Below are 123285 nucleotides of genomic sequence, written 5' to 3'. Positions count from 1 at the left end.
GTACTGTACTTCATGCAGGTTAAGGCTTTAATTGAATAGGTACCTGTTGGGTTCACTGGAACAGTGCAGTGTTAGGTTAGGCAAAGCCTGAAATGGATCAAATTTATTAAACTTGTGGGTCTTTGCAAGCCTAAAATAGAGCCACCATAAGCTCAATTTTAATCATGTATTATACGTGGTTGGTATTAAATGGAGTATAAAAGTATCTTATTATTTTCGGTCATTAGGAGAAGTATGTGTACCTACCATACTTCTTTGTCTTATTAATATATTATTATGCATCCATAAAAATAAAATATATTTACACTATGTAGTTGTGGTTAAATATCATCCACTCAATGTATGAGTTGTGATATGATTTTTCGTGATTTCTTTTTACTCTCTACGTTTGCATATATGCATGTCACTTTTGACTTTTTTTCATAAATGCTTGACATTACGCTATTTCCAGTGTAGAATTTTTGATATTGACATTGTGGTTGTCCAGTAAAGAATCTAGAGCAAATTGATTGCCAAAATTTGAATTGTTGCCTACTCCTATAAAAGAACTTAAAAATCTTGAGTGATTCATTGGTTGTCAAATACTCCCTCTGACTTATAAAAAACAAAATTTCTACATATAAATATAGTCATAGCCTATTCAGATTCGTAACCATGAGTTTGTTCCTCCAGGATAGAGAGAGTAGTACTATGGTATCATACCTTTAAGCTTGTTACATAAGTATTAATTTTGGTCATGCTTATATAGAAAATGGATTCAAAAAATGTGTAGATTGGTAGAAACTCAAAAGATGCCTAGGTATCTATTTTTCATTCCCTTGGTTTATTTTCTTGTTAATTCTATTTTAAAACCATTCATCTTCAAACCAATTTAGTCGGATGTAGTTGCCTTGATGGAATGGTCTAGAACAATCTAGTATTTAGAAAACCGTATAGAATAATTTCAACCATACCTAATGAAACACTTATACTATATATACGTGTATATTCTTTAAAGGGGGGCAATGTTGGTGTTAAGTAGTGAATCTATCATCACCTACCACCTAGTTACTACAATTTAATTAGTGTAAAGTCGAATATTTCGATATATCAACCATTATCACCATCTATCGCAACTGTATATAGTAATAAAAATATTGGTATATATGGAAATGATACTAATAATACTGAATTTTTTAAATAAATCATGTTACACCATACGATGAGCCAGTATATAAAACATATATAGCATATCTCTCTGAAAGTAATGCATTATACATATCCACTATTTCAATAGAAACAAGCACACGGTGAGCACTAATTAATTATATTGTACACGATTTACCATGCTATCATCCAAGCTCATATGATCTCACCGGAAGCCGATGTTCCTTTAAGTGCAATCTAAGAAATAACCGTAGAAAAAAAGAATCTCACAAAAGAATTCCTCAAGTTCCTAAGCCCATAACAAAAAATCATGTGCCAAGAAGGTCTCTCCCTGCAAATTACCTCCAGCTTTACACCACAGTGGTATAGGAGGAGTGGTGCAGGGGCCCACCTCCAGGTGGAAGATCCAACGGCTGGTATTGCTTGAGATAGTGGGTGGTCAATGACAGCGTGGGCCCACACTAAGCTGCGGCGGTTGGTCGGCGAGTCGTCTGAAAATGGTAGCCACGTTGGTCGGCAATTCTTCGGATCAGGAGTAATCCAAGCCGTCCATTCTGTAGGATCAGGTTATCCAAGCCTCTCTGTCTCAATATGCTCCGATAACTAATCTCACCTGTCCCTAGCTAATCTTTTTAGTTAGAGAGAAAAAAGGGTCAGTGACATGGCAGATTGGCAACAAAGTCAAGACAGTGTCGCCATATCATTAAACTTGACTAAGGCAGCTGAAACTGACATGAATTTGGTCATTGTGTGATCCTACTCCATGATTGAGAAATTTTATAGCCACATTATTGGCACTGGAATTAGGAAGAATCTAAGTACATACAGGCATTACTAAATGGTACTGAATGTCTGAATACTAGTAGCATAGTAGTAGTAGTATCAGTACACAGCAACCTGAATAGCGAAATGAACTTCAGTCTCGTCAGTCAGATGAGATGAACGAGATACTCCATCCTCCTCTCTTTTAGTAGTAGAAATAATGCAGTGTGTCCCAGTTGTTGGAGCATGCAACTACCACTGAGACTGTGTTAATGATGATCAATCGACTTCCATTAGGTCCACCAAGGAGATGATTAGGTGCTGACTACTGGCTTTCAACAAACACCCAGTGAAAGCTCAGAGCTCTAACTAATCCCATTAGCTGATGTGACCTTTACCAACCACTTCGTTATGAAAATAGAGTGAGATTCTTTACAATCCCTTTTAAGTCTTTAGCTACACTGGTTTTAGCCATTTTATTTCTATGGTCTCCCAGATCACCTGCCTGTGAGTTCTTTTCACTCGAATCTTCTGACTCTTAGATTTCATATATACTACATGTTTCCAATTCCCATCAAGCTGCATTTTGCATTGGTATAAAACATTAAAAATTCGATCTAACCATATAGATGGATGGTCCTCCATCTTGGTTGGTGACCTAACATAATCACAATTTTTTTTTCTGCACTGCACATGGAGAAGGCAGAACAGAAAAAAGCACTGATGAAACATGAGATGTGACTATATGTACTTCAGTTCAGTACCGCCAGCATCCTAGTATCCTAATTACCTAAGGGCAGGTCGAGAATGATTGTCAGTTTGGTCACCAGCCAGATGACAATGCATGCTGACAACTGGTAGACTGCTGAAATGTTGGGCTCGCAACTTGTTGTTCTTAACTTCTTGCTCGATCCAGTCCAGTTGGCCCATATATACGTTTAGGCCCATGACAACAACGCTTCATTCAATTCTTTCGATGATCATATTTTTTTTTCATGATAAGGTACCATGCTTTACAACATCACATTAAGTTATGATATCCTGTGTATCATTTATAGGTCCATTAGCAATATGTCTAATAGATCAAGTAAAACAAAATTTGCTTAGTTGTTTTGATTTTTTGGTTAACATGGTATGATGTGTGTGTGGTTTGGGGGGGGGGGGGGGGGGGCGCTGGCTTTTTGGGGTTGGAGTGGCAAGCGTGAGTGTTCGGTTTTTCTTAATATTAGAAGCGCAGGGATGGATGGATATCATTTTTAAGCAGTGGAGATATATTTCCGTCTCGTCGACTTGTCATCTACTCCATGGTCCCAAAATATAACAATATAAGTTTATTTTTGAAGGGCGAAGTTACTTTTAGTTTATCGACCAAATCCAAAATCTGAAGTTTGAAACATAATTTTAGGCTTTTTGACGATTATCTAATTTGTTATTAGCACTGCTACACACGTACTCCAAATTCTTTACGAAACCCATACTCCAAATTCTTTACGAAACCCATGTATACAATACTTTCAACACTTGGTTTAACTATAAGGGAGTTGAAGAAAATTATATATTTCCTAATGGCATAACCTTTATAAGAAAAATGTCTCGTGCGTATAGCACTTTTCTCTTTTTTTAGCATTGGCTTTTAACATAAAGTTTTACTTATAAAATAATTTTGTTACTGTATTTATTTTTCTGTGGAATAACCATAATCTACCGAGGACCTATTCAGTTTGGAGAAATTTAGAAATATAAAAAATAAAATAATAGAAAACCATGTCCACATCAATCCATAGAAATTTGTTCAAAAGCTATTAGTTGATGGATATTTTTCTATATTCTCTACAACTTGTAGGACAGAAAATTTTCTTTCAGTTTTTATATAAACAGATTAGTTTTATAAAATTATTCCATAGGGATTCAATCTATTAGTTTTTTCCTCCAACCGAATAGGCATCGATCGATTGGTCTGTGCGGCGTGTGGCCGCACCGCAACACGACCGAAGCAGGCCCCGCGTGTGTGTCGTGGCCTGAACGAACATGTCTGGGGCGTCCCATTCGCCATGCACGCAGATGCAGGATCCAGGATGCAGATGCCGGCGTTGGAAAAGGGAAACGGGGAGAGAGGAGGAGGAGGAGGCGTCCATGAGCACGGCCATGATGGCTGCCGCTGCACGGGCTCTCCTGCTTGTCGGCAGATGGGCAGGGGCAGGGGCAGGAGGAGGATTTGGGGAATGGAGCTCGTCCCGTCCCGATCCATCCATGGATGCGTTTCGTCGTTCCACCTGAAATGAAAACCTCCCCCACACTAACAAACCATGAGATTAGACCCTGCTTATTTCGTCTAACTGTTTTTTTTGACAATGTCACATCGAATATTTAGATACTAATTAGAGTATTAAATATAGTCTATTAATAAAACTCAGCCTATACTCTAGAATATTTCGCGAGATGAATATATCGAGTCTAATTAGTCCATGATGAGTGAATGTGATGTTACAATAAATATTTAGTAATAGTGAATTAATTAGGCTTAAAAAATTTCCTAATGAAATATTCTTTATTTATACAATTAATTTTATTATCAGTATATATTTAATACTCGTAATTAACATCCAAACAATGAACTTAAAAAATCTCTAAAAAAGTCAATGTATCCAAAAAGTGAAACGCAGTGAAAGAGTCATGGCACGGGGCTGAGGTGTGGGCCTAGCTAGCAGGGCCAAAACGTTTTTGTTTTGTTTAATTGTTATGCTAATACTGCCTCACATGTTCTGGAAATAATTTGTCTTTCTGGTTTAAAGATCAAGATCCAATGAAAGGGGTACCAGTTGTAGACTCGTGTGAAAATGTAAATATGATTGGGTTTAGGGACTACATTACCATTGGTTACGAGATTTATTTGTGACGTGAAGATACGGTGTAATGGCCAACCTCAATGGCTCATTGTCAAAGTTCATCTAATTTTCTTTAGTTTTGTTTGGTAACTGATCAATTCCACGGTTATCGGTGGGGAGAGACAGTTACACAACGGGTTTATATTCTTGACTGGTTATTGGATTTTAAGCCCTGCTCTTATGGTTTTCAATAATTTCCGTGTGTGTTTAATTAAATTCGGGCTAAAGTTTGATCAAATTAATTGTTTGACACTAAATTTGTTAAAAATCATTTGAAACTCTAACCAAAATAATTCTAAGTCATGTCGAGACGTCTGAAAAACCTCAAAAACAATTAGGCTTTTACTGGTTTTCATGAACCTAACCACATAAAATGCAAGCACTGTGTGCACACAGCCAGATAGAGAGATACTAGTAGACAGCTTTGTTGTTGGCAATGGATAATTGTCCTGGCAGTTTGCAGTGACCAGTGAATGAATAGGAGCGAGCACCATCACTCCAGCAGGTCAGGGACACAGCACAATTGAGGACTCCAAATGGGGAGGGTACTGGAGCAGCAGCGAAGAGGAATAAATGGGCATTGGTGGCAGGCATGATGGCAAGCACGGTGATGATGCCATTTTTTTAAATTTTTAAAACATTGTAGTAAATGATTTTATTACTAAAATTTGTTTTCACCGTATGAACATCTTGATCACGACGTCGTTCAAGATAACGCTAACAAAGTGAGTAATTGGCGTGAAAGCATTTTCTACCACGGCAGTGGTTGATGGCGCCATCTAGATTAACGTGACAACCCTTTATATCACTCTGTAAGGTATGACGTGACCAAAAGTATTATGATGAAAATATTTAACTAGAAATTTAGATATAATTATTTATTAAAATATTTAAAAATAAAAGAATTCGATGATGCACGCATGGAAGGGCCCGGAGCAGAGAGGGCCTCAGGCTACTAGTACTAGATAAATACTCCTCCTCTGCTGCTTTGCTTGCTGGATTTGCAGCCGCTGATAGCTGCCGCGGGCGCATGCATGCGATGCCTGCTCAGGCATTGTCGCGGCGGCAGCGCCATCAATTCCGATCTCAATGCGTCTGATCCACCACCACCAGCAGAGAGGCTACTGTTTCAGTAGAACTATTCGCAACGTGTACGTGGATCGCATTACATGGCCTTCTGCTGGTACGGTGCCATCATTTTCCTCCCTAAAAGAAACGCTTCGATGGATGGATGGAGCACCGTGTGGTAGCCTAGTAGCAGTAGAGCAGAGGCGAACAAGAAAAGACACAAGGAAACAGGCAGCAGCATAATTAGCGTTGGCCGTTCGGTCGGAGCACCAACCAACCCGAGCCACCCGCGGTGCCGCCCGTGCGCGCGCTGGATCGGCGCAAAATCGCCACGGAATCCGCGGGTGTTTCGTTCGCGGTTGGGGCCCCCTCCTTGCCCCGCCTAAAAACCGGCACGCCTAACCCGCGAAAGAAAAGAGAGAACAAATCAACCAGCAAAACGCTAGTGGTAGTGCACGCCGCTTGCGCCAACGCGGAAGCGAGCGCGGCGTGGTCGCGCGACGCGGCTCGCGGGGATCAAAATGCAACGCGGGGGGGGGGGGGGGGGGGGGGGGGGGTGGCGCGACGGCATGGATGGTACACGGCAACGGGAGCGGAGATGGCGATGTCTCTGCGGCGTTGTCGGTGTCGGTCGGCCGCCGTCGCTGCTTCTTCGGCTACGCTCCCGACGATACCGTCCCGAGCGCAAAGCTTATCTTTTCGCTTGTCTTTGTCCACGAACTCGTATTAGTTTCGTACTAAAGTTATGGCGCGGTATAAGTTTAAGAAACCGGCCGTGTATAATAATAAACTTCAAAATTTTTAATACGAAACTAATTTTAAAGTTTGTTATTGTAATTTTGTCAGCATTTGCTTTACATTAATCAGAACATAAATATATAAATTTTATTTATAAATTATTTTTTGGTTTATAATATATCGTGAAAAAGCCAAGCAATCACCCTCACATTGAAATTTGATGGCTTGACAATTGACGCTTTGTGAGTACAGCAAAAAACATCTGAGCTAATAACGGTGATTTAGGATAGTGAATAACCAGATATCGATTTATTAAGTGCTAAAAAAGAGCTTTTTTAAAACAAAGAATTTGGAAAACATGATAATATGAAAAACATCGATTTACACCAGAATGCATATGTAAATAGATAATTGAAAACACATAAAAAATATAGAAATTCTTGTTTGAATGGTTTGCAGGAATATACATGAATTTGAGAAGGGAGATAGACTCAAATGAAAGTCTCCGTGAGGTTGGGTACATGCTTGTCTTCAGCTATTCTATAGGAATTTCGATATCCCAATATTTTGTTTCAAAAGTGATATGGAATTTTTCCATAGAATTTAAATCCAACAAGATTTATATGTTTCTCTTACCGGTCAAAGAGGCCACAAAACCCTCCCATCCTTCGTACTACTAGCACGTAATTTTACATTAAACACGGCCAAATCAGCCATGTGTCTCCAACACTGTCCAGGACGGAAATTTTGTTTTTAACTTGGAGGGGGCCAGCGACCAGGGTCGTTTTGATTGATGGTTGCAGCTGTCAAGCCGATTGGAGGAGGAGAAGATCGAGTGCTGTGTCTGAAAAATTCTCGATTATAAAACTGAAAAGGGAATCCTCTTGGAGATCTTGTCGCTGCCCCCAAAGCAAACCACTTTACTGTACTCCATGTGTTAACCACCGGCCTGCGTGAGCCTTTTTTCTGGCCACAGACTCGCAGTCGAGGCTCTGGTTGGGGATGCTCTAAGCATCCCCTGTCTTCCAAAGCTCAGAACCAGGTCACTGTTACAAACTCTCCTTTGTTGACTTTGCAAATGACCTGGGTCGGTCTCAAACGGTCGTCCAACGGATTCACTGCTCGTAATAAGGATGCTCTCTCATTTTCCATAATATTTATTATTTTAAATAAAACTGAAATTAAAGTTTTTAAAATTTTGACCGTAAACAATTTTTACAATATTTATTTTATAAACACAAGGACTATGTTTAAACTGTGAAAGTTACTTTGATAAAATTATATATTTAGGATACAAACCAGGATTCAAGTTGTTTTCTAAAGAAGTCCCTCGGGTCGAATAAAGACTTTATTTTAAACATATTTCACATAAATAAGCACATAACTTTAAAAAAACTAGAATGCATTTTACTTCCGTACTTCGTTGCATTTGTCTTACACTTTTTTTAAAACTCTAATATTTGACCACTAGTTTAACAAAATTCAATGCATTAATTACATTAAAATATTTATCGGGAAATGGATCTTTGGATGACTAAGGGCCTTTTTTTACTGAGCTTCTAGATTTGCAGCTTATCACATAATTTTTAGAAAGCCAGGAACTTTTTAAACAGTCCTCAACTTTTTAGAATATGGAGTTTTAGATTTAAAAAATGAATAAGAAGCTATAAGTAAAAAAACCAGTTTTTATAATAAGCTATCTTGTCACCGATTGTTTCTCATGATCTTAACCTCTTTAAATAGACCATAAGACCTATTTTTATATAAAAGTTTATCTAAATTTTCTCTAAATCAAAAAATCAGTTAATTATAAACTTAAATAACTATAATAAAATCACATAATCATGATCTAAAATCTAACATCTCTTGAACATGGCTGAAGAGAGCGAGCGAGCTAAATGGGCGCAAACACTAGGCGCACCCGGGAAACCAAGCCGCCCGAAAAAACGGAGACAAAACAGAAAGGCAAACTCCTCCCGTGTCGGCCACTTCTCAGCTTCCACCCTTTAACAACACACAAGCCTCCCCCCCGCAACCACTCTCCCCTCGCCTCTCCTCCAAGTGAACAAAAAGACCTTCGCTTTCGCCTCCTCCACTCCTGTCTCCTCTCCGCGACTCTCTCGCGCGCGATTCCGTTTCCGATGCCGCCGCCGCCGCCGCTCGAAGCGCGGGACTACATCGGCCTCGGGGGGAGCCCGGCCACCCCGGCCTCCTCCTCCTCCTCCTCGCCGGGCGAGGTCGGGGCGCACCTCGCGCTCCGGCTGGGCCTCCCCGGCTCCGAGTCGCCCGACGCCGCGCTCACGCTCGGCCCTGCTCCTCCTCCTCCTCCCAGGGGCGGCGCCAAGCGCGGCTTCGTCGACTCCCTCCGGCGCTCCGAGAGCCGTAGCAGCGATGGGGCCGTGAGGGAGGAGAAGGGGATCGCGGAAGCTGCCGCCGGAGCTCCCCCAGCTGCCAAGTAAGCATGCGCCTGTGTGATTTGGAGTTTAGTTTTATTCAGTAGAACATAGTACTAGTTCTGTACGCTGTTTTAGCTCGTCAAATAGGAGCAGTGGGACATTTAATTTGCAAGCGTGTGCTGTTTCATTTAGTTTTGGATCAGGACAGGAACACTAGTGAACAAATGCAAATCTATTGCAGCGAAAGCTTGCATCCGGTAGCGGTTCCAACAACTAGCTATTGCTGTGCTGATTGTTAGCCCAAAGTATAAAGTCTGAATCTTCAAACACACGTGCGCTTTATATTTATCAACAGAGGGAGTACTTGCCAAACTAAACACAGATGAAAAAAACTCCTGGTAAAATCACCGCTTAACTGGCAAAGGCCCAAACTTTCCACCCGTACTTTTTTTTTTAAAAAAAAAAATACCTGTAAGGGTATTCTTGCCCAGATGATAAAACTAAGCTGATTAGGATAGAGATATGTAATAAACTACTTGTAACTGAGTCTTGAAGGTGTCAAGGGGGCCTGGGTACAATTTTTTCATGAAGTTGATGGCTTGTTATAGATGTCTGTTTTGTTCTGAACGTTTGATCTGATAGTAAGTGTTTATATCCTAGGGCGCAAGTTGTTGGATGGCCACCTGTGCGAAGCTACCGGAAGAATACACTGGCCGCCAGTGCCACCAAAACCAAAGGGGAAGACCAAGGTAAAAGCGAGGCAGGATGCTGCTATGTAAAGGTCAGTATGGATGGAGCCCCATACCTTAGGAAGGTTGACCTCAAAACCTATTTGAGCTATGAAGATCTTTCACTTGCTCTTGAGAAGATGTTCAGCTGCTTTATCAGTGGTGAGTGTTGCTGTTTTCTGTTTGTAGGTTTGTAGATGCTTTTTCACCTGTCGTTTAGACTCCAATTAGTTTGATGAAATGCAAAAATATTTTGTTTGCAGTAAATGTGTTAAGGCTAAGATATTTCGTATGCCTTTTTATCCTTAGTGAAGATCTTCAGAATATAAAATAATGATAAAAATGGATGTGGATGCGTGGCTACTAGTGAATTTGGCCTAGCTGGACTAAAGTTGCCAGATTATTTTGACTAATTAAGCAGCATTCATCATCCAAGTCAAGTAGTCAACAACTAACACAAAAACAATAAGAGCTGAACTTAGGCGCTAAACCCTGTTTTCATAAGCGACGGTGAAACAATGGGAAAGTGGTAATGAAGCCCATTAGTAAAATAAACAAACATCTTGTGGTAACTATGTTTATTTAAAAAAATATGTTGTTTATTGTACCGATATTTTGATACAGTTGTCATGTTTGCACATTATGTTCTCTTGTGTAAGTGAAATAACATTTCCATTTCTACTAGTCACATGTCTAGCCTGATTTTGAGTCGCTCATGTGTAGCTATAGAAGTGCCTCCTATTATCTGTATTTTACATGATATATCCAGGAAACATATTAATAATTGGACTTATTTTGCAATACAGGTAAGAACAGTTTACACAAAACATCAAAAAGAGACAGGCTTACTGATGGTTCTAGGGCTGACGCCCTTAAGGATCAAGAGTTTGTTCTTACCTATGAAGATAAGGATGCTGACTGGATGCTTGTTGGTGATCTTCCTTGGGAGTGAGTTCCTAACTTTGTGATCATGCATCTTATTTGAAAAATGATGGTTTTATGATTTTCCCTCCTGTCATGCTTGTCTTGCATAGAATATGTTCAAACAATCAGATAGTAGTATTCCTATGCTGAAGTTTGATTTACCATGGTGTTACTTCTTCTAGTGGTTTAAACTTTATAACACTTGTGATATTTGGAGTCAACTAAAATTCTGAAAGCCAATGACCTGTAACTTGCTGAGAAGTTAGATGGGCGTGTGTAAAATGATTATTTGATTCTCTCTTTCATTCTCTAGAGTCTCAGAACTGCAGTTTCACTCTTCAGTTTGAATTAGGAATATACTCCCTCCGTTCCAAGATATAACAACCAACCCCTGTCCAGATTCGTAGTACTAGGTGGTGTCCAATGTAGTACTAGGTTGCTATATTTTGGAACAGAGGGAGCATGTCCATTTCGAATTTTGATTTTCTTCTTTGAGAAAATCCCATTGAGTTCTATGGTCAATATTATTCCATACTTTTAGTTGGCACATACAGCAGTCTGTACAATCTACTGATAAAGAACTTGTATATGCATGGTCACTCCCACTCCCACCCGTCAGTACTACATTGCTTTGTTTATCAACAGACAGACCTTGTTTACAGTTACAATATGACCTATGAATTGTTTGACTGAGCTACCATGCATTTCTTTTCCCATGCTTCAGTAGTTATTTCTGATTGTTCTTGCTTACTACTCTAATATCTTACTTCATTTTCAGCTTATTTGCTACTAGTTGTCGGAAACTGCGGATCATGAGAGGCTCTGATGCTGCTGGAATGGGTATGTGCAATATCTGTAGCACCTGACTACTTTGTTTTCAAGGTTTCATGGGACAAATTAATCGTTCAAGCATTGGCGTGCTTTTCCCTTGAGATCTCCATTTTATTTTACCAGTACAAATAAATTATATAACATGTTTTATAAATTCTTCATTGATGTTCATCGGCATGCCATCAGATAACTGGAGTAATGGTAACTTGTTAAGACACAAAACAGGGGAGAAGTGTGGATAGTGCATGAAGTTTCTCACTGTTACAATCAAATAGACAAATCTGACTGTCTTTCAGCTGTGAAAATAAAAATCTTTGGCCTTTGGAGGTGTTTTCCTAAATACAAAAAGGAAAAACAAATGTAACTGTGCTCCATATGCATTTTCTACTGCAAATGAATCAGTAGTGATTTGTCTGAAGGTGGAACATCCACATTCCTAAAATAATGGTACAGCTATTTAGACTTAATCTGGATAACCTGGAATTCTGCAACTATGTGTCACAGATCTGCCTTTTTATTAAGAGATACATCGAAACATCTGTTTCCATTGGTACCTGATATTTGGGGTCCCTGGTGGATGCTCTCTTGTTTGCCAGTAAACATTTTTCATGTGGGGGTTTGACAGTTACTTTTAACATATGCATTGGTTTCTCTATGATTATATATTGATATGGTTTCTTCCGAACCATGTTCATTCTCCTGCAGCTCCAAGATCACTGGAACAGACAGGTCAGAACAAATAGGCGCCTCAGCCTCCACCTGGACGGCAAATCTGTGGGACCAAGTTTGCTGTAGTGAGATGACGCTGAAGGGTGCACTGTTTTATCTGAAGTGTCTCTGCTATTAGTTTATTTACGTGTGTAGTGAAATCTGTGGGGTATTGTAAAACAGCCATTTTGCCTACGAGGTTGACTTGTGTCAATCTGTAGATGGTCGATTTTGCCTTTGAAAGATCAAGGCAGGGTGCTTAATGCTTCCTGTGTGATACTTTCATCAATTCTCTCATATATATATATATATTTTCTGGAGTTGCACTTGATATTGTATCCACTACAAATTTCCAATCTCGTCAACACGTATGGTTTTGATCTTGAGCCCTCTATAGTGGTAGCCAATCTTCTTATTCAGCCTGGAACTCTTAAGTCATAAGCTCTGCAGTGTAGTTTGGTACTTGGGTGGCTCTTCCCTGTGAATGTCTGCCCTGTAGTTTGGTAACAAGTATTCTGATATTTGAATCTTATATTAAAAATAAGTATTTCTGATACTATTTATCTCATTAATCATTTTTAATTTAAAATTCTTCTCATTTTATCCTCTACATACTCTTCGACCTCCACTTGTTTCTCATTTATTAAGGGCGTCGGTCCTTTTTTTCTCAAGCCTTTATTCTTACTAAATAATTAAAAAATACTTATATTTTTGGACGGCAACTCATAACAAACCCTACCTTGGAAAGATAGCATTTCTGCAGTGTAGTTGGGTGGATCTTCCCTGTGCATCTCTGCCTGAAGCACATAACTCTGACGACTAACCCTATCCTTTTGGCTGGCATCGCTGCCATGTGTTTGTGCCGTAATATATGTAAACAATGTCCTGTCTCAAAAACGTTTCTTTTTTTTGGCTGAATTTTGAACCTGTTGTGCTTGGCAGCTCTCAGCTGAATACTGGTAGTTCTCATGGCATGATAATGGCAATCCTCTGGCGGCCAGAGGTGCCTATGGTACGCTTCCATGCCTCGGTGTTCTTCAGATTGTGAAGTGACTCTGCAACTCTGCATACGCTTACCTGTATGGCCGTGTCCCCAAGATAGTGTGATCTCTGCAGACCTGAACAAGTGCTCCCAAGTTGAAGCATGGGTAGCAAGCTTGTTCATCCTCCACACTTTGATTTCCAAACCAGATCAAGAACAAGGTTCATGACATGACTGCATGGACCATGCTACCGAAGCATAGGGCAGATGACCATGCCAAGGGGTCGATGGGTTTCCGTTACCCTACAGGAAGAAAACCGTATAAAATTTATCAAAAAAATTAAATAGCATTTCAAATTTGTTTGAACCTAATAAGGTTACCGCGGTTTTACGGGTTAACCACACGGTTTGGATTGAAACCCTCGTTGGGCAGTAAATCCGACAGGCCGGCCGAGGCGCAGTCCGTTGCCCGTACGTGCTGATCGACGAATTCACTGCGTGTGGGTGTGCTGCACGGCCTGCACCCGGTGATCCGACAAAGTTCGTCTCTTTTATCAGATTATTTCCTGATTTATAAGTGCTTGCTTTTCGAACCTGACTAAACGATACTAACATTTTTTAAAAAATATTTTTACATAGAAATTTATCATCTCGTCTTCCTAAAGTTGATTTTAATTTTATATATTGATCAATCTCTTTGTTATATTTATTAAATAGCTGTAAAAACTTAAGTAATCTTTTATCGCTCGAAAGAACACCACGGCGGCGAGGTCGGGATGTATCGTCGTCGTCATCGTCCTCCTGTCGACGTACGGTGCGGAGCTGGGCCCGATCGCTCGACTGCGACGACTGGACAGGCCCAGAGGCGGAGTTGATCTCGAGGCCGCCGGCGACCGGCCGGCCGGGACCATCCCATCTCGGAGCGGCCGCCCGCCCGCCCGCGGCCATACCCATGCATTGCATTGCACGGAGCGGTTGCGCTTGGACCAGTACTCACTCCCTCCGAGCTTGAAAACACACGCCGATGGACCTCAGCTGCAGATATACCCACCACCAGATCAAACGATCCAAACACAAACAAAGAGTGGCACTACCAGATAAACGATTTTTGTCAAAAAACATAAAACACAATTATGCCGGCTAGATTCTAGAAACATCTTTTGTCCCAATTAATGTTATTAACCGATACTAAAGATACATTTTTAGTATCAACCGGGACTAATGTCGTTGGAGACATCTTTAATTGTGATTAATGTTATCAACAAGTACTAATGATGTATCTAGGTTAACTTAGTTCAATTAAAAACATATCTACCCGAGTTAGATATGTGTAGCAGGTGAGATGGTAATGCGCAAGGGCTGAATTAACCGGTACAGTTTGCTAGTCTCGGTTCTGAAAATTGGTAGTATTAAAGATAGTTTGAGACCGATATCATTTCTTCGACAGTGTGCATAGCGGTGTTCTTAGAAGGGTTAATTAGATTTATGCCGTTAAAACCGTGATAATCATTAGAAGGGTTAATTAGATTTATGCCGTTAAAACCGTGATAATCGGACTTCATTGGAGAACTGCTTCGGAGCTTTTCGCGGTAAGATAAACCCGGGTACACGTACGTACATATGTGCATACGTGCTCTCCGGTGCATCAGCCGTGTCAGGGACGGGGACGGACCATGCCATCGATCGACGGGCACGTCGTGCAGTCAGTCGCAGGCACCGGCCGGCCGGCCGGCCGGCGGCCCATACAAAACGGGCAGGCACAGACAGCCCCAGTGGGCGGGCACCCTCCGCTCACATGGCCCCTGGCCCTACCTACCTACGCCCTCCCGTCCCTATAATAATTTAACCCAATTCGTTTGTTCGTTGGAGTAGTTTTGCAGTCATGCAGACAACTAATACTTAATACTAAGGGTCGTTTAGTTGACAATATTTTATTTTCTAAAGAAGTCACATCGAACGTTTGATCGGATGTCAAAAGCGGTTTTCGGATATGAATGGAAAAATAAATTTTAGATTCCGCCGGGAAACCGTGAGACGAATCTTTTGAGTCTAATTAATCCGTCATTAGCACATGTTGGTTACTATAGCACTTATGGCTAATCATGTCCTAATTAGGCTCAAAAGATTCGTCTTACGATTTTCCCCGTAACTGTGTAAATAGTTTTAATGTTCATGTATATTTAATACTTTATTTAGATATTTAAAAATTCGATGTGATTTTTTTGGAAAAAAATTTGGGAACTAACCAGGCCTAACTGGAGTTTTATGGATGTCACGCACGCGTACATGCTACGTACACTACTGTCGCCTTAAATGAGCACTCGCCAGGGGCGTGTACTGTGGCAAACTGAACTATACTGACGGGGTGTATATGATATATATACAGATCATTCCAGTATCCACAGGTTCTTTTGATCAAGGAAAGATGATAAATAAATAAAATTTAATTTTTATAACTATTTAACAATATAAACGATAAAATTGACTACTATAAAATTAAACTTTAGAATCTTTTTAAGATGTATACCGTAGTCTGACAAACGTGGACAAATGACAAGAAATAATCCAGGGCAAAAGGACGCAATCATTGTACTGCATGCTCTACTATCTACGTACATGCAGTAATTCATGATCTGTCCATCCCGATGATGCGTATCCTTGAACATTTTCAGTCAGGGAGACTGGATTATGTTACTCTATTCCATCCGTCTCAAAACATAGCTACTACTACAATCTAAATTCATACCGTTAGGTCGTGGCGTGTGAGATCAAGAAAGCAATATTTTGAGACGGGAAGTAACCGATCGACAGCGGGTCCAATAATGGAGATGGGGTGCAAATGCAGTCGCTCTCGCCGGCAGCATAGCAGCATAGACAGCGCGCGGGCAGCAGCAGTGCATGATTGCACATCCCAGATCCGACGCCGTTAGAGCAAGTTTAATCGTATAACCAGGCTTCAAATATAGTTAATTTAATAGTTAATTTATATCATATTTATCTACGAAACATATACTATTGTCCCATCTGTTATATACTAATTGTGTTTGGAAGTCCGTGCTGTAGATGACTATAAATTTATAACTGGTTGCTCTTATCTCTTATCTTTTTAAAATATATTTATAGCTATGTTATAGATGACTGCGGTGTGCAGTTTGCTCCGTACCGCAAGCCCCGTCGCTACGCGCACGGCATCACTATCAACTCGCAGCGGTTGGAAATGGAATGGAACCCGACCCAGCGCCCTAGAATTAGGCCAATTGCATTGTTAATGTAATAAAATATTTGTTATTACACTATTTTTGTTTTTATCAATCCTTACGCAGCAGAGTTTTCTTTATTAAATGCTAAGAGTCGGCTCTAAGCCATTGTCTTTCTCTCTCCTTCTCTCTTTATTCCATATCACCAAATTTACTTACGTGATGATTAATAGAGTCATCTAATAATTAAACATCTTTGTATATGTCCTAAGGGTGCATTTGTTGGGGCTATCTTTTCCTTTTGGCTTTTCCACGTAAGCTTCACAGGGCACTGAAGAATATATTTTTTTAAAAAATTTCTAGATAAGAAATTCATCACCTCACTATTATAAAGTATATTTTTAACATATATTAATTCAATTATTTACACGATTAAGTAACTAAAAAAAGGAAAATCTTAGAGCATGTTCAATAGTATAGTCAACTACTGGTTACAAATCATCTATAGCCAACATAATAGCTAATTTATACAATAGTTATATACTATATAATTAATATCTGATCTCACATGTCATACACACGTGTCATGGAGCTGCTTTTCTATCTCCTCTCTTTATCACCTTAAAATATGGCTTATAGTCACTATTGAGCAGATACAATAGTAGACTATAAGGCAACTATAAGCATATTATAAAGAGATAAGAGGGGAGAAAGAAGAGAGGTGTGCTACTAATTAGTAGTCAGCTGCACACGGACTTCAAGACACAGTATATATATGATATGTGGAAGCATGTACTAATGTTTTTTAGGTAACTATTGTATGAATTGGCTATTAAATTGACTATAGATGAATTGATGCTAGTAGTTAGCTATAATATTGAACATGCTCTTAGAGCAGGTACAACAGCAGACTATAAGTCAGCTATAAGTATATTTTAAAGAGATAAGAGAGGAGAAAGAAGAGAGGTGTGCTACTAATTTGTAGTCAGCTGCACACGGGCTCTAAGACAATATGTGTTTATGACATGTGGGGCTATGTATTGATGTTTTGTAGCTAACTATTATATGCATTGGCTATTAGAGCAAGTATAATAGCAGGCTATAAGCGGGTTATATGCTTATGTGGAGGAGAGAGGGGATGAGCGAGAGTGTAAGCAGACTGTTAGCTTGTAGCTAGCTTGGGCACAGGAACCAAGAAACTCTGTGAGAGTGACATGTGGGTACTGCATTAATGATAAAGAGTTAACTAGTATATGGGTGGGCTAAGAGAAAGCTATAAGAAGTTTTATAGCCAACTTGTTGGCTATATTATTATACTTGCTCTTAGATTGGCTATACATGAATTGAAGCTATTAGTTGACTATACTATTGAACTTGCTCTTAGAGCAAGTATAATAGCAGGTTATAAGCTGACTATATGCTTATGTGGAGGAGAGAGAAAATGAAAGAGTGTAAGCAGACTGTAAGCTTATAATCAGTTCGGGCACAGGAACCAAAAAATTCTGTGAGAGTGACATATGGGTTTTATATTAATAATAAAGAGCTAACTAGTAAATGAATGTGCTAAAAAAGTCTATAAAAAATCTTATAGCTACGTTGGTTATATTATTAGCTTGAGCTTATATCTTCAGCTTCATCCTCAGAAAAGTTACTGCACGGACATCCTTCCTTTTTCTCTTTTCACTTTTCACCGCGCCGTTAAACGCCACCCGCCGTAGTACGCAGGCGCGCACCGGCGCATCGCATCGCGGCGCAGCGCTGGGGATCTCCTCGACACATGCATGCACAGCCCGCGCGCGCATTCAATTCGCCCCCTTGCCCCCACCACCACATGCCTCTCCCTATCTCTCTCTCGAGCTCTTCCTCTTCCACTCCCATATCACCATCCCGCCCATCGCCGCTCACTCCTCCTCCTGCTGCTCCTGCTCTGCCTGCCTGCCTCCCTGCTCGCTTGCTTGCTTCCATTCCACCTACTCCTGCTCCTCCTCCTCCCAAGCTATGAGCCGGGCGCAGCCGGGCGCCGCGAGGCTCAAGGCGTCGCCGCGGGCGCTCTTCTCGTGCGGGATCTTCAGCACCTGCACGCACCCGGCGCTCAGCCCGACGGCGACGCCGAATAATAATGTTGCGGTCGGGGGTGGCGGTGGTGGTGGTGGTGGTGGGGTGAAGGGTGGGTCGGGCACGCCGTGCGGTGATGCGGCGGCGTCGCCGGTGTTGGAGGCTGTGGCGCCGGCGGCGGTGGAGAGCCATCATCAGGAGCAGAGAAGGCAGCACCACCAGCAGCAGGGCGCGGCCGTGCAGAGGAGTGTTGGCCCGTCGTCGTCGTCGTCCTCGTCCTCGTCTTCGGCGTCGCAGAGCTTCACGCAGTGGAGGTTGCCGGTGCATCACCCGCCGCAGGCGTCGGCGTCAGCGTCGGCGGGGGGTGGGGGTGGGGGTGCGGTGATGATGAGCGCGGAGGAGAAGTTCGCGGCGGGGGAGGTGGTGGCGGCGCTGCGGATGGTGGAGAGGGAGATGGAGGCGGCGGCGAAGGCGGTGCCGCCAGGGGTCGTGGCCGGGGTGGTCGCGGCGGTGCGGGAGCCGGCGACGGCGAGGCTGGCGGCGAAGGTGCTGCTGGTCGTGCTGCTGGAGGAGGGGAACCGGGAGGCGGCCGTCGAGGCCGGCGCGGCGGCGGCGGCCGTCGAGGCGGTGGCGGCGTCCGGGCCAGCGGGGGCCACGGCGGAGCGCGCCCTGGCGGCCCTCGAGCTCCTCTGCACGGCCGCCGGTGGCGCCGCGGCCGTGCGGAGGGAGCCCCTGTCGGCTCCCGTGCTGGCGCGCGCGGTAGAGGGGCTCGCCGGCCGCGGCCGCGAGTGCGCCATCGGCGTCCTGGCAGCCATCTACGGCTCGAGCGGCGGCGCCGCCGAGGAAGCCGCTTCCTCGTCGTCGTCCTCCTCGCCGCCGCCGCCGGAGGTGGTGAAGGCGGTGGTGGCGGCAATGCAGGGGGAGTGCAGCGCGCGCGGGCGGCGCAAGGGCGCCCAGCTGCTCCGCGCGCTGCAGGAGGGCGGCCGCCTGGGCCTCGCGTGGGACGGCGTCGGCGAGCCCTGACAGGGCGGCGGGCCCATCCGCCAGCCTCTTACAGGTGGGCCCCTGCCCTCAGTGGCTGGGCCAGTGTGTTGGATTAGGTGGTGGGAGGTGGGGCCGGGCCGGGTGAGGTGAGCGATTAAACGGTGCTGTCCTTGGGTGACTGATTTTTGGTCACCACTGTAGGTTTGTGATGATGTGTACTGTCTGTTCCCTTAAAATTTGTCCCCACGCATCCATGACTCATCTTTAGCCCCTCAAATTTTCATTCAATTTTCAACCATCAAAATTTCAAATTTCATCCGCTAAGAAGAATTCAAACTCCTTCGTTAACTTAAACCTGGAAGATCAACAGTACTATATGCAACAATGCGTATAGTACTCGCTCCAGAAATATAGGTATTGGTAGTATTAAAATTTTGTAGCATATATAATATATGCATTTTTACCATGATTTACATGATCCAAATCATTCTAATGGTTTCAGAGAATATAATCAATTTAAAATAAAAAATATGATCATTGAAGTGACTAAAAAAATTAATTAATCCCATTTTAGTATATGTCGAACAGTTTAGAACTGATTATATTTTGAAAACAACAATAGTGTAATTTCGAAAAATTACCAAACTAGAATGCTGCAAAGTGCAAACCTAGACAACGATTGATTTTGACAATATGCTCCTTGTAGAAAACCTGTTCTGAAACTAAACAATGTCAACAACTTATTTTTAAAATGGATCGATAACTCGTTAGAGCTGAGATCTAACACGATTACGCTATCCTCGATGGTGCTGACCCCTGTCATGCTGGCGGGATGGAGTTGACGAGCCTATGCAGTATAATTTAAATTCCTACATCTAACTTAAACTTGATGACGAATACTACCTCTGTTTTATATTAGTTTTATAATATAAGATGTTTGATTTTTTTACAACGTTTAATCATTTATCTTATTTAAAAATTTATTACAAATATAAAAAATAACAAGTCGTGCTTAAAATTATTTTGATAATAAAGTAAGTCATAGGAAAAAAAATGATATTTCCATAATTTTTTAAATAAGATAAATGATCGAACATTACAATAAAAAAAATAGTAAAACAACTTACATTACGAAATGAATGGAGTAGTAATCCTCCATCGATCTCAAATTATAAAAATTCTATTACGTACTAGATACAATCATACAACATAGCACTATGAATTTATGTCTAATCTAGTTCGTACGTAAAAAATGCACAGTAGTTTCCAAAACTGAGCAAATTGGGATGCTGCAAAGTGCAAAACCAAGGTAGCAAAGTGAACAGTAGACAGCGAGCCAATTCCCATTTCCAACGCTCACATTTCCGTGCAGACAAACGCAGCATCTGCATCCTTGGCCGAGAGAGTTTGATATAGCAGCAGCAAGCAGTGCAGCCAGCCAGCCAGCACTGCAGTAGCAACTGTTCATCATCTTCATCGATCGGCCAGCCAATTCCAATTCCCTGTCCTGCTTTTGCCATCCTATTCTTGCTTTGGCATCTGCTTTGCTTTTCCATGCAAAAGGCTTCATGCCATCTTCAGAGTATCAGGCAGGGCTAGCTCCTCGTCACTCGAATAGTTGACTTTAGCATCTGTCAGAGCCTGACACTCTCTGACTGGCTGGCTGGCTGGCTGACTGACTGAATGACTTCACTGTAGTGTGACGACTCCTTTTGCAGAAGCCACATTGCGTCGTCTGCAAGTTCAGGCACACACCGTTCTCTTTTCTGCCTCTTTGCAACACCAAACTGACCAAACAAATTGCTCGGATTCCTACTGCGACAGTGCCCGCTTCAGTTCACTACAGTGACATGGTTTACTATGACTGAAAATACTACTCCTTCTGTAGTCTGAAATGTGAAATTTCCATCCTTGGGATTGTATACATGTTCTCGTCAAATCTTGGGCAGCTTCAGATTCAGAATTCCAGCTATATTCAGAATTTCAGATACAGAATTCCAGCTATATTCAGCTATATACGGTCTTGTTTAGTTCTTAATTTTTTTTCAAAAATGTCACATTAAATTTTTGGACATCTAAATAAAGCATTAAATATAGATGAACTAAAAAACTAATTGTATAGTTACGGAAGAAATGTTGAGTCGAATCTTTTAAACCTAATTAGTCCATGATTAGCCGTAAGTGCTACAGTAACCAATATGTGCTAATGACGGATTAATTAAGCTCAAAAGATTCGTCTCGCAGTTTCCAGGCTAGCCATAAAATTCGTTTTTTTATTCGTGTCCGAAAGTCCATTTTAATATTTGATCAAACATTTAACGTGACATCTCTCCTAAAAATTTTCTCAATTTAAACACCCAATGTGCAAGCACTGCAGAGGGAAAAGGAGATTCGAGCTAACCTAGTCGGAGTCGTCCATCGCATCATCACCCGAAATTAGGCTGGCACAGAGGATGATACTGTTCATCGCTACAGTCCAGCTCGGAGCCATTTTCTACAGTACATGTGCCTGCACAGATTCACTCCATTTTCAGAGATTCTGTGGCTTGATAGGGGTCCCTCTTTCTGGATTGATTAATGGGCCGGCAGATTAGTCTGGATTGAGTTTGCAGGCTGGTAATTAGTTGGACCTCTTCTCTGTATTTGAATGTAATTGGGCCAGCAAAGAATGATAAACAAAACTACCGAGAAACATGTGATTACTGCAAAATGGGAGAACTGTAGCTTAGTTTTCTACAATTACTTGGCAAATCACGGACGGAATCGTTCTTTTTGGTACTGTATTAATCAAAGATGAAACTAAAATACGAGTATGTTTTCAACGTGGGAACGTACGGTGTGTTTCTTCTGTGGAATTAACAATAGATTCTTGACGTGATCAATGACACGAAGGCTTTGAAACTATATGAATCATGATAAGCTCAACGCCATCCAATCATGAAGAAAGAAATGTCATGAGAAGTTAGCGTCGGTCAATGGCTAGATCCATCCGTCACTGTAAGCAACAGTTTACTGCTACTTGCTTGCCGTTCTCGTTTTTCTTCTTTTTGTTTAATTTTGTAAAGGTTAAAGCTAGAAGAAGAACTCTGGATTGTTTTTTCTTTATTTCTCTTTCATACCTCTTCTTTATTTCACTCACATGCCAGATACAAGGCGATTAGTGTGACAGCGAACCATTGGTGATTATGAGAGCAAATTATATGGCTAATCCAGTACCATGCTTATCAAATAATACTAGAGTTATATATGTAGGGTTAACCACCAGCATGTAGCTATATGAAGTCACAGCTGATCATATCAGTGAAGCCTACTACACATATGAAAAGCATCTCTGAACTTTGTTCCTAGTGGGTGTGGAAAAGCTTTTCTTTTTATGCTGGCATGCAAGCTGCAGATAATATATTTGACATGCAATGTGCTAGACAATCTGACAATTATATATATGTGTGTGTACCAAGGTAAGAGTGACTAGGTAAAGCAGCACTGAGGTACTATATATATCCTTCATTTTTTGTTTTAATATATATAGGCACCAAATTAAGCAGCAGCAACAAAAGGGCCTCACTTCAGCTAGCTTTTTGCTGAATTAAGCATCACAAATAAATAGCTTAGTTAATTTATCATGTTCGAACTTTTCGAGACATTTAGGTCGGCTGGGATCTAGTTTCTCAAGTTAGCCTTTCTGAAGAAATATCCCCGAAATGATGCTGGGATAGCTATATATATTGAGCTAGTTAATTAAATTACATATGGCAATATTGTACTTACTATATTTAAGCAACTGATCTATATATAATGTTAATTAAGTAGAAAGGAAAAGAACAGCCGCAATTAAAAGGTCTGGAAAAGCTCTGCTACTCATGCAACTAAAATATGGAGGAGCATGCACGGCGTGCTGCTGTTTTCTAAAGACTGTTTGATCACTACATCTTAGTTATTAATTGATCGATTAAGTTGCATAAACAATTGCAATAAGCTTGTCATACATCAGGGACTGAGCTTAGGTGCTGTCCCCTTTGAGGAGTTCAAGAGGAATGGATGCTGCAAATCTCAATATTCTCTTATTTAATTAACTAACTGAAAAATCAGCTAGGGCATCGATTGGCTGATCAATTTTTTGCACAGGGTGCAAAGCTAATCTTGTAATTAATATCATATATAAATAGCTATCTTACCTGTCTTAAAATAAATTAATAAATAAATAGCTGTCTTAAGGACTAACCAACAATGTGTCGTAAAGGACCAAATCCAATTAAGAAACAAAAAGCCTAGTTAATATTTAGTTAATTACTGTATGCCACCGGTTTCAGGCTTTAACTAGCGCTATATATTGTCCAAGCAGGACCAAATTTACCATGGAGACGAACGAGGCTCGGGCTATTGCCATTGAGACGAAAGGAGCTCTCACTGGTCCTCATTAAATTTTTGGGGCGGACTCCGGTATATTTTACTGGTGGTAGAATTTAATCACACCGTTAATCTATTTTTATCAGACGACTGTGATTAAATTATAATATTAGATATAGTAGTAATTTGAAGGGGTAATATCATCCTTTTTATTATGATCTTTATTAAAAAAACAAAATTACAAAATATTGCTAATCAAGTAATTAACAAAGTAAAAAATATATTTTTTCTACTGTGAGTATAATACTTCTAGTAAAATGCACCGGAGAGTTGCTCTAAATTTTTATGACAGAGATTAATGAGAAAATCAGACTCCGAGTATCATCATTTTCAAGATCCGTCACTACCCCAAGTATATATTCAGGCAGAAAATGCAGGTGTAACAAACACATCTGTTTAATTCCTCATAAACTAATGTTCCATCTTTCGACTTGCTCAGCTGATCAGTGACTACTCCACTTTGCATGGTTATCATCAGCTAGCTCATGCAGCAAGGAGATATGATCCAGGCCGCACGTGAAATGAAATTAAAAAAAAAATCTACGGTCCAAACTGAAGCAACAGCAATCGACGACACACTTGTGCTACATGCTATATAGATAATTAAATCTTACAAGAGACGATCAAAATGCAGGTTGGAATTGGATATATATAATTAAGTTCGTGTGGTTGGTTTGCATATTAATTGTACTATTCGATCGAGGAGGATGCTTTCCACCTAAACTGCGATCCCACCCACGCGCCATGTCTGAATTCTTATCGAGCTGTACGTGTGATGTGATCTGAACCATGCAACAAACCAGCGAAGCTTCTGATTCCCGAGATCGCCAAGAAGATTTGCAACCCCTCGCATCTCCCAAGAACATTACTAAATTCTCCTCAAAATCTCGTGTATATGTCGCTAGCTTATGCCTTATGTAGTTACTCGCTCAGTTCTAAAAAGATTTTATTTTTAAGCATATCTCGCAAATAACAATATAAAGTTATAAAGACTAAAATATTCGAGATTTAATGCAATTGTTCTTTACCTTCTCAAATCTCAAGTTACCTGTATCTTACTTCACCAAAAATCCAATGTAATAATATATGAAAATAAAGCTTCTGTGGAACAAATAGAAGATATCAAAGATGAATTTTTTTGGGGGGCAGGAATATATAAGTACTACTACGTACATGCGTAGTCAGTAACACAAAAATTAATCCATCATGTCGACATTGTTCCAGCTTAGATTGGGATTCGTCTAACGTCTCTCTCTTCTCTCTCTCATGCTCAGTTCTGAATTTCTGATTAATAGAAAAAAAATCAAGAAATGGATTCTACCATCCTTTATTTTACTTTTTTTTCTTAATATGACAAATATTTTACATCACCGGTCTCTACCAAAAGGTATATAGCCAATAAATTTTGTTAGTAGTTTTTTTCTTTTTTGCGAAGAAATATACATCATTGTCGAATGGATAGCTAGCTAGATAGTCTGCATAAGAGAAAAGTTGTGATTATATCTGCTTCATATCTCTTAAGAGTTGTAATTATTTTAAATAACGGAAATAACCCATTTCCGTCCTTTAACTGTTAGGTATGCAACCATTGAGTTTGCTAGAATAAAAATAAACACAGGGTGTTGGGAAACACTGGCCGGACTCCCCTCCTAAAATGATGACCACCTTAATCTTAGCTTGTAATTTTTAATACACGGAAGGACTTACATTTTACAGATAACAATATTTCTGGCCCCTTTCTAATTCTGTGCTCGGTGCTGAATAAAAAAACAGAATTCTGAATAATCAGATCCACGAGTTCTAAAGAGGGGCATTTTGAAGACAAAGATCTTCAGTGATCATCCCCGAACAAATCAAAACAATGGGACTTAATTTAAACTCCCTCTCTCCTTTTCTTTTAGGGATTGGATTTGGGTCACATGGTGCTGATTATATAAACTAATGAAGCCATTGCCACGCTATATAAGATCAAATTTTAAAAAAACAAAATAAATAATGGTGCAACCTGCAGTGCATCCTTTAATTAATTAATGGGTGTGCAAGGAGATCTCTCCCTTTCACTTTAATATATCAAAGAGGCCCCCTTTAATTGCATCATCCAACCTTCTTCTGCTTTCTTCTTGCTCCCACTTAATTTGCTAATTAAGCTATGGTCTTCTTCTAGGTCTTTCTCACCTGGTGACTAGCTCTAGAAATCTCTCCATGAGTGAAAGCTAGCAAGCTAGCTTGGAGACAGACAAGCATGGAATGGCCTGGAAGAGGGAGACCATTTGGGTCCAGGAAGGGGAAGAGATCAGCCGGAAGCGGCTCCGACAAGCCGAAGCAGCCGCAGCGAGGCCTCGGCGTCGCGCAGCTGGAGAAGATCAGGATACAGAGCGAAATGGCCGCTGGCTACCTGCAGATTAACCCTCCTCATCTTGGCCTGCAGCAACCTCCAGTCCCTGGAATTGGTAGCCTCAACTTGGTAATAGTCTCGGTGTTTCGGTTTCTGAATCTTGAGTGATTTTGTGATTCTTGGCTAGTTTCTTTTCTGATTTCATGTGGTTTTGGATTTGGGTTTGATATGATCCGTCGAGCATGCAGCAGGAAGATGCACGGTCGTCTAACTCGCTGTCATCGTCTCCATCGTCCTCCTCCTTCCATGCCAACATCAACGTTTCATCGCCCTACCCGATCCATCCCAATTTAGCGGTATAATCAAGCAGTTCTTTTAGCTGTTTAACAATTAAAGTGCATATATAGTAGCTGATAGATTTCGAGAGACCAACGTAACTGCCAATAAATCTTGCCAGATTTTTGCTATTTCTTTGGTTGCTACACACAGATCAATCTACACCCATCTCCCAAAAATATTTTCAACGAACATATATAAACTCTTTGTTTTTTCATTATTTTAGCCCAACATTGAAAAAAATGAGTAGCGCGCGCGCATATATATATATATATATATATATATATATATATATATATATATATATATATATATATATATATATATATATATATAAAAGATCTAGAAAAGCGTGACAATAAATTCATCTTATTGACTAGTATTTGCTTCCAGACGGTGTGTGCTTTAATTTGCTACTGTATTGCATCAAGCTAGAATGCATGATAATAAACCTTTTTTTGGGCAAAAGGATACATGATAATTAATCATGTACACAGAGAAGAACAAGAGTATTATTGCAGCTAAAGAGATTTTATTCCCACATGCACGTGAACGTGATATCCTTGGCTAGCTTGAATACATATCTTAATTATCATGGCCGGCACAGTTCGACCTAACTTACCTTTGTTTGTCTACTGCAAATATGCAATTATAGATGGCCTATGGAGGGAGCAGATCAGGAGATATCAGATACGGCGAATTCCAATCAACGAATCCCATCATCAGGTGCTGGTCTTTATACAAACATATGCACATGAATAATAATTATCCAATGATCAAATTATATATAATTGAGTGATTAACATGCGAATGCCTGCATGTATGTACGTTAATTCCTAATCTTCAGGTCGCCTCCTAACCATGAAGTTAGCTATGGAGCTGGAGCTGATCATTATTACTCTCATCCCAGCAGCGACCCTACACTGTCTCTCTTTGAACCTGAGGTACACAGTTAATTTAATTTAATCTGAAGATGTATTACTTTTTACATGTACAATATGGTTAATTGTGTTGTGTTGCAAGATAATCCATTTCTATATATGCCATTAATTGTGTAGGAATCTATTTACTTAAGGAGACAGTACTACAGCCTAAACCAACCGGTAGACTCTATGAACCCAGATGATCCAGAAGACGTAGACCTTGAGCTCAAGCTATGATCATCTTCTGTGAATGTACTGTCCTGGCTACCTGCTAATTAACATCTCTCAGTTAAGCTCTCCCTGATATATTGATGCCTGCCTCAAAAAACTATAACTACTACTGCAGTATATTGTGATCATTGTGATGTGTAATATGCATGCATGATATTCGATCAAGGGAGCAATGAAGAATATAAGAAGCACATCAAAGTAAATTTCTTTAAAGCAGGTAGTGCTGTGCAGTTTAATGTGTCGCTGAGATACAGATTAAACTTAGTGCCGGGATTTGGTTTTGTTATTATTTGTAGAACTGTGTAAACTTAATTAATTTGTATATATATATTCTTCTGGAAGTCATATATGATCATGCATGATGGGCAGCACTACTCTCTCCCTTTTCTATATTCAAATTTCTGGGCATGCATATATACTATGGAGATGTTGCAAATTAGATCTATCCGTGGAATGTCTTCAGATCACACAGAATACCGATTCTGATCGAGATCAATATTCAAATGGCAGTTAAGGGAGGTATGTATGTATATATGTTTGCATTTGATCGATAACAGAAGTTAGTTTGTAATTTGCACCTAGATCACCTATATCCATATCGTAATACCTAGCATGTGAAGTTCTTTCTGATCATCCTGTGCTTCTATTTTGCCATTTAATTTTGCACAAGCATGCATATACATATATATATATATATATATATATATATGCTGGCATCATGTTAGGCATTAGCTAGGGTCTCATCGTCTACTGCACTCATATGCATGCATAGCTTGGTTGTACTGCATCCACCACATATATATGATATAATATGATGAGGGATATCTCATGCACATGTGCTCCCAGGACTTTGGAAGTGTTTGGTTAATTGTTTATTCGTCGGTGACATGCATATCTTACCTTGAATTATAGGTCCATGCAATCATGCATACAGAATAACATCCATATGCAAAATATATGCATGAAAGCACATACATGTATAGGAGTATATATCTCTTGTATCGATCTACAAAAGAGGTAGCACTACTGTATCAGAAATGTCAATGAAGAACATTTTTCTTCATCATATTGCGTGTATAAATAGATTGAAACATTAGTTATATCTAGATTCTCCTGTTAACTTGTTCAGGCGCAAAGCTAGTGCGATAAGCGTTTCACTAGCTATATACACACACACACACACCACATTCAGAGTATGCTCAACGTATGTGTCAAAGAAGCTTACTCGCACAAACCATAAGCATCATATCAATTCTGTGGAAGCATACATACATATATCAAATCAGAATCACTAAATTTAGTTTTTAAATTTTAATTTTAGAGTTGATTTTGAGAATCTTTTTCAGCATTAGTTTTTAAGCCGTGCCAAATATATATATGTTTTGTCAAAAAATATTTTGAAAATGTACAGTAACTGGATTAATTAATTTCAGAGTTCTTTGAGCACTGGCAGCTGTTTCAAAACAGACCGATGGACTTGTGTCGATTTTCAGCATTTAACCTCCTGATATCTCATATATAAGAATCATAAAAAATCAATAACTACGTATATGACATTTGCATATCTTACGTTATATATTTATTTGTAATGATCGAAGAGTCAATCACTATATTGATAGAAACATGATTCTTTTAAGCTGCGTGGCATATTATCAATGGTGTTAATTTCTTTGAGATCGCATATTATGCTCATCAAGTAGGCAATCCCACATCAATTAATTGATTATGAGCTATACGATGATATCTAAAACTACCCGCGCGTAGTTTTTTAGATTGCACAAATAATATTCAATCTATCAATGCACCGTGATTATGTAACAATTAATAGAATTAAAGCCGAGGTCGTGGATATGAATATGTTATCATCCAAATAAACAAAACTAGGTAGCAGAAGTTAAAAAAATCACAAGGATTATATATAATCAATTTGTTGATTACACATCCTCGATCGCCTATAAACCCTCTCTCTTTGTTATATATATATTAATTTCCCTGTTGACACATTGAGTTGCACCAACAACCAACATTCAACAGGAAATTAATTAAAACATACATAACCATACATTAACACTAAATTAATCTAGCTACCATAGTACACCATGCCAACATGAGGATCCTGATCTAATATATATGTAATTGATTAAATCTGCATGCAGAGGGTGCAGATCAACACCGTGATACTATATTATAGTTTTAGATATCATGCCTGCCTTTTGCTGTACATGATTGATTGGTTAGCTGACGAGGAAAATACATTATAGTATTATTGCTCAGTGATACGCAGCCGTGCACCATATCTCTATCTCTATCATCAAGCTAGATAGCAAACTAATTCAACACAAAATTCCAACAAACTTATAAGCTAGCTCTCGATCAATCTCTGCGCAGATTAAACCTGCGGATCCATCAGCTAGCTAGCTAGGTATATCTGCCATCTTCCCGAATCTCAAATTAATTAATGATGGGTTTCAAACAAGTTACGATTGATGGTATGCATGGTCGTTGAGCTAGCTAATGATCATCATGATATATATATTCTTCAAAAATGATCATGCATCCTGGTATATATGTGTTGCAATATATCATATCTATAATAATTAAACTCATTTGAAGGCTTAATATTTGAAACGCAAGATTGAGAAAATGGTAGAAAAAAAGCATAGGAGTTTGAGGAGAGATGAATACTCAAATGAAATTTTCCATGAGGTTAGACCTTATGTTAAATTTCCTCCAAAACTTGCATGAAATGAGACATTCCATAGGATTCAATGAATCTAATCATTTTATTTCAAAGGGCCATATATATAGGGAAAAATCATATGTTATTGGAATCCTCTAATAATAAGTAGAGCGCTTTTTTAAGGAAGTGAGAACTTGGCAAGCAAACCTCTTATTAATTCTAAAAGTATGATCTAAACATTCAAATTATATTCCTCTTTGCAATATCTCAATATGATTTGTTTTTAATTCTGTCATAACATATGGGCATCTTGCTAGTATAGTTAGAAACATGAAGTTAACGCGCTATAAAAAGCATTTGATTGTAAGACAACAATATTTACCGAAATGTACATTAGCTAGGATTTAATTCGTCTAATAATCAGTTTGTGTAAGCCATGATAATCAGTAGGACGTGCAATTAAAAAATACAGGATAAAATTTTTAACCTCAAATTTGTGGGACAAATGCCTGTTACACATATGCTGTTTTAATTTGATAGTGTTGTGTGAGCTGCTCTTTTTTTTTTTGGTTGTAAACTGTGAACTGGTCTCAACAATCTTACTGCACTTAAGCCGCCCTTATCATCTATCTTAGCAGTAAACACCATGAAATCGTCAGCTATTCTAACCATGGTTTCTCAAGTGGATATCACACAAATTCAGCTGCTTCCGTTTTCCATTAATTGTGTCCATCCTGAAATTCTCTCGTTTATCCTGTATCCAAATTTAACCGCTGTAAATAAGTTCTAGTTTTATGCATGACAAAGGGCGGGATGAAATCATTTTCACCTAAGAGTAGATCAAAGCCAAAACGGTCGGACGCCACTGAATTAATTGCTTTCACTTCTTTTCTAGGGTTCAGGCGCCATGTCTATCTCTTCACCGTATATATACCCAGGTCAGTGACTAGAAAAATATTTTCCAGGCAGCAGCCGCCAGGCCTGATCTTGAATTTCAATCAGAAATTTTTTTGGGCTATGCTCTAAGATCTCTCCTGATCTTGAATCTCAATCAGAAATTTTTTGGGGTATGTTCTAAGATCTATCTCTCTCTCCCCTTATATATCTTTCAGATCGACCTTATCCTATACTTTTGCTTCATCTACATCATTTTTTCTCTCTGAATTTTGTACTCGCAGCTATTAGCTAGGGATTCAGATGGATGGGGGATCAGGCCATGGTGCAGGGGGGAGCAAGGATGGGGGTTCATCTGACCCTAGGAAGAGGAAGAGTGACAAGAAGAAGGATGACAAGCCTAAGGAACGGAAGAGAGGGCATGGGGTTGCGATGCTAGAGATCATGATGAGGTTGCAAAGCGAAATGGCCGAGCTTAACAAGCAAAACTCTCGGGTTAATCAGGGGCCATCTAATCAGATCCCAGATGGAACTACTGATGGAATGGTAAAATCAAGCAATCGCTGATATATCTCGTTAATTTTATTTGACCCTTGATTGATTTCTATGTGAGATCTATTGATGTGATCTGTGTAGTTACATCATATTTAATTTTATAGATCTATCGTTTTTTTATAAATCTGATGCGATTTTTAAATGGATCTGTCAAACAGGACATAGCTGCAATAAGGGCCTCAAGCTATCCATGGTCTATGCATGCCACTGTTGGCCCTTCAATACCATACTACCCACCCAATCCCGTGGTAAAGAATTTTTAATTTTACCTTTTTTTTCTAAGTAGTATTGGTTGTTTAAAACTGAATTTATCATTTCAGTGATCTTTTTAAATTTCTAATTGTATATGTATACAGACTTCAATAATATTCTTGTTAGCAAGAAAGCAAAACAAGAAATGGTATTCGCAACATGACCTCCACCTTTTGTGGTGAGGCCCTTTGGCTGTCGATTTGTGTTCGTGCTTTGTAACAGATCATAAAAAATAGTATCATACTTCTGTTTTCTATGCCTAATTACAAGACCTATTGCTATAGGTGGTTTTTACACGGTATTTTGTGGGTAGATCAAAAACCATTTTTTGGTGAGGTGAGGATGTGCACTGTGTTACTTTCTCTCTCTTTCACACTATCCATACAAATAAGGGTACGAACGAAAGGCTATCCTTTCAAGTCGTTAAGACCAATAATATACACATTTATTGTAATGGGACATACATATCCCTAGCGGATATACCTGAAGGGTGTGAACTAGGGATGGATTGAAAAGAGGCGTGCATACGGGGCAAGCTCAACTATAGAGGATTGGCTGAAAGGGATAAAATATGGTCATTACACACATATAGTGACATCCAAGTAGGTCGAGCAGCCTGGCACGACCCAAGTAGACACGACACTATACAACACGGTTCGTATAGCAGCCCGTGTCGTGCTGGCCCACGTGCCTACCACACGACCTATGCACAATCGAGTAACTGGACCTATTATTGTAGCATCGTTCTCAGGCCGGCATGGTTGGCCATGACTACATATGATATGGGGAAGTAGCGACAGATATGCTAAGCGCTAGGTGAGTGGGAAAAGGGGTTAGGAGGTCAAACAATTTCATTATTAGTAGTAGAAACGATTATATGCAATAGTTTGTGTGTTTGAAAAAAAATTGCAAGATACGAACAATGTATAATAACATAATTATTAAGTTAACCTATCAATAATTATTAGTTAAATTGCAGATGGCATACGGATGTGGCAATGCAGTGAGAGGTGCCAGCTCTGGGCAGTTGTTGTCTACCCCCTTCAGGTAAACTACAAATTTGTATTGTATGATTAATTAGCGGTCAGTTAACTTGTGACCAAAGATTCATAGTCTAACCAATGCAAAATATGCAATCTTCGGTCCCCCTGGAGCATCCGGAACAGCATCTCACCTCAATCCAAACAACATCATGTATGCATTATATACATATGGTTAATATTAATAGTTCAGTCAATTAACCTCTTGTGTGTTAAAATATTGTTCACACACAACATAACACACACACACGCACACGTGTGTACGTGTGTGCGTGTGTGCCTGTGTGTGTGCACATTTATGATTAATTAACCGTCCGGCCAGTTAACTTGTGATCAAAGTTTTAGTCTAACCAATACAACATCTAAAATCTTCAGGCCTCTTGGAGCTTCTGGAGCAGTATATTATCCATATTCAAACTACACCATGCTGGCTCCAAATGAAGTGACGATGACACAACCTCTCTCCGAAGAAGTACCTAACACTCAGATAAAATTTAATTTAAATCTCCTCGTTGTGTTGTAGCTGAGGAGTACCATGAAGAAACCCTAATATATAGTGTATTAATTAACAAGTTGATACTTTTGTTATTTGTAGGAACATGCTATTGATTTCACTAGGGAGGAGGAAGGCCACAACACATCAGTTGTGGAGTCAACCAACAAGAACTCCGATGATCCAGAAGACCCAGACGGACCAGACCTTCAGCTCAAGCTATGATGCAAGAATTATTTCTGCAATTGGTTCTTAGAAATTTTATGAGCTATGGCGCTTATTATCTTAATTAAAACTTTCATCATGAGTTACCAATTTACCAACATGTATTTATGCCGGCTGTTACCTGGTTGTGGCATGTTACATTTTAATTACTTCAGATTCAGTAAACCAAACAATACCAGATCTATCGATCATAACAGTTTGTTGTGTTGAGTTCATACGCTTGATTTTCATTTCATGTTCTGCGGGTTCTTGTCTGTAATCTGTATGAGTTACTTCATATGTATGAAATCTGTCATTTCTGATAGCTAGCCTAGGTTTTTTTTTTTGGGGGGGGGGGGGGGGGGGGGTAGGGGAAGCTGAGCTGGTATAGATTTTGGATATTAATTGTGTGATATTCTTCAAGGAAATAGGAAAAACAACAAATCCTTTAGTATTATACTTCTAAAGAAAAAAAATGTAGCAGCTAGTCACACAAGACTGCGTGCCCTTATAGTTTTTTTTAGATACATCATTCGTCATATATTTCACGCCTACCCTTTTCATGCAATGAATCCTAATTTATCCCTACTAATTAAGGGCATGTGCACTGAGACAAAGGTCATCTATATGTATCCACGTTAGACTAATTCTACATGTCATCATTAACTCAAAAAAAACTTGGTCATCGTCTCTTTGTTCGTCCCGTGTTTATGCACATGCCCTTAGAGTGTATGCAACATTTTTCTGTAGAAAAACGTCGTGCATTGGTCAGCATGCAACAAATACAAAATATAAAAAAATGATATATTAAATCTGATACAATCAACCAAATAGACAACCAATTTTGTACATTCCATATATTTAGTTGTTAAATATACAACAATTATTTAGACTATTGTACATGTCCTAGGAATACTACCGTACTCGCGCCAGCCGGTAGCTGCACCTACTATCCGTCCTTTGAGCTGACCGATGAAGACAAATGAGATGGTAGAGAGAGTGTAGTGTCACATAGAGTATTATGTTTTTATATTTTAGAACGGGTGGAATATCTTTTAAATAGTAACACCACTATTAGAGATTTAAAGCTACTATGTACCAAAAACACCAAAAAACTGGCCAGAATTATGGTAATAACATTTTGGGTACTATCTAAAAGTAAAAAACTTTTGATAGCTTCATCAATTTATCATGTGCTCTTCCCAAGAGTTTAACTGTTCTTTCCGGTGAGACACGCTTTGTGTAACGTCGAAAGGAATTTGAGGTTTTTCTATTAAGAATATTTTTTTTGTTTTTTCAAGGCAAGACGTACTTTATATAACGCGGTAAGAAAATAGGAGAACGATCGTATTTTCCAAGTGGTAAAGATAAGACTACAGTTACTATCCCGTGCAATATCTCAAACCGCCCACTAGTTAAGCATCGCAGCTCAAATTGTGGCCAACCCACAATCATCTCGTCCTAAATTGTGCCCAATACACAGTAGCATTTTTGCATAAAGGTCCCTGTTTGTTTATTTGTTTAAGACCTCTCACAGTGGCAAGCCGCAAGCGCCACAATCCAGATATTTGCAGGAAAAAATAGGGTTTGGCATTGGTGAGAGCGCGTCCTCTCGCCGCCGCGGCCGCCGCCTCGTTTATGGCGGGAACAACATTAACCTGCAGGCGCGCTATATTTGAACATGGCGTAACCGCGTACGGCTGGGTACGTGCATGCATGCGTTCATGCGCTCCATCTCCCGCGCGAAACGCGCCGCGACGACAGCCACCGCAGAGCTAGCGGGTGGGTGGATCGCGCGACGCCGCCATGCACGCACGGAGCTCGCGTGCCAAGTTTAGCCGGCATGACGGTGAAGCTCGAGGAGCTTGGGATGAGAATAATCGGGAGCTGAGATCCAAGGGAGGAAGGGGAGGGAAGGAGAGGTCGGCCAGCTCCGATCCGTCTCTCCGCCACCCGCCCGCCCGCCCGCCATGGGGTGCCTCCTCCGCGCGGCCGTCTTCGCCGTGGCGATCTTCCTCCTCGCCACCTCCGGCGAGGCGTTCTTTGACGTCTTCAGTATCTTCCGCCCGCGCTCCGAGAGCGACTACTTCCAGAACGCCTTCGACGGGTCGCAGGAGCAGGTGATGCCGCAGCAGCAGATCGAGCAGGAGGAGCAGGGCGCCGCGCCGGCCACCGCCACCGGCCTCACCAAGGTTCCGCCGCTGGGACCGCCCAGCAAGGCGGCGCAGGACAGCATCGTGCTCCCCGTTGATCACGCCGCTGGCCCCGCCGGCACGTGGACGATCGCCAGCGAGAACTCCGGCGTGTCGGCCATGCACCTCGTCGTGATGCGCCACGGCAAGGCCGTCATGTTCGACACCAGCACCACCGGCCGGTCGCTGATGCGGCTCCCCATGGAGAACTGCCGCGCCGACCCGCGCGCCAAGGAGGCCGGCACCATGGACTGCTGGGCGCACGCCGTCGAGTTCGACTACAGCACCAACGCGCTCCGGTCGCTCAAGATCGTCACCGACACTTGGTGCTCGTCCGGTGCCCTCGACGCCGACGGCAACCTGGTGCAGACCGGCGGCTACTTCGAGGGCGAGAAGGCGGTGAGGCACCTCGGCGCCTGCGACACCTGCGACTGGCGCGAGTACCCCAACAGCTTCGCCGAGGGGAGGTGGTACGCCACGCAGCAGGTGCTCCCCGACGGCAGGTTCATCGTCTTCGGCGGCCGGCGAGCCTTCAGCTACGAGTTCGTGCCGCAGCCGGGGCAGACCAACGGCCAGGCCGTCCAGTTCCCGCTCCTCCGCGAGACCACCGACGACGTCGAGAACAACCTCTACCCGTTCGTAAACCTCCTCCCCGACGGCAACCTCTTCGTCTTCGCCAACGACCGCTCCGTCATCTTCGACTACCGGACCGGCAAGGTCGTCCGCGAGCTCCCCAAGCTCGCCGGCGGCGGGCGGAACTACCCTGCCTCGGCGATGTCGGCGCTCCTCCCGCTCGACCTCCGCAACTTGTCGAGGGGCGCCGACCCGGAGCCGGAGGTCATCATCTGCGGCGGCGCGCTCAAGACGGCGTTCAGGCTCGGCGAGAACAACACGTTCCAGCCGACGCTCCGCGACTGCGCCCGCATCAACCTGGCCAAGATCGACGCGCAGTGGGCGGTGGAGGCGATGCCGGTGGGCCGCGTCATGGGCGACATGCTCGTCCTCCCCACCGGCGACCTGCTCATGCTCAGCGGCGCCGCCAAGGGGTGCTCTGGGTGGGGCTTCGCGCGGCAGCCGATCCTGTCCCCGATCCTCTACTCCCCGCGGCAGCCGGAGGGGTCGCGGTTCCGGCCGCTGGCGGCGTCGACCGTCGAGCGGATGTACCACTCCACCAGCGCCGTGCTGCCCGACGCCACGGTGCTCGTGGCCGGCGGCAACACCAACGCGGCGTACAACTTCAGCGGCGTCGACTTCCCCACCGAGGTGCGCGTCGAGCGGTTCTCCCCGCCGTACCTCAGCAGCGAGCTCGCCGGGAACCGGCCGGTGATCGACATCGCGTCGGTGCCGGCGAACGGCATGAAGTACGGCGCCAAGTTCACCTTCAGGTTCCACACGCCGGTGGCGGCCGTGGTGGAGGCCGACGTGAGGGTGACCATGTACGCGCCGCCCTTCACGACGCACGGCTACTCCATGAACCAGCGGATGCTCGTCCTCCCGGTCACCGGGTTCACCGGGCAGGGGCAGATGTACGACCTCACCGTCGACGCGCCGCGGAAGCCGGAGCTGGCGCCGGCGGGGTACTACCTCGTGTTCGTGGTAGCCAAGGACGTGCCCAGCTCGGCCGCATGGGTGAAAATACAGTGATCTTTGTGTATGGCACTGGAGTGGGCGCGATAAATTGATCCATGTACTCTTCTTCATTCTTGTCCTCTTCTGGTTTTAACTAGGGATATACAGAATCAGATTGACCAAACTGCCAGCTGAGATTTATTATGCGCTTCATAATTCTTATGCTTGCATGAAAAATAAGGCAAAACATGAGCGAATTAGGTGTAGCAAATCTGCAATAACCAAGGCTCATAACAACAGACAGTGTTTTTTTATTATTTTTAAAAAAGACAAGGTTTACTTGTATAATAGTTCAAGAATGGTAAAAGAATTCATGAGTTAATAGGCTTCAGGACTGTTAAACTTGTTAGCAATCTGGTACGGATGGAAATTGGAGAATGATGAGTTTGCTTGTCTATAAGCGAATCTTCACAAAATCATTTTGGATTACCATAAGAAATATGTGCCAGCAATGGTGTGAAGAACAGAAACAAGGTAAACATGAGACCCCAAGACCCCTTCAATTTTTTCTGACATGAAAAAAAAAAAGAGCATCGCCATTTTCTATTTTCTACCCGAACAAAAAAGCTGCAAGTATAAATGCTACAAACACATGCGGTGTTCAAAACTCAGATCTCGACCTGTAAGATACTCCATGCATGCCAAGTGAACGAAGCATACCCCGACTGTCAATGGATGGTATTATAACAAAGCCTCCACGTCAATCTCAACGAAAGTGCAGGGGTCTGGAATACCGAATTTCCTTAGGACCTGCGCAAAATACGGATTATATCAAAGCTTTTAATTCATGACCAAAAACACAAAACTATCGACCTAATATCCTATTTCTATGTAAACCGTACAGGTGAAATAATCCATTCATTTCACCGGAGGTAGAGTGGGGCCTTGATCAGCGCCCTCATCTTTTCGATTTCGCTTATGTTTATAGCCAAAATTTGAATTTTTAACCTTAAATTTGGAGTTGATTTTGGAGTTATTTTCATCAAAGTTTATTTTTCAGCTATTGTTTTTAGATCATTAAAAACACGTATATAAAACTTTTATTCACAAATAATTTTTCGTTTGGCTTTTAGAACTGGATAGTTGCTTGTATTTTACAGACAAATTTAACATACAAAGACTAGCATTCAGAAATTCAATTGTATATATAAAAACAAGAACCACTAGGCAGAAACTGTCCAATAAAGTTATCATGTCACATTCTTGAATAAGACAGATTTACCTCGGCATGGACGATTCCTAAGTAGCCAATCTGCTTGCCATCACTCGTAACAATTTTGCATTGTCTTTTTGGAAAGAATTCAGGTTCCTACAAACAAAAATTAGCACAAATGTTCATGACAGCAAAAGACAAATGGTTTACTTAAATGCATAAAGAGGTTTGAATGCTTACGTTTGTAGGAACATAGTAATTCTGGCCGAATTTGACATGAGGAGCTCTCACAACTTTCACAATTCTATCTACCAAACCCATAATTTCCTGAATAGTTCATAGTAATTAGACATGGGCTAGAAAAGTTCTGCAAACATCACTTTTGGACAATTTTTTTTTGTGTTACCTCAAATCCAGATTGACTATTACAGTACAAAGCTGCAAGTCGGCGATTATTAGAAGCACCAACATCACGTGACGAATCCAATGTCACAACATCGCCAACTTCAAATATCTGCATACATAGCCATGAAAAAAGATCACCACCACTGCAAACATTTCCCTTCGGCAACACTAAATGTAAGGATAATTCCAATATTAGAAAAAGCGTGAAATCATGAGAATAGATATTGATAAAAGAACCTAAGAGTTATGTAATGATTAAGCATGAGAAAAGCACCTCAATGACAGTGAGCTAACAATAAGCATGAGTTGTTCTTTCTTATTTTCACAATACCTTTATGGGTCTTGGATGGTCTATGTTATGCTTCAGTGTTTTCAATAAACATGACATCAGACTGGTTCGAACAACCTGCAAGGTAACAAGAAAAACAATGAATGTTACATGGACTGTTTCACATGATAATGTTTGTAAATATCATCATGTTGACATTGTAGAACAGTGTAGATTTCCCTTTTTTCTATAGAGAAGGTCAATAAAGTACAAAAGGGCATTAATAAAACTGCAGAAAGTGGGAAAAAAGAAATAAAAGAGTTGTAACATCTCAAATTTGTTTATGTTAACAGCAAAAGAAGATTTGACATATGCCACCAAGATCCATATGTTAATAAGTAATAACTGAAACAGAACAGTTGTGCAAGCTATTAATTCATAACTTGGCATGTATGGATAAGTAAATTACAAACTTCTACCTTAGCAACAAAGGAACTAGCGATTATTTTTTTACCAATGGAATGTTAGATCATGATAAGTTAATATTTTGCACTGCTATTGGAAAAATATGAAGCTGCGAACAACAAAAACCATGTATTGCAAGTTGAATTTAATATCATAGCAGTAGAGCATTGATCCAGAGCAAATTCTCATTACCTCAAATTCAGAAGTGCGTGGGTTCGCAATAATAACTGCTTTGTTTACATCATGTGTCCTATTTAACATGTCAAAGTTTTCTTCACGTGAACACAAGATAAATGTGAGCACCTCCATATAACCAGCTCTTGCAACCTGGCCCCACATTCATTTATCAAAGAAATCAGTTGGTGAAAAGATGTGGAAAACCAGAGGAACATCACAAGAGATATCTAAGTACCTCAGCACGAAGTTTATCAGAGAAACGGTTTAATGGTTGCCTTCCTCCTATTGTCATACACTTTGGCTTTGATTTTGGCACATTGTTGTAACCATAAGCTATAGCAACATCCTTCACAACAAAAGTGAAAACTAAGCAAAAAATAATATCCAGCAATGATTAAAAACCATGGAAAAGGCTATGATAGAGAATTGAATATTACCTCCACCAAATCACGAGCATGCAGAATGTCACTTCTTGTTGGAGGGACAGAAACTGCAATACGAGGTTCTCCTTTTGATGGACAACTTTCAGCTTGCAACTGCATTTTGTTCAGAAGGGAAATAACCTACATTTTGGGACAACTGAATCATTTAACTTGGCTCAAACTACTGAGAGAACAATTCTGTCAATCAGTAAATTGTAGATTCATGGTAAAAACTTCCGATTATTATTCAATATTTGCACTAGAGATGAGATCTAGAAAATACCTGTGTCTCATCTAGGGAGATGCCAATGGGGCCAACAATTTCAGATAGTGAAACCTCCATTTTATAGCATGAAAGGTCAGGGTAAATGGTTTTGGTTCCATCATGTGACACAACTTCAACTGGTTCCACTTCAAACTTGTTTTTGCAGTATTCAGAGAACATTGTGACCTATATAGATAAGAAACCAGAGCACAAATGCAATAGTTTAATCTTCATTCAGGAGATATTTTCTATCTAGATGAGAGCATCACAATCCACCTACCATTGTATTGAGAACAATCTTTGCTTTTGTAAGATCGGTAGCGGTACACTCAATAAACACATTCTTTGTCTTCAAGGTGATGGCAGAATGTGCACCATTGATGATTGGAGGTAAAGACAATACAGTCCTGAACATTGACATGTCAGCCTTGCAACAACACCAGTAAAAACATATAAAAATGATTGCATTGCTGACTAAAAAAGGCCGCATTCATTTAACAAACTAAATATGTTTAATACTGATATACTGGTGGAAGCATCACCACTAGATATTGGCAATGGGTCCTTTCTAGTTGGTTTTTGTAGTAGAAGCATAAACATCATCATAAGCCTAATAAGAACAAGAATTTGAGAAACGTAACAAAAGGAGCTAATGCTTATGCACTGACCACTAGGTCCCTCTAACTGATCAAGATCATAGGGCTTCAAAAAAAAGAGGTGTGTGAATAATCAGAGAATATATCATAAGTTCACCTGTTGCTATCATAAATAACTGGGTATACTGGTGAATTCTCAATTATATGCAAGAACTTCTTCAACTTCATGTCTGACTGCACAAAGAAAGCATAAAATATTAGCAACTAAATATATTATATATGTGGACATAGAGCACTTATCGTGGAATCAAAATTCAGTGTCTGTAATTAATTATAAACTTGAAATTCGTTTGGCAGTAGTTAGTGCTACAAGGGCACTAAAACGATATGGCTACTTACCTTATAGAATTCCATCAGCTTATCAGCTCTGAAGCTTTCCTCCTGAAACATACAATTGAGAGAACACAGATAAAACATTACTACAAACCCTCAGCAAATTAAACAAGACTCTTATATTGCTCTATAAATAGCCCACGAGATAGAGACGGTATTTGGCCTGATTGAACATGGTAAATTCTTTTACCTGCTTTAATGGGACAAAGTTGATCTCTTGCGGTGGAAGAGCCTGGGCAATATGGTTAATATGTTAGTTAACAAGGATGAGATGACTCACTCTGGGCATTCACATTGTCACAAAATCAGGTAAGAAAACAGGGATCAAATAGATTTTGGGGGGTAAAAAATAGCTGCATGAGAGCTTTCTTGGGGGCTATAAATGCAAGCCTCAATAAGTGGAGAAAAGTATAATCAACATTTAACCAAATAATCCCTAACATGTTATTGCATTTACCTCATATGAGAAGGGTCCTTTCAGAGTGTCAAGATCGTGGGTACCTATAGCCACCAGAGTTCTCTTCCTGTTTTCCATCATAAAATTGCTCAGATTAGTATATTGAGTGTGATAGTGATGTCAATACAGAAAAACTAACAGTGGCAATTAGACAGACTATACCTGCAAATATTTTGATGCAGTTTGTCTTGAAGATCAATGAAGCTGTTATATCTTGCTTCATCAAAAGTTACCCCTCTTAGGACAGCACAGACCACATAGGGCCTTATCTGTGAAGTCTGCCAAACAAAGCAAATTCTAACTTAAAAAACTGTTCACATATTTTCAAGGATATAATTTGAAAGTTGATGCATGATACAACATAAACAAAATGGTTAGCCATATTAATAACTCACTTGAAGCATAAGAAAGAGGAATATCTGGTAAAAAATTCAATAATGGGAATAGCCTGTCAACCATTTACCTGTGGTTTAACAAACATCTGAATCATTGAATTGCGAGGGATGGAAGAAATTTTGCACATAGGGGCTGCTTCGGTCCCATCGAAAACGCGGAGGGCCCTTGCTAATCCTTCAAGACACAACAAATCATACCTACATGCATTTGCAACAGGCATTAACATGTGATGTTTTGAGATGTCAAAGTTTGCTTCCGAAAAGCTAAACAAGACATTTCAAGTGCATTCAGAAGACCAGTGAGGTAATGGTTATCAAATAAAAGAAATTATCATTCATACACCAAATTGAAATGTCAAACTGAATGCAAATAGCTTTAGTACTTAGTAGAGTTAAATTACAGAGGCATAAGGTCATCTCAGCCTTCTACTATATGCAGATCCTAAGAAAAGTAGAACTATGCTCTTATGGTACATATCTCAGCCACAAGAATTACAGAAAACGGTACTCCCTCTGTTCCAAAATGCAAAACTTTCTAGTCTCACCCAAATTAATATGGATGATAAAGAATCTATACACATATACAAACCATATACGGTACATTGATCAGGGCGGATCCAGCATGGGGCTGGGGAGCTCTACCCCCCCCCCCCCCCCCTACACGCTGGATCCCCATGGAGATTGCGATAAAAATGATAGGGGAGAAGAGGGGGGATGAAGGAAGGAGAAGGTGATGAGCCCCCCCTGCATCCGCCCCTGATATTGATCAATGGATGAATCTAGGCAGTCTTACAATATGGAATGGAGGGAGTAGCACAGAGCAAAATTAAAAAGATGGCTCATTGTCTGTCCAAAACTTCAAAGGTATTACAAACTAGTTACTTATACTCTTAATTGACTGAAGAAATGAACTAGAGAAAAAGAAAGCAAGCAGCCTACCAGCAACAAGAGTTTACAAAATTCAGAAGATTGCAACCATGGAGCAAAAATTATATCAATTGAAGTAGAGAAACCTAAGCAGCCAATTCTTAGCTAGATTCTGTAGCAATAAAATTGCTAACCAGAAAAAATAAAGCAGCATTATCTGCAATGAAGCTGATGTCCACAGTCATACTATATACTACGCAATTCTGACTTTATGTGGAATTGCCTCAGATTTTGGATTGAAATAGCAAAACCAAAGGTTCTCATAATAATACATTCCCTGTCAATGGAATAGCTGAACCAGCAGATACAAGAAGCATTGCAACAACAAAGGGAACAACTATTCAAAGAAATCAACCCTACTCTATCAAAAACTCCACAGTAGGAGTCAATCATCGTGCCACGCCCATGCCATGAAACACGAAGAACTCACTGCAGATCTTCAATAGGGGCAATACCAACTCCAATCGAACTATCGAAGCCTACACTTCTACAGGGCAGAACAAGAGTGCAAATCTCTGTGTGGCTAGCCAAATTTCAGACCAGTAAAGCTGTAGCGTGGACTTTGTCTCTCTACAGCAAAATTCCCTCACCTATTGGCGGCGACCTCGATCTTATAGATGACCTCCTCGTCGGCGTCCACCTCGCCGTCGTCATCCAGGTGCTTCTCCTTCCGCATAATGGCCTTCTCCGTGGTCTGCACCAACAGGCATACTCTAAATCAGACAACTCAAAACCAAAGCCCTCGGGCAGGAGGTGGCGAGTCTTAGCCAGATCCGAGCGCCAGCGCACCACGTCATCGAGCTCGATGCCGAATGCGAAGCAGAGCACCTCGAACTCCTCCTGCGCTGCAGCAAACCAGCAGAGAACACCGAGGTCAGCTGGGGTTTCTCGCGTGATGGAGGTTTACGGGGGGGAAGGCGCAGGAGCCACGGGATGCTTACTGTATGTCCTTCCTAGGGCGACGTGGAGCAGGTCCCGGCCGACGTTGATCGTCGGCATTGCTGAAGTCGGCGGCCTCCCCTCTCGGCGGCGGTGGCGGCGGCGGCGGCGCGCGAACCGAAGACCTAACGGCGAAGGAGAGGACGAGCTCTGACTAAAGTGGGAGGCTTTGTGGATTTCCTAGCTGCTAGCATGAACTTTAGGTGATTTTTTGTATGGGCTGCAATTCCAGCCCATACGCGTGGATGGGCCAAAATGTTTATGTGAATGCGTGATGGTATTACTATGCTGCTAAGATAACTGTTTCCTAATGTAGTTTGACCGTATCATCTCCCTGCCTGCTTCCTAAAATAAGATTCTTTTAATTATTCTAGTTATCCCAAAAAAATTATTTTTACTAGTCGTTACGTCGGAGTCTGTGAAAACGAATAATAAATATATTGGGAATAAATAAAGTGGAGTATGTGATAATTATATTAGTATTGAAGGGTATTTTAGTGTTTTAACTTTTGTATGGGTAGGGGTGTGATGATGAGTGGAAAATAAAGTTATTTTGGATGGACCGTCCTCAAGCTTATGGGTGCATCTACACATTCGTGCGATCCATGTACGCAAAACGTCAGACGCTAGCTCGTGCCATCCAATGAATGCAAGAATTTCTAGTATTGTTTATATTATATATAAATTATACATATTTATGAACTGATGAATTTAGAAAAGGCTAAAAAGTCTTACAATATGAAATATAAGTAGTATTATATTACAACTAACGTGGGTGGTGTGGTACAATTAGAACAAATTCTCACTATATATTTTTTTTAATTTTTAATGACTGTAATTACACATAAACAACCCCGTCTATGCTAATACACCGCGTCGACGTCATACAGGACGAAGAAGTCCATAGGGTATCCACATTGCTACCTTAGCATGCCATACAGGACAAATTCGAGTGGTTAAAAACGCATTTTGCCAGGCAAGTTAGGAGACCGCCTATGCACTTATTCTAACGTTTTGTGTGAAAAATAACACGTTCATGATACCTCAATAGGTACTCCGTTATGTATTAATATTACTCTTGCTGACCGCATTCATGACAAATCTACGAATGTATTTCAAAATATGCCGTATTTTATTCAACGACACCACCAATACGTAAAACATCCCCCAATGACTTGATATGGCTACATTGGAATTCAGGTTATTGTAGCTCCAAGCTTGTTTGATCTTCCTAAAAGTAAAACAAATTTATCCTCCACATCAAGCATAAAACAGGACAAGTGTCTACACTTACAAGATAAATACCATATGGGCAACAAAACATAATAGTATATAATAGTATAATGAATGGAGGATATAGACACAAAGGGAGCAAGTAGTATTAGCCCAGCACTCATTGAAACCTTCATTCAGATCGGTGAATTAGTTTTGTGCTGAGGCTGCTTGGTTCCCAACAGGAAATGCCGGCAAAGTTGCAGTATTTTCTTGGGCCGGAGCATCTGCACTTGCGTGCCGCATAAACTCCTCCGCCGTCATGTGGGTACCATGGCAAGCACAAACTATCTTCACTTCGTTTCTGCCGAACTTATATGTTACACCTGATATGGTTCTGCCATTTGGTCCAGTCCCAGTGGTAGAAACCCAGGGAAGGTCAGGACATGATCCAGATCCTCCAAATTTGACATTTGGTGCGATGCCTGGTCTTATAGCAGAACCCATGAGAGGTAATGCCCTATCAGACATCTTGTCATCCTCCACAAGGGCAGAAGAGGAAGCACCAGCCTCTGCAGTTGGAAAGATTACAAACAAATGAATCAGTATCAAACTGTAAGTACTGAAAATTTCAAATGTTGCATTTATTTAGCCATAAAAACAGCAGTGCAGAAGCAGCGTACAAATATTATCCTTCCACTTATTTTACATTGCCAGATTATAAAATAACATGGACAAAGTCAGTTTTTGTGTGCCTACAAGCAGCACTGCAGCTTCCAACAACAATAATCATAAATATTTAAGACCAACGATATTCGCGACAGAATCATAGGCTAGTTCTTTACTTAAGATGTATAGTGACCAGATACAGATTATACCCTAGATCAAGCATCTTCTAATTCTTGTTTTTACAATAATATATATTATTTGTTATTTAGAGATGAACCACAACAGTCAACAGGTAACGTACAATTTGCGTTCTTTATTCCGAGAGGGTGTATGCATTGTTCACAGGTAAACTAACCTTGAGTTTTCTTGCCATCGTCAGCTTGCATGGTTCCTGCTCGTTCAAGTTTGTCTTGTGCAGTAAACGAGGACATAGCCTGAGGTGGAGCACCAAAAGCCCATGAAGAGCTTGTTTCAAGTGTTGGTAGCTGGACAGCTGGATAACCAAAAGCCACCTGGGAGGTACCGCTCATTGTAACAGCTAGTCCATTGTTTGTAGGTGGCCTCAACTGCACCGTACATACTGGAGGGAAATTTGATGCATTGGTAATGCCAGGAGGAGCTGAAACATGAGCTGGGACTTGATATGGAACAGCAACAGCATTTGATGCTTGCAATGACAAAGGATTTCCTTGTGGCAATTTTCCAGAGCTGGATTCGCTTCCTGAGAAACTTGGCTGCCTCTTTCCTTGAAAACCAACTGTTGCATCATCACTGGATCGTTTTCTATCAGATCCTCTATTGACAACAGAGCCCTTAGCACTGTCTTCACGCTGTGCAACCAACCAAGAGTTTGAACCTTCTGCTTCTGATTCTGCAACATCCTCGTTTTCACCTGTTGAACCATCATCCGTGCTTATCGAAATAGGAGTATTTTTTACAACTCCATCAGAGCTCTTACTGAATGCATCCGGCTGCTCAGTGGCTGTATTAGGTTTCTTCTGGAAACTGATCTCCTCAGAAAGCAATTTACGTTTACTAGAGACTGGCTTCTGTTCATCAGAATTATTTCCAGTGTTATTTGAAATCCAACCCTCCTGATACCTCGGGAGCTGCGATTGACGGTTTGGTTCACTGGATCCATCTGCCGCAGGAACAGAAGAACTCCCTGGTTGTCCCCAGAACTTCCCAAATGGTGGTGCAGCAGGACTGTGTCTCTGCTTGCTACTGTGTTCTTGGTTCTCAGTATTTGTTTGATAGTAATGAACAAAAGGAGCCTCAGGAGTTTGTGAACCACCTTTGCTACTGCTTTCTTCCACTTGAGGCTCTGCTTTAGGTTCTAGAGGAGATTCTCTAGCCTTAGATTTTCCTGATGACCCACCTAAAGAGAGGCCCAAACTAAGCTCAAGGCCATCATCCATGTCTATATTCAGTAGCTGTATCAATAAGCATGTACAGTTACAGATTGTTTCCTCTATACACTGAGAACAAAATAGACCATGACATAGTGATTGCTCCCAATCAACCAGTCATATCTGCAAGAAAAATCCTTTCATAAGAGCATGAAAAGCATTTGGTAAGAGTATGGCAAACATGTTTTTCATGTGTCTGCTGAACCACCACCATTTTTTTTGGAAACAAAGCTTCGGAAATCTCCAACAAGCAAGTTGGATGGGTTAGTTAGAGAGGGAGAGAACGATTTGGACTATATCAATGCTACAACATGTTAAGTCAGAACGTCTCCAGCCATTGTAATTTAATCAACAATATCTACACTTTGCTATTAAAGATCAAAGTAGACATTTTGCCCCAAAACCAATGGGTCAACCTTACTTTGCTATTAAACTTGCTAAACCTACTGTAATTTAATTCAAAAAGCCACCCATTTCTAACTACTCCTAAGGAAATAGGTTATTGAACTTGGTAAACCTGACGGCCTTAATTTTGCATGTCTAGCTAAGCACCAGGCCACCAGCAAAACGCCGAACCAACAGAATGGAGACATCTGCTCATGCCAGCAGCAAAATGCTCCAAACCGTGGCACTATATCTCGTTTTATGGTTTTGTACAGTGTGTGCTGCAAAAAATAAATACTTATAATCGTTATAGTTTGATTTATAGACCAGATTAAGGTTACATAGTGCCAAGGTTTGGAGCGATATTTAACTACTCGTCACTCTTACAAAGTGCCACTCTTCAAATGCCATCCTTAGAATTGTTACTACAAATTTGCCACTTGTGGGGATCGTCCAATCGTGCGACTTGATAAAAGTTGCAGAAATCTACAAAGCTAACCCACCATGATCAAAGCCGTCATGCAAAAAAAAAACGGTAGTATTCTGTGCAGCACACTAATTTTAGGAAGGTTTAACAAATCAAAATTAGAAGAAACAGGTTCAGCTACAAACATCCTTCCAGAAATTATACTAATACTCAGATAGTAAATTGTAATTACTTGGAGGTTTTGGGCGTTCTGGAATGGAAGATCCCGGAAAAACCCAGATGCCCATATAGGGGATGAAATTGAAGAGAAACAAAAGAGATCAGGCTGGAGCAAACAAAGCATAAACAATCAGCTTCTTCTTTGTCAGAACACAAAACAATGGCATGTAAATACAATACCGCCAAGACCCAAATTCCACAGTAAATGCAATATCTAGACACAATCATCCATTCATTTATTGAAAAGGAAGGGGGGGGTTCTCACCTTGCGATGCTCCCCTTGAGCTGATGCGCATAGGAGTCCAAGATTAGTTCGTGTGCCTGGTCGATCCCGTCTCGATCCGGCCGTGGTGCTGTGTGTCGCTGTCCTTTTCTTGGATCTTGGGTGCGTAGATCTGGCCGGCCGGAGATGAGCTGAGCTCGCACTTCTCGTTTTTGCTCGTCGCAGGGATGTGAGCCGCCTCCGAGGGCTGTGCCAGCGTCGGCGGCGACGAGCCCCTGCTCGTCAACGCAGCTGCCGAGCGCCGCCGCTCTCGTCGCCAACGGCGCCGCGGCCGCCCAAGGTCAGGAAGCCGGAACAGGGACGCCGACCGCCACTTCCTTCCGGCACCCGTTCTTCGCCGGCCTCCGCGACCGGCGAGCCCCACCCGCGGCCGCCGCCGATGGCGGGGGTAGCGGCGGCGGCGGCAGGCAGGCAGGCACGTCCGAGGGGTAGGGAAAGGGGGCGCGGCGCGGCGCGGCGTGTGGACCCTGAGGCGGCAGCGGCGGTGGGGAGGACGGGGCAGCTAGGGTTCGGAGGACTGCAGCGGATCGGGGTGGGTAGGCGACGGGTGGGTGTGCGCTTGAGGGAGGGAGGGAGGGAGCCAGAGCGCGTGGTCTGTGACTTGTGAGCGACGGCGATTACGGCGTCGATAGGGAGATGGATGTGAGCTAAGTTTGAGTAAAAAAACGTGTCTTTAGGAATGTTTGGTTTATGGACATAATTTGTTTCGCCATATCATAACTCCGAGTTAGATATATTTCTCTAAATTGAGTGAGTTAGGTGTTTGTTTGTTTCATGACAAACAAACATGTGCCAGGATTAGGTCCCACGTTTAATTCGTTGATTTATAGAAGTAAGTCAAGTTTATACTATTCTAACTAAAGTTTGGTTTTAATTTTTGTTAGCCAAAAGTTAGGCATGTTAGCTAAAAAAGGTATGATAATCTTAGATAATTTGAGTATGTCATCCAAACAACTTCAGAATAAAGCTAACAGTTATTAATGTCGTAACAACAATTTTCATGCACTGAGCTTTTATGAGTTTTAGATGACATTCAGAAGAAATTTTCTTCGAAACATGTGTCACCACCTTTTGTCTTGGAAATTCAACTTTGAACGACAAAATTTTAATATTCTATAGTTGGGCCCTATTTGGTAGGTCTCCAAACTCCCATCCTAGTGTGAGCCAATTTCTATGGGAGCTAGAGGACACGTTAAAAATAGTAAAAGGGAGCTAGAGGACACGTTAAAAATATTTTACTAGCTTGTTCGCCTTTAGAGTTCTCGAAAGATATGATAGGAATTGGCTTCACAATAATCCTTAATTCCTTATGGTTTTAGTAAATAAGTGATATATTTACATGTTATGTCAATAAATTAGATGGCGGTGGGTCTTTTGGTGGAGTGGGGCCTTGGAGTAGAAAAAAATAGCTCCACCCCTCTAATTCATATTTTAGGAGCAACTCTGTTAAATTCTGTCTAGAAAATATAGAATGCATACCTTTGGGCGTCACTCTCTAGTTAAGTTGGAGTTAAAAGCTATAGTTGTGCCAAATGTGCCCATGGTTCACGTCATCATCTTTGTCACTACTCAACCCGTTTCAAAATATAAGGGTATCATATTTTCCCTTCTACTTATGTTTATAAGTAAAAAAATAAAATTTTGACCTTATATTTAATTTTGATTCTAAGTTTTTTCATTGTAATTTATTTTTCAACCATTATTTTTAGATTACTAAAACACATATAAAAAATTTATTCACAAAGTATTTCTTTGCAAATATGTTGCTTTAAAAGCCAAACGATCACCATGTACATATTTATGAGATTTAAATTATGTATCTTATAGTACTAATTGTCTCATTAATCGCTCCTCGTTCAAAATTAATCTCATTTTACCCTGCATACTTTTCATCATCATCATTAAGGAGGACATAAACTTTCCTTCTCAACCTTAATCCATGCTAAAGAATCTATAAATGCTTGGATTTTTTGGATGGAGATAGTTTTTATCTTTTTTATACTCATACATCGGTTGATCTCCTAGATGACTACCTATATTATTGTTTTTTTGTCACAAAACTTGGTTATGATACCCTCTACTTGTAGTATTCTACTACTAGCATTATAATCGATAGAAAATCCCAACAGTTATTTTAGGGTTATAATTATAAGTGGAACAATATTTTACCATCTACAGTGATATTGCAATATAATCAAATATGATCTATTGAATTGGAAAAGATAAACAATTTAGATTAATTTCTAGTATCAGTTGAAAGCATTATAAAACATTTTTTCGAAAAGATACATAATGTCGTCCTTGCTATTAAACCCAAGCTCTGTCATGTCCTTGTTTTGCCATCAGGCATCAGGCTCTGCAAGGAATATGTATTCACAATGATTTAATGGAAAAGACAGAACGTCTTGAAACCATAATTGAAAAGATCAGCATCAAATAGAAAGAAAAACAATACATAAAATTCTGACTTGTGAGCCTGAATAGTTAACCTCATGTATCAGCTTAGTGCTCTTACCACAGCAAGATTCTGAGACATTAAAAGATCACCTGCTTGATCAACTTTATCCTAACTAACGCAAGGATAAAACATCGGGATGATCATTTGAAAAACTAAATAACATATTTAAATAAAAATACTTTATAAATAAAACTTATATATATTTTTTAGCGATCAAAAACCAAGACTAAAAAATAAACTACGTAAAAAAATCTTAAAATATACTTTAAATTTAAGGTAAAAAATAAATTTTGACTTATAATACGATGTTGCACCTGAAAGACTTTGTCCTTGAAAAAAATCTTCACTATAAACAGTGCGTGCCTAATAATGTTTGGCAGCACTCGCCGCTTCACTCAACCACCATGATATTATAAAGTTATAAATTTTAGCACATGGCGCATTGGCACATGCACTGCACTGCTCCATACAGCCAAACATGCCCGGTGACCGGTATCCAAGCTTAGTTTCTTGAAAGTCCAGTGACCAAACTTCTTGCAATAGTCCAATACTTCAATTCATCAAACAATGGTTACTTCACCCAGCAGCTAAAATGGTTGAGACCATGATGCAACATGTTGAACATGAGAACTAAAACTTTTACTATCAAGCGGCGATGCTTCGAAAGTTTGTATCATTCTCATGCAAGAGTGAAACATATCTACCAACTTTACCTGGAAAAAAGGAGACACTTACTGAAAATCATGTGTAGGCGCTAAATAAATACTCTCAGTAGTTAGTACTCGCAACACTAAATATTATTCCATGAAAGGAGAAATAAATATTTCAAGCAAAATCTCAACAAACTAGAAACACTATAAGTGTCAGTGTCGAAGTTCATAAGGTTGTATATACGAACGCTTCTGAATTATAGGGGTGATTGTTATTTATAAATGGAAAATAATTTACTAATAAAACTTTTATATACTTATGCTTAGTAATCTAAAAGACAAAACTAGAAAATAAGATTATGTAAAAACTCTCAAATCAACTCTAAATTTACGGTTGAAAATTTAAATTTTGACTTATAAGCATAAGTATAAATGAAAAGATAGGGATGACACTCTTAAGGTTGTATATACTAACCCATTTGAATTGCATCATCAAGTTGTCAGCTGATTAGTTTCTTAAGTTATTGTTCCTAAATGAAATAATTTCATCATAGGGACTAAGGCATCGTTGGTTTGCAAGAGAAAGAAAGAAACTCTACTCCTTTTAAGTGAGCACATTTTTCAAACTTCTAAATGTTATGTTCCCTGTAAAAAAAATCAATCTAAACATGCTTTAAAACCATATTAACTCATCTTCTAAGTTTTTAATAACTACTACTTAATTTATCATTCAATAATAATAAGATACATGTGTTAGGTAATCTTCCAATTATTCTTTTTTCCCCGCTTTTAAACTCACCCTAAATACTCATATGGATTTAAAACATCTTTGGACCTGTTTTGGGAGCTTTAGATTCTTAGAAACAACTGTTTGTTAGCTAGTTTATAAGAATCTGAAAAAGCTTTGAAATATAACTTCTCCAGCTTTTGGCTTCTTAGTTCAATTTGTCAAAATATATACCTATAAATTCTTAGAAATTATGGATCATTTAAGACATCTTCTGACAGAAACAGTTTTTGAAAAAAACCGCAGCTAGAAAATACCCCGATCAGATCCTTTATTTGCACGGAGTGAAATATTTGAAAATCAGAAACGAGACACCCAACTCACCTGCTCACCTCCACTCTCTGGCATGATACGTCCGCTCGCGCGCTACACAGAGCCGGGCTGTGCAACCTCTAACTGGGCCTAACTGGGCCTGAAAGGCTGGAGGAGGCAGCCCAGAAGAGGTCACGAAATCCTAGCCGTCCACATCAAATCAACGGCTACGATCGAGCGAAGTTGCCCTTGCGCCTTGTATACTTGCAGCTGCCGCGAGGGGTTCGCCTCCTGCGCCGCCACACCCCCTCTTTCGGTCTGCGCTTCACCTCGCCGCCGCCGCCGCCGCCGCCGTCCCCTCGTCGACGCAGCCATGTCGGCGTCGCAGCAGAGGAAGCACGAGGTGGACCGCGCGACGGTGGCCTGGGCCGTGGCAGCCCTGTCCAAGTGGATGCGCGCGCGTGCCGCGGAGCTGCCCGCGAACCTCCTCACCGACGAGCGCGACGACCTCCTGATCCTCCAGCTCTCCCTCCGCCGAATCCCCGCCTCGCCGGCCACCAAGCCGCGCCTCCTCCCGCTGCCCCACCCCGTCCTCCCCGCCGACTCCGCCTCCGTCTGCGTCATCTCCGACGACCGCCCCAAGTCCCGCTCCCCGGCCGCCTCCGACCTCGTCGACGCGTCCAGGTCCCACCACCTCCCCGTCTCCGAGGTCATCCCCCTCTCCACCCTCCGCACCGACTACCGCCCGTACGAGTCACGCCGCCGCCTCGCCGCCTCCCACGACCTGTTCATCGCCGACCGCGCCGTCCTCCCGCTGCTCCCGCGCGTCCTCGGCAAGGCCTTCTACTCCACCAAGAAGGCCCCTATCGCCGTCGACTTCGCCCGCACCGGGTGGCCGGAGCAGGTCCGCAAGGTGATGAACTCGACTCTGCTGTACCTGCGGTCGGGCACCTGCTCTGGCATCAAGGTGGGCAGGCTAGACATGAAGGAAGAGGACATCGTGGATAATGTGATGGCGGCAGTGGCGGCGGCCGTGGAGAAGGTGCCGAAGAAATGGGCGAACGTGAGGGCACTGCATTTGAAGGCGGTGGATTCGGTTGCGCTGCCAATTTACCAACTCGTGCCGGAGTTGGGCATGAAGATTGAGGTCCCAGTCACGCCGCAATTGGAGGGAGAAGGTGGTTCTGGGGAGATCGTCGATGCCGCGAAAGTTGGAACTCCAGTGAAGAAGAGTAAGGGCAAGAAGGTGGCATTGAAATATGTGAAAGGTGAAGGTGTTGATGAAGCTGCAAAAGGGAGTGGCAAAAGGAAGAGAGGTAAGAAGCAACAAGCCGAGCATTTGACTGAGAAAAGGAAGAAGGCGAAGGGTACCTCTGCCGACGAGACAGAGCTGAAGGCTAGCAAGAAGGGTAAAGAAAAGAGCATGAGTGCACTGGGCAATCAGGAGGAGGATCAAAGTGTGGACAAAAAGAAGGGCAGGAGGAGGAATGAGCCTGCATTGGAGGAAGTCAGCAACAAGAAAAAGAAGGCCAAGAAGGAAGATAGCACACATACATTGAACGAGTTGGAGAATGATATCGTGGAGAAGAGCAGCAAGGTGAAGAAGTCAAATGGTAAGACAAGGAGTAAGTTAAGGGTATAGGTTACATTGGCTTAGTAGGGTACAAGTTACATTTGCTTGCCCTGAATGAGATGCTTGTGACAATTGTTAGATCGACAGTGTCGCTATATTCAGTGTGTTGATTAGCTGGTCTAATCTGATTGTTATCACCTGGGAGAAGAATTATGCCACTGTCAAGTTTTGGTAGCCTGTACTTGATAAGATCACCGATCTGCGTAATGTTCTACTTTGTGTGCACCGGAGGTGTCTTCAAAAGTGTATCCTTTTGTTTTTGTTAGCTCACTGGTCCGTCTTCAGGTTAAAAATAGTATGTTAAACTGTTTCGCGATCCATTTGCTTTGCATCAATTTTGTGCTCTATGAATATGTTTCTGCTGTTGTCTTCTCCGAATTGCTCAGCCGATCTAGCATATCCTGAGAAAAAATAGTGGTGCTTAGTGTAGATGCTGTAGTCACTGTGTTTGCATGACTTGTGAGGCGATGAAATTGAATTGCCGGATACTGTTACGCCCTCTGTGTTGTTGCCCCCTTCTTCTGTTCTCTGGATCTTCAAGCACAGAGAAGTGAAATTAAGACATACCAATGGAGATTAGATTTTTCTACATCATCTGATGTTGTGCTACTAAGTTCCAATTATGTTTTTTTTTCTAAGAAATCTCTTGTAAGACTCTTTGGTTAGGCTTATAAGCTGGACTTTTAAGGTCCTGTTAGTTTGGCTCAGAGCCTTCAAGAGAATACTAATAACTTACTTTCCGAAACCTTGTATTAGATCCATCCAAAGAAATATTGGACAAAAAAATTACACACTCCTTTAAAAAGACCCAAAACTGGATAACTTGTATTAAAAACATATATTTTTGTCCTAAATTTAGGATAAGAGATAGGTGATATTAGACATGCATAAAACTTGAGAATAAACTTTGAAACATGTTGGATATATGTTTTTTAGCCTAATTCATAAAATTCAGTTTTAGATATTAGTTTTAAACACCTCTTGAAGATGGTCTTAGCTATATTGGCTGAAGCTTTTAAGACGACATTTCGGCTCATATAGTTTATAAGCTGGTATTGTATGCAAAGTATTGACTTTTGATTCAACGATTTTCGATGATCATCAACTCAACAAAGGTTAAAAGGGTGTCGTTGTTTGTTATTTTATGAAAAAAATCAAATGATATATTTATATAAATAAAACTTCTATATATGTGTTTTTGTGATCTTGAAGTAAAGACTAAAAAAATAAACTAGGATAGAAAAGCCGAAACATCAACTCCAAAATTAAGATAAAAAAAATCAATTTTTGAAGTGAAAAAATGAACCCAAAGTTTGCATCTTTGGATTAGAAGAGGTGGAACTTGGAAGCAAATATGCAAGCTCCAGAATATGTGTAGTCAGCGATTTTAAATCAGTTGTTACAAAATAAACAACGTTACACGCTAAATTCGAGTTCTAACATTTTAACATTCGTTTAGTGCTATGGAGCGTTGGAGGAACTTGGAAGCAGGCTTTTACAAAACTGACAGAAAAAAACATACTGAAATCCAAACTTTACGTACCGGTCGGTATTTTTTACTCAGCATTTTTTTTACTGAAATCAAAACCGACAGATAATACAAACTTTTACTCGGTAATTTTTTGACAAAATTTGTTTAAACTTTATTGGTTTGTTAGTTTATGAACGGTTTTCACGAAAAATCCGAAGACGGTGCGAGCGCTACCCATCGGTTTTTGATCCGATATCAGGATTGTGAACAGTTCTTGGAGGTTGGAAGGAAACACTACAAGCTCCTGGATTGGCCTAGTAGTTAGGAGTAGTGCCCTAGCCATGGCATCAGGCTAAAAGCCTAAGCGGCGGACCAATCGGAGCGCGACAAAGAGCGAGCGAATGCTGGATACACTACTGTTCATCGTCCAGATAGGTTCAAAGACTCTCCCCAAGAAGATGGGGGCGCCGCCGCTCACGCATGGCGCGCCACGGAAGCCGCTGGAGCGGACGATTCCCCCACGCGGCGCCCATGCGCCTCGCCCGCGCGTCGTCGCGTCACGCAACGCGGGCACGATCCAATTCGCCCGCGCGGATTGTCGCCAGCCAGCTTCTTTGACCTGACCTACTTCCTCCCTCCCTCCCTCCCTCCACGCCTCCGCTGCGAGGGAGACAAAGGCGGGATCTTTTCCGGGAACGGCCAAGGTGGCGGTGGCCTGACGGGTAGAGACGAGCTTCTCCTTTGAAAGGTGATTGATTTCGTTGTTTTTTCTTGCTACGTTTTGCCTTCCCTGCTCGCGACATGGCGCAGGCTTGAGGCTACTGCAGTCTCTGTGCTCGGCGAAATGCCTGCGAGAGGATGGTTCAGGATTTCAGGCTAGCCTTGAGGCCTACCTCTCTGGCTTTCTTCCTCTAGGCGGAGTTCATTCTATTGTTGCTCTGTTCCCCTAGGTGGAGTTCATTCCATTACTTTTTATTTTCCGCGGGGCCGTTCATTCCATTACTCAGTTGTTCAGTCCATTATTCAATTGTTTCTTTTAATAATTTATCTGTTCTACTTGATTATCTTGTTATATTGCTGTCCTTGTTGATTATAAAAATGTTCGTCATAACAAATGTCGCTCGATTATATTATGATGTCAAGGAGCCAATGTTGTCAACAAATTGGTCTTTGACTCAGTGGCGTTTATGCCACAGTAAGAATGACGGTTTTAGTAGGAGTAATTTGTATCCATGCAGGTCAATTAAAATGGCTTACCTGGACTATAATCTTATCTTGTAATATGGATAAACCGTAGCGTGCCGACAAACTCCCTTGATACTTGAGTTGCTGACATGTTGATCTTTTGTTAGGCAAAAGATTAAAACATCACAAGTGATGCTCTTTGTCATTTTCACCGTGGAGCACACATGGAGGACTATTTTTCACGCTTCCTAGACCTTGCCTGGCAGTTACGGCACCAATTGGCACAATTAATAGGTACCAAGTTGTGTATATAATGTCAGAGCTTATTAGTTTGAAGAATATAGACTCGCTAATATTTCCTCTGTATTGTTGTAGTTTTTTTTGCTTTCTATTTCCCAATTACTTGTTCTTTGTAAATATCTGCTACTTTCCTTTACCACATAGTGAATCTGTTGGAAATTTGATTAGTTCATTAGATCTATTCGATATCAATTTAGGGTAGGTAACCAATGCACTTGATGATTGGCTCTAAAAAATCACATTCTCATTATGATTGAGTGTATATGTCATTAGCTCTGTTCAGTTTTCTTGACTTCTTCTACATGTTAATTTTGTTATGCCAGAACATGTGTTTCGATACATTGATTGGATTCCACAACATCATGAATTCCAATTCTCTCATTGCTATAAAAGATCATTGCCTACCACCGAAAGATACATTCATGGAGAGGATTCCTTGCTGCCCGTTGGTAATTTTAAAAAAGACCAGCCCCCGAATGGACTATCTGAAACCATTGTTGTCAGAAAATCCCTGTCCAGTATTTGGCAAAGGTTTGGTTTTTCTCTCTAACCTCCCTAATCAGAATGTTGATACTATAGATGATTATTTCTTTTCTTATTCATATTTCAACCATTTGTTCTGTCAGATCATATGGCAGGTTTCCCTGTTTTTTGCATGGCTTCAGATTGGGACAACAGTTGGCATTCCATTTGCGAAAACTGTGCAGTGCTGTTGCAAGCGAGATTCATGTTAAACTAGCCAGGTTTGTTGCTGCCTTCAGATTTCCAATTTTTATGTGGTTACATCCATTCTTGAGCAGCTGAGGAAACTTTACCATCCCAGAGGTTAAGTCTGTGTAGTGAATTTTGTTTGTTTTAGCCAGGTGATAAAAAACTATTGTATGCTCGCAGGTTGTTACATCGTTTCTGGACAACATTGCAGGGATCTTCAAAAGATATAGGATGGCTACAAAGAACAAAAGCACTGCCTTGTCCAGTTGATGGTACAAATCGTTTCAAGGAGCTTTTGCATAGCATCAGGTAATTTTTTTTTTGTTTATGCTTATCAAAGTACAGTAAATTCATTTCGAGAGGAATATTATGGACTCTTTGTGTATAAGTAGAGCTACTCCTGTTATGAACAATAAGAGGAAATTATAGCTACTGAATATCAGTTGAAAAAGTAACAGACTTGTTCCTGGTATCAGTCCAGATCAAAATTTCAATTATTATCAGTTCAGACACAGGCCAATAATACTAAAAGAGGCTTAATGTTTCAGAAGTGGCATGCATCATCTGCCTAACACACTGGTTTACTTATTTATCCCCGGTGAGGCATCTTTATAATATTTTCAGATGAAGTTAAAATGACAAGCTTAAAATTGATTCGTTATCTGCTCTTATGCAGGACTTTTTAGTAATCACAGTCCACTTTACTTTGTCAATACTAAAAGAATCTTTTCGAAGATGGGGCTTACTTGCCATATTGCAAGGATTCATAGTGAGGTAACTGAACTCAACTGGGGTACATGCAAAGGTTTTTCTCATGTTTTGTCAAGCATCGATTTTAGTGTTTCATTCTGTTTGTCCCTTAACTCGCTTTTCACCTCGCTCAGGCATCAGTGGAGAAAAATGCACGAGAACTGAAATTATACATAGAAGAACTATACTGGGGTTCTGGTAAACAGGTGTTGCTCCTCGGCCATAGCAAAGGAGGAGTTGATGCAGCTGCGGCGCTTTCGTTGTACTGGTCTGAGCTCAAGGGCAAGGTTGCCGGACTGGCATTGGTTCAGAGCCCGTATGGTGGCACCCCGGTAGCTTCTGACATACTTCGGGAGGGCCAGATTGCTGACAAGGAGACAAGGAGGATCATGGAACTCATAATATGCAAACTTATCAAGGTATACCCACTATCCTGATCTTTATATGACTTAATCAGACCAACCATTTCTTGATGAGTTGTTAGGCAAATGCCAAATCCCTTTGCCTTCTAAAAAAAGCCTTTTTGAATTGTTCATATACCATCGTTTATTCGTCTTATCACGTTCTTGTCCGTTCATGTCATGTTCTTAACAAGTAAACAAATGCAGGGTGATATAAGGGCCTTGGAGGATCTCACGTATGACAAGAGAAGGGACTTCATTTCCAAGCACAAGCTCCCCGTCGACGAGCTGCCGATCATCTCCTTCCACACCGAGGCCAGCACCGCCCCGACGATGCTCGCGACGCTGTCGCGCGTCGCCCAAGCCGAGCTCTTCCCATGGCTCCCACTGCCGCGGTTCTTGTCCGCGTCCGAGTACGCCGAATCACTGCTCGCTTCGCTGAAGCTCCCCGTGGTGGTGCCGGCGTCGGCGGCCATGGCCGTCAGCGCGCTCCACCTGAGGCTGCGCTACGGCGAGAGGAGCGACGGGCTGGTGACGCGGCGCGACGCCGAGGTGCCCGGGTCGGTGGTGGTGCGGCCGGAGAGGAGGCTGGACCACGCGTGGATGGTGCACTCCACGCTGAGGAAGGATCGCGCCGAGGCCGATGCCACTCAGATGTGTGAGGCTCTGATGGCCATGCTCGTCGAGATTGGGAGGAAGAAATGCTGCTGATCATCCTCTGCATCGGCGTGGCCTGCTTCAGAATTTCTCAGTTAACTTCAAGTTTGATCTTGAACTTACCACCCAAAATTCCGAATGTTCCTTTTGTTTTTGAGCAACGAACTTGCGATCCAGTGTCTTGATCATAGGTAAATGTTACAGGACATAGTGAGAAATATGTAATGATTCTCACCTTGATGAACCAATTGCATTGCTCTTTACTTCTTTTATTCATCTGGATCATGCGTTCCACTTTAAAATGACTGTAGCGAGGTTAGGGATTTAGTGTTTGTCGTGTGTGGATGTATATCTGCCTTATGTGTGTTCCCTTTTATATTTATCTTGATACGATTTTCAAGATACTACTTAATACTTTTACAAAATAGCTAAATACTTGTATTACAACATGTTGCTAAAAATATTTTTAATTGGTTGAAGCATGATAGTTAGTTAGTTACACCATGTCTAGAAATAAAAAACTATTTGATCTGACAAGCAAAACAACGTTTTTAGAAAATTGAGTTGTAGAACCGCATAAGTATAAAGAGTAGCTAAAGTATTTATACATGTGTATTATAGAGACGGACGTGACGACGGATTCGCAAGTCGCAACAACTAGTGTTTTCAATAGTTGTATATAATGTAATTTATTTTAATAAAATAGCTACACATTATGATATTTTGTTTCATGATAAATTACAAATTAAGTGATCTACGTTTTAAAATCTTTCATTAATAGTTAAATTTTAAATATTTAGAATATTTTTAATATTTAATATATAAATATTTAAAAATAATCATATTTTGGGATGGATGATTTTGGGATGGATGAATGGAGGCTGTAATAACAAAAATGCTTTATTGTACGAGAGCAAAGGCAAGCTAGAAGTCAAGAATACGCGTTTTATCAAGAACTTTTACGTCTTCCCCACTAGAACGCGTAAACTCGTTTGATGTTTTTCGAAGAGGGCCCACTAGCAGTGTCACTCTCCCCGTCTCATCCCCTTAAACCCTCGTCAAAAACCGCTGCCCAGAGAATATTTCCATTTCTACCCCTTCCGCCGCCGCCGCAGCCATGGCGACGCGGCGATGCCTCCTCCGCCTCCTCTCGCGCCGCCTCGTCGCCCACAGCACTCAACCCCTCGCGGCGGCCTCGATCCCGACGCGAAGCCTAACCTCCCTGGTCCAGCCCCTCGCGCCCCGGAGTCCCCGCGCCGCCCTCGATTCCCCTCGGCTCTTCCCCTCGCGCTGCCACTTCGCGTCCCGGTCCTCGGGGGACGAAGAGGAAGGGGATGATGAGGATCACTACGAGGAAGAAGGGAGCGAGGACGAGTGGGGGGAGGAGGAGGAGGAGGAGGCGGTGGCCGCGAAGCCCCCCAGCGGGAAGACGGAGGAGGAGAAGGTGGCGGAGGCGGCGGAGATAGGGTACAAGGTGATGGGCCCGCTCGGGGCCGACGAGAAGCCCTTCAAGCCCTACGAGCCCGTGTTCGCCGTCGTCCAGGTCTGCTCCGTTTGTTCCCAAGCTATACCGTTCTGTGTTTGGGCGTGGATCTTGTGGGTGATTGGATACCCGTTGCTTCTGCCTGCAGATTGGTTCACATCAGTTTAAGGTGAGCAATGGCGACTCAATCTTCACGGAGAGGTTGAAGTTTTGCGACGTGAATGATAAGGTAACCCTGCACTTTGAACGCAGCTGTTTACATTTTATTTTTTTTATCAAGTTTGTGAACTTGATGGAGTATAGTCGAGGTTATGAGATCATGTTTTAGTAGATTGATCTTTGATCTTTTCTCGTGTGACGATGGCAATAAATTATACCCATGCAGTGAAACTCCAAGTTCTGAGCTGATTGTAAGGCACTTGTTATGTTAGGATGTAGAATTGCATGCAATGCATGATCCGATGTGGGTACTATGATCCCACCGTTATACCTCAGAATTTCTGCTGGCGCTTTTGACTATTGACAATTGTTTTATTTGTGATGAGAGCTTTGAACTTTCTTATTAAAAGGTTGCTTCAGAAATGTACCAAACATTGAAATTTAAGCTTGCAGAGTATGTGGACGTGCTAGAAACATGAATTGTTGTTATACCTTACTCTCATAATATTGTTCCTGTGTTCCATGTTCCATCAGTGTCTGTGATAGTGGTCTATTGATAGCTTTGATGATGTTTTTGGTGCAGTTAATTTTGAATCGAGTTCTCATGCTTGGTTCACAAACTCAAACGGTCATTGGGAGGCCAATTCTTCCTGATGCTGCTGTTCACGCTGTTGTTGAAGAGCATGTAAGAAAGACTCTTCTTGATGCTATTTCACCTTTTAGGAGCATGTTATCTAGTCTGACAGTCTTCACAATAGAGTGAAGTTCATGAAATGTTGTTAGTCTATATTTTCTGAAACAAGATTACAAGCACATCTGCTAAGTATTAGATCTGCATTTGCAAATCATGCGCTCAGCAATATCTATGCAGATTCCAGTTATCTGAATCCATATGTATCAAGGAATCATTAGTTTGCATGAAACCTTTTTTAGCATCACCTAGGTGTACGAGCGATCTATGTATTTGAAGGCTGATGGTACCTTGGGTACTTTTTTATTGTGCACCATCGTTAAGGTTGGGAATGTGTGTCGTAATAGGATCCTCCTCACTGATGAATTAGAATATTACTTGATTTATTATGCAAGAGAATTCACGGAAACAAACGGTGCATATGTTTACATGTTCCTTCGTTATGCTACCATCGACTGATGATGCTAACAAACTTAAGTATCTAGTACAACATTCCATATGCTTTGAGCATGTTTTTATTAGTATATTGGATATCTGCTTTACGTATGATTTGTATAAGATAACAAACGTATAGAGTTTTTCATTACTTCTGAAGGGCCATGAACTAATGCACTGACCTGTGTTCTTCTTTGTATGATCCTTCCAAACTACCAAAATTAACTGAAATTGAATGATTATAAGATATAGTATGAACTATATTTGTGGGTTAAGTGCTACTTGCAGCTTTTGGATTTTTCTGACAATCATTTGTCCTAATGTGTACAGAGATATTCGATTAAGAAAGGGTATACTTTTCCCAATTGCGTGTTTTAATTCTTGCCATTAATTCAACATGTTACCTTTCTAGAATTAGTTAGATAGAACCCAGTTTCGATACAAGTCATATTGTGGTACACAATTCCAACTCAAATTTTCTTGATGGTATTTTAGGCGCTAGATGCAAAAGTTATAATATTCAAGAAGAAAAGAAGAAAAAATTATCGCCGAACAAAGGGCCACCGTCAGGTAATTTCACATAAGTTGCTTTCATTATATTGTGTTGTCTAAATAAATGCTGCTATTGATTATATCCATTGTTTAATTCTTACCTTATGCACTGGTAATTTTCAGGAATTGACAAAGCTGAGAATAACCAACATTGAAGGAATAGATAAATCAGAGCCTGCTGCTGTTGCTGCTTAAATTAAGTCTGAGGCTGCTTTTTTTTCTGTTTACATCACATCACCACTTCCAAGGCAGTCCATGCTGGTTTTTAGATTTCTTTCAATCAAATCTTGATGCGCTTGCTGTTGCTTATTCCCATTCACTAATTGAAAGAGCCAAAGCTGAAGCACTTATCTGTGTATCCACATTATGGGCACGGGCTACTCAAGCTATGCCTTCTCACACAATGCCAATGTCTTGACCAGTTTGGATATTCTGATGCGGATCACATCTTGTAGTTACAGCGAAACTGACCTCCTGTATTCTTTTTCCATTTACTGGCGTACCTCCCCGAATCAAATGTCTTCTAATGCATCACTGCCAATGGGCCATGTATACTGTTCAAACCATTAATAATAAACTGAAAGTTTGGTTACCATTTGATTAGAAATCTGAACTGAAAATGTACCAGCCTATGCTAATCTAACTTATGATGATATGTAGAGCCATAGAGGGATATCTCTTGTAACTTGTTAAGTGTCATAAAAAACCTTCAAAACAGATTGTTACACTATTCTGTCAGGTTCCTGCATCGGTTCTTCCCGTGTTCCCATATTTTGAACTGTCCCAGCTAGAATTGAAGCGTGATATTCATCTGATATTATAGAGGATATCAGACTTACCCATAAACATATTTGCAAACTGACACCACTTCACTTTGTTTCAGCTTCTATAATGTGTTCTTTTAGAAGAAGAGACGCTACAGATGAAAAACCAAGTAAATGTAGTGCAATGCTTTGAGGATAGCAATCCAAAATCCATGAGATTAGTGTCTGTCGTTATATCATATCGTCTTTACTAATCAGAACACGGTTACTCTGTCTGAGCTATCTCTTCGCTGTATCATCTAGTTCTGAAGTTAATCTGAACGCTAGAGATTTCGTTGTGGTTCTGAAGTTGCAGTCTTAGGGTGGCACTAACTTTAAAAACAACTAAAAAAAGGGTTAAAGAACTCCTAGTGGATATGAGTTATTATTATTTTTACCTTCTGTCACTCTCATACAAAGTATCATACTTTAACGTGCCCATGGAGCCTACATGACAATAATAGTTTATCTGCCTGTAAAAAAATAATCCTATTGTCCTCTCTCATTTTCTGTCGAGTCAACATAGCCACCTCGATTCTTTGTGCATGATTTTCTTCTCATTTGCATCGACTTTGCAAGGCAATAACATGATGCAACAAGCATTATCAACAAAATTACTTTGTTAATCTCAACCTTGTATCTGATTGCTCATCTTCTGTTCAATAATTTTAATTTTGAGTAAAGTACATGGCCGGTTCTTCAAATTGTGACGCGGTACCACTTAGGTCCATAAACTTAGAAAATATATGTTTAGGTCCATAAACTTGTTTTAACGTCTAATCATAGACCTAGATGGTACATTAAAACAAGTTTATGGACCTGGATGGTACATTAAAATAAGTTCATGGACCTGGATGTTACATTAAAACAAGTTCATGGATTTAAATGTGTATTTTCTAAGTTTATGAACCTAAGTGAGACCGGCCATGTACTTTACTCTTTAATTTTTAATAGGTCTGATGAACTTGGTGACTGATTTGGTGGATTCGACTTCTGATTTGAGCCTTCTTTTGGGCCATTTTTTTGTGGTTGCTGTTGTTCAGGCTTGCATTTGCTTTAGTATACACATGCATATACTGATATACATGCTTGCATAGTTTTTTTTTTGGAGAAGTAATCTACCAATGATGATGAATTGAAGATTAAACGGGAGGAATAGTAACATTTTGTTTTTTTGGCTGTCTCGTTTTGACAATTGTGTTGTATCTTAATAATCGAAAAGCTACCAATAAGGTTATATCGTGATGGACTCACCCACTTGTAAATTAGATCATTTAATTAAGTCACCTGTCTTTCCACAACAATCATACACCGTACAGAGTACACCAATGAGTCTGTCAGGTACACTATGAGACTATTCAACCATCTTCCTCCTTCACACGCATTAGTATCCCTTACTGTACACCGATGGTTCCTTAGGTATACGGACCTCGCAGACACCCACGATCCATCGAACTTTTGAACTCCAGCGTTTGTGGGGTTAAAGATGTTAAAATAGCAAATATGCAATACCAATTGTACGTTTATAAATGTTTTTTTTCACCCCAAAAACTAGCTAACGAAATGAGTGGAGCCTACTCATAAATCATGTCTCTTGTCCTTTCACAACAAATGTGTAACTATTTTACAGACTTTTCATGTATTCTGTAATAAATGTCACTTATTTTCAATCCTATCTGCTCAAGAATACGCCAGTTTATATTTCCTAAGCTAAGTGCTGGCTTAGTTTAGGCTAAAGAAAAAACTAAGGGCATGCGAATGAATTACAATTCTCTGTTCACTACCAAAATCTCTTGAATTTGCTTCCTATTATCTCCCTCCGTTTCACTGTATGACTAACCTTGTTTAGATGCTAATGAATCTAAACATGTATATAAAGTATATACATTCATCGATTGATAAATTTAGATAAGCCTAGAAAGTCTTATAATATAAAACAAACCTAGTATAGACTTTACATATCTTCTTATGATATGTAAGCCGACAAGCCTGGTTGTTTCGAAGCCGAAAGATCGAAGCTGTATCCACATAGGATAGCCCCTTTTCTGATGACAACACAAATGCAGACCCCCCAAGTTTGTTTGCATTCATGCAATTCCAAGACCTTCAGTTATGATAAACAATCTAGCTAATCTGATGTTATGCTTACAAACAGGCAATCAATGATAAACAGGGTTGCGCACTAGAACACAGGGATGATCTCCAACCTAACATGAAGTTTCATGAACAACCCATCTTTGAAAATCTCATAGTGATTTGGTCTGTCTCTTAGACTGTTTAATTGGGTGTAACATCAGGCATCTCTTCAGGACCCAGCCCAATTGGAAGCCATGTTCATCTACATAGCCTCCACCCACCAATCCAAAGATGCCACACCAAAAGGCAGGGTTGGAGGCAATGATGCACAAAAGGCACTTTGTCAAAGGCAAAGAACCACCATTGGTGGGTGTCAATGCTGCAGGTCACACACAAGAACACATCCCTTGACTGTAATGGAGGAACTGTTGTGAGCATTTAGATTGGAGCATATCCTCTTCAAGTGCATGTGTTTTGGTTTGTTAAAGAACCCTGATTGTTGCAGCCTGCTTTCCATCTTCCTTTTTAGGTGCCTCCGATCCCCACTTTGTGCCATGGGAAATTGATGTAGAGCTTATCCAATTCCTTCTCTGCACTTGTTGCAATCCTCTCTTATCTCAGCCTGTGACACATTTCTCTTTCTGAAATGTCATGATCCTTCCTACTGATCCGCCTTCTTATGGAACTCAAAATGTACTTAGCTGGAAAAATAAATTTGCAGATACTTTTTTAGTTGAGCCTCTTGTATCAAATTTAAGCCAAAGGCTTAAAGTGATTAAAAGGATATGCTTTGAGTCTTTTCTTGTAAGGTCTCGTTCACAAAATCTCAACCCCGACGGCTGTGACTCGCCTGGAAAGTTATAACAGAATATGCTGCCTTAGTGGTCTGTGCTTTTCTCGTGTAAAGTTTGGCTCAAGAAGATTCTGAACTATTATTTCTCATGATTTTTCTAGTAAACTTCCATTCAGACAACATTAATGTGTTCAGTTTTATAATTTTTGTGGAAAGTTCGAGAGTACAAATGATGGCATATGCTGCAAGAGAAACCTATACTTTTGACACAAAATTTGGTCCATAAAGAGACTGAATACTTTGTATTTAACCTCCATGATACAATTGTGCTGCCCAATGAGTTGTACTACTCTCTTGATCATAGTCACCCTAGAACATAATCAACAAAACTTCCTAGAATCATCTACTGATGGTGATATTTCTAGACACTGTTTTTTCCAACTTCTCACCAATCCATTATCCATGTCTAAAAACTCTGCATAATGGATCTATTCAGGAGAAAAGGCTTGTGCATTATTCAGATAAATGTCACAACGGAGCATGCCAGGAGGACAGAAGGAACGCATACACCAGTTGACCTAAATGTAAAATGCTTAAGTAGGTCCGTTGGACTTAGTGGCTCAAGGATCTAGTGGACATTCCAAAAGCATATCATTGGCTGAATAATGGAGCACAGTTCTAATGGCATCTGCTGAATTTGGTTGAGAACAGTTTATGCTGACAGCTGAAAAACTGGCATAAGCACTATTAGCAGTAGCATTGCACTGCAGCAAACAGTTATCCCACTTCTTGCAATGCAACTATGGTTAGTGTGAGATCAGATCTTAATTAAGAGATGATAAGTTAACAGAACAATGCATGATCTAACTAATAAACACCTGAACTGAACTTTTTCCCTGTCCTTAGGCCTTATCTGTGATGCATTGGATCCAGATGAGGCTTCAGAAAGGGCTTTGTTGTATGCATATGTAGACTCATATGTTGCAGCTGTGTTTATCTGACACAATTAAGTGTTGCATAATCAGTCAGTTTTCATTTCATAGAGTATGTTTGATTTTTTTTTCGTTTGACCTTTGGCTGTACATTATCAGATCATCAGAACCGTTGATTGCATGGTCAGATTGTGCAAGATACGTGGAGTTCACCATGCATTTTTTTTTACCAGGCACTGCTGATCCCATTTCCACTGACCCCTACTTAGACTTGAGCTGATTGTGACAAATGAAGGTTCATTTACTAGAACTACCCAACGAGTACACACAACTTAGAGCTGATGATGTGTCCATGCAAGTAGCAGTGACGTGTCAATAGCTCAATAGATCTGCATTTTAATGACAGATACTTAGAGCATCTTCACGAGCATGGCTAAAATTTGTCTCTTCAAATCTTAATTTAGCTATTAATATAAAAACAGTTTACTTTTAAATTAACATGCACTTCAACAGATATTTCGTCCTCACTATCTAAATCGTTACCATTGTCCAAAATATAAAAACTCCAACAACCTCAAGAGTCTCTCTGTATCCACTCTTTATATTCACTCTCTATATTTCTCCAGAAAATATACGTCGGACATACGGATAGCCATCCAAGTTGATGAGAGGAAGACTTGCTAGATTTGGCTATTGAGAGAACAAGTTTAGTCATGACATGTCAAGTCATATTAGTAGTCTCTTGAAAGTCATTTTTTAATATAATTGCTAGAGTTTGATATAGAATAATTTGATTACTCTCCTGAAGATGCTCTTAGCTTTCCACGTTGGTGACATTTCGCCACACCCTTGTTCTTTTGATTAGCACTATGTAAGAGCTATTCCAGAGAATGATGCAAGATTAAAAAAATGGATTTCATACTTGTCAAATGGGGCACTAAACTATCACCTTATCGCTCCACTGGCACTAGTGGAGCAGTGACGCAGCTGCAAATGAACAAGAAAACCTCTCAGAGAAATTTTTTTAAAAAAAGGTGAATGGATGATGTTAGAGTTCGTAATTGACATAAAGCAAAATTTGCAAAATACTGGGTGCTTCATGGAAAGATGTCGTTACAGAAGTTTTCAGCACATGCTGCTGATCGATTCATGCGTACGACTAGTCAGTCACTTATGGATAATAAAAGGGAGAATTCGAGTTGGAAATTTTGTTCCGGAAACGATTTAATCAGTTGAATTAAACAAAACAGGCACCTAAATTTAACTGCCTTGCTTATAAAACAAAATTTAAAATCGTAGACTTAAATTTAATTTAAGTTGATTTTAATATTTTTTATCTTAGTTTAAATTTTAGTCTTTGCTTTTAAATCGTTAAGAACATATTTAAGTTTATATTCATAAATTGTTTTTTATTCGTAAAAACATCATCCGTCTTTTGTCTAAAAAGCCAAACAATCAACACCTAAGCCAAGAGCACCCAAACTCTGATGGTAGATGTGGTAATCGGTACAACGACACCATCTCATCAATTCAACTAGGATACTCCTAGGATTCCTTTCGACAAAACCTTATATATATATATATATATATATATATATATATATATATATATATATATATATATATATATTGATATTGACATCCAAACCTTGTTCTTCTAGCGATGAAAGATCAAAAAAATTCTATTTTTTGTTAGCTATTTAGTAGTATAAATAACAGAATTAACTGCTATAAAATTAAAAATTTACTCTATAAAATGAGATAATGAACTTCTATATTGAAATATTTTATAGAAAATATAACGTTTAGCAGTTCGAGTAGCCTGCACATAAAAGTCAATAATAATAATCTGCTGACAAGAACACAATTAGTTGACTTTTAAAACTTTATCCATTTTAATGAGCTTGTCTACCATGCTCTTTGCCGGGTAGTATTCTAATACTAGTATTACCTTCGGTAGAAGAATCTTGACCGTTTGATTTAGGGTTCTACTACCAATGGAAAAAAATTACTATCAGTGGTTAATGTTAGTATAATTAGATCTAATTCATGGATTACAAAGATAAATAATTTATATAATTCTACTTATAGAGCATTATAGGGCACCTATTAATTATATATTATAATAAATTTGTAAAATCAAAGAAGACTATGATATCATGGTAATACTTTTTTAACCCAAATCTAAGCAAACCATTTTTCATTGTAAAAGTAAACATTTGATAAATTATAAATGGTCAAACTTTCAAAAGTTTGATATAATCTTATGAGAAAATCTAACAAATGTCATTGACAAACATTTAATTCTAAGAAATGTTATCGACGAGTGTGAGTTCTACAAAATACTATCGTACAAACGAATTTATCTAAGAAATGACATCGTCGTTAGGGTTCCGTCACATTTTCCGTTAAGTGCTATAGTATGAACAGTGTACTTAACAACAGAAATAGACGGAATCCCAACGACGATGACATTTCTTAGACAAATTCGTTTATACGATGATATTTCTTAGAACCGGCATTCATCAATGACTTTTTTTAGACTTAAACATTTATCAATGATATTTTTTAGATTATCTCTAATCTTATTGTAAACATCATATATTTATGACCAAAGAAAATATACCACAGGTAAGCATCATTGGTGCGAAATTTTAATATTTTACACCACATCTTTTCACTTCTACTTATAAGCCAAAATATAAATTTTCAACCTTAAATTTAAAGTTGATTTTGAGTTTTTTTTACCAAAGTTTATTTTTCAGTCTTGACTTTTAGATCGCTAAGAATACGTATATAAAATTTTATTCAGAAATTATTTTTTATTTGTAAATATTCTGTTTGGAATCACCCCCTTAGTTATTTCTAAGAAATAGGAATTATGCAAAAAGCCTTGTCATGCACTCCGTCGTATTGTCCAACTGCCTAAGAAATAGTGTTTTCCCATGGTTATTTGTATTCTATTATCAGTGATATTACCGGCGGAAAACGCTCAGTCTCTTCGTACATGGTGTGACTATTCCCAGTTTCTTCTTTGTCGGGTTTGGCCGGACAAAGTATGAAAAGAGACAGGTAATTAACCCAACTTTGTCAAGCTTCAAATCTTAAAGTATAAACATGGGACAAATCAACTAAGATAAGAAATTCATCTGTCAGGCAAACGAGAAAAACTGATCAATCTATCGGACAAACGAGAAAAGGCCACTGTCTCTCTGCTTAGCCTAAAATTTCAGGCAAAGCAACACACTTACTAATCCGTCAGTCAAATGAGAAAATGATCTTACCATCAGTGATGGCAAAGGTGTGGCTGTAATAAAGCTCACGTTCTCTGACAGAAAGCTCGATCAGACACACACACACACACAGGTATATCCTGCAAATTATCCCTCCCATTTCGCTATCAACATTCAGTTCTTGCATTGCTTGCTCCCTGGGATTTGGAATATCCTGTTCAGATACCTTAAAAAGAGGAGACACATCACAAGATCCCTTGCACATTCAGGCAACAATCAGCACGGGAAAGCCAAGTGCAGTTAGCAAGCAACCAGCAAATGCAGCCACATTGTTTCAGTCGTCGGCGTCGTGCTGGAAAGGAGTCTTTCAGGTCTTGACACATCAAAGATCTCCACCGAATTTTTAACAAGTGATTATTTATTATAATTGTTGCTGCTGTTGCTGCAGCACTAAACATGGCCATTTGGTGGATGTTTTGTCTAGAAATGTTCAGAAAACCTAACTGAGCAATTTTAGTGCAGAAAGCGAGGAAGTGATGAGGAGCTGACCAACCGAAAGGAGGCAGATGCAGGTGAGGTTGTGCTGCTGCACTTTGGACGGCGAATTCAGCAGCCGTGTGGATGGATATTCTGCATGCGATCCCGGGATCCTGTAAAGGAGGGTTGGATGCACTTTCAGGGGTATGGAATGCAGACAGCGTTGCATCCTGTTTCCGAATGAGAAGTGAATGAATTTTCTTTGTTTTGTTATTATAGGTTGAGCCAGCTTAGAACTTAGTCTGAAAATGCAGAAAATTAGTATGTATGTAAAATCTCTGATTTCTTTTTGTGTATGGTTATAAAGGTTTTATGTGATGTCTTGATTTATCACGAGTCTCTTAAAGAAGTCAACTTACCGTTAGTTAACATACGGTTATCATGCCAAACACATCTGATTCTAACAACATTTTTAAAATTAATCTTTTGATAAATTTTGTTTGGGTTCTTTGAAACATTTAGTCTCAAAATATAGGGTTTATTAAAACAAATATCTATCGTGGGGTTTTGTGTTGTGCGTGCCTCAAAACATGAGGTCTTATGAAATTTACTCTAACAATTTAAGTACTGTACATCAATTACCCTCGATTACTTGTCATTTTAGAGCCCATCTTTTCTCTTCTGCATGCTTATAAGACAAAGTTTAAATTTGTAAACTTATATTTGGAAGATATTTTGAAGTTTTTTCACAGGAGTTTATTTTTCAGTTTTGGTTTTTTATCGCTAAAAACACTTATATAACATAACATTTATAAATTATTTTTATTTGTAAATATGCCATTTGATTGTATCAGTGTCCAAAACATTATCCTTTTGAGAACACGAATGATATATTTTCCGGAATTTAGTAAGACACAGATAATGACTTTTTTCTTTTACAAAACACAACACAATTTGCATCCAATTAATCTATATGCATTTATTACACTAACAGTCAAAATGCATGTGCGTATATTTGCCTCGAAAGAGCATGCATAGCATTGCAATTTTATTGAAGTTTTCAGATGTTTTGAGTAATAATTTGCTATCAAATTTGTATATCAAAACCGTACCACTGTTCATATTAACATGTTCCTTTATGACACTTAAGTTATCTACAGTATTGCTCTCTCTCTCACATGTAGGCCTCGCGTGCTCTTGGGCCCATATTTTAGCTTGAAAAAAAAATACTTTATAGATCTCAATCCATATATTACCTACTCATCCCATCTCAGAAAGATTTTATTTTTAGTATATCTCACATATACTTATACAAAGTATAAAGACTAGAATGTCATTCACTTTTCAAACCCCAGTGTATTTGTCCCTTACTTTTTTAAATCAATACATATGTCCCATACTTTAACAAACTCTAGTGCAATAGTTGTTTAAAAATAAAGTCTTTATAGGATAACAAGATGGGCTAAAAATGAAGTTTTGTTTTGGAATAGAGGTAGCAACTATTACTCCCTCCGGTTTATAATGATGGATGTGTTGAATTTTGAACACACGTTTGATAATTTGTCTTATTTAAAAATATTATAAAACTACTATTTATTTTATTGTGATTTGTTTTATCATTATAAGTATTTCAAACATAACTTATATTTTTGCATATTTAAAAAATTAAATAAGACTAATAATCAAACACATATAAAAAGTAAATAGCGTTAAACGCTAAAAATCCAAGACAGTATTTATAAAAATAACTCTAAAAGAATCCACATATTTGATCTTGAGGCTATAAATTACCACATTAAAAAAAGAAGCAAATTTGAGTTATCAGATCACAGTGGGTCTAGATTATTGCGTGTGGATTGACTGATGTAGTCATTTATATCTATACTCCTATAAACATTTTCAGAGTTGGTGGCTAGTGGCAGTGAATCTGATACCACCACCAACTCCCTATTTTTACCTATACCTTATCTTTTAAAAGAAAAAAATTATGGATCTCATGTCAACCACTCTGCTACCTCTATTTATTATGAGAAGAAAAAGACAATAGGACCAATAGACCCACATGTCAATAACAAATATATGCAGTAATTAAAAAATAATACATGCAAAAAATATTAATAACATGTTAATAATATTTTTAAATAAAATTCCGTTGATAGTATGTTAGTATACAAAATACAATTATATAGCTAAAAGTTGTATGTGAAAAGCAAACGTATAGAAGTAAAATATAAGAGTTGCATATGAAATATAAACCTTATAGAAATGAACATAAGAGTTACATATGAATCCAAATACACTACATATGACGTTATCTATATAAATAAAATTTAGAGTTACGTATTAAATCAAAATCTACGTGAATTATTTAGCTTCGGTTCGCTAGGTTTTATGATAACATAAAAATCCTCAGTATTATTTGACGTTTCTAACCGTAGAATTACAATAAATCATATAGTAGTTTTATGGCTAAAATGCCGTATCGTATGGAAGTGACTAGAGGGATCACGTGACAGCTGACTACTCGAGATTACAACCTCGTCTTGTAAGAAAAAAAATTAAATTTTCAGCTTTATATTTGAAGTTAATTTTTTTATTGTATTTTATTTTGTAGTATTACTTTTTAAATCGTCAAAAACATATATAAAAGTTTTATATATAAATTAATTTTATAAATATACCATTTCGCTTATTCATAATATAAGTCAAAAGATGGACGCTTTACGAAATTACCAAGGAGGAAAAATTTTAATACAAAGATGTGAATTCCAGAACAATCATAAAGTCAAAACAAAAAGGAGAAACTCAAACTCATCATTAGGGCCTTAGGGGAAGGAAAAGAATGCACAATGGTGCAGCAGCATAATCAATCCCATTAACTTAACCACTAACAAATTCACTGTCTTAAATTACTGGCGCAGTTAGGCACACATCATTTCACCCTAGTGGCAGGAGCAAACAGTGAGAGAGCATGGGAGCTGGAAGAAAACGAGTCCAAATGAAAATTCGCACTTGGATTCTTGGGGAAGAAAAAGGTGGTAGTAGAAGAAAGCACCAAAGTGGCGGTGAGGAATCCCATTAGCGCAATTAGGAATTAATTTTGGTGGCCCAATTAAAGAAAGCAAAAGAATTTGGAGGAGGAGCACCCAAAAAAGGCGAAGCCTTTGCGCCCCGTAGAAATTACCAGCACCATCACGAGAGCAGCAGCCTAGCGGAGCACCGAGCAAGAAGAAGAAGAAGCAGCAGCAGCAGCAGCTTGCTCTCTCTCTCTCTCTCTCTCTCTCTAGGCTCCTTCCAGTTTAGCTCCGCCGTGCGCTGAGATTTGGTGCAAGGTGGTGGGTTGTTGTTGGTGGTGGCGATTTGCCTCATTGGCTCTTGATTTTCTCCGAGGATTTGGAGCTGTTGAGGAACAAAGGAGCTTGCTTGCCATGGTCGAAGGGTTCGGGGATGGATTGAGGCGTTGGGGAAGAGGAGCCTAGCTTCCTCTTCTTCTTCGGTGATCGGGTTTGGGGTGCTTGGAATCGCGGAGCTGGCATGGTGGAGGATTGGGCTTGTCACAGTCTCAGGTAATGGATAGCATTCTCTTCTCGAATTTGGTTTCTTTTCGGCTTTTCCTTCCCTGCCACCGCCCCGGCGATCTCCGGCGGCAGCTGCCCTCCGCGCCGCCCCTGCCCCGGCGAGGCTGGGCGGCAGCGGCGGCTGCCACCCAGCCTGCCGTATTGTGCTCGTTTGCAAGAACTGCGCTTCAATGGAGAGTTTCTTGTGCTGTCTCGATTTGGCCATCACGTTTACATGGTTAAAAATCGCAGTCTTAAAAAAAAATAAATCAGGTGTTCCTCGTTAGCTCTTGATAGCAATGCGTCTGATGTTTTTTGTCAGACTTAGAACTGTTGGATTGGAGGAGATTTGTCATATGTGAGTACTTTGTGGGTGTTACAAATTGTTTTCGCGCCATTTTTTGCTATGGGTTTTGGGAGAACGTAATTAGCACGGAAAGTAGTTTGTTGATATTTTGATTAGTTACCAGGATGGTTTTTTGGACGGGTTATATTTTAGTTGCTTATTATGGTGGACTTCGATGTTGAAATGTCTCATATTTGTCTGTACTGTTGTTTCTACCATGGGAACATCCAAACTTCAAGTCAAAATGAAAAAGGGAAAATTACCGATTCTAGATGACCTACCAGTTCGTCTAAATTATGATCGATCATTTCTTGCGTTAAATAATATGGGCATGATTGTCTGTTGGTGTTCCTGCCTCGTGTGTCAATCCTTTTATATGGACTTTCAGATGTAACATGTTTCATTGTAGTATCTGTTTTGATTTGACCCCTATATCTGGTTTTCCTAATAGTAAAGATCTAACCTTGTAATTATGCAGAAATTTTGAGTAATATTCTTCAATTTAGATTTCTTCCAACGACTGGTATCTGATTTTTCTTTCATGCAGTTCGATTGTATATTTGTATCACCTCTTTTTCTACTAATACCTCAATAGCTTTTGTGTCAGTTTAAAGCCTTAAGCTGGTATTACAATTACCAATGATTGCTTTTACTTTCGATTGACTGCTAAGTAGGGATCATATTGCAGAATGCTTAACCATGAACTTTCTGTAGACTGTTTACTTTCTTTTGTAACATCCTGTATGCTGTATTGCAAACTAGCTATTCATTATGTTTCCTGAATAGTGAAAATGTGTATATGCCCTGTTTGGGTAAGAAACATCACAAGAATATGCATGAAAAAGGGAAAATTGACTCTTTCAGGCAAATATTCGTTCTCGTTCGTCACAGGACTTATGATTTGACTTTAGATACCTTTACTATCAACAAGTAGTCGTTGATTCATATTCTACCTATTTTTGTTTGTACAGCTGCAAATGCTTATCCATGAGTACATGAGTAGTTGCTTGTGAAACTCAAATTTCCGTCGAGTCATCATACTAAAGTATTTGTACAAGGTTATTTGTACTAACCTAAATTTGTAAAAATTGCATATTGTCATCAAGCCACATGAAACTATCCATTCATATACCTATATGTAGAGTTGTAGATGATCCTTTTTCTTAAAAAAAAGATCATCAAAAAGATCAAAACACACACATACATATAAGGGGTTCCATCCGCAAATGATCTTAAATGTGGATCCATGACTACCACCACAAACATTTGTAGTAGCACATAAATCTTTATGAGCTTGATCTTGGTAGCTAATAATGTCTTTTGGTGTGATTATGCTCTAAAGCATCTAATATACTACTAATATCTTTCTCAATTTGGATGCTTGTGACCAATTGGACTGAAATTGTCACTACATATTTGCAGGGCCTGGTGATCAGTGCAAATAGACTTGAAAGACCATCGTATTCTTGTGATCTCAGCAAGTGAAGCCATATCTGATGAAAGCTTGTTATATTTGTTGCTTTCTTGATGAGATTTGATGCTTATGGCCACTTATGTCCTCTGATCATCCAAAGCAAAAAAAAAAAAAAAATCATTCAGCCAGTCTTATCTCTCTAGGAATTAACACCTGTGACAAGTTATTCCCTGTTTTTGGGCAAATCTCCTTTGGCAGTTGCACCTTCCTATCGATCGATTATCCTGAGCATATTCTCCTTATTGAGAGAATCCTTCGGCTGGGCAAATCTCCTTTGGCAAAATACATATCTATAGTCTGTCTATTCGGGCAAATCTCCTTTGGCATTTAGTTTAGATTGCTTACGGGCAAATCTCCTTTGGCACTACCTGTAGCTTCAGATTGCTCTTTGGGCAAATCTCCTTTGGCACTAGGTACTCTACCACTATTCATATTAGATATTTGGATCAAATATCCTCTGGAAATTAGTGGTTACATCATTATTTTCTGGAACTATATATTGTGGTAATTGTCCTTTAGCATTCGCACTCAATCGTACCGACTGTACACACGTTGATTGTACCACAATATCAATCTTCCCTGTTATCAATTCAGTAAAATACTGAACATCAGGAAGTCGAGAACAGTTCAAGGTAATACATCCTTTTATTAGTGTATTTTTTTAAATGTGTGCTGTCATTTTCCATAATATATATTCACTCGTTGTCATATCTTATTTCCTGTCTTTGACTCAAATTTTCAGCAAGAGTTTTGGCTGGTTACCTTTGTACTTTAGCAGCTGGAACCTGGAAGCTTTCAGGTTCTGAGCCTGGAAGATTGTTCTGTTGTTTATCAACTCTCTACATCAGTGCTCCTATCCTAAGAAGGTGAGGATGTAGTTAATATAATATTTCCTTTCAATTTTATCTTTGTCTGGTTGTATATGAAAATGAGAAGATGCTTTGTTTCAGTGCTTGGAAGGATGGATCTATTTGCAATAGACTCAGACAGTGAGTCATACGCTGAAACAAGTGACAGTGAAGAAGATCAAGAAGAATGTGAACTTACTTACTGTGGTCATGCCCAGAACATCTTGTCCAGCTTGGACGAGAGCATTGGAAAGATTGATAACTTTTTAAGTTTTGAAAGAGGGTTTCTGCATGGAGACATAGTTTGCTCAGCGGCTGACCCGTCTGGTCAACTGGGCCGTGTAGTTGAAGTTGACATGTTTGTAGACTTGGAGACAAGCTCCAGTGACATAATAAAACATGTCAACAGCAAGAAACTTTCAAGAGTTAGATCCTTTGTTTCGGGTGATTGTGTGGTGATGGGACCATGGATTGGACGGGTGATCAGGGCATTTGACCTGGTCACCGTTGTATTCAATGACGGGGCAAGGTGTGAAATGCTGTTGAGGGATTCGGAGGTACTGAAGCCCATTCCTCCAATCCTTTTTGAAGATGCACCCTATTTTTACTATCCAGGCCAACGTGTGAGTATTGTTCATCCCTCCATTTCAAAGTCGGGTACATGGTTGTGTGGATCATGGAAAGCCAGTAGAGATGAAGGAGTTGTGTCTCATGTCGATGTTGGGTTGGTCCATGTGAACTGGATCACCTCAGTAACAAATGTTTGGGGGGGTCAATCATCAAGTCCTCCAAGCTTTCAGGACCCAAAGAAGCTCACCTTGCTTTCATGCTTCCCTTACGCCAACTGGCAATTGGGTGACTGGTGCACTCTTTCAGATCACGAAGGAAGCCTCTGGGAAAATTCTGACAAATCTTGCTTCATGAGTACACCCTGGAAGTCCAGCTCTGACACTCAAAAGGCTTTCGGTACTTATGGTTCAGATTATTCTCAAACATATGTTGTTGCGAAGACAAAGAGCAGTGTTGGTGTTTTATGGCAAGATGGAAGTACATCTCTTGGTTTAGAACCTCAAAGTTTGGTTCCTGTGAGCACTCTTGGTGATCATGATTTCTGGCCTGGGCAATTTGTTCTTGAGAAACTGACGGTTGAGGATAATGGTAGATGCCAACGGACTGGGATAGTGACAAGTGTAGATGCACTTGAGCGGACTGTAAAGGTAAAATGGGCTATTTCAGTTGATAGTGATACTGCCAGTTCTGGAGATGGACCGACTGAGGAGACTGTGAGTGCTTACGAGCTAGTATTACACCCAGATTTCTCCTTCTGCACTGGTGAAATTGTTATCAGGTCAGCTGTGAACATAGAAAATTCTGAAGCAAATCCCACCAATGGAACCGCAGCAGTTAGCAGGAGGAGCTTAGATAACTCAGCCTTCTTATCATGTATTGGCAAAGTTCTTGGGTACAAGGATGAAGGACTTGAAGTCCAATGGGCTAGTGGTGTGATATCTAAGGTAAGCTTAACTTTGAGAAACTTTCTTCCTTTTTTGTTGCTTTTCTTTATTTTGTTACAGAAGTGTTGCTTTGCTTCATACCAGTTTCATTTCCAAACTTTGATGAAACATGGATCTGTTCCTGGTCAGACTATCGATAGCATAACTTATCTTGTACAAATTTCAGGTTCAGCATTTTGAAGTTATTGCATTGGATAGGATTCTAGATGATTCTCTAGATTCCGTGATTGAGGAACATACAACTGATGATTTGGTAGACATGGCTGATCAGGAGAAAATGCACCTTGAGGATACAAAGGTTTGCTTCTTTCTACACATTCCATTGTATGATTCTTAACTGTATGGATTGAAATCTTACCAATGACTTAACGTTTTCATTCAGAATGATCTGGAAGAGTCTCCTGGAGACTGCACTGGATCCTTGTGCAAAGCCACTGCTTTCCTCTTTCCCAGGACAGCTTTTGAATTTCTGACAAACGTGGCTTCTAGTTTGTTTGGTGCTCACGATTCAACGTCTTCCAATTCAGTAAGTTCTATTTCTGGCTAGAGAACACTAGTTTAATTTTCATAGAGTTCTGAGACAACGGCGTTCTTTCAGGTCACTGTAGACCCTCAGTATAAAATTGTGACGACAGCAGAACTGCAGCCATCTCCAGAAGATCTCTCAGAAGAGAAACATGCCATGGAGTTGTTGTCAGGGATTGAGAAGCCAGCATTATCTTCAGAAAATATCATGCGATTTGATGTTGTAACCGACTGCTCTGATCATCACTTTGTCAAAGAAAATGGCCACGAAAATGTAATAGTTTACCCAGTGCAACTTTTGTTCTTCCTTTTTTTAGAAACACTGCAACGCGTATTACCTATTGGAGTATATGCAATTCAGTGTCATAATTTTTTTTCTGTTCTGCTAGGTCAAAAGAGGTTGGGGGAAGAAGATACAGCAGGAATGGACAATATTAAAAAATGATCTGCCAGGTTGGTTTGTCTCTCACTGTATCATATATTCAGTTGCAACTCTTTAGTACATTAAATCGGTATTTTGGAATATGTTTATTATAATTTTTTCGAGCTAGCATGTCTTAATACCGACAATCCTTATATTTAATTGATATGTTATTTATATACTTGTGGTCAAACATAGGAATAAGTTAAAAGTTTCTACACTCCACAGGATAGCATTGCATGTGGGAATCCCTGAAATAATCAATCTCATTGATGAGCACGCAAGGATATGAGTGGAGTTATAAATTCACAATTCATTTTGGTTATATCATGTATGTGACTTCTTATTATTTAATAAATCACTACCAGTTAATTATGAGAAAAGTTTAGCCATGGAACAAGAATTTGCAAATACAAGGACAATGGTATAGGAATTTTTGCTTGGAAGTTTTCTTGTAAAAACTCTTACATAGGAAAACAGTAACTCATTCTATTTACCACTTTTAGTTTGTTGGATGTAATTTCTTGTACAGCACGTATATGATGTGCTTTGTTTCTATTATGCAGATGGTATTCATGTTAGAGTTTATGAAGAAAGGATGGACCTCCTGAGGGCTTGCATTGTAGGTGCAGCTGGAACACCTTACCATGACAATCTTTTCTTCTTCGATATTTTATTTCCTCCTGATTATCCTCATGAACCACCTGTAAGTACTTCAGTTTGTATTGCTCTTAACTGCATCCTACAGTCCAGATTTTCTTGCTGCTGAACAGTAATTAATCCTGTTAACCTCTTTCCCCAGTCTGTTCACTACCACTCTGGTGGCCTTCGTTTGAACCCCAACTTGTATGAGTCAGGCAAAGTGTGTCTCAGCCTGCTCAAAACATGGGCAGGAACTGGTAATGAAGTGTGGAACCCTGAAAATTCGACTGTTCTTCAACTGCTGCTATCCCTTCAGGCTCTTGTTCTCAATGAAAAGCCTTACTTCAATGAGGCTGGCTATGACAAATTCATGGGGAAAGCAGATGGAGAGAAGAATTCCATCACTTACAATGAGAATGCTTTCCTGCTGTCGTGCAAGTCCATGACGTATATTTTACACAAGCCACCAAAGGTTCGTCTCAGCTCTGGAAATTTGGTACACGATAGTTTCTCAAAATAAAAATCATTGTATGCATACTATTCTTTTCTTCTCCTAATTGAAATGATATACATATCTCCTATGGATTCTCAGGGAAAAAATATATTCTGAAAATACCTTTTTATACACCTAATTTCCAGCACAATGTGCTCTACCGCAATGTATTGTCGATTTAATTTGTAATTTGTAAACTTTTCTTCCATAATCTTAATGAGATTTGGTTGGCCTCGTCCTGCGGCCAACCCGGCTAAAAAGAATAGTTCAACAAGTCTAGAATATCATGAAACCAAAACCTAAATTCTGTTCATGATTAAGAATGCTATGGCTTTAGTTTGTAATGCTTGATGTGCATTGATGGATCTCAATACAATAGTGTCCCCTTATCTACCAAAAGTTTCACATGAGTTTAGTATGTTTTATCTTATATATAACTGGGTCTGCTGTAAGAGTCACTTCTTTAAGAAATACGACGTGTATACTGATAGTTCTTTCTTTTCCTTGTTCTAGCATTTTGAGAAGTTTGTTGAGGAGCACTTCACCTGTCGTGCACCGCACATTCTGGATGCTTGCAAGGCTTATCTTGGCGGCGATCTTGTTGGACATGCGCGGGACAGTGCATACATATCAGACGATGGATGCAAGAACTCCTCAACCGGTTTCAAGATCATGCTTGGCAAGCTCTTGCCGAAGCTCGTTGCCACCTTCTCTGAAGCTGGCATCCCCTGCAGCCTGTGACTCATAGAATTGTGTTTGTTTACACTGGTGTTGTATATTTGCGACAAAATTGGGAACACCTATATATACCAGTATGCTGTATGTATATGTGCAAGATTTGTGTGTACCCAAATAAAATGCTGCCTAGGTTGTATGGTGCTTACACTGTGCTGTGTATGTTGTGTGGTAGAGGCAGCTGATGTGGTTGGGTTTGTGGGTCAGTTGTATCTTGAGTATGTGAAGTGTAATGTAAAATTGTAAGTGTGCTTATCTGAAATTCTAAATGGTAGCTGCCTGTACAGTCTGACAGAGCAGCTATCTGCTGTAATTGTACCATGGAGTACTTGGGATATTGCATTGTGAAATATGAACACAGCTGGTATCTGTATATGTTTCTCACGGTTTAGTTGGAAATTGTCAATCATTCCAGTTTTGTTATCTCCCTTGTCATCACAGCTTTGTTTTGGTTTGTCATCACATGATTTCCTCAATGCTCTGTTTAATCGATGCTGGTAGTTTTGTGGCTTTTCATCTCCCATAAACTTGGAGACTAATCAAGCTGGTAAAATCCAGTCTAAATTTTGGTAGTTCAAATTGGGGCTTACTTTGACCGTGATCCTGAAATGAGCGGAGCCAGGGGAGAGAGACTGACCTGACCGGTTGAGGCTCGCTGGTTTTCTCTGGCCGAAGCGGGAGAAGAACAACTCGATCTCGTCGTCCCTGGAGCGCTCGCCGCCTTAGCTCGCCGGAGTGGAGGAAAGATGCGCCGCCGTAGACGGTGAATGCAGGGATGGATCATGGGTTGCGCTGGCCGAGGCCGGAGAAGAAGGCCTTGAGCCGTTAGCCCTCGAAGCCGTCCCCTAGCTCGCCGGAGCGAGGCGGCGCATGAAGCGCTGCGTGACTTCATCACCATCGTCAAGATCGTGCAAAGACAACCGATCTCTTTGGGCACCGGCGCACCGCCGGCGATCGGTGGGCATGCCGGCCGGCCGGCCGGCCACCGTAGACATGAAAACCGACCACGATCGTGATCAAGCATGATCGTAAAGGAAGAAATCTAACCATTTCTTGCGTTAGGAATCTTGAAAACAAGAACCTTGCCGCCTCTGGTTCTCTGTCAACGAAGCACCGTCAATTTTCATTTTTTTTTCCTTTGAACGATGAATCTGGAGAATTTTACGTGAGTTCTTCAGATCATCTGGTCGTTGTCTAATCGTCGCGAATCTCGGTGGTATGATGAATGAGTCTCCATTGATTCAGCAAACTGATGAGGTCACACGGCGTGATGGATGAATGAATGATTATATGGCATGACGCTAGCAATCAAGTGGATATGATATCATTTTATTTGGCTGCACCAAAAAGAGGTCGTCTTTAAAATTTATCTACGTTACCATCGACCAACTTGCTTGACTTTTGAATACCAAACTTTACATGCCGCTCCACAGACTGCTCGTCCTGTAGTTTAGGCTGTCATCTTTTGATTTTTTGTTGGAAAAAAAAGATAAACATCGTTTTTACAAATAAAAAATAATTTGTGAATAAAACTTTTATATATGTGTTCTTAGCAATCTAAAAGCAAACACTGAAAATAAGCTATAGTGAAAAACTACAAAATCAACTCTAAATTTAAGAAATTCTAAGTTTGGCTGATAAGTATAAGCAAAAGCGAAATGACGAGGATGTTAGATCTAGAGATGCTAAAAAATTCCATCCAAATTTCTTTATTAGGGATTGCCAACTAGATTTTGATATGTTAATTGGTTCATCTTTAAGAGATAACTAAAAGTTGACTGAATAAATAAAAGTAGGTCCATCTAACTACACAAACAAAAATCACGCACAACCATGCGGGCACGCATCTCCCTACCCCTCAGCCCCAGGTGCACGCTCTTAAGAGGTGTTTGGTTGCATGCCTCAAGTTACCAAGTCAAATTAAATGTGTGTCACACGTTATTAATCAGTTATTTGTTTGATGCCACATCTATGACTAACCATACTTAAACATGTTAGAGGACCTCACTCCTTAAAATATTGAAATGGAGCATGTTCGGCACTTGAGATTTAGAATATGCAACTGAAAATATAGCACTATTGGATGAAATGTGATAGCTGGTAACAAAAGCTGAAGCCACAAATAGTGATTTTTTTTTACCAATAAAAACCGGTCTGAATATCTTGATGTTCTGAATATGTCATCACCAAATGCATGCAGTTCCAGAATCCATCATTCTTATCTTAATCTTATCACACTTCCAATGGCACGACTTTCTGAAGAATCGGCTCATCTGCACTACTTTCCAATTTGTCCATTAACTGAGACCAAGCAGCATTCTTGCCCACACTAACTCCTCTAAATTCATGCACCAACTGGTGTCATCTGCCTGAATCGTCAGTATTCATACGCACCTTTTGCACTCAAAAATGAATTTCTGCAATGTACGGATATCAAACAGTAGTAAAATTTCACGTCGCTTAAGCAGTTATGCTGGCTCTGAAAGTCGGTAGTTGAACTTTTTTGTGTTGCAAGATACTATCTGACATTTGGGCCCTTTTAAAAGTCACTTTGGTTTTTCTATATTCGATTTTTGTGATAACAATTTGAGAGTACAAACGATTGAGTTAACTATTATAAAGTTAGAATTTAGCTTTACAAATTAAAAACTTCTATAAAAAAAATTACACGAAACATATCTTTTATGTGCTTCGAGAGCGTGACAATGAAAAGTCTAAAATGTTAAGAGGAAAAGAACATGTTGTGGTAAAATTTTGTGGATATTTAACTCGAAAAGAACATGTCGTGGTTAAATTTCATGGATATTAAACTTTATTCATATCATACACCATTCATGTTTTTTTAATTAGAAAATATTGATATGTATTGCACTCTTCATTTCCGACCAGCTGTATTCCATTCCATCCATTCTCAGATTCTCCCTTAAAGGTGGTAATGGGCAGATACCTGATAGATACCACAACCACATACCCACCTTCACGAAATAAAATTTCACCCACTGGATTACCCATTTACATTCATGGGTGTAATTTTTTCCCATACCCATACCCACGTGGATATTTTTTACCCACGACTAATCCACAACCAATTATTACCCACGATACAATAAAAATAACAATACAAAATCAATATCAATTGTAGTTTTGTGCTATAATTTAGCAATAAATAATGAGTACCACAAAAGTAGTTGGCTAAAAGTTTACCATATAATTAGAATTTTTTTTATGTTGGACCGAATTTTTATAGGTAAATGATATAATTTATTTTTATTTATTTTAATGGGTACTCATTGGATGATGTATATGGATATTACCTACTCATACCCAAACCCAATTATCCATCGGGTATAAAAATTTTTCACTAAAATATCCATGGGTATAAAATCTAACACATTTAGCTATCCTAATGGGATAAATATCCGTCGGATATCGAGTAATGGGTCCTATTACCGCCTTTATTCTCCCCAGATATATTTTCACCTGACGTGGCACGCACGTGAACGATGTGGGACCGCTTGCCTGCTAAAATGCGAGCCGGGCCCACCTGCCAGTGGCTCCCCCAAAGCGCCAAATTATTTTTCACGTGGATACCTCCAAAGCTAACTTTTTGCTCCGAAACCCACACCGCCACGTAGGACTTATTTTTTTTCCCCTTTCGGAATTGATTTGATGATCGCAATAAATAGCTTCGTCTCCCTCACTCCCTCCCCTTCACCCAACCCGCCCCCCCCCCCCCCCCCTCTCCTTCCCCCTCCCCCAAATTCTCCTCTCGCCGGAACCCTAGCGGGGGCGGCGATCGATCGAGCGGCGGTCGCATTGGGCGCGCCGCCGATGGCGACCCACGCCCCCAAGTGAGTCTCCGCCGATCCGATCGGCCGCGCGCGCCGCTCTTTGTTCCGTTTCCGCGATTTCCGTTACGGTTGTTTTTTTTTTGACGTGGTTTGTTGTGGTGCGGTTGGTGCTCCGGGTGGGTGGGGTGCAGGGGCTACCTCTGCGCGGGGAGCTCGTCGTTCGATGATCCCGACGTGGTCGAACTGACACCGGCGGCGGCCGCGGCATCGGCGGGGGGGTGGAGCTCCGGGGGCCACCAGAAGCGGAAGCGGGGTCAGGTGATGTGGGAAGATGCCTCGCTACCCCCTCCCTTGTTTGTGGCGCATGATTTTTGGTTGTGTTGGAATTGGAAGCGGTGGGGGTGAATGGGGCGCTTGATTGCTCGATGCGGGAGGGAGGATGGGGTGATCATTTTAATGGTTACGTGCTGATTCCAGGTTATGCGATTGACGCAACGTTTTTTTTTTTTTGTTGCTTTACATAGCCTAGAAGTATTATCTGGACTGATTGGCTGTAATATGCTAGGGAATTTCCTTAGAATCGTGTGGGCTGATTAAGTGATGATCTTTGACTGTGCCTGGAAATGGTTGTGGTGGACTGGCTGTAGCAGTTTGATATGTTGAATTTTGACCGATATGTGTTCAATTTTGTATATCAAGTGGGGTTTGTGGCTTTTGTATGGTGTTAAGTAGGGCTATTTTTGTAGGATGATTGTTGAATTATAGTTTATGATTGCAATACTAAATTTTCTTAGGGTTTGATTGTATTGAAATGCCTGGTAAACCAAGCAGGAGAGAAGCATTATGGACTGTCTAGACTTTAGAGTAACATCCTGTTTCAGCCTTTGTAATTATGGATTTCAAGTAGTTGAGTCCTGATTCATGATGGAATTACTAGAACTCATGTTGAAGTAAATCTAGGGTGGGGCATCTTGGGGATTTGAGTGGCATTCTACCATTTCACTGCTTAAGAAAAAGAAATCCTTGTTTTATCTATTATTTGGAGATCTTGTGAAATGTGGTGTTCACATGTGCAATTTTTTTTCGGTTCCAGAGTGGATGAGCAGACTGAAAGTGCATGATCATTGGATTATTCTCTCTGTCTGTTAGGTTATTTGTCCAATTATTTGGTGCCTTTCTCTAATCTGGTTTAGACATCATCTAGTTTAGAATTTGCAGTTAACCTAGGGGTGGTATGTGATCTGGTAGTAGAGATTGGAAACTAAAAATGCATGTCACCTGATTATTCCGCCCGGTCTGTTGGGATGTTAGTTTAGACTCCCAACATACATAATGGGGGCAAATATGAAGAGGAAAACTTAGCAGTTACCAAGCCAGCTTTTGTTCTATGAACTCGGCATTGCTGTGTTTTTCTGCATTATGATCATTTTTTTTTTGCTTGTAACAATTTTGGAATAGTATGTTATTGAAATCTTAAATGGTTGGCTTGAGTTTCTTTATATGCTGAATAGGTTGTTCCTCATGAAGTAATTGAACTTGATGGCGATGACGATCCTGATGGAGTTGTAATTATTAGTGAAAAATCATCAGTTGATAAGAATAAGCAAGCTGTTGGATATCCTATAGACTGGCTAAAGCATGCGAATGTGAGTTTCCTCATGTCTTCTATCTTCTTTTTGGGTTGTTGTATGCCTTGAGTCTGACTTATTTTCTGTGGTAACAACTCCAGAGTAGTTTGGCTGGTGAAATTGCTGGGCCAAGTACCTATACGCCAAAAAACCCTGATATATTATTTGGTGGCCTTAAAATATTTCAAGAGAACCCAGTTTACAACAGTACTGATGAATACACTTATGAGCCATTTGAAGAAGATTATGCTTATGATGAAGATGAGTACGATGATTTTGATTATGATAGCGCAGTTTATGAAAGTGAATATAACTTCAGTTTGGCTGCCAAGTTTGATGATCTGGATATCCCTCCTGGTGTGGAGGCCTCTTTACCGTGGCTGCGGAGGACTGCAGAGGAGATGACAAATAAGACCAAACCTGTGAACATTTTGGATGATAGAGTTGATGAAAAATACAATGCATTTAAGCAATTTGATACTGTTGATGATCACAGCGATCATTATTATTCAAAGCCAGAGTTAAGAAAGGTTCATGTAGTTAAAAAGGTAATGGTTTTTTGTACCTTCTGTCTATTCTTTTTCTTGCTAGTCCAATACTAAGTTTTCCTGTTGACAGCCTTCAAAAGAATGGGCAAAGCGTATTCAGCATGAGTGGAAAGTTCTAGAAAAAGATTTACCAGGTAATTCTGCTGCTTCATATACTCTTTTTTTTTTAATGAACGGCTATTTGTACAGTGTTTATGCTAAGTGCCATGCATCATGTGATCATGCCATTGGCAGATACTACATTCATGAGGTCCATTTATGATTATTTACTTGGGTTTCTGTCCAAAATTTACAGATACTATATTCGTGAGGGCCTATGAGGATAGAATGGACCTGCTTAGAGCTATTATTATGGGACCAGCAGGCACTCCCTATCATGACGGTCTCTTCTTCTTTGACATCTACTTTCCTCCTCTTTATCCAAGTGTGCCTCCAGTAAGATTTATTGACTTAATGAGCATCAATAATGTTTTGGCCAGCTTTAAGTACCATGCAATAATTTGTAACTATGCAGCTGGTGAACTATCGATCTGGTGGGTTGCGGCTTAATCCAAACTTGTATGCTTGTGGGAAGGTGTGCCTTAGCCTCTTGAACACCTGGTCTGGTAGCGGGTGTGAGATGTGGAATCCGTCCAATTCAACAATGCTACAGGTCCTGGTCTCAATTCAGGCTTTGGTGTTGAATGCCAAACCTTATTTCAATGAGCCTGGATATGCCAAACATGCTAACACACCTCATGGGGAGAGGAGTTCATTAACTTACAATGAAGATACTTTCCTGCTATCCTGCAGGACAATGTTGTATTCTCTGCGAAATCCACCAAAGGTATAAATATGAGTCTGTTTTTATCCTAGTACCTGGAAATTATTTCTTTGTTTTCGTTATAGTACTACAGCTGCTCAAAACCATAATGTGGCATTGTCAAGTTAATACCTGACATTTTACTCGTACTGTAGCAGACATGCAGACATGCACTGTAAAATCTCTCATGTTTGAGGAATATTTCCTCCATTAAATTCTCCTTGCAATATCATCTCAGAATATCATGTTGATGTGCTCTCTTTTTTGCCCTCGTATGTTCCTTTCATCGGTATTATTTAGTGGTAAAGATTTACACAATCACACTAACCATTATCTCAATCATTTTTTAGACATTAACATTGTGATCATTTCCTTCTAGTTTTTGTTCTTATAGTTTCCCTGTTCTCCATGCTTAACGAACATACGCCACATACAAATAAATGGAGTGACTTATGGGGAAACTATTGTCGTGCTTGTGCAGTTGCATGCCACGGGGTCCTCATTATAATAGATACCTGTACATCTAGTGAAGAATTTATCTTACTGATGTGGTTTTACAGTGGAAGGGCCTCATTGTTTCGTTCAAATTAAGTATAAGCAAACGGCTAATTAACGATAAAAAATAATTTGTGGTTAAAACTTTTATATACATATTCTTAGTGATCTAAAAAGAAAGTCTGGAAAATAAAGTACGATGAAAGAACCCCAAATCAACTCTAAATTTAAGTTTTAAAATTCGAATTTTGGTTTATAAGCCTAAACAAGGAGATCAGGGGCAAAATATCTGTTGTTATCTGTTATTTCAGACCCTACCTTCACAGTTGCAAATTTAATATGTATGCATTTTCTGCAGCATTTTGAGGATTTTATTGCTGGTCATTTCCGCAAGTATGGCCACAGCATCCTGATAGCTTGCAGAGCCTACCTTGACGGCGCCCAAGTTGGGTGTCTTGTTGGCAATGGAGTGCAGGATGTCGATGAGGGTGACAAGAGCTGCTCAGCGAGGTTTAAGACCGCGCTGAAAAGATTATTTGAGGAACTTCTCATGGAGTTCACTGTCAAGGGAGCAGACTGTGACAAATTCCTAGCTGAGAAGGCGAAGAAATCCACGGCTTCTAGAGCTCCAGCAGACACTACACTGAGGCTATAAGGAGATAGCCTCGCGTGGTTCATAAACGGGAGTAATAATCTCGCTTTTGAAATAGGAGCCTCAACTCATTATGCCCCCGGAATCTAAGTCTAACCGTTTTCTTAAAGTAGCCTATGTAAATACCCTTGTAGCTGCCCTGGTAAACATAAACAACATACCCGTGTTTGTCTTTAGGGGCAATATATTCTCTCTTTTTTTTTGAAATAGAATGAGGGTGTCATCTATACCTGCGAAGCCTTCATCCGCTGTGTATGTAATTGACGCCGCATCTTGGACTTCCGAAGAAAGAATATCTTGAATTTTTATCAGCAGATCCCTGCTTCTACGTTGGGATTATCAGCTAGATTATCAGCTGGTTTGTGATTGTGCATGCATGGTTCTATCCAATCCTAGTCTCTACTGCACGGGGTGCCCACTTCGTTGTTGATTTGAAAAGCAAAGAAAGAAGTATAATACGCCTGTCTTCTTTTGCTTAGCTTTTTCTTTCACGCATACTGTCCAAACTGTTAAATGATATTTTTTTATTAAAGTTTCTATATAAAAGCTTATCATATCATATTTTTAAAGTAGATCTTCAATTTTAAAGCAGTTAATTCCATCGTTTATAACATTAAATAGTTATAATAAATCAAATAATCTTTTTATCATCATTAAAAAAACGTAGCCTACCACAATTGATGTGGTTCGCCGTAAGATTAGTGAGGACAAGTGCTCAGGCAAGATATAGTTGTTTATACGTTGACAAAGAAGTGCTCATAATGTGCTGTTTTATTATCACCTCCATCCCCGTCTAGCTAATAGGAACAACTGATAATGGTTTTCATAGGGGTAAGGCCCCGTTTGGCCTAACTGCTCTCGTCAAGTTTACTGCATTTGCTGGAAGCAACCACTATTAGGTATCGCTTTGCTGGAAGCTCTGTGCAGCTGCAGTTTGATGATATTTTATCTTAACTTCTTTGGTACAATTCACATTTGTTTGATGAGATTTGACCTCTTAACTCATGCTCAGTCCCAGATGGCAATGAAATTGGATCATTCATATCCTTTTACTGTATTGACTGAGGTCATTTTTTGGTTTTTTATAAAAAAATAAAATGACGTATTTGTAAATAAAAAATAATTTATAAATAATATATATATATATACACGTGTGTGTTTTCTTACCGATCTAATAGCATTTGACGGAAAAATAAATTACAATGAAAAAGAATGCCAAGTCAATTTCAAATTTAAAGTTAAAGTTAAAAATTTAAATTTTGACTTATCTCCGTAAGCATGCGTGAAAAGACTATGATGTAAAATGTTGTACGGACAATTCCGAAAAGTTGGACTTTTCACCATCTAAACTATAAACCTTTCTAGAAAGAACCCTCACAACTAAAGAGTGTCATATCTGGATATCTCTGAAGTCTCAACAACTAAACACATGTACCCAGAAAGTAAAATATGACCCGATCCAGTACGCATTTATGCTAATCAACAGATTATAAATCATTTAAAAGAAAATGGGCTATGCCTCGACACCGGTTTAGACAGAAATAAAGTCATATTTAACACTTTGCCGATTCAGAGGGGCGAGATTTGCCACTTCATGAGAGGATGTTTGTGGCAATAATTAAACTTGTTTGAGACATAGTGGCACAAGTTAAATGCCCTGCTACCTGTTACTACCGAGTGATGCTGCGTGCCATTACACCAGTGTGTTCAGGGTTTACAAATTCATCTAAATTTCGTTTGAATTTCACCGCCTGAAATTCACATCTCCAAATAAACCGTATTGTTTGAGCCTACTCGGACAGATTCCACAGAGAATGGACAAATATCCACGTCTTTTCACTTATACTTATGTTAAATATTAAAACTTAAATTTAAAGTTAGTATTAAGATTTTTTCGTCACGGTTTGGTTTTCAGCATTTTTTATATCAATAACACGTATATAAACTTTTACTCGTTAATTATTCTTCTAGTTCCTTTGTCGTAAACTAAACAAACCCAGTACTAAATACAACACATCCTATTAATACAAATATAGACAAAATCTCATCCAATTTGTAACACTGGGACATATCTCATCTAAATACTCGTTTATTTTAAAAAAATGGATGCAATAATCGTTAATAAACAGTTATTTTTTGCTTAATTTCGGTGAAACAGAAGTTTTGCTCCCACGCGGTAACCTTCGTCCTCTCCATTTCATTTCCAAATTGGAGCAGAAGTGGAGATCAAGTGGAGATCTCACTCCGCCTCCCAAATGGCGCCACCGCGTGGCGATCCAAACCCTAACCCTCTCCTGCTCGTCGCCGTACTCCTGCTGATCCCGGCTACGGCGGCGGCGGCGGCGGCCTACTCGGATCACTGCCACGGCCTCCCCTCCGCGCCGGACCTCGCCGGCGGCGGCGGCGGGGGAGGCGCTGACCCGGCCCCGGTGCTCCGCTCCCTCCAGCTCCCCACCGGATACTTCTCCGGCGGCGGGACGCGGCTCTTCGGCCCCGACGCCTCCCCCCCGCCCCGCTCCTTCTCGTTCCTCCCTTCCTCCGTCGTGCGCACGACCGACGCCTCCCTCCTCCACGTCTCCGCCATGCTCACCATGTCAGGCGGCCGCAGGAGGCCGCCATTCGGGGGGCGCCACCGCCTCTTCGAGTACGACAGCCAGGCGCCACGGTTCCGGCCCCGCCTCCCGCGCTTCGTCGGCCGCCGGGGCTCCATCACGTTCGGCCTGGAAGGGTACTACTCGTCGGCCTCGGGGGAGCTCTGCATGGTCGGAACAGGCTCCGGCCGCACCGCCGACGGCACGGCGGTGAACCTCTTCTCTGCCGTGCTCCGCGTCCGCTACCCCGGCCGCGCCAACCTGACGCGCCCCTTCGTCACCGGCAGCCTCGAGAGCACCGACTCCCCCGGCTTCTTCGAGCCAGTTTCTCTCGTCGCTTACGCCGAGGAGGGCTACTCGTACGCGGAGAGCGCCTCCTGCCCGCCGTCGCCCACCGGTAGGCTCGACGCCCTCCAGCTGTTCGAAGGTAGGAAGTTCTCATGTGCCCACCTCAGTTCGCTCTTCAAGGCGCCATTCAGGTTGGATTACAGCAATGGCAGCGAGTCAACCGCTTCCTCCCTGGGGATTCACCAGACGTTCATGTTTATCAACCGGATGCGATGCGCCGATGATGGCGCCGTGCGAGCATATGTGGTGTTTTCGAACCAGAAAGATGCATCATCATACTACTTTATGCTTGGTGAGAAGGCCATGGTTGTGGAGGGTTTCTGGGACGAGAAGAGGAGTAGACTGTGTCTGAAAGGATGTTACGTTGTGAATTCGGGACCCTCCCGTGCGGATTTGGCGGTTGGCGAGTGTGGGATAGGGATGAGCTTCTGGTTCCCAGCAGTGTGGTCACTACAGGAACGGAGCTTTTCTGCAGGGTTGGTATGGAATGCGAGCCTGAAGAGTGGTGAGGCCATAGCTGCAAGCTCCAGTACAATACCTCCATACTTTAGGGGCAGTCTTTTGGGTCTGAAGTATAACTACACCAAGGTTGATGAGGCAAGGAAGTATTATGAGAACTATGGTTTGAACAAGAAGAGAAAGGGTAAGTTCCCTGATAGCAATTCATATCGGGACTTAACATTCAGGTTCTTCTTGCAGAAAGGAGGGGGTTCTGGATATGCGTCACCAGTCACAATTGGGTCAATGTTATATGATGGGAATTCGTTGGTTTCTCCAGACCATTTCTTAGATAAAATGACGGAGACAAATCAAAGGTTGCTTAATGTCAGCTATGACATTCACTATGTTGGGAATTGGTCGTTAGAAACATTTCGTCGTCAGCATATCTCGGCAGAGGGTGTTTATGATGCTAAGACAGGCTCCTTGTGTATGATTGCTTGTCGGGTGGTTAATATCTCGTCGGACTGTGAAATTCTTGTAACTGCTCAGTTTTCCTCTTTGGATGCAAAAGTAGCACAGCACGTGAAGGGAACAATTAGAAGCTTGAGGAAGAAGACTGACCCTCTTTTCTTTGAACCTCTGGACATTGCTTCGTATGGGTTGTACATTGACCAAGTGGATGAGTCGATATGGAGAATGGACTTGGAAAGCACCATGGCACTGATCTCAATGACACTATCCTGTTTGTTCATTGTTGTGCAGCTGTTTCATGTCAAGAAGGTTCCTGAAGCGCTTCCTGCAATGTCAATCACCATGCTTGTAGTTCTCTCTTTGGGTTACATGATACCTCTTGTACTGAACTTTGAGGCCCTCTTCAAGAACAGCAACAAACAGACTGTTCCACTTTCAGGTGGTGGTTGGCTTGAGGTTAATGAAGTTATGGTGCGAATCGTTACTATGGTAACCTTTCTGCTTCAGTTACGGCTTCTTCAGTTAGCATGGTCTGCACGTTCTGCAGATGTTAGCAAAGATCAGTCATGGGCTGCTGAGAAGAAAGTGATCTGGATATGCTTGCCGTTGTACATTATAGGTGCAGTTGTAACTTGGGCTGTTCACATGAGATCTAACAGCAACCGAAGGATGCTTAGAAAAATTGCTCGCTTACCCCGGGTTAATAGACATGCATTCTGGGAGGACCTTGTGTCATATGGGGGATTAATACTTGATGGGTTCTTGCTCCCTCAGATTATCTTGAATGCATGCTCAGGCTCCAAAGTAAAAGCACTGTCCACAGGATTTTACATTGGAAGCACCTTAATTCGTGCACTACCTCATGTATATGATGTGTTCAGGGCTAATCATTTTGTGCCCAGCTTGAGACCAACTTACAGGTATGCAAACCCTCATGATGATCTCTTCAGCCTCGCATGGGACATTGCCATACCATGTGGAGCAATACTGTTGTCGGTTCTTCTGTACTTTCAGCAGCGTCTTGGAGGTGCTTTCTTCCTTTGTTCGAAGAACAGGAAGTCAAGTGAATATGAAATGGTTTCAACAGTCAGCTCCTAAGTATTTAACAAGTTTTACATCCGTGCAAGAGAAATGAAATGGTTTCAACAGTCAGCTCTCAAGTCTTTAACAAGTTTTACATCCGTGCAAGAGAAATGTAGAGAAGGATTACATAGGCTAAGAAATAGGTGCTTCGTATCATGGTCAATGTTTGCTTTTACATACTTGCCTGGTTGAAGCAAATTTACATATGAAAGAAGATAATTCTGGTTGGGCATTCAGCGATAATGTTAAATGTGCTCAATTCCTTTCTCTGCATTTACAATTACACTTGTCATTATTGTGGCATTCAGAGGAAGACGGGGTGAATCTGTCCCATGAGAGCTTCATCTACTCATCTGCGTGAAGTTATGGCTGGATAGTGATTTTTGGGTAGTCATTGCATATCTTATTCAGTTGCCCGGGTTGGTACGATTCACGGGCCATGTGATGCATATTCAATTCGGTGTTTCACTGCTCACCAAGTGACCATTGATTTATTTGCCGTTGCCTGTACGTTGCAAATTTGTAATGCGGTACTGAGTATAAATATAAGTGTTGAAAGCAACAACGTTTGTTAGAACCTAGAAGCTTGAAAGTACTTTACGCTCGCGCATCTCATAGGAATTTACAGGAATATAGCATACATCCTTGCATTTTCGAAAACATACATGTTGAAGAAAAGAGTAAACTAGTGTTACGAATCCAATTAACTCTTTCTAATTTGTAGCAATTAATATATCAATGACACATACCCAAATTATAAATCAGCTAGCTCTACAATATTACAACTGGTCCTTGGTCCTGGGAGAGGTGTCGCTGGGCACGTAATTACATTCTCAACCCAAGAAATTAGCTTCTCATCAATTCACTAACAAGGCAAAATCGGGCTAGAGAGCTCGTCAATGTGACCTCACCTACCTGCCTAATATACTACGTACAGACACGGTTTCAGCGTCATCCAGCCCTTGTTTTTCCTGTGGTGAAAGCTACATGAGAATTAGTTTTCCTCTAGTTTCTAAGCTACATCTCCTTTCTCTGCTGATTGGGAGAGATGCCGATCAGCATAATGCAGAAGTCTCCTCAACCGTAGGACCATATCACAGTGGAAAGGCAGGGCGCTTCGTCTTTCCATGTACACCGGGCTCACTGTCATCCATGAGAGGGAGTGGAGCTCGGCGGCCACAGTTTCCAGCACATGGTGCATCTCCATCTCATGATCACGACCTGCTGACTCCTGGGTGAAGCTCCTAGTTTGCTTGCCAGAACCTCGACTCATCTTTTCTTGAACAGCAGCAATGCTGCCTCCATAGTGATCAATGATGCTAACTGAGAGTACAGAGGGTCTCTCCTCTTTGGCAAGACGGGCGGAGTCCTTTCTCACCGGCGGGACAGCTTTGGAGACTACATAGCCCATTGCTAGGGGAATTGCTGTCCCTTTGCTGTGCAGTAGGTGCGCAAGAGGTGGCGATTCTGAGGTAAGGCATGTTGGAAGCTGTAATGTCGCTGGCGAAAGGTACCGCATGCTTGGTGAAGGGACTAGGAGATACGAGGCTGACATTGACCCAATGGACTTGACTGGAGTGAACCCTTCCAAGTAACTTGAAGGACCACTGCTACTTTGATTCCCTTCACCTGTAATAGAGAGCATGTCTAACTTGGCATGAAAGAGAGGATAGGACGAAAAACTGGAAAGTTGTTAATTTGATTCAGCTATATTTTTACTCATATATGTGTTTTTCATTGTAGGAACAAAAAAAGTACTAATGAAATCATTCTAGGTGTCATATATGATATGGTCATGACGTAACCTTTTTTTTATTTTTTTGCAGGGACATGATGTAACTATTTACTATTGTAAGAGACAGCATCAAATAAACACCACACTAAACGACTACAAACTTGTAGTAGATGAATATGTAAGACAAGCACTACTTACCAGGAGTAGGTCTGGCCAACAGATCCGCTTGGCATGTGAGATGCAACGAATGATCTTGGGAAACTGCAACCAAACTGATGCTGCGAACCAAGTGCAATGAACCCTTTGAACTGTCCATTCCAGCTTGTTCCACTAGGATCTGCTTTTTGTTGCCTGATTGACCAAGGGCACCACCTTTCATGAAGCTAGATTTTGCATGAGGGCTGTACAAAGGGCTTGGTGAGGACGGCATATTTCTATCTTGCATTAAGCCCATATCTTGTTGCTGGAGGGCTGGTCCATTAGAATTTGATGGGATACCCTCAGGTATAGATCGCCGTAACTGCACTGGCCACTTCTTAACTTCATTGCCACCAAATGAGTATATTGCTTTTTGCCATTCTGCATTAAAAACACACCATATGAGACAACATGGTTAAGAAATAGAAGTACAGTATTTATGGTAAAAGCATCAAGTACCCTGGATTTCAAGTTCAAGGAAACCTCCAATACGGGTTATTATTACATCTCTTGGTCTTGTATTGCTACACTCAGGTGCAGATGACATTATTTGGCAGCCTTGCTGCAGAATTTGGATGAACAGGCTTTGGAAAACTTTCGTGTCCTGGCGGCTACTAATACCACCAAAAGGAAATATTAAGCTGTCCAACAACTCTCCCTTAGAATCTGTCCAGATGCAAACTAGCCATCGCCAGTCCTCGGTCCAACCATAGCAGCAATGAAGACTTGCAGCATTGTCATTGTCAGATCCTTCGACTCCACTATCAGAGCCACCACCTGAAATTGAGCTGTAAATTCCACTGCCACTAGTGTCTACATTGGATTTTGAAGATTCCATTCCAGTACTGTAATCAACAGATCCAGGCTCTGCTAGTATGAAAAGTGGCTCAAACGCATACTTCCTGTCATCTTGAACACATACATCTGGGATCTTATTTGGGTCCATGAATCCTCCAGCACGGCCAGGCCATGAGTTGTCCCATGTTACTGATGACCTCATGGATGCATCAAACTCTGTTTCTCTAGACATTCGAGGAACTAAACATTCTTTCCAAAGGGTAGGACCAGGAGATGTAGCATGCATCATTGTGGACTGAGACCTACCCATATAAGCAGGTGACTGAAACATGTCACTCGTGGTCATGGCCTTTGGGATTCGGCGAGCCTTGTTGTACACAGTGAATGCCATGTCCTTTAAAACAGCAAGTTCATTGTTTGGCTTTTGGAGTCTCAATAAAGTTCCAATGGGAACAATCTGCAAGACAATCTTAGGTATACTGAAACCTGAGAGCATCACAACATTGGATGCTGATGATTCATCAACAGAAGCATTGCAGTTCAGGGCTTTGGTAACCTGCGAATATAGGAATGATTTCCTTTCTCTTTCTGGTGATAACATCACCGACCCAAGAGCAACAGAACATTCTACCAGTGTCTCTAGGACAGCAGAAGGTTCAGGAAATGGACAGACTACATAAATTACCTGCATGGATAATAGGCCATAGATGTTATCATACTGCCATCGTTGGCCTGTTTTCCAGAACAATTTACCAAAAAGGCGAAAAATGGTGTGCTAAAATAGTGTTTTCATATATAATTGTGTGTTAGTATTTTCCAGCAGTATTTGCAGAGAAAAAGAATGAAACGGTACAAGTACAATGTTTAGAAAATAGCCTAGAAGAACAAATTACATACAAAACAAAAGGTGATACAATTTTGTTATATTACTATTAAGAGCTACCTGTTAAACAGTTGTCTTAGCTTTTGTTTGAAAATGCTTCTGTACAGTTTTAATGCTCTCATAAAAGAAAATAAAACAAAAGGAAACAAGCGAATCTTCTGAAACTCAATACTTAGGGCAGATTAAGTAAAGAGAAAAAAAAAAGAATAAACAGTGGGACTAGCTGTGCAAATACATTACAGGAGGAGTGAGATGCTGCTGCCTTTGCTTTGTTAAATTCTTTCAATCAAACAGATGGAAAGGGAACAAAATGCAAAAAGGGCTTACAGTGCAAGGTCCACTAGTGCTTTCTTTCTGATTTGCCAAGATGTTTGAATTTAGTTTTATATCCTTTATCACCCTTGTCAGAGATGTTACAAAGCTTTTCACGGTCCAACTTTTTGAAAGAGCTTGAAGATATTCGCTTGTTGAACTGATGGAACTTGAGTGACTGTTTCCAATCTTCACTTGATCAGGACACTCGATGAGAACGAGCCCTGAAGACAAATATTTTCCAGGGGATAGTTCCATTTGACCTCCACTGTTTTGTGGAGAATGAGTGCCCAGTTTGCAAATTTCATAAACTGTAGGAAAGAACAATCAAGAAATGCCATAAACAATACTGAAAACACTTCCATTATAATGAATTAGAATAATAACTTGAACACAAGAGTTAATAAACTATGGTATTATGGCAAATACTTCAGCACCAAAAGAGCATGGTAACAATATTTCTTTCCCATATCTGTAAAAATGTTATATTTCAATTTATGTATCATCTAAGCTTATGGCTAGCATTTTTTTCCTCTTAATTTCATGTGAAACGCCCAGGCTTACTAATTGGCACTGTAATCAATATTGAGGGAGAAATCTACTGTTCTTCGGTAAAAAAAAAACATTTAGGGAGAAATGGTACATTGGTTGTTCAGGCCTAAGAAAAACCACGCACAAGCCTGCTTCACATACAACCAATGCGACAAATAACACCGTTAACAGCATTACTACCAAAAGGTGTCAGTTTGGTTGCCTCACAGAATCTGTAGTATGTACCATCCCATGGTTGAATCAGTTGAATGGCATTTCAACCTCAGTGTTGAGTTTTCATTTCCTAATCAAGCAATGTCAGACTGCCCTCTCGCCATTCTTATTGTGACAAGTAGAGATGGCAATGAGGCCCCATGACCCAAAACTCGATGGGTTTTTACTCTATTAGGAGTTATATATGGTCTAATTCTTATACCCATGGGTCTACTAATGGGTAAAAATCCTTACCCGTTGGGTAAGTGGGTATGTGTTTGTTCTTTAGTCACCCATACCTACAACCCATGGAGAAAAAACCTGCATGCGAACCTCTATTCTACTCCGTTTGTATGGAATTGTTATCTAAGTTCTTGATTTGGAATCCTGGTTGTATGGTTTGTTCACTTTCTTTTGACCGTTAATATTAAAGTCGTTGTCACCTAATATGATTTTGATAGTTGATTGTTATAATCGGCCGATTGTTGTATAAAATTGCAAGTGCTCTTAGTACTATGGGTATGGATACCCGTTGGGTACCCATCGCCCACATGAGTGTGGGTATGGGGAAAATATTGCAACCACTAGTGGGTACGGGTGCTGGAGCGGAAATTTTAGTTGTCATGGGTATGGATATGAGGTAAATTGAGTGATTGTTTCCAATCTTCACTTGATCATTTGAGCTCAGTGTCACACTTGTTCAAGAGATTCAGAAGATTGGGAATCCCATTTGCCGAAATTATCTGGCTTTCTCTTGTTCTTCTTCTGGTTTCTAAATGTACAAGTATATTCTACGAATTGGCCAAAACCAAATAACTAATTGTTTGTATTATATCAAAGTTAGACCAAAATACATTGATTTTCAGAAGCCAGTGGAAACAGCAAGTAGCTGACCATAAACCTGAATGTGTGCTCAGTTAAATTAAAATTGTGCATCATGGGTGGTAAAAAAAGGAGGAAGAGGAAGAACTTACTTGTTCCAAGCTGAAGGAAAAAATCTGTGGCCGCAGAAGTAAGCATATCAATATCAGGGCATAGGGCATAATAAGTAACCTAAAAGAGCACAGAGATGAGAAATTTATAAGTCAATAATGATTAATAAATTAAATATAATGGAATATTTATCAAGTCTAGAAATGATTTGCTGCTATGGCTACAAAAACTATGGACTATAGTTACAATGCACTCAAGTAATTATGGATTGCTCAGAACGATGCTTTCAAAAAATTAACATATCCAAAAGTATCAAACTTATGGATTATAAGCCACCACATCCAAATATTACTTACAGGCTTCGGTGAAGCATAAGGTTCCAGAGGAGCCTTCTCCCACAAGCTAAGACAATTAGCAGAGGTCTTTAACCAATCATCCTGGTAACTGTGGTTTCAATACTTGAATCAGTAACTCAGACGATATGCTTAATTAAGGCTAAAAATACTCAGGGAAAACAATATTAGGCTACCCGACAAGCAGAGAAGGCAAAGGGAGGACAGCCACAGTTGGTCTAACACGGTGGTATCCCCTATGGTGCTCCAGCTCCAAAGTGCCTGCATAGACATTTGATCTCCTCTCAGATAAATCATAATTTCTTGCTTACTCTGGAAAATATTATACTCCCTCTGTCACATAATAAGGGATTTTGCCCTTCTAATTTGCCCTAAAATATAAGGTATTGTGTGATCCCAAGACGCTTTGTAGTACTTTATTTCCCCAACTATCACCTTTGTACTGTGACTTGTCCTTTTAGCACTTTATTTTTTGCAAAAATGGCATAACCCCTTATATCATGGAACAGAGGGAGTATTTTTGTAAAAGAACTTTCAAGTGGGAATACCTCGGTCATTAGACATAACATGGCTCGACAGAGGTGGGCTCATTGAATCTCCACCTATGGATATACTGCTTGAAGACTCGCGGATATCACCAGTTGGGTGCTGAAAAGAGTATGCATCTCCAATAGATGCAGACTCGGCGGCATTACTTCGACCCCTGCACCAATCAGTCACTAATAATGGACCATCCATGCTGGCAAAGGCAGTTTTAAGAGCCGTTTTTATATCAGACTGTAACAAGCTAATCACGGATGACTCTGAAACCTGTGTCCAAAAGAAGAGGTTGGGCATAAGCTTTGGCACAAGGAGAAACGTCAATATAGAATGATAGGAAAACAAACACAACCACATTTTACCTCTGCAGAAAGTGGGTCAACCAAATCAACGCCAGCGCAGTCCTTAGAATGGCACGTTCCTAATATTCCGCCACACCCAGCATGAACCATTGAAGGATCACAAGAGAATCCACGTCTCTTTTGCTCATCCAAGGAAAGCCAGAAAAAAGAACCATCTCCATCATCCATATCAAGTGCAACATCAACAAATGAAGTAGATTGTTGAACTATCAAAGCCATGGCACTGAGAAGATCCACAATAGGCTGTCTTTTTGCAGACAGACCTTGGCTTGGACCAGTATATGTTTTAGCAGAAAAAGACTCAAGAGGTGTTGCTCCTTTAGGTGTCCCCACGGACCTCCAAACTCCAACATTTTCTATTTGGGATCTGTCATATACTTCATGATCAACATCAATAGATAGCCTAGCTGGTATATTTTCTTTCCTTTTAATGTCATATTTGGGGACAAGATCTAACTTGCTGTTGACATCTGTATGCATAAGACTGGAAAAGGCACTTTTTAACTCAGTAGATGCTTTGCTTCTCAAAGACAATAGTGTATGCCTTATTCTACACATGGCAGCCTGGAACCTGATACATTCAATTTCAGTTGCAAGTGCAGTCTTCATAGACAGTAGGAAGTACCCAGCATTAAACATGCTGTCACTCTTCCTTTGAGAAACCAGAGAAGAATTTAGTGAAGTCTCGCCAGAAATGGGTCTTGATGCTTCCTCCTTGCCTGATTGTATTTCATTATTTTTTAATCCTTTGTCACTTTCTTTTTTCCCAACTTGGACAACTGTGTATAAGTTTGATGAACCAATATCCCGTGAAAGATTACCAGATGTTAGTCTAACGAACTTCTCAGCCTTGTCTTCTCCAGACTCCATTTGAGAACTTTGTGCAGCATCATATGAATAAACTCTCGAGTTAAAACTAGAACTCCCTGGTTTGATGGATTTGGGTTGGTAAGGATTTGTAAACAGAGAAGTTGGTGCCTCACCAACGGAAATTTCAACAGCTGCATACTCAGGTGCATAAGTGAGCAATGCCTCAGCTTTGGTAAGATAACTAGATCTACCAGATGATAACACTACTGATTGGGAGCCTGTAGGCGATGCAATATCTTTCTGAGGTTCTTGAACCTTAGAAACAACATCATGAATAGGTGCCATAGTTTGGTGGTTAAATACCTCCAAAGATGAGAGACCAACTGGAGAAAGTCTTTGTTCGGGTATATCCATAGCTGTAGATGGACTATCTGTGAATGTCGCATCCCCACAGTCAGAACCAGGGATCACCAGAGAATGTGATTCAGCAGTACCTGGAGGCTATATAAATTGGACATTATTAAAATGAATTAATATTGCAGGTAGGTTAGAACACTGAAATTCTGAACCACAATGGATGCAATAATCACGTTCTATTTCTGTTCACAGGAAAATTCTATTGCTATGCTCAAAATTGTTTAGATCTGGCAAGAAGAATTTCCTAGGGATTTCTTTTTATGAATAGTTTGACTACTGTCTAAACTAGAAGGCAAATATGATGAGGTGGTGCAATAGAAGAAAATTCCTTCACAAGCTTTAGGTAAAATCACAAGCAATATGTTTCAAGGCAGGTAAGCACTGAGGAATTTTATAAAAAGTCATTATTTACAATTTATACACTTAAAGTATCAGTAATGAAGTCACCTGTTATAATCTAGACTCTTAAAACAAGCAGTAATGACAGTAAAAAAAATTGTAAAAAAGGTTAGGTGGCAGAACAAAATGCAACAGTAGCCAGTAGGAGTTACAAAAATATAATCTGGTTAACAGAATTTGACTAGTTTTATACATGATAGAGTATCTGAAAGTAGTATAGACTCACAATATTATCATTAGTCATATGAGTAAATCCTTGGCTGATTGGTAAACTACAGAAGGATTATGGGACATAACAGCATACCTCACCAAAGTCTAACTCCTCTTCTTGAAAGAAGTCACTAAAATCTCCAAACTCTGATATTAGTAAATTGATGTCCATCACAACCCCTTCCTCATCCCAGCCCCAAGAACATCTACCTTGACCATTTGCCCCTTGATTGTTATCCACGGATTCTTTACCAGCACGGGAAGAAACTTCTGTTATTTCAGAACGAGGCCGCTTGGATACCTGATTTCACAGGTACAGAACATCAAGATTACAGCAATGTCATTACATTCATGTAACACGGGCACACGTCACAACTGACAACAATAGCATCATTGTGTGATATTGTTTGCATGATTGTTGCACAAAAATTAAGAACATAAAAGGTGCAAGATGCAGAAGATTTTATGAACTGCATAATGTGCTGTGTCATGTACTAAAACTCTGCTAACATTTTGTTTATGTATTTCTATCCAAATTTCATTTCATTTAGCCACACTTGATACTAAAACCATATGTTAATCACAGTGATGTGTTTACAGTTAAAAAAGAACACATTAATTATGCCATATTCATCTAATTACATATTACTTTATATTGAAGCCTCTTGGGAGATGGCTCAAAACAATGTTTGCACATTACTAATGGCATACATCACCATAAGAAGGATGTAGCAACAAATGTTTGATATATATTAATTATAGTCTGATGCATTTGCAAATAAATATGTTATTTAAGCATACCCTATATTTGCACCTGTACCTCACAAAAGATGAATCATCAAAAAACAAACTCTGCTAATAAATATTTTATTTAAGCATGCCCTATGTAAGAAGGATGGGACCATACATATTATTGTGATAATAATAGTTTAACTAGTGATTAAAAACAAACTGTATTTTAATAGCAAACTGCAGAATAAAAATGCTATACAGTGCGGGGAGATTAAGTAGGATTCTAACACGTTACCATCTTGCTACCAGCAATGTTGGATGGCAGATCAGACTGATGGCATGCCATAGAGTCTGCATCAGCTGAAAGATCACCACCTTCAGCAGCAACTGCATGTTCACTTCCATTGGAAGTGCTACTAACGCTACTGATACTACTAGCTGTGCTAGTGTAATTGTTGTTCTTCTGTCTCCTTAATCTTAGAAAATTAGAATTCACTCCAAGTCCACGAGAAGATCCAAGGCAAGAGCTGATACCGAATCACAACAACATAAGTTGGAAAAATTCATGAACAAAACAAAGTTAACAGTCAGGATACAATACGAACATAAAGGTCAGACATCATATAACAAGTACAACTTTATCTTCTAGTTACAATAAGATAGCATGGTCAATGAGCAACATAATTTTCATGACATTATTTTAGTATAACAAAAGAACCACTCTAGATACAAGTTCACATTTGCAGTTCATTGGATTTTTCATTTGGTATGCTGAAATAAGTACCAAGCTCTGGTCAAAAACATAGAACCAAGACGTTGGTTCACACAAGTCATGTTCCTGCTCCAGATGCCAATTCAACTTAAGAAAAAACGAATGATACACAGTCTGAATACTGATTAAGTTGGTCAGCTCTAGTTTGGGCTCCAAACATTAGTACAAAGCAGAAATAAACAAAGGATAATTTTTAACGAACAGGAAAATATAGTTAGCGAAGAGCCAATGCAAGATTCTCATCCACCCAAGTGTTTAAAATTGCATGCTCATGCATGATGCTGACATCCGACTTCAGACTGGTCCTTCAAGACTAAGTAGGCATGCTAAGCAAGCATGCACAAATGTGATTGGCTAAACGAAAAATGCATGAGATACATTCACTTTAGAAATCTAAAACTAATGCCGGAAATCAAGACAAACAAGAAATATTCAAGACACACCTGTTCAGAAAGTAAGAAGATGGAGAAAAGTTCCAGAATGGCCATCCCTCCCATGATGAATTTCCCATACAGCCCTGTGAACACATTCTGCAAATAACATAATATGAAACATGCTTTGTCCAAATATGACATGATTATGAGAGAAGGCCAGTGGTAATACCTTTTACTAGAAAAGCGAACGAATGCCTGATGGACCATGGGTACCATAATAGCCTCGGGTGGGTATATGAATGTCCTTTCAAGAACTGGAACACTATCAGCAGATTCTAGCTTTTGATGTTCATCAGCACTTAACTGAGCATCCTTCACTGTATCTAATTCTTTTATTATTTGATTATTTTCTGATTCAGGAACTTTGTCGGTTGTGGCAGCTGGAAAACCAAGGGCGATTTCAACATAGTAGCTTTGCCCTCTCAACTGGCAGATGGTAGGTTGAGTAAAACCAGGTAAAGTGGCTGCCGATAGTTTGCTGACATTGTTACAGAATTTTAACATAAGTCAGAATCAAAGTGTGCTTCTCATGTATGAATATTTATTCATGGCAAATGTTCACCAAAAGAACAAAATTCATCTTAACATATTGATTTGACATGCGGTTTATGAAATACCTCGAATATACTTGTCTCACAAGATCACTCGGACAACAGCCAACAAGCTTACCCAGCATTCCACTAGGAGCAACTATTACTGCAATGTTTGATATAATAAACCATATGATGTAACTGCAGAGCATAATTTACGCATGAAAACAGCTGAAAAAAAGTAAAGTTAAAAACGAAATTTCATGTGCTTGGTCTAAATGTAGAATGTTCATTGAATTTAGTTAAACTATCTCAAGAAATCTTACTATGCCAATGGCCTGATTCAAGACAGCACCAAGGACATAATGATCATAAGGATGTACTACTTACACACACTGAAGCTAACATTTTTATAAACTTCATGGACCATATGTGTTTTCTTTTAAAGAATACTATATATGTATATAGAATTTCCGCAATCAACCAGTAACAAATCCGCCTTACATCTAATACAGTTAGGAAAGGGGAAATTTTGAAAACAAAACACATACAAGTGGCAACTTTACCATAATGTTTTTTTAATGGCAAATTATTAATACGATATTGATCAATTGCACTTTCAGAATGATCCGTGCCATAAATGTCTTGTATTTCTTCTATTACATCTTATAATGACTAAGTTAAAAAAGGGGCAAACCCTTATTTCTCTAAAACAGAAATCCTTACAAGTGTTTCAAGTTACACATAGCAGAATGAATTGTAATCTAAACAATGCATACAGAAAATACCAGGAGGAACTTTTCTTTCATGAATAGAAATTTTTAAGATGGAAAAATATTAATATTTTTATAAGCATTACATTTTATCCATGAAGATTCGTAAAAACAGAATTTGGGAGATTGAAGAGTACCTGGAAGACCTTCGCCAACAGAGCGAGGAGAATGAGTGAGAACTTTCTCGATATCATCACTGCAAAGATTCCTCATGTACCTGATAGAATGGACCATTGTCACATAAATAAAATGAAGAACATCATAATAAAGGAATATCATAAACACTGACAAGCTGACCTTGCAGATATTACCACATGCACAAAGATCGCTTCCTCGGTAGCAGCAAAGACAAATTCGATTGTAGGCTGTGCTCGCCTATCACAATGGCAATGAGAATACCAAAATCAAGAAAAACTTAGTAAAACTGCCGAGGGCAGAGGAAAGCTACGAGACTCTGCTGCCGGCAACATTCAAATGCTCTTATACAAGATAAATAACCAAATAATATCCTAAGAGTGTCATCACAATCCCATTATCATATAGAGCAATGGAAAAGAGATGTTATCAAAACCACTACAATGAAAAATATATTATTCAATTAAGCCAAAGCCCCGTCTAATGAACTGCACTATAACTGTTCGAACTTTAGAGAAAGTTGTCACTAGGTAAGCAGGAGTCTGTCAAAGCAAATAAACAATGACAAGACTCCATTACATATCAAATACTGCATATTGTACTGAACAACTTTCTGCTTATAATAGTAACAATAATTACGAACCATATCTCCCAAGTGCCAAAAAACAATGCATAGAATTTGGACAGACTATTTATAGTCAAGTAATGGACAAACACCATATAGAACTAACTAATAAGGAATGAGAAAAAAAAATGAAAACAAACACATGGTAACCTTCCTTAGTTAACAAACCTAAAGCTGTTCTGATTTCTTGTAGGAGGGTAGTATTTTGTAAAGACGTCACCGAATCTTGCATAGGAAAGTCCCCGTAGTGTTCTGGACAAAAGAATGCGATCAAACTGGATAATTATATGTCAACAAGACAGACTGCAATTTTCATACTACAAAAACAGGAACCTTTCTAAAGAATTTCTTAGTGCCTGACAGAGTCCAGCTGCAACCTCTTCCGAGTTGCCTGGGGCTACCCATAAACCATTTGAAACAACTGCAAAACACATAAGGAACAGAAACCAGAAAATAAATAAGCACCAGACTAATATTTTTTTATGTAATAAAGAATCGGACCACAATCAACCTCTTAATTTGGCTACAGCATGTTGAGCCATTTCAGGTACAGACGAGTGACGGCCAGGAAGAAACAACCAGAGCTTGATCTTCTCATCTGTCATTATGACCATTTTGATAAGCAGTCAGCTTATGCTAAATTAGGGTAATATATAGATGCATGAAGACAGCACACACAAATCATTACCAGGGTTATGCTCTCCTTGCGATGGATCCCATGGACCAACAAAGGAATTTGTCCAAGTACTTAGGAAACCTTCACTTTGTAAGTGAAGATGTGCCGACAGCACAATGTTGTTAAGAGCATCTTTCTGCTCAGCTTTTGAACTGAATGAGGAACAGTAATCCAAAAAAGAAACCAATGCATTAGAAATAAATAAAGGGTGATAAAGGCAACTAAAAGACATCATAAAAAGCCATAAGGAGGGTATAAATAACACCTTCTCTCGGAAGCTGTACTTAGATCTGGTTCAATAGGAAGAAACTGAAACCATGATACATTTTGGAGCTCCCCCTTTAAAGGCAAAACATATAAACAAGATCAAAAAAAATATATGATTCATTAATGTGGATAATCAAATTTTCTGGACAATAAACAACAACAAAAAGATACAAGCAAACCCCATCTGAAAAATTGCAGAGTTAAACCTATCTGGCTCTGGCAGACCTACCAAAAAATCAAACTGTGACATCCTGGTCAGTATGCTCTGACCTGCTTTAGGTTCTGACTTTTGGCGGATGTACTCTACTTTTCTAGACAGGGTCAATTATTTTCTCTTTTTGTGAGCTTTTTATTGCAAAAGAATCTATTTGAGGCATACCAGTGCAATAAAAAGAAAATTCAATAGACAGCTGCAGGGAAAAAAACAATTTGTGAAGGATCTCAAGGTCTAAGCTGTAAATTACTCTGCCACAATTACTTTAAAGATCACCAAAATACTTTATTTCCATTATGGCACCAGCAGCTGTCTTCAATGGCACGGTGACAAGCAGTGGTGGATAAAATGGGCATGAGGGACACTGCACTAAAGACTGGTTATGCAGTGGCAGTTGTAAAGGAAGCCTCATGAGGTGGTGAAACAGTGGTCTGGTGCGGGAGAAAATCGGTTCTCTCGGTCCATGGGCAGGCGGCAGCAGAAGAGAGAGAGGATCAGAGGAGAGGAAATTATATACAGTATATGGGCCACTACTAGAACTACTATAACCTAATGGGTCAAGTCCACATCCCCCACACCAAGGGCTAGCTCCCCCTGACCTCAAAGACTCAAAGTGACTCTCCCAAATTAGTCGCCCGCAGCCAGATCAGACGACTTATCATGATTAATCAATGATCAGTCGGACGACTAGTTCTCTGTTCAGGCTAATTGCCTCAAGGTGCATAATCGAGCTACTAGAACCGATCAGGCTAGCTAATCATGATTAATTGTTATTAGTCTGATGACTTAATAACACTAGCCAGTTGGCAAGATTTTGAATCAGAGGGGACTAAAATGGTATGAATGGGTCATTGGAATTTGAAACTTGTTGACAAATGCTACTAGAGGTTTCTTCGGTGAGTTGTTACACTTAGCAGTTGCATTATTGGCTGAACAGGAAAAGATAAACCTTTCAAGGAGATTCTAGTTATCGCTTCAGATGGAGAAAGACTCTCCCTAAATTCTCAGTTGGAGTCACAGTGAAACTCATGCAATAGGCTGTTCAAATTAAATGAATGTTTGCATTCATGGTATGAACAAAATGAAGGAAGATACTTAGTTCCGATGTTGTAAAAGAGAGGCCCAACATAAATTGAATAAAACAAAAGGTGGAAACAGGAGCGAGAGATCTGACTTACAAGCTTGAAAATGTTTGTCCACATATTCAGTGTAGAGGACAAATATGCCGGTTTATAAGATCACCGGAGTGTCAGCCTGAAAAATACAAGCCTACAAGATGAAGCATGCAACACGAACCTTTACCTGTGAAATGGGATATATTAAGTTTGGAATCTACCAGTATAACATCAGTATGACAAATGGAACTAAGGATATACATAAAAGAAAGAGCAAGATGAGATGTGTGTGACATGCAGATAGTGGCAGTCTATTATTCTAAGTTTCACACTCCAGATCAATGAACTGGAGCAAGTCAAATTGCAATATCATTCACTTAAGAAGCATCAGATGGTGCAAATAGTGAACAGCAGAAGCAACATGGTATAACAATAAATGTAAATGTTCTTAATGGTCATCCAGTGGTTGAGAATTGTTTATTACCAACAAACGAACTGCAAAAGAAGGGGTAAGATCTTCAAATTCCATGCTTAGGCTAATTGAAAATTTGAAATGAGCAATTAGCCGATTACTTTCAGAGAAGGATGTGACAAATGGCAGAGCCTCATGGAGGCCAAATGTTTGCTTCATATGAATTGTGTGAAAATATGTGTTTTAGGATGATGCAGAACTAGATTTCTTTATATATATATATATAATTGCACCTTCTTAATTTACTGTCTAATTACGCCACTGTAGGTGCACTAACGAAGGGAACAACATTGCGATTTCCAAACTCCCTGTTCCGTGTGAGGTGTAACTTCCATGCATGATTTAAGCTTCCATGACCTACTGGATACAGAAACTACTTGATCTAGAAGCTAGCTAGTTAAGCCCCTCCAAACACATCACAATGATAGAACGAATTCCTGTTACCCTACACACATAATCTACTGCAGTCCACCATCCTAGTAACATCTGCAATCAAGCCAAATCCGCACAACACAGCCAGAGTCTTCCTCCCCAACCAAGCTGCAGTGAACAGGGTGCAAACAGACAGTGTGGGGGCTAGTTGAACCCCCAAATATTTTTCTCGGGAACAAACTATCACCAGTACTAACTACTAAGGTTTAAGGCAAACAAAATTGCTTCCGGATCTAGAATAGAAGCTAAGGTTAAGGCAGCGATAAGCTAGGGCGTGGGTAGGGGACTAGGGAGGCATGAGAAAGAGGATGTGCAAAGCAGCGGGAAGCCGGCGGCGCTGGTCGCCGCAGGCGGTGGGGCAAGCCCGCGTCACGAGGCCACTGGGGAGCCGAGGGGGCGGGGGAAGATCGGCTAGGGCAGCAACGAATCAGAGGCCAACTACGCCGCGGCGGCGGCGGTGTGGGTTTTCTAGTGTAGCCCGGGTCTGAATCAAGCGCATCCAGGGTTTAGAGGGCTCACCGGAGTAGCTGCTCGGCGAGCGGCGGAAGAGGTCGCCGCCGGTTTGAACTGTAGAAGAAGGGGGGCGTGGTGGGGCAGAGGTCGGTCGGGTTCGTGCTCGAGTCCGGCCGGATCAGTTCGGCCTCGACCTCGAGTCCCCCCCTCCACAAGCCTTCTTCCTCTCTGCCCACCGTGCGATTCTAACGTCCAGTTGGGCTTGGGCCGCCAGTCGTTTGTTTCTCCCAATATTTTTCTCTTAGAATCGCACTGCTCGCGGACAGTGGACGTCGCACGTCCGGAGGAGTCCAGATTTGCTTGGGCCAATCTACGGCGAGCAGTGAACGTCCGCGGCGGGAGGAGGCGGCGGCGGTGCGGGTGGCTTCGGGAGGAGTCGGCGGCGGGGTGGATGATGGCGGTGTGACTGGCGGCGGTGGAAAGCCCAAGTCCTAGAACGTGAGGAGAGAAGGGGGAAAACGAGCCGGCTGTGCAGTGAGTTGCGATGCAAAGCGGTGCACGCGCGGGTGCGGTGCGTTGCGATGCCCAGGCCGATCGTTTGGATTTTGCAGGAGGAAATGTGATAGTTTGGTCAAATTTACACCAACTTTAACTAAATAAACTTAAAATGCACATTTCAAAAGCTTATATTCTGCACGGAGCTCATTTAGCTGAGCTAGAAAGAGCCAACAACAAAAAAAGGCTGGATCTACTAAAAATATGACGTTTATTTCTTTCCAACTTTTGAAATTGGGGTAGACCGGCCTATTTTGTTAATTTGTGATAGCCATGTCTAATTTAGAATTTTAATAGACGAGTCTATTTTTGTTAGTCTGGGATAGTCGGAGCTAATTTCGACTCGTTTAGGTTTTAACTGAATTGACTTCATTAAAGTGAACTTAGAACACCCAATGGTTATTTTCTCACATTCATATTTACCGTGACCTTAAAAGAGAACACTTAACCCGACATGTTATTTTACCACTTTCATATTTACGATAGCTAGTTGCTTATGTGAAAAAGAGAAAATTACATATACATTATATTGCCATAACTCAAACCTATAACTTATCAGGTGTACTCTAACGTCACTAGCCCAATGGTTATATGCAATTTAATTACACTTCAACTATGGTCGTGTTCGGCAGTCCAGATAAGTTATTTTGTCCCCTCGTTTTCCGCGTGCATGCTTCCCAAACTGCTAAACAATGTATTTTTTGCAAAAAAAATTCTATAAGAAAGTTGCTTAAAAAATCAAATTAGTCTATTTCATATTTTTAAATAATTAATAAGTAATTAATCATATACTAATATATTACTACCATTTTCGCATTGGGTAAGTTAACTTATCCATTCCTAACGAATTCGGCCTATATTATACTAGTTATATTTAAAAGTTTTTCAATAAAAAAACAACCATGAAATGTTGTATACGTACTTTCAAATCAAAATAAACCACAAAAGAAACAACACGTATCACAAAAACCGCGCCCATCTTGAAACCAATCCAACGTGCACGCCATTTGGAAGAAGCAGCCGCAGAAGCACGGGCAGACGTGACAACGTCCACCATTCCCGAGCCCTGACCCGTCTGCGACACGGCCGCGACTCAACCGGTCTGGTTTTTTTGCCTGTTTGCTCCCGAACTTTCCCCACCCCCTCCGCGCAAGAAATTGAACATTACGCCACTCCAAAAAATAGCGTCCGCCAAAATATCACTCTATGTGTTGACGTATTTAAAATGTCACTCGCAAGCGTTGGGAACATTTATTTTGTTATTTTCGCAATTCCAATCGATTTTGTTGAATTTCCTCACCATGTCAAACGAAAATACCCTCCTTTACTGTGCCAAAAAGGAACGGGAAGAGATGGCGTCGATGACCGTCAGCGCGGGAGCCATCACCTGATCGTGTCTCCTCCTGCCGACAACCGAGCACGAGAGTGTCCGCCGCCCTATGCCCCGACGCATGTGGAGAAGCGTTGCCCCACGTCTCCGGCGCCCAAGGCCTGCCTACTGCCCTCCAGGGCCGTCGACGACCTCCTCCCCACGACCCCGCCGCCCCACGCCTCTGCCGCTCGCTGCCAACACTCTCCCGATCGCTCGCCACCGGCGGTGCAAGATCTAGATCCCGGCGAGCTTGGCGACAATGACATTTGCTAGAGGAGTCGGTCTAGCGGTGGCTGGCCCGGTGACGCTCGATCCGATGGGCTGTCTCCCCTTGTCTAACGCCGTCAGCAGTGGGTGATCGTTGGCCAGGAGAGGGCGGTCATGGGGTGACGCTGCTCGTGGGGTGGTAGGGGCGTAGGGCGACAGCTAGGGAGGCGGTCATCAGTGGCGTGCGGTCACCGGGAGCGCTCCGTGACTGACGACCATGGCAGGCGGCAGAGAGACCACCGGGGAAGAAAGTTGGAGAAGATGGAACTTGCTCGGGGTATTCTCGTCTCACCGCGTCAGCAAATCCAATTAATTTGGCCAGATCTTCTAAAATAGCAAAAAAAACATGAGGAAACATTTGCGAGGGACATTTTAAATGTGTGAATATGCGGGGCGGCATTTTACGCTTTTAAAAGTGGCATAATGTTCGATTTCTCCCTCCGCGTCGAGTCGGTTGACCTGGGCGGTGACCACTGGCCGGAGCCCTCGTCGTCTCCCCCCGCTCGCTGTCCAATCATTCACCGCGAAAGCGACGAGCAGCTCTTCATCCTCTCCTCCGGCGACCGCGTCAATGGCAGCTAGCTTCCCCACCCGCACGTCACTCCACTGACGACGCCCCGGCGGCCCCCCTATCCTTGACTCGGCCGTCGCCATCGATGGGCTCGAGCTTCTCCTCCTCCTCCTCCCGCGCGCGGGGGGTAGCTTTCGCTGCCATACAAGTGTGTGCGACACCGCGACGACCGCCCTCGCGGGGACGGGCGGGCGGGCGAGTGAGCTGGGGGCGTTTATAGCGGTGCCCGCGCGGGGGCTCGCGACGACGACGGTGATGAGGGGGTTCGGTTTAGTGGGAGATGGTAGTGGTGGTGGTGGTGGGCAGGGGGGCGGGAGGATGATGACGGCGCAGGCCGCGGCGGAGGCGGCGGTGGGCGCGGTGGGATGCGGGTACGACCTCACGAGCGACCTCCGCCTCAGCCGCGTCAAGCCGGGCGGGAGGCTGGTTGACATCGACGGGACCAGCGGGGCGCACCGGGAGCTGGTCCTTCCCGGGGGAGCCGTCGTGCCGAGCGTGCCGGTGGGGATCGTCGCCGATAAGGGGGAGCGCACCCGGTTCCGCTCCGACGTCCTCTCCTTCGCGCAGGTAAGAAGAACTGCTCGCACCGCTGGTGTTCGATTGGTGATCCCTTCGTCGTGAGTTGAGCTCAGAGTTGAGTTCGTGTTTCCGCCATGGCGGCCGCAGATGGCGGAGCAGGTGAACCAGACGATGTCGGTGGCGGGGAAGATCCCGTCGGGCGCGTTCAACGCCCTGTTCGACTACCGCGGGTGCTGGCACAAGGACGCGGCGGCCACACGGAGCCTCTGCTTCGACGGCCGCTTCGTCGAGCTCTACGCTGTCGAGGCCCCCCGCTCCCACCTCCCCCTGCTCGACCGCGTCAAGCTCGACGTCCCGCCGTTCTGGGATCCCGCCGCTCTAGCCGAGTCAGTACGCCTCGCCATCGCGCGCCCCGCTGTCCCCGTGATGACATGACATGCACTCCAGTGCACTGACATGGTCGCTACTGAATCTGTTCTTCAGGTTCATCGACAAATACGGCACGCACGTCGTCGCCGGGGTGAAGATGGGAGGGAAGGATGTGGTCTGCATCAAGCAACTCAAGGGCTCCAATCTGACACAGAGCGATGTGCAGACTCGGCTCAAGAAGCTCTCTGATGACAAGCTCTCTCAAGATTCCCCTGAAAGCTACAACAATGCAAGAGATGACAAGTTCTTGCAGGGGATAAACGTGAGCTCTCTGTTTTACACTTGCTGCAGTATATAGCATCAAATTTAGGTTTTGATTCAAGATTAGTTCATAACAAAGACGTGTGCATGATTTGATTTCTTAAGACATAATAGAAGCCATTTCTTTGCAAGAACATGTTTGTAAAAGTAGCTTTGCTATGATGTTGCAGGGGAATTTATTCGGTCCTGGATCAGCTGCCTGGCGCTTATTCAGACCATCAGTCATATCTATGAAAGATGTAAGCAATCACACGTGTACTGACGATGATCATTGTGTGATTTATCACCCTCAACAGCAGGGAATTAATGAAAGAGCCATGATTAATTGTTCGGTTGCGTGTCCTTTTATTTCACAGGACATCGTCAGTATCCACATCAGAAGAGGGGGCATTGATAATGGCCAGGGACACGGCAAATGGATTTCGACGATCAATAGTTCTCCGGACGTCATCTCCATGGCCTTTGTGCCGTTAACTTCTCTTCTGACTGGTGTTCGAGGCTGCGGGTTCCTCAACCATGCAGTGAATCTCTACCTCAGATGTAAGTACTAGTCACTGGTGACAGAACCATCCCAATTCAAATACCTGATGGTAACTCAGCAGCTAACATAGTTAACTAAATTACTCAAGTGATTCTGTATGCTATGCATGTCTGATCATCTGTCTGTTTTCTGCTGGTGAATTCAGACAAACCGCCCATAGAGGAACTCCAGCAGTTCTTGGAATTCCAGGTGCCACGGCAGTGGGCTCCAGAGTTTGGGGAGCTCCCCTTGGCTTTGGGCCCGAGGAAGAAGAAGAACAGCCTGCCATCTCTTCAGTTCACTCTTATGGGTCCTAAGCTTCAGGTTACCACTGCCAAGGTAACCATCAAGACCAGCAATCTTCACTCTGTAGAATTAGTCACTCTGATTCCATGCTGTCTATAGAACTGAAAACCATAATGTGTTTCGTTTTGTTTCGCGCAGGCTGATTCTGGGAATCGTCCGGTGACTGGAATTCGGCTGTTCCTGGAAGGCAAGAAGAATAACCGGCTTGGCGTGCACCTGCAGCATCTATCGGCGACGCCGGGCACGATCACGATCACCGGCGAGGCGGTGTCGGCGGAGGACGCCGCCGTGAGGGAGCGCGACTACATCGAGCCCATCAAGTCGCCGCTGCTGTCGCACGTGTGCACGGCGCCGGTGCAGTACAACGGCGCGCGGATCGACGACTGCGCGGCCATCGTCACGAGGGCCTGGCTGGAGGTGCAGGAGACCTGCCTCAAGAAGGTGCTCTTCCTGCGGCTGGGCTTCTCCGGCGTGGCGTCCACCAAGATCCGGCGGTCGGAGTGGGACGGCCCGTTCGTCGTGTCACGCAAGTCGGGCTCGCTGTCGGCGCTGATCAGCGCGCGCCTGTCCGTCGGCAGCTCCGCGCAGACGCAACAGCCGCCGGCGGCGGGGGAGAAGGTGGAGGTGAACTCGGCCATCTTCCCCAAGGGCCCGCCGGTGCCTCTCCCGGTGCAGAGGATGGCGAGGTACGTGGACACGACGGAGGTGATGAGGGGCCCCGCCGACTTGCCGGGGTACTGGGTGGTCACCGGCGCGAAGCTCTGCATCGAAGGTGGCAAAGTTGCACTCAAGGTCAAGTACTCGTTGCTCATCGCGGAGGCGCGAGACGATCCTGACGTTTGAGAAATGCACGGCATGTGCATCTTTTTGGCTTGTTTGTGATGTTGTGTACAGTACAGTACAGATTCACCGTATACTGTACAGATTGCGCACACGCAAAGTAGTCAGCTATACCATTTGTACAGCGTATAAACTACAGGGTAGAGCAGTATACAGCAGGCGATTGTTTTTGGTTTGCACTTAGATTCTTGCAACTAGGAACTTGTGGAGATTAGCTATCTAGAGGCTTGGATATGTAGCTCAACAAGGAATTCTACATCCGTATATGTGGTTGATTCTCATCTCCAGATTCCAGAATGCCCTGCAAGAGCAAGAGATGGGATCCTTTACATGCAATTGGAAGAATATGGGATGGTCTGGCAATTTGGCATCATCAATCCTCCTTTTCGGTTACTGAATATAACAGTCTCGTCAGTTGTCATATACAAGTTTAGCGCACTAGGAACACTGAACACAGGTGGTGCAGCACAGCATCTCTATTTTCGGTTAACCATATACAAAAAGCCAGTTGCATAGGCAATGCTCAGTTTCTCCAGATTGCAAGGTTAGATGGCCTGTGCTTCAGCCGAAGAACTAAAACCTCTCTGCCGGGACAACGACCGGCTGTGGTTCCACGCGCTTCCTCTCAGAAAGATAAGGACCCCTTTTAACCGCTTCGTTCAACTGCCACAAGATGTTTCCAGTTTCCTTGGGATAAGCACCTCGCTATCCACAATCTAGCAGCAAGATCAGAAAAAAAAAAGGAATCCAGAGCATACCTTCGCAATGAGTTCTGAAAGCCTTGGTTCATGAAGAAGATGCAATGATGACAATGCTTTGCTGATTGCCACACAACAATCGTACCGAGCTTCCATACCTACAACAATGAATCAATGTTACTCTTCAAAATGTTAAACTCTAAACATAAAATTGTTAGTCCACGACTGTATTAGAAACTAAGAGCAGCACCAATGAATTGATAACTGGAATTCGGATAAGAACTGGTGCAAAACATTGGAGTAAGATTGTAAGTTGCTTAAGATTGGCAGCATGTTCAATTCTAACCAGTCAACAACTCCAGAAGCAGTTATTCAAAAAAAAAAAAACATTCTCCACACACTAAACCAAATATCATACTGCATCAATTTCACACTGGAAAATATAAGAGACAGCTACAGTTACTGCATCAGCAATTCAGCATCATCACAATTCAAAAATCTTCCTAGTTATGTACCAAGTTTTGTCATCTCCATTTTGGGGTCTGTTACAAGGTTGATTATCTCTGACTTTGAACAAACTTCCATTAAGCACCATTCTCTTGCAACAAGCACAGATATCACTCTGTAACCCTGCAGACATTCAACAGCAATCAGCATACCCTCGCTATTAAGGGACAGTCATTCACTTGGTCACTCATAATAAGTCAGCAAGAGGGGATACAGAAGTAGATATTCATTAAAGAAAAGTTAGGCCTGCTTGGAGTGCAGGAATTCCACAGGAAGTAACAAGTCCCAGCTGAAACCTGGGATGCTTCCTGTGTTCCAAACAGGTTCTAACTTCAACAAGCATGTGCTCCTTACAGCTATCCTTATGTCTGGGTCTTGCTGTAACATTGCCAGAAGATGAGCCTATATTCAGAAAAAGCAGGTCATATAAACATAAATAATAAGGAAAACTAGAACGTAAAGATATACAGAATAGAAATTAAAGTTTCTACTAACTGAAGGGGTCAGCTTTGGACTGTTTCTTGCTGTAGCATAGACCAAGTGCTTCAGGCATTCTTCTGCTTGATTATCCAGTTTTATCTGGTCTTCCTGCCGATCAGCGCCACATATGCTTCCAAATGCATGCAAAGCAGCCTGAACATAAAAAACCACCTCGAATTAGAGAACGATCTCTGGTAACCGATTGCAAAGAGAATGGTGCTAGAGGAAACCAGGCAGGCAACTTACCAGCTGTTTACCTCTGCCCTGTCTATCAAAGGATGCATCTACCACATGTCTGGCAGCATTTGATGGATCTGTGAGCAACAAACATGCTCCGACAGATGCTATTATACCAACACAGCAAAACAAACAATGCACTTTGTTAGAATGATGACACAAGTTTTTTCAGTCAATGCCCCACCCCTATCATTGGTGGGTATTTCATTATAACAGGAAATCGCAGGACAGCAATGGACATATAAACTTACTTGTACCAATAAGACCTAATGCTTCCAATGCACTCTCAGTCTCATCCGTATTTTGACTATCTTCCATCTGCAATATTTTGTCTATGGCTAGAAGCAGGCTTGTAACACCTAGCATGGAGAAATCTTGATAAGAACCCTATTCATTTTTTTAAAAAAATTACTATAGATACCTGATAGAACTAACATGTCCTAGTAAAAGTGCCAAGAACAATCCAACAAATGTGTTATCAAATAGCAGTCCTTGATACTTCATATGAAAGATCTCTCAACGATTAATGTATATACTATTCAATATCATTATGATGCAAAGAAACCCCTGTAAAAAATGATGCAAAGAAATCAAAGATGGAGAAAGCAAAATCAGAACAATTAAAAACATGTGGACCCCAAACTCTTCAATGCTCAAAAAAATATAGCTTTAGCACATCTGGTAGACTAGAATTTTGATAGATGAAAATAAACCATGCTTACAATTTTGATCTATTGCTGTGAAAGCATCAGCTGAAGAAAGAAGCCTCCCACTAATCAGTGTTGCCCTTGACCGTACAATAGAATCAGTCGATGAATCACTACATAAGACCAAAACCACATTAAACAGATGAAAATTGCAAGACAAAACACAACTACAAAAGCATTAGGAAAATACTTGATCACATCAACTATGAGTTGAAGCAAGTTGGTCTTCAGCAAGAAGATATTGCTGTGAGGGTGTTCCACAAGCTGCATTACAACAGAATGTATAGTTAGCTACAATAATAGAACATATATCTATACTCTCAGATAAAATGGAATCTCCAAGTTGTTGATCTTGATCACTAACATGGAAAAAAAAGACATACAAAACCGTTCTCCTTGCCACTTTTTATTGTGGGGATTTTATTGCAGCTTAACTAGGTAATCCTCTGTTGATTTTTATAGGGCAAAATGTTCCTTTGTAGACTTTGACAAATTATTAGTCAAACTATAAGTACTCCCTCCATGTGCTAATGTATGACGAGCCAACATCATACAAAAAAGTTTGGAGGGAGTACAATTTAGTATAAATATCAAAGGCCATTGGTTTTATTACATTCAGATATCCAACATATGATGAATTACAAATATTGATACAATTATCTTGCAAATCATGCTTGAAACTGAAAAGAGAAAAAAAAAAGAATAATCCCACCACGCTATTAACATAAAGCCAGAAATAAGACAATTTTTCATAAGTAATAGCCAGGCCTGCATTGTTTTCTTTCAATTGTATGACTTTTTCAGTAACTAAAAGAAAAAAACAGTCTAACTAGAAACCATGTTGATGGAATCTGTAATGTACCAAAGAAAACCTAAAAATGCAAGCCAAAGTGCCAACAATTAGCCAAGCCAAGTAAGTGAAAGTGGAGTACCAACAAAAGATACTACTATCTTGTTACCTCATAGAGGACCTCTAGTGAACTCAAGGTTTTAAGCATGTCTCTTCTATCTTTAATCTCATCCTCAAATAAGCTGAGAAGATTTGAGTCAAAAATGGCAGTAGCAATATTAGTTGACACAGCAAAGAGCTTAGCTATCAGCGATAGAATGCGAATTCGTGCCTACAAAGAAGAGGATGTAAGGAACATTAACACAAGTTAAACATGTTTATTGATACATTATGAAGAAAACTTTGACAAGAACAGAATCAAGATGGCATACCATTGAGGATGACTGAGCTGCCACTTTGTCGAGCTGGACAGACCCTTGACCATTTGGTGGAAATATGATCTCCTAAAATCCCAAGCAAAAAATTATCTACAATGACAAGTTGACAACCACAATGGACTAATGGGATATATGCTCAACACTTCAGAAACATTATCATACTCACAAATCCTTTAGGAATTTCTGCTAAACGTTTTATGCCATCCAGAGAAATTGCTGAGATCTCCTCATCTCTACAGATGCCAAAGATAATTAATAACAGGTATGTCTCCAAGAACGCAATAATTATCCAACCAACAGAACCTGCTATATGTAGTTTGTGCTGTGGAGAAATAATTACCCCTCAGTTAAACAGTTGATCAGAAGAGGATATAGATTGTGCTGAACAAATGTGTCCACAGCAACAGCACTATCTCCAGCCTTTTCAAGAAGATGTATCACCTAGTAAAGAATTTGAAAGGAATCATGTGAACATGTGTATTTCAAGTGTTCTCAGAAGTCAAAAGTTTTATATACATTCAGGGACAATGTGGCATACAGCTTTGCAGGCTAATTGCCTGAGATTCTTCGAGTTTGCGAGCAACCCAGCTTGAATAAATGCCTGAATATCAAATTGAGAAGCCAAACTTCAGTAGGCAGATATATATAATTACATTTTACTTAACAAATAAAACAAGTAACGGATTATGTAGCTGGCCATTTTAGAATACACTTCAAAGAAGCACAAGCATATTGACCAGCTTATCAGGTGTATGTGCCATGTTTAAAAAACAATCAAAGGAAGTACGTCACACATACACCATAACTTGGCAGAAGTGATGCTCCATATCTCGAAGAAAATACTTTATCCAGGCATGCGGCAACAGTTTCATCCATCCCAGGCACATCACCCTCACTCTGCAATGCACTACAGGACCAAGACGAAAATTAAAACGATCACTTGATCACTAATTCGCTATTATGCGGAACAAACTAGTATAAGCACCACAGCATTTTTGTGGGGACTAAGAGATGTGAAGGGCTAATTTGAATAGATCGGAAATTGTAATGTCATGAACTCATTTTGAGGAAGACAGGAATTTTACCCTAACAGCTTAGGAAGAGGGAATTGCTCCAGGAACTGCCTCACAGCGTCATCACCATGCGCTCCTGCAACAAAGGAAGTAATGCAATGAGTGCCTAACTAACAAAAAAATCGTGCCTTCTCCAAATGAAAATCTCATTAGGAGCCACCTGAGGAGGAATTATCAGTAGTCACATAATCAGGCTTCCAGAAATGGAAATGAAAAAGGCAATCACGCGTAGAGCATCAAAGCAAGCCCACCCAGCCACAACGCAATCCAGCCCTAACGCGGGACTCAAAAAAGTTTACGGGAAGGAATCGCGCTCAGCATCAAAATCAAAATCAAAATCGCCGCATGGAATCAGATGAGCACGGCCGATCAGCATCCCCTGCTCTGCTATACTAGGCAGGCTCCCACCTAGACCGCTTGCAAAGTTAGCTAATCCGGTCCACTCTCTCTGGCTCATCATCTCCCCCCACCCCAAAAGAGCAACTCAATTAAGAGCAACTAGAGCTTGCAGCGCAAAAAGTGACTCGCGGAGAGTCAGAGGAGAGGAAGGAGGAGGGGTGATTGCCTGGGTAGGATGCGAACTCGGCCGCCGCCAGAAGCATGGATTGCATCTCGCCCGGGTCCATCGCCGGCGTCGCCGCGGGCTCCATCCACTGCACCTCCTCCTCGCGATGGGGATGGAAAAAAACAAAACAAAACCCTAGCCCTAGATGCGGAGACGAGCTCGAGCCGCTCTCCTCTGCTAGGGCTAGTAGGAGGAGGAGTGATCTCCACTCCAGCGAGTCGGCTGCGTGCTCGCCGCGTGCCCGGCGGCGTGGCGATCGCTGGCTCGGCGCGGGCCCCACACGCCGCCGGCACCGTACCTATCCGAAACCCGAGTGTGGCCTGTTGGGCTGGGCCGAAGCCACTTCCTTCTGGCCCAATTGATATTGCAGTTTGATTTGGGCCCTCACAAGTTTGGAGCCCCTTTCGGTCTGGATTTGGTAAAAGAAAATGTGTTATAACACTTTCTCAAATAAATAAAAACTAGCATCGTGGCTGCGCAGACTGCACGGGTA

The 123285-nt window shown here is 40.9% G+C and overlaps 15 protein-coding genes across 18 annotated transcripts; 11 read left to right on the top strand and 4 right to left on the bottom strand.

Moving 5' to 3' along the window:
- The first annotated feature begins 8631 nt into the window (after positions 1–8631).
- Positions 8632–12519, top strand: LOC102705162 (auxin-responsive protein IAA19-like). Its single transcript, XM_006655521.2, has 5 exons — positions 8632–9054; positions 9656–9885; positions 10530–10671; positions 11426–11487; positions 12184–12519. Exons 1-5 carry the CDS (start codon positions 8741–8743, stop codon positions 12219–12221), a joined length of 786 nt encoding a protein of 261 aa, XP_006655584.1. The 5' UTR covers positions 8632–8740; the 3' UTR covers positions 12222–12519.
- Positions 12520–18240: 5721 nt separating this feature from the next.
- On the top strand, positions 18241–19820 carry LOC121054525 (glycine, alanine and asparagine-rich protein). The gene has a single exon (XM_040524515.1). The coding sequence runs from the start codon at positions 18364–18366 to the stop codon at positions 19441–19443; it is 1080 nt and encodes a 359-aa protein (XP_040380449.1). The 5' UTR covers positions 18241–18363; the 3' UTR covers positions 19444–19820.
- A 6233-nt stretch (positions 19821–26053) lies between these two features.
- On the top strand, positions 26054–27847 carry LOC102704892 (protein SPEAR1-like). The gene is made up of 5 exons (XM_015837520.1): positions 26054–26275; positions 26395–26502; positions 27138–27208; positions 27330–27426; positions 27541–27847. Exons 1-5 carry the CDS (start codon positions 26054–26056, stop codon positions 27640–27642), a joined length of 600 nt encoding a protein of 199 aa, XP_015693006.1. The 3' UTR covers positions 27643–27847.
- A 3448-nt stretch (positions 27848–31295) lies between these two features.
- LOC107304258 (protein SPEAR3-like) lies at positions 31296–33986 on the top strand. The gene is made up of 6 exons (XM_015837503.2): positions 31296–31383; positions 31495–31756; positions 31924–32013; positions 32997–33064; positions 33433–33529; positions 33653–33986. The coding sequence occupies exons 2-6, from the start codon at positions 31514–31516 to the stop codon at positions 33773–33775; spliced, it is 621 nt and encodes a 206-aa protein (XP_015692989.1). The 5' UTR covers positions 31296–31383; positions 31495–31513; the 3' UTR covers positions 33776–33986.
- Positions 33987–35634: 1648 nt separating this feature from the next.
- Positions 35635–37926, top strand: LOC102716970 (aldehyde oxidase GLOX-like). Its single transcript, XM_040524355.1, has one exon. It carries the CDS (start codon positions 35725–35727, stop codon positions 37588–37590), a length of 1866 nt encoding a protein of 621 aa, XP_040380289.1. The 5' UTR covers positions 35635–35724; the 3' UTR covers positions 37591–37926.
- Positions 37927–37982: 56 nt separating this feature from the next.
- On the bottom strand, positions 37983–44592 carry LOC102704617 (phenylalanine--tRNA ligase beta subunit, cytoplasmic). Its single transcript, XM_006655519.3, has 19 exons — positions 44440–44592; positions 44288–44343; positions 44089–44192; positions 42640–42769; positions 42339–42454; positions 42177–42243; positions 41910–41951; positions 41726–41767; positions 41484–41560; positions 41011–41137; positions 40749–40916; positions 40481–40606; positions 40279–40389; positions 40059–40193; positions 39465–39539; positions 39135–39242; positions 38969–39055; positions 38798–38884; positions 37983–38325 (listed from the first exon to the last, which is right to left on the bottom strand). Exons 1-19 carry the CDS (start codon positions 44495–44497, stop codon positions 38257–38259), a joined length of 1785 nt encoding a protein of 594 aa, XP_006655582.1. The 5' UTR covers positions 44498–44592; the 3' UTR covers positions 37983–38256.
- A 956-nt stretch (positions 44593–45548) lies between these two features.
- LOC102704341 (protein NINJA homolog 1) lies at positions 45549–47844 on the bottom strand (the record flags this gene model as incomplete). Its single annotated transcript, XM_006655518.3, has 2 exons — positions 45549–46221; positions 46674–47844. Coding segments are annotated over 2 exons (1533 nt in total), but the record flags the coding sequence as incomplete, so codon positions are not given.
- Positions 47845–53497: 5653 nt separating this feature from the next.
- On the top strand, positions 53498–55378 carry LOC102716690 (ribosomal L1 domain-containing protein 1-like). The gene has a single exon (XM_006654707.3). The coding sequence runs from the start codon at positions 53561–53563 to the stop codon at positions 54827–54829; it is 1269 nt and encodes a 422-aa protein (XP_006654770.1). The 5' UTR covers positions 53498–53560; the 3' UTR covers positions 54830–55378.
- A 1288-nt stretch (positions 55379–56666) lies between these two features.
- Positions 56667–60657, top strand: LOC102716132. 3 transcript variants are annotated; one of them, XM_015837331.2, is made up of 9 exons: positions 56667–57039; positions 57644–57770; positions 58100–58307; positions 58403–58519; positions 58668–58796; positions 59039–59085; positions 59164–59261; positions 59372–59656; positions 59846–60657. In XM_015837331.2, the coding sequence occupies exons 2-9, from the start codon at positions 57701–57703 to the stop codon at positions 60347–60349; spliced, it is 1458 nt and encodes a 485-aa protein (XP_015692817.1). In that variant the 5' UTR covers positions 56667–57039; positions 57644–57700; the 3' UTR covers positions 60350–60657. The 3 variants fall into 3 exon arrangements, with proteins under 3 accessions (XP_015692817.1, XP_015692816.1, XP_006654768.1); XM_015837330.2 differs by having other exon boundaries at positions 59036–59085; XM_006654705.2 differs by lacking the exon at positions 56667–57039 and adding an exon at positions 57185–57241 and having other exon boundaries at positions 59036–59085.
- A 721-nt stretch (positions 60658–61378) lies between these two features.
- LOC102716413 (50S ribosomal protein L21, mitochondrial) lies at positions 61379–64341 on the top strand. Its single transcript, XM_006654706.3, has 5 exons — positions 61379–61838; positions 61927–62007; positions 62521–62622; positions 63559–63633; positions 63739–64341. The coding sequence occupies exons 1-5, from the start codon at positions 61413–61415 to the stop codon at positions 63808–63810; spliced, it is 756 nt and encodes a 251-aa protein (XP_006654769.1). The 5' UTR covers positions 61379–61412; the 3' UTR covers positions 63811–64341.
- Positions 64342–78234: 13893 nt separating this feature from the next.
- LOC102715856 (probable ubiquitin-conjugating enzyme E2 24) lies at positions 78235–82857 on the top strand. The gene is made up of 8 exons (XM_015837429.1): positions 78235–79668; positions 79835–79966; positions 80051–80194; positions 80267–80467; positions 80583–80646; positions 81181–81320; positions 81417–81728; positions 82263–82857. Exons 1-8 carry the CDS (start codon positions 78235–78237, stop codon positions 82488–82490), a joined length of 2655 nt encoding a protein of 884 aa, XP_015692915.1. The 3' UTR covers positions 82491–82857.
- A 3367-nt stretch (positions 82858–86224) lies between these two features.
- Positions 86225–95941, top strand: LOC102704064. Its single transcript, XM_040524396.1, has 9 exons — positions 86225–86335; positions 86467–86593; positions 87787–87921; positions 88005–88451; positions 88522–88585; positions 88747–88886; positions 88966–89277; positions 90107–90401; positions 92615–95941. Exons 1-9 carry the CDS (start codon positions 86316–86318, stop codon positions 95347–95349), a joined length of 4275 nt encoding a protein of 1424 aa, XP_040380330.1. The 5' UTR covers positions 86225–86315; the 3' UTR covers positions 95350–95941.
- Positions 95942–96002: 61 nt separating this feature from the next.
- Positions 96003–111839, bottom strand: LOC102703783 (mediator of RNA polymerase II transcription subunit 13). Of its 2 annotated transcripts, none has more exons than XM_006655517.3 (23): positions 111725–111839; positions 110365–110488; positions 108971–109044; positions 108718–108857; positions 108541–108627; positions 108363–108450; positions 108198–108281; positions 107567–107644; positions 107407–107486; positions 106584–106662; positions 106136–106444; positions 105976–106062; positions 105056–105287; positions 104123–104329; positions 102193–103503; positions 101839–102100; positions 101467–101551; positions 101294–101381; positions 100979–101057; positions 99276–99571; positions 97727–98750; positions 97268–97648; positions 96003–96963 (listed from the first exon to the last, which is right to left on the bottom strand). In XM_006655517.3, the coding sequence occupies exons 2-23, from the start codon at positions 110386–110388 to the stop codon at positions 96347–96349; spliced, it is 5712 nt and encodes a 1903-aa protein (XP_006655580.1). In that variant the 5' UTR covers positions 110389–110488; positions 111725–111839; the 3' UTR covers positions 96003–96346. The 2 variants fall into 2 exon arrangements, with proteins under 2 accessions (XP_006655580.1, XP_040379791.1); XM_040523857.1 differs by lacking the exon at positions 111725–111839 and adding an exon at positions 110786–110804 and having other exon boundaries at positions 110365–110440.
- Positions 111840–114566: 2727 nt separating this feature from the next.
- On the top strand, positions 114567–117574 carry LOC102703497 (MACPF domain-containing protein NSL1-like). The gene is made up of 7 exons (XM_040523902.1): positions 114567–114990; positions 115090–115328; positions 115426–115633; positions 115803–115871; positions 115989–116172; positions 116319–116491; positions 116597–117574. The coding sequence occupies exons 1-7, from the start codon at positions 114679–114681 to the stop codon at positions 117299–117301; spliced, it is 1890 nt and encodes a 629-aa protein (XP_040379836.1). The 5' UTR covers positions 114567–114678; the 3' UTR covers positions 117302–117574.
- Positions 117575–117661: 87 nt separating this feature from the next.
- On the bottom strand, positions 117662–123059 carry LOC102715305. Its single transcript, XM_015837694.2, has 17 exons — positions 122793–123059; positions 122240–122303; positions 121953–122061; positions 121693–121755; positions 121495–121595; positions 121321–121387; positions 121149–121220; positions 120887–121048; positions 120118–120191; positions 119943–120040; positions 119472–119579; positions 119230–119327; positions 118999–119136; positions 118858–118905; positions 118512–118626; positions 118057–118154; positions 117662–117961 (listed from the first exon to the last, which is right to left on the bottom strand). The coding sequence occupies exons 1-17, from the start codon at positions 122875–122877 to the stop codon at positions 117872–117874; spliced, it is 1590 nt and encodes a 529-aa protein (XP_015693180.1). The 5' UTR covers positions 122878–123059; the 3' UTR covers positions 117662–117871.
- Positions 123060–123285: the final 226 nt, after the last annotated feature.

The sequence above is a fragment of the Oryza brachyantha genome, chromosome 5, assembly GCF_000231095.2.
Source record: "Oryza brachyantha chromosome 5, ObraRS2, whole genome shotgun sequence".
Taxonomy (NCBI): Eukaryota; Viridiplantae; Streptophyta; class Magnoliopsida; order Poales; family Poaceae; genus Oryza; species Oryza brachyantha.
This window is presented reverse-complemented; position numbering and strand designations above follow the sequence as displayed.

Bases quoted from the DNA above. Each gene is read 5' to 3' on its own strand.
- LOC102705162 (XM_006655521.2), top strand. From the start codon at position 8,741: ATGCCGCCGCCGCCGCCGCTCGAAGCGCGGGACTACATCGGCCTCGGG. The intron at 10,672-11,425 runs GTGAGTTCCTAA...CTTCATTTTCAG, and splicing joins GTTGGTGATCTTCCTTGGGA to CTTATTTGCTACTAGTTGTC. The intron at 11,488-12,183 runs GTATGTGCAATA...ATTCTCCTGCAG, and splicing joins CTCTGATGCTGCTGGAATGG to CTCCAAGATCACTGGAACAG.
- LOC121054525 (XM_040524515.1), top strand. From the start codon at position 18,364: ATGAGCCGGGCGCAGCCGGGCGCCGCGAGGCTCAAGGCGTCGCCGCGG.
- LOC102704892 (XM_015837520.1), top strand. From the start codon at position 26,054: ATGGAATGGCCTGGAAGAGGGAGACCATTTGGGTCCAGGAAGGGGAAG. The intron at 27,209-27,329 runs GTGCTGGTCTTT...CCTAATCTTCAG, and splicing joins TCAACGAATCCCATCATCAG to GTCGCCTCCTAACCATGAAG. The intron at 27,427-27,540 runs GTACACAGTTAA...TTAATTGTGTAG, and splicing joins TGTCTCTCTTTGAACCTGAG to GAATCTATTTACTTAAGGAG.
- LOC107304258 (XM_015837503.2), top strand. From the start codon at position 31,514: ATGGATGGGGGATCAGGCCATGGTGCAGGGGGGAGCAAGGATGGGGGT. The intron at 31,757-31,923 runs GTAAAATCAAGC...TCTGTCAAACAG, and splicing joins ATGGAACTACTGATGGAATG to GACATAGCTGCAATAAGGGC. The intron at 33,530-33,652 runs GTACCTAACACT...TGTTATTTGTAG, and splicing joins CACAACCTCTCTCCGAAGAA to GAACATGCTATTGATTTCAC.
- LOC102716970 (XM_040524355.1), top strand. From the start codon at position 35,725: ATGGGGTGCCTCCTCCGCGCGGCCGTCTTCGCCGTGGCGATCTTCCTC.
- LOC102704617 (XM_006655519.3), bottom strand. From the start codon at position 44,497: ATGCCGACGATCAACGTCGGCCGGGACCTGCTCCACGTCGCCCTAGGA. The intron at 41,138-41,483 runs GTGAACTTATGA...GTCAATGTTCAG, and splicing joins GTTATTTATGATAGCAACAG to GACTGTATTGTCTTTACCTC. The intron at 40,917-41,010 runs GTAGGTGGATTG...TTATCTATATAG, and splicing joins AGATTGTTCTCAATACAATG to GTCACAATGTTCTCTGAATA.
- LOC102716690 (XM_006654707.3), top strand. From the start codon at position 53,561: ATGTCGGCGTCGCAGCAGAGGAAGCACGAGGTGGACCGCGCGACGGTG.
- LOC102716132 (XM_015837330.2), top strand. From the start codon at position 57,701: ATGGAGGACTATTTTTCACGCTTCCTAGACCTTGCCTGGCAGTTACGG. The intron at 57,771-58,099 runs GTACCAAGTTGT...TTGTTATGCCAG, and splicing joins CCAATTGGCACAATTAATAG to AACATGTGTTTCGATACATT. The intron at 59,262-59,371 runs GTAACTGAACTC...CACCTCGCTCAG, and splicing joins TTGCAAGGATTCATAGTGAG to GCATCAGTGGAGAAAAATGC.
- LOC102716413 (XM_006654706.3), top strand. From the start codon at position 61,413: ATGGCGACGCGGCGATGCCTCCTCCGCCTCCTCTCGCGCCGCCTCGTC. The intron at 61,839-61,926 runs GTCTGCTCCGTT...TTCTGCCTGCAG, and splicing joins CCGTGTTCGCCGTCGTCCAG to ATTGGTTCACATCAGTTTAA. The intron at 62,008-62,520 runs GTAACCCTGCAC...TTTTTGGTGCAG, and splicing joins TTTGCGACGTGAATGATAAG to TTAATTTTGAATCGAGTTCT.
- LOC102715856 (XM_015837429.1), top strand. From the start codon at position 78,235: ATGAGAAGATGCTTTGTTTCAGTGCTTGGAAGGATGGATCTATTTGCA. The intron at 80,647-81,180 runs GTTGGTTTGTCT...TCTATTATGCAG, and splicing joins ATTAAAAAATGATCTGCCAG to ATGGTATTCATGTTAGAGTT. The intron at 81,321-81,416 runs GTAAGTACTTCA...CTCTTTCCCCAG, and splicing joins ATTATCCTCATGAACCACCT to TCTGTTCACTACCACTCTGG.
- LOC102704064 (XM_040524396.1), top strand. From the start codon at position 86,316: ATGGCGACCCACGCCCCCAA. The intron at 86,594-87,786 runs GTGATGTGGGAA...TATGCTGAATAG, and splicing joins AGAAGCGGAAGCGGGGTCAG to GTTGTTCCTCATGAAGTAAT. The intron at 88,586-88,746 runs GTAATTCTGCTG...CAAAATTTACAG, and splicing joins TCTAGAAAAAGATTTACCAG to ATACTATATTCGTGAGGGCC.
- LOC102703783 (XM_006655517.3), bottom strand. From the start codon at position 110,388: ATGTGGACAAACATTTTCAAGCTT. The intron at 108,282-108,362 runs GTTCCTGTTTTT...TCTTTTGTCCAG, and splicing joins CTAAGAAATTCTTTAGAAAG to AACACTACGGGGACTTTCCT. The intron at 106,663-107,406 runs GTACTCTTCAAT...CAAACATTGCAG, and splicing joins TGTTGGCGAAGGTCTTCCAG to TAATAGTTGCTCCTAGTGGA.
- LOC102703497 (XM_040523902.1), top strand. From the start codon at position 114,679: ATGAGGGGGTTCGGTTTAGTGGGAGATGGTAGTGGTGGTGGTGGTGGG. The intron at 115,634-115,802 runs GTGAGCTCTCTG...ATGATGTTGCAG, and splicing joins AGTTCTTGCAGGGGATAAAC to GGGAATTTATTCGGTCCTGG. The intron at 116,173-116,318 runs GTAAGTACTAGT...TGGTGAATTCAG, and splicing joins AGTGAATCTCTACCTCAGAT to ACAAACCGCCCATAGAGGAA.
- LOC102715305 (XM_015837694.2), bottom strand. From the start codon at position 122,877: ATGGAGCCCGCGGCGACGCCGGCGATGGACCCGGGCGAGATGCAATCC. The intron at 121,756-121,952 runs GTATGTGTGACG...TTTGATATTCAG, and splicing joins CACTTCTGCCAAGTTATGGT to GCATTTATTCAAGCTGGGTT. The intron at 121,221-121,320 runs GTGAGTATGATA...TTGGGATTTTAG, and splicing joins CAGAAATTCCTAAAGGATTT to GAGATCATATTTCCACCAAA.